Below are 142,614 nucleotides of genomic sequence, written 5' to 3'. Positions count from 1 at the left end.
GCTCCTCCCATTCCTGGCTCCTCCTTCCCTCTCAATCCTCATCTACCTCAATCCTCAGTTTGCAGCCTTCTCCTCTTCCTCCTCCTCCTCCTACTGCTCGGCCCTGTCCCTCCTGTCTCACTCACTAGCCTCCACGCACATTCCTCCCGTCTCCCAGCCTCCGGCAGTGCCATTCTGTGCACCCAGAATGCTCTTCTCACTCCCCTTTGCCAAACTCCATCCCTCCCTGCTTCCAAAAGCGTAGTCAAAACCCATCCCCTCCTGAAACCTCCCCAGAACACATCAGTCACCTCTGCTCCCTCCAACACTTCCCTATATTTCTGTAATTACGGTGTGTATATGGTAGGGCTGGGCATGTTCACTGGTATCTGTTTTGTTCTCTGCTTCTGCCACCAGGCCTTTGTCTGCTTTTCTGTCTGACTGGATGTCTGTCCTCTACTTGCCTCCAACAGGGCCATTTTAACAACTGGGCCAAGGGAGCAGCTGCCCCAGGGCTCCTGGACCTTCCCCTGAGGGTGGTCCCATCCTCTTCTCTCCTCACTACTCTCCTCTCCCCCAACCTGGACTCTTACTTGGCCCCAGGCATTCCTGAGGTAAAACAAGGCACCTGCAGTTGCCATGGGGGAGGAGGGTGAAGAGCGTGGGCTCTTGAGTAGTTTAGAGTGGGTCTCTCTGCTCTCAGCTTAACCAGACCTGTCACCTTCCTGGTGGCAGGAGCAGAACCTTCTTCCTCTGACACAGCCCAGTCCAGGACTCTGCCTCAATACCCAAAATAATAATTAATATTACGATTAGTTCTTAAATACTTCTTAGTAGTTCTTAAGCACTTGTAGATACAAGATGATAAGACTGTGAGCCCCATATGGGACATGGACTGTGTCCAATCTGGTTATCTTGTTTCTATCCTAGTGCTTGGTATAGTGCTGACACATAGTAAGCACTTACTGAATTCCATAAAAACAAAACAGAAATACCAGTTGGATCTGTCCATTTCCCTGCCCATTCCCTGTAAGACTGAGTCCAACACTGACCCCAGCAGGAGAAGAGTCTGAAGCTGGGAATGGGCAGGGGCAGGAGCCAAGTACTGGGGCTGGGTACCGCAGTTCCAGTAGGGATGGGTTGACATTAAGGATGGACTGGGAATACACAAGGTTAAATAAGGAATTGCTTTTCCCTCAACTTCATGAATGTTCTATTTCCTCTGTCTGTAATTTATCAATCAATCAATCGATCAATCAATCAATCCTATTTATTGAGGGCTTACTGTGTGCACAGCACTATACAAAGTTTTGGGAGAGTACAGTATACCAGAGTTGATAGACACATTTTCTGTCCACAAGGAGCTTACAGTCTAGAGGAGGAGAATAATTGTGGTATTTGTTAATACCACAATTATAGCCAAGCACTGTACTAAGTGCTGGGGCAGATACAAGGTGATCAAGTCCCACCTGGGGACTCAGTCTAAGTAGGAGGGAGATATTGAATTCCCATTTTGCAGATAAGGGAAACAAGGCACAGAGAAGTTAAGTGACTTGTCTGAGGTCATGCAGCACTAAGGGGCAGAGTCAGAATTAGAACCCAGGTCCTCTGACACCCAGTTCTGTGCTCTTTCCACTAATAATAACAATAATAATAATAATGGTGATGGCATTTGTTAAGCACTTACTATGTGCCAGGCACTGTACTAAGCGCTAGGGGTGGATACAAGTAAATTGAGCCCACTAGTTCACACTATTTCCCAATTTATTTCAATCTCTGCCTCCCTCTCCAAACCGTAAGCTTCTTCTGGTCAGGGATCCTGTCTACCAACTCTGTTGTATGGTACTCTCCCAAGCATTCAGTCCTGAACTCTGCACACCTTAAGTGCTCAATAAATAGCCTTGATTAATTGGTTTTGGGGTGTAACTCTGGTTTGTCTATGTGAAGCCCGCTAGGAGAGTGGTTTCCTTCTTCCCCAGCCCCACTAGGAGTTCAGTGGCTCTCAATTATGTTACTGGTGAGGGTGAGATCCAGACTGGGCCACCTTCTTGCCTGCCTCCTCCTTCCCCTCCACCCGTATGCCCAACTCAGAGGGCTCAAGGAGCACAGGGATGCCCTTCTCTTCAGTCTCTCCTTCTCCGATGCCCCCTCCTCCCCTTAGCTCCTCATCCTTTACCCCCTCCCCGCCACCGGCTGCAGCAATCCCCTGGATTCCTCCTCTCAGCTCCCCTTCAGCTGTCCAGGCCCCCCAGCCTGGAGAGGTGATTAAAACTCCACCAGTGGCCTCGAGGTCTAATAGGGATTTAACACCCGTCCCCTCCGAGACAGCTGGCACAGAGGAGCTGGCGTCAGCCCCTCCTCCAAACCTCGGGGAGCCGCCCTACATCAATGGCAATGGGGGTGAGAGTGGGGGGTCTCTTCCCCAGTCTGATCACCCGTGGGGTGGAGGGGGGACAGACCTCCCTGCCCTTCCCAGAATCCCTACTGAGGTCTAGAGGGTGCCTGAGGGGATGAGGAAAGGCCACAGGAGTCAGGCTGTTTAGCCTGGAGAAAAGAAGGCTAAGGGGTGAAGGGGGGGGGGGGAGGGTAAGGAAGAGGAGAAGGAGGGTGGGGGAGGGGGAGGGGAAGGGGATAACGGTTTCCAAAGCCTCTGACAGATTATTATGAGGACACTGTCCAGAGAGGAAATGGGTTTAAATAGCAGCAGGAGAGAACTGGGGAAGGAATAAGGAAGAACTTCCTGTTTGCCAGGGGAATTAAACATGAGGGGCGGAGGTGGGGAAGTGAGGGCAGGCAACTGAGGATGGGGGTGGTTCGCAGAGGTTTAAAAACAAGACTAGAGACTCCTCTGCCCAGTGTGGGTTAAGCAGTCACATGCTTGGAGGCAGGGGTTTGGACCGGAGAGCTTTTTGTTACCCCTTCCAGGGCTGGGAGTCTGGGGAAGAGCCTTCCTCTTTCCCCTGAGGGGCCTGAGCAATGACTTTGGAAGGAGATTGAGGAGGCCGGCAGGGACCGGGAAGAGAGAACTCTTGTCTCATCAAGAAGCTACCCCCAAAGCGCCCCTATTCCCACAGTCCTCCTGTCTCCACCCCTCTAGACTGTCAGCTCGTGGTGGGCAGGGATTATCACTCTGTTGTTGCATTTTCCCAAGCGCTCAGTGCTCTTCACCCAGTAAACGCTTAATAAATACGATTGAATGAATGGAGAGCTCTCTTTTGGGACACCCCCATCCCTTTGCCGTGAGGGGAACTGTCCCCTCCCGTCTCTTTGGGGTCGACTAAGCAGGGGCCAACTGAGCTTTTCCTGTTTATTTCGTTGTCAAGTCGAGGGGCAGGGTTAAAGCAGGGGCGCCCCCTGCTGATTGCCTTTGGAAACACAACAGCAGCAAGGATGGGCCGGGGGCTCCTGCCCCCTCTTTCCCCCGGCCCCCTCAGTCCCTAGCCCCTCGCCTCCCTGTTTATTCTACTTGCTTTTCAGCTGTGGCAGCAGAGACACTGTAAGAAATATCTGGCAGGTGGAGAATATGCTACAACAGAAGCTGACTGGGCCTGCAGCGTGGCTTACTGGATAAAGCAAGGGCCTGCGAACCAGAAGGACTGGGTTCTAATCCCGACTCTGTCAAATGTGTCTGCTGTGTGACCTTGGACAAATCATTTGTATATATTATGTACTACACTATTTATTTGGTAATGAGGTGTGCATCCCCTTGATTCTATTTATCGTGTTAATGTTGTCTTGTTTTTGTTTTGTTCTGTTTTACTCTGCTGTCTGTCTCCCCTGATTAGACTGTGAGCCCGTTATTGGGCAGGGATTGTCTCTATCTGTTGCCGAATTGTACATTTCAAGTGCTTATTACAGTGCTCTGCACACAGTAAGCACACAATAAATACTACAGAATGAACAAATCTTTGGAGTAGAGAAAGCCCCAGAATCCTAGAAATTGCAGGTGACCCTTCCTCTCTCCTTCCATTACCTTCAAGAAAAAGGGCTCTCTCAAGGCTGAACTCTCTTCTAGGGAAGAGAGAGACAGAGACAGCAGAGAGAAAGAGAGATGCCAGAGCGAGAAGCTCCAGGGAGAGAGGGGAGAGTGCTGGACTGGCAAATTTATCATCCAAGCCGTGAGTGCCTCTCCCTTCCATTCTGCCTAACGGCGCTGGGCAGACTGCAGATTTTCAAGCTTTCTGCAGTGTTGGAAAAGGAAATAACCTAACAGATTGCAATTAAGGGGAGGAGGGGGAAGAAAAAAACCCACCCCTAAACTGCAGCTTGACTGAGTGCTAAACTGTGTTTTAGCAGAGGGCCAATCAAAAGCCTCTGACACAAGCCTGATTCCACTTAAAAAACTTAATTGCAATTACTTGGTTGGTGGAGCAGCGAGGCAGCTCAGTGGGTGAGACTGCTGGGACCAATTTGAAACCAGCCCTGACGCTTGTTACAGAGCAGCATTCTGGGTGGGGAGCAGCGGTGTCCTGGGGAGAGCAGGGGCGGGGTGGCTGGCCCAACCCATAAATCTCCTCCCGAGAAGTTCCTGCCTTTGGTGGTGGGGGGGTTGTGATCAGAGGAGAAGTCATAAAGTGCTCAGGAGGCCTGCTTTTCTCCTCCCCACTACTGGCCCCTTCATGTCCTTTAGGAGTACTGGAGCAGCTTTGGGACAATGTGTTGGCGTTCCACTGTACCAGACACAGGTACCAGGTCACTTGGAGCCAGGCCATAAATTGGCCAGCATCCTGCTGTAAATTGCAACAGGTGAGCAGAAAGGGTGGGGGACTGGGGGGAAATGATCTATAACACTGTGACAAGCCCCACAACCCCTCGGGTGTCTGTTTGTCAGAGACGTGTTTTTGCATCCACTCTATTAATTAAAAGAGATGGGAAAGAATTTGCTCACGTTGCGAGAATATTGAGAAGATGGTGAGGAGGAGGAGATGCAGGAGTGAAATGGAAGCTGAGCTGTGGGATGGAGCCCGGAGAGCAGGTTGGATTGGGTGGGGTGGGATGGGGGCGGTCAAGGGAACCTGTGGTGGCAGAGTCAGACGAATGGCACCTAATCTCAATCCTGCTGAAGGAACAGGAATGTACCATCTTGGGGACAATCTCCCTGGGTTCCCTTTTGGGACAGGAGTGAAGCCGTTGAGTTTGATTCAGTGTGGCCTAATGGATAGAGCACGGACCTAGGAGTCAGGAGACCTGGGTTCTAATCCTGACTCCATCACTTGTCTGCTTTGGTATCTTGGGCAAGTCACTTCACTTCTCTGGGCCTCAGGTACTTCATTTGTAAAATGGAGGTGAAAACTGTGAGGCCTATGTAGGACCTGGTTATCTTATATCTATCCCAGTGCTCAGTATAGTGCTTGGCAAATATAGCACTGTTATTATTCTAGAATGCTGTGGGTGGTTTCAGGGAACTGCGCAGGGTATTGGGATGGGTAAGAGTGTAGCAGGAGTCGAGGCAGTAGATAAGCAGCCTTTTGACCCGTGGTTCTCAGATCAAAGAAGGTACGTTCTTAAGGCATCAGGTGAATTAGTGAAATTCTGCAGTGAGAAAAGAAAATCCAAAGGATTTTTCACTCCCTAGCACTTCCAAAAGAGGCCCTATTGAGAGGTAAGAGGAGTTAGAAGACAAATTCAACAAAGTGTGTTTAATACCCACCTAATATTGGATTCCAGCCCCCAGGAAAGCAAAATCTTCCACATACACGACTGGGGATGGTGCTGACAAAATGGCTCTTAAAGTGGTGCTTGAGAAATGGCACAGCTTTTCACCCACTAAGGGCTTCATCAATGCAATTACTACTACTGCTATTACAAGGGCTGGTGCAGTGGCCCAGCACGGAGCTGAATGTTTTAGGTTTGTTCCCCCACCTCCTCTCTCTGGACTTTGGCAAGTCCCTGACCCCCTTAATTCTCCCTGGAGGAGAAGGGAGAATACATTCAGCCAAATGGTTGAGAATTCCAGAACCCCCTTTGGACTGGAAAGGGCTTTGAACTCCTTGGGTGCAAAAGAGCTCAGAAGCCCATGCTCTTATAACTTCAATCCACAACCTCAGAACTCCTTCCAAGTGTCACAAGAGAATAAATTCCAAACCATCCTATTTCTATCAAATTTTATTTGGGTTTTTTTTTTGACCAACATCTAAATTATACATTGAGTTTTCCATACAACCAAACACCATGTAACCCCTTTGATTACCATTTTCAAAAGGGACTGTAAAAAAAAAAAAGACTCTTGAAACTGCACGGCACGGAACAGCTGAACATAAAGAGAAATAAAACATTGATCACTGAGAAAGAAGAGCAAAAAACAAACTAAAATCCAACTTGTATAGAGCTGAGTAAAGTGAAAGGGAAAAATGACATTTATGGTGAGTAGTCCCCAGTCTCAGAACTTTATCTCAGAATGAAGTGATAAGAGGCTTTTAGAATATCAGACCAATGAGGGAAAGGAACTCTTAACAAAAATAGCCTGCCACTTTTAGATGAGAGGGTAATAAATAAATTCATAAAAAGTCAGGGAGAGACCTCACCTGAAGGAGGGAGTGGGCAGTGAAGCAGGGTCTCCCAGCAGTTGCCCCAAGCCACTGGGTTTCCCAAACCCTGGCATCATATTTCTAACCGTTGTAATCATTGACTTTCTGCTGTGCTTGTACATGTTTCCAAGCTCTTCCCACATCAATGACATCCTTGTTTCCATAGCAACCAATGTATTTCAAAGGGGAAAGGGTGCCCAGGACTCGAGGAAATGAGCCAAAAGTAACTGCCTGATGGAGAGAGGAGAGAAAGAGAGGGAGAGGAAAGGGCTGTAAAGTTTTCAACATTGCTGGTCTGAGAACTTTGACACAATGTATTCAATCCAGACCAGTGGCCATTAAAGCTTTATGGCACCCACACTGGAGCTTAGCACACTCCCTCATTCAAATTCATCCATATTCTCTCTCTCCCTCTCCTTCCATAAACAGACTCAATTGTTCCCTGTTTGCAGAACCTACTGTAGGAGGGGGGGTCTTCATCAAAGTCTGGCCACCCAGGGGTTGGGGGGGTGGTGGTGTGTGTGTGTGGAATGCTGGATCTCTCTTCTCTTCCCAAATCCCCACCTGTAACTTGGTGTCAACCACCCTCCACCCCTCAGCCTTCCAAAAGCTATTTCATTTCTCCAAATTGGGGTTTGGGGGAAGGACTTGAAAAACCAAACGTTCTACAGAGTTCCCCCAAAGCATTCATCTTTTAATGAGTCTAGAAAAGAAGATGAAAGCTTGTGACTCTAAACAATTATGATGTATTTTTAGTTCAAAAGCAAAACCAAGCATTTCTGCTAAAGTTATCAAAGAGGGAAGAGTGGAATTCAGACCTCATGCTAAAAGTAGCACAGAGCTACTTAAGGTTAATGGAAGGCTATTCTTCTGTAAATTACCACCGTAGGATGGTGGTAAAAGTATGAAAAATTTTTAGAAACTGTGCACTTTCATTGCAGTCAGTCACATACTGCAAAGTTATAATCACAAACCCTGAAAACTGAGCTTAAGCCATTTGAACAGTACACAGTAGTTTTGCGATATCTGATTTGTAGCTGTTTACAGCACTAGACGGGGAAGCCCATGGATAATCAGGTCGAGCTTTTGGAAGATGGAGGCGGCAATACAGTTCTCCCCTTGAGGAGACCAGTGCCTAGTGGCCCGCTGAAAGGATTCAGAGGGAGCCAGATCAACTAGGGCATCTGGAGAACCACTTGCTTAGGGAATTTTAAAAATTAACTTTCTGTTTGCTTTCATGTCCTCACACGTTTGTCCAGAGTTCCAATCTGGGTGTTCCAATTTGGGTTCCGGCTGAGATCCCACCTTGCAGCAGGCCCCCTAAGTGTCCCATCGGCTGAGACCCAAACCCGCAAAGCGGTGGATCGAGGGGCAGAGTCCGGGGGGCCAGCACAAAGGGCACCACGGACCGCCCTCTGGGGGCCTCGGCCCAGCTCAAGCACCACTCCTCTGGCGTGAGGAGAGGCTGGTTCCAAGTCCCATTGAAATTCCTGCCTGCCCACTCAGCCTTAGAAAGTACAGAGGGAGGGAGGGAGGGAGGGAGGGAGAGGTGGGGGGAGGGAGAGAGAGAGACTCTGTGTGTGTGTGTGTTTTGGGGGGACAGTGGGGAGGTCATTGTGCCCAGGGCAAGCATTGCCAACTCTTTCTCTGGGAACCACTTCATCCTCTAGGTCTGGTCACCAGTGCTGTTTGAAGTGTCCTGCTCTCCCATCCGAGGTTGGGTTTTTGTGTTGTTTTATTTTCCCGGGAGGGGAAAACAATTTTTGTTTAATCCACTCTGAGCTCTGGAGTGCTTTCCTCACCCCTCCCCCACACTCACAATCTCCACCGCCACACACCGCGACAGGCTCCCGGGGGCTCGTTTTCAGTCCAGGGAGGAGATTTTTGCTTCCATGGTTCTGACCACCCGGCCATGAAGCAAACCAGGGCCCTCCTTGACTGCGAGACTCTGACACCATCATCCCGCTTCACCAACTTCCTGTTCCATTAAAATCGATCTCCTCTAAAAATAGATTCCCCCTGGCTTTTCTGGGTGAAGAGGATTTAGGCAGCAAAGCTGCGTTTAGTTTTAAAATCTGATACCCAGCACCTAATTGTGATCACTTACACACGGAATTCTGACTGTTCGATATGATTATCTTGATTCTACCCCAGCGCTCTGTCTAGTGCTTGGCACACAGTAAGCGCTCAACAAACACCACCGTTATTATCTGAGCTCGGTAGGTCGGTGGACGGACGGAGGGTGAAGCCAGCTAATCTCCATGTCAACTGTGGGGTTGCTCCAGTGAACTGGAGCAGCTCTGTTGACACTAGTCTACAGCCACTATTTGAGGGCGTTTTGGGGAGTTTTTAATTTTTCTGGAATTAAACCTCCCACCTTTGCCTACATTCCAAATGTCATTAGAGACTAAGTCCTAAGGGACGTGCTTCTCTCCCGCGGCCGGAGGGGGGTGGGAGTTCGGTTGTTGCAGTGACTTGTTTTCAATAAAGGATTTTTTTTCCATGCCCATAGGGGAAGGATTACATGAACATTCTCCTACCTGCATGACAAGATGGTTTAATCATCTTCTACTTTCCCCTCCACCCCATCCCGAATAGGTGCATAGTGGAAACCAGCTTGTTTGTAGATGGGAAATCTCCCTGATCAGTCCCACTTTCCAAACCATAAGGGGAATGCACAGTACAAGTCATTGAATAAATGAACTCAACATGAGCTTTTTTTTTTAAAGCCCACTGGATTTGTCTAAACTATATTGCAATCTCGTGCTCATTTAAAAGATCTCATTTTCTAATCATGTGCTTTGAGACATTTAATACTATTTCAATTATGCAGAGGAAATAATGTAATTCCTTTATTTGAAAAATGATACTGAACCTTGGCGATCAGTTAAACCTACTGTCAGAGTGGGGACTCTTTCGTTTTTTTTTTTTTTTAAAAATTGGGCCGCTCCCCCTCTTTATACAGCTGGAGCTGTTCACAGATGGAAAAACATTTGGTCAGAAAGCAGCAAATTAGTGTTTTCGGGACAGGATTCGGTTCCCGCGGCTCCTGCATCTCCATTCGTCTGGGTTTTATTTCTTCTTTGCACTGACGTTTTTGCAGACCCAGTTCATGCCGTCCTTTAAGGGAAACATGCACAGAGAAAGGTGACGAGTTAGTTGGGAGAAGCGGAGCGGAATTTCCAAACGCCGCGCTGGCAAGACATTTGTGTCGGGGCTGGCCTCGGTGAGCCACCGGCCTCCTGGAGCCCCATTGCCCCAGGGGGACCCTTGGCGTGAGTTTGGGGTTGGCATCATCTAGGACTCCCTGGACCCCACAAAAGCTGGGATCTCAATCCCCCTTGGGAAGAGGGAGTTAGCGGCAAAAGACGGTGACCTCTTCTGGCCAAGTCAGGAGTGGCACAGAGGAGAGCAGAAGGAAAACAGAGGCGGCTCCAGTTTGGCCAGAAAGGGTGGCCACAGCGACAAGCCTCTTAAAAATAAGTAGATGCCTGCCCTACTGAATGCGCGCTGGACAGACCTGTAATCATTTTGGTCGCGTCTATCCCCTCTGCCCCACTCAGGGCTGACCCTGGCTGTGACACTCGCCTGAAGAAGTCAAGTGCCCCACGGCCCACCCCGGTTGCTTACCAGGGTTAAATTAAATGTCTTGGGGGGAGAAAACAAAGCCACCAGAGCATGTGTTACCGACACACGTTGCGGCAGCGTGTGTTCATTTCTCTCCATGCTGCAGCACTACTTGGATTAAAAGAAACAGGCGAGCTGCGTGTATGGAGAAGCGCTACCAGGCAGGCCAACTGTGGAGGAAGGTTCGCTTAAAGGTACGGCAACCTTGAAGGTGTCCTTTTCAGGAACACTGCATAGCAACACCTAGCTAGAAATCGTGTTATGCCTAAAGCAAAGTAGTAATGTGATTCAGCACCAGAAGTCTTCCCGATTCAAGGGAGTCTGCCACAGACGACCCCTTTCTCCCTCAAGCCTCCAGATCCTTGTGAAGTACCCCTCCAGGGGCAAGAGAGTGAGAAGGAAAAAAAAAACGCACCCCCCCCCCCCAAACTATTCCTGCAACAAATGCATCTGCCCCGTGGCACGTACCCTCGGGAACCTTACCCATGCTGGCACCCACCACCCTGGCACCCATGACGCTCAGAGTCCTGCATTCATTTTCCATGTGGGCTTATTTGCTGAACCGGAACAGCTGAGACAGCTTAAAGTAATAAATATCAGCTGACACCTTTTACCATTCAGAACCCTAATCCCATAAACAATACATGGCTCCGATGAAACAAATCAGACCCAAACCTGAATTTACCGTGATTAAAACTAGGACCACTGCCCTTAGAGAATTTGGGGAGGGGAAGCAAATAATGCGAGGGCCGAGCAGGCCCCTCTAATAAAGGAGAGTTTACGATGGATTTGTGTGGCTCGGAGTACAACCTGAGAGCTGGGGGAAAAGGAATGACAGAGCACAAGATGCCAGGAGAGGTGAAGTCTAAATGGCTTTCAAATATACAACTGGGTCAGCTAACTTACTCTGAATGGCTGAAAGCGGGTTTTAAAACCGTTTCGTGGAAAGGATTAATTTGAAAAGAATCGGGTTTATTTTTAGTATCTAATTGGTTTCCAGTGGAAAAATGATCACCTGCTGGGAAGAGAAAAAAAATGAAATTTTACAAATCAGTAAGTGATGAATAGGATAATCTTATCATTGACTACGAAGAAGAAGAAGTCAGCACTTACATAGCACTTTTTGTCTTCAAAGAGCTGCACAAACATTAACAAAGGTGTGTGTTTCAGAATATTCTGATCTCTATGACCTGCAATATTCGATCCAGATGTCTCTGTGGCGATGGGGAGGGCCCGGTTCCTATGCCACAGGAACCCAATACTGCTTTTTAGTTAGGTAGATGGGTTATCGTGGAGGGGGAAGGGAGCAGGGTGAGGCTGGTTTCTGATTCTTAGAGTTGCTGTAAGCAGAAGTTAAAACTGATAGAAGGGATGAGGTCTATCCAGCCAACCCCGTTCCCAAAGAGGAGGGTGCTCAGCTATGGTTTAGGTTGTGGGGGTCGTGAGCGGAAGGGCGAAGAGGCTGAGTTTATCACTGGCTGTCGAGGGCTGAAGGTAGCATTGTCGCTTTGCAACCTTGTACGACTGGGCAAGGAATATTGGAACCAAAGTACTCCACGCCATAGTTGTAAGTTCCCCTGACCCTTGTTCCCTGGGATGTCCAGCTAGGGGGACAAAGCCAGTGCTTAAACATGTCTGCTTCTTCTGTTGTACTGTACTTTTCCAAGTGCTTAATACAGTGCTCTGCAGTAGTAAGTGCTCAATAAATAACACTGATCGATTGATAACGTTTTAGGATGAAATATATAGTTCATATATATATTATCATCCAACTTCACTACTGCATTTACCTCCTTGCTGACCTTCCAGTCTCCTCTCTCTACCTTAATTTCACTCTGCTGCCTGGATTGTTTTTTTTAAAAAAGGTCAATTCACATCTTCACTCCTCAAAAACCTCCAGAGGTTGCCCATCCACCTCTGCATCAAACAGAAACCCCTTTCCATTGACTTTAAAGCACTCAATCAGTTGGTCTTCCAACACCAACATACTCACTGTACCTTTATCTCGTCTATCTTGCCGCTGACCCCTTTCCCATATCCTTGCTCTGGTCTGGAACTCCCTCCCCCTTCACATACAACGGAACGACTCTCCTCACCTTCAAAGGTTTATTAAAATCACATCTCCTCCAAGAGGCCTTCCCTTTCTAAGTAAACCCTCTTTCTCCTACTCCCTCTCTCTTCTGCATTGCTTATGCCCTTGAATCTGTATCCTTTATGGACAGGATTTTCATGGCAACCTCAGCAATTATGTACATAGCCATAATTTATTTTAATGTCTGTCTCTCCCTTTTAGACTGTAAGCTCCTCATGGGCAGGGCACATGTCTCCCAACTCTGTTGTATTGTATTCTTCCAAGTGTTTAGTACAGTACTCGGCACACTGTAAGTGCTCAATAAATACCACTCTCAGCCTTGCTCATCCAAGTGTCTGACCAGTCCTGAGAGCTTTCCAAGAGGGCTGAAATGCCCCCAAAAGGGGTCTTCTGGGCCTGTTAGATTTTTTTTTTTAATGGCATTCGTTAACTGCTTACTATGTGCCAGGCACTGAACTAAGCATAGGGAGAGGGAGAAGTTTGGACAGCCCAACGCATGGGTTTTAATCCCCATTTTACAGATGAGGTGACTGAGGCACAGAGGAGTTAAATGACTTGCCCAAGGTCATGGAGCAGACACATGGCGGGACAGGGAGTAGAATTCAGGTCCTCTGACTCCCAGGTCTGCGCTCTTTCCACTTGGCCACGCTGCTACTCATTGTTCTTTGAGGCCAGATGCTCTCCTCCCAAAAGGCCTGCCCCTAACTCCTCCAACACTCAGTTTCTAAAAGTATACCATCCGAACAACCCATATACTGACCTTCTAGGAGCTATTTATAGAAACTCGTGTCCTCAGATTTCATCTCCTCTCCCCCAGATAAATTTTTTTTTAAATGGTATTTCTTAAGAGCTTAATATGAACCTGGCAGTGCACTACGCACCAAGGTAGATACAAGCCAATTGGGTTGGACACAGTCCCCTCTCATATGAGGCTCACAGTTTTAATCCCCATTTTACAGATGAGGTAACTGAGGCCCAGAGAAGTTAAGTGACTTGTCCAAGGACACACAGCAGACAAATGGCAGGGCCTGGATTAGAACCCAGGTTCTTCTGACTCCCAGACCTGTGTTCTATCCAATAGGCCATGCTGTTTCTCGTCCTTGTCACTCTCTTCCTCCGTCTACCCCAGCCTTCCCACTTTCCAGCACTGGACTGGGGAGGGAAAAGAGTTGGAAACAGTGTCAAATCAATTCTCCACAACAGGTGCAAAGTGAGTGACACACCTCTGGAGGAGAAGGTGGGGCAGGAGATCAATGGATCACTTTACCTGACCACAAACCTCAGAAGTTCTCTAGAACCTGCCAGCACTAAAGAGGGAGATGCAGGCCCACCAGAATCAAAGCTGGGAACATGTCTTATACATCCATATGCTTCCCAAGTGTCCGACACACTATCCTGCATTTATTGAGAAGGGATATGGTTTACCACAAAGAGCTAGGGCCTGCAGATCAGAAGACCTGGCTTCCACTCCCAGATCCACCACTTGTCTGCTTGGCACTTAACTTCTCTGTGCCTCAGTTCCCTCACCTGTAAAATAGGGGATTAAGACTGTAAGCCCTATCTTGTATCTACTCCACTGCTTAGTACAGTGCCTGACACATAGTAAGTGCTTAATGAATGCCATACAAAAAAGTAGATGCTCAATACATAACATTTCTAAAACTATTGCAGTCAATTTGGCTAATTGTTTCAGCACACTGTTCTCAATTAGAACATGGTTAAAAAGACCCTGGGCAGGCTTTGCTGTAACACTTTATGAGCTCTGCTTTTAGTTATGGACTACAGTAGAATGACAGTTTGGGTGCAGAGCAGTAATCTATCCATTAATCAATCTTTTTTTTTTTAATGGCATTTGCTAAGCACTTACTTTGTACCAGGCACTGTTCCTAAATGCAGAGGTAGATACAAGATAATCTGGTTGGACAGTCCCTGCTCGAGATGGGGCTCACAGTTTTAATCCCTATTTTACAAATGAGGTAACTGAGGCACAGAGAAGTTAAGTGACTTGCCCAAGGTCATGCAGCAGACAGTGGCAGAGCTTGGATTAGAACTTAGGTCCTTCCAACTCCCAGGCCTGTGCTTTAACCACTAAGCCATGAGACTTCTCTCCATCAATCATTGGTGTTCATTGTGGGCAGGAAATGTGTCTACCAACTTGATTACACTATACTCTTTCAAGTGTTTAGTACAGTGCTCTGAACACAGTAAGTAGTTAAGATGACTGATTGGTTGATTGAAGACTGTGTGCAGGATATTTGATTAAATGTTTGGGAGAGTACAATATAACAGAGTTCCCTGCCCACCATCTATGCCATTCCTATCTTCTTTGTTTACTACTCATCGGGTTCCCAGGCCTTTCTGCTACTTAACTTGTCTTCATTGTAGAATCCCATTTACCTTACACTAACCAAGAAAAGAGTCAAGTAAGCAATGTGCATGAATGTAGTGGAAATTTTCCTGCTTCTAAAATTCTTAGTGGAACTTCTGAATTAACTTCATGGTTGCATTCAATTTTCCAGATGTTACTTAAGTAAAAATAAAACAGCAAAAAACAAATGACAAAGGCAGGATGTGGCCATTTACCTGAAGTGACGCCCAGTTTGAGAGCTCCCTGTCTCCAACTTGGAGGCCCTCTCTCACTGAAATGGCCTGGTGCATTTATTCAGTGCTTAGTTTTGTTCTCAATTTTTCAAACATTTCATCCATTTTATTCAAATTTTCCTTCAAAACTAGGGTGCTGGTGTAGGGTTGATTTTACTGGATTAAAAAAAAAAAGTCCTTCTAAAGACAGCGCCCAAATCCTAAGAAAACAGTCACACAGCTTTGGTCTTCAGCAAATTTGAGAGCTCAAAGGGAGAATTTTATTGCGTTAGAAACACCTGAAAAAGAGGGATTTGTGCTAGAAACTGTATTTCAACCATACTATATCATTTACTACTGCAAAGGTGGTAATAAAAATAACCTGCAGAGACACTGACCTGTGCTGGAGAGGTCAAAGAGAAATCCTACCCCACGCTTTGAGTTTAATACAATTCTTCCGCTAAGACAGGAGTCTGTAAATGCAAGCAGTGGAGATTCTAATGCCATTAATGGATAAATGCACTGTCCTGCTGTCTGCCCAAAATGGCAGAATATGTATTTTGTTGGGACTGGTTTTGAAAGCCAGGTCATTTACGCGTGGGCACAGACAACTCCTCGCCTATAGGAATAAGGTCTCCCTAGTGGGATGTTTATGGAGCTATCCGAGTCAGGACACTTCTGGAGAGTTTAATTCTCCGTGAGCCCAGAGCTCCTGTTATTCTGAGGGTGTGTAAGGTGAGCCTGTGGGCCTGTGTGGGAGTGATGATGACAGTCCCCTCCTGTCTCTTCCTTTGTTCTCCATTTGAATCTGTTTCCTGCTCTGCAAATGGAGAACCGCTGCTGAAGTGGCGGTAACCTGTGCTGCGGCTCACTCTCTCCCAGTGCACACTGGCAGAATGCTTGTTTGTGTGTGCGCAAGAAACAGTGGCTACAGCAGGCACACTTGCAGCGTGGGCTCCGGTCCCACGCTGGGCATAACTCTGAGCAATGAAAGTCGCCCTCAGGGGCCTGCTCTAAGTAGGGACATACTCTTTCCATGTTTTGCATGTGCATATGGAGGGAGAAGGGGGAAAGGCCACAGCCTAACACATTTTTCCTCTTCTAACTGAAGTTCTGGTGGAAATTTCCACCCAACTTAAAAAGGGCTTTGTACCCCTGATCAGAGCGGGGAGGTCTGGTCCAAGACTACATTTCTGATAAACAGAAAACTACTACAGCTGTATGTGGGGAGACTAATCTCATATAATGAACTTTCTTCTTTAGAAAAAAGCAGCAAAGAACAATAAACAACAAAATCAAATCCCTAATCTTAAAGCTACCTTACAGACTGCTGTTGCCTTTGTTTTTAGGACCAGTAGCCATTCATGGCAGATTAATAAGTAAGAAAAGTGCATTTTCTTTATTTTTGCTCTCTGCATACTAAGGTGGAGGTTGTTTGGGGGGCGGGGGGGGAGTGGCGGTAGTCAGTTGGTTAAAAAAGCACGCAACACAAAATTGTTGGCTGGTTCTTTCCTGCCAGGTTGACTTTAAATTAAACCCCAGATAACACACCCCAGTACCCAGATTACTCTTTAACAACCAAGGGCCCCTGTGGTAACCCCATTAAGAAAGTCCCCTAAAAACAAACTGGATCACGGTTAAGATCTGTATCACCGTAAAAATAATAAGTAAAGGAATCCAAGATGGATGAATTCTAAAATAGGAAAGTCGAGTGTGAGGTGGGGGTGGGGCAATTTCTATATGAGGACTGGCTGAAAAGATCACTCTTCTTTCAACTGGGACAACAGAGGCCAAAAATGGACGTGATTTAAGTTTATTAAAACTATGAAGGGTGTGGACAGGGTGAACGTGGAATTGTTCACTAAATTCCACAACATCGGGGCTAGGGGTCACTCTTTGAAGCTCGAGGGTGGTAGGTTCAAAACAAAAGAAAAAAACTTTTTCACACAATGGGTGGTAAGCATAAGGAATGTGTTACCACAGTAAATTGTGCAGGCAGAAAATATCAATTTGTTCAACGGGAGTTTGGATAAATTCACAGACAGGAGGTCCATAACAGTCCTCGAGACTGTAAACTCGCTATGGGCAGGGAACGTGTCTATCAACTCCGTTATACCATACGTTCCCTAGTGTTTTAGTACAGCGCTTTACACACAGTAAGCGCTCAATAAATACAGCTGAGGGATTGTTAGTGGTTGTGGTATGGCTAATGGTATTCGCTGAACGCTTACTGAGTGTAACTCTCTGTACTAAAAGCATGGGGGACGCAATACCCGCACAGTTCCCATCCCCTGCCCGTAAGGAGCTCACGCTCTTCACGCAATAGTAGACAGTAATATCCTTAAGCATGAGGAGGAATGTCAAAGAGACCAACTGCCACATTGTTCCTTCAAACATTCTTTGGTGCCACTGTTTGGCAGAACAACCCCATATCGCCTATGTATAGGTATGTAATTAATCCGTAATTCATTTATTCATTCATATTAATCTCTGTGTCCCCCTCTGGACTGCTAGCTCATTGTGGGCAGGGAATGTGTCTGTTTATTGTTACATTGTATTCTCCCAATTACTTAGTATAGTGCTCTGCACATGATAAGCACTCAGTAAATATGATTGAATGAACGAATGAACAACAAACTGGACGGACCCTTAATCTGAATGTTGGTCCCGGAGAACTGACCAAAAGTGACTATGTCACTGAACTTTGGAACCAAACTGTCCAGGGAGCCTTAGATGGCTAGGGGTTGGGCTTGAGGTCTTTGGTCAGAACTGGAAATTCACCCAGGGTCTGTTCTTGAGGAACCTATGTCTGGCTCAAAGCCAGGTCATTTTCTTTATTTTTCAGGCATCCCAACAAAGCACACTTTAAACAGAAGAAAAAAAAAGGTTTTCGTCAAAAATCATGGTTTGGGGAAGGTCCCAGTCATCTCTGGTTCGGCCTAGAGGGCAGAAGGAAACATACATTATAGTATCCCTCCCCAGTCCCCCATACCCACTTTCCAAAATGCAGAGCCTTCAATTTTGGTTTCTCTTCTCTTAACCACCTGCTTGACATAACTGGGTCTCTCTGAGTCTTGCCTGGGTCTACAAGAACCTCAGTATGAGCTGGTTTTTCAGTATTGTTATTCTCTTTCTGAGTCTTGTAACCATCTATTCTATCCCTCCCTTTAAAAACTCTTCTAAATATCATTATGTTTCCCTTCTCAGCTACCATCAATCAGGCTAAACCAGACTTGATTAGAACTCACTTGGGGTCCTCCACACAATTGCATCACCCAGAGAAGATGCCATGGGACAATATTCTTTCTTCTCCCCCTACGAGTTACAAACATTGAGTTTACAGCATCAGGAAAATGAGTCTCAAGGAATATCGAATCGGAATTTTAACATGGAAAAAAAAATCCACCACAACCAATGAAATGCGACACACCCAAATCGTGTCATACCACTTGGGCCCAATAAGGTAAAAAACTCACAATTTGAGATGTACATACCTGCTCCCCTAACCCTCCTACTCAAATGTCCCCATAATTTTTCAAGATAAGACAGGTCTTTCTGAAACACATTATGACCAAAAACACCAGGGATGTAATTAGAGAACCATTTTCTTCAAACAACTTAAACTGTAACAGATAGCTATTCAGGGTCACTGATTTTCTTGCCCTTCTCCACTCCCCTTCAGAGCCCCTAGATTTGTGGCTTGTGATATTGCCTGACCCAGTTATTTTCTGTTCTTCTTGTTTGCTCATTTTATTGCACTCTCAGTAATATTAGCCTAAGCTTTAAAGAATAAGTAGGTGAACTTCTAAATTTTCTGAGTCTTTACTGCCCAGTTTCCATGTCTGAAAGAGAATCCAAACCTCTACATATTTCTCACTAAGCTTTACAGACAGGTTTCTGGGAAAGTCTTTTGCTTCTAAGAGTAATGTCCAAAGCAAGACACAGCCACCCCGCTGGGTTTCTTCCCCAACTCCCAGTCCTCCCCAAGTCCAGACAGACCCAGAGAGCGCAAGTCATTGCCCTGACTTCTAGTTCCGGGGATGGCCGGTCCTTTGGCGATGATCTTTCAAGAACCACAGTAAGCATGAGAGAGATAAGCTACCTAAGGAAGGCAAAGGGAGGCACAGTGAGGCTCGGATGGTGTTTTGACTAAAAGGGAAAATGCAAAGCTGGCCTAGTGGGCCCGAGGCTTGCATCTGGGCCGTTACCTGATGGAGGAGGTCGTGGGTGACCCAGTCACCCCCAATGAATGTGCTTTTCATGGAAGAGAGTCTGTGACCTTTCTCCGATCCCAAAAGGTTAACATTAAAGGACAGTAAGACAGCGGATTCCCTTCTTAATTAACATTTTTATTAAATAACCCATTTCAAATAATGGTTAAATTCTCTAAATTTATATCATTCTATTAACCATAATCTAATCTCATTAACCTTGAAATCCCAGTCTTAACTACCCAATTCTATACACCATGGTACTATCTACTAAACTAATTAAGTGACCTTCAAACTACTTCTCCTCCATATAAAGTCATTATTTTTCTTGCTCATAGTTCTTTCTTGGGTCTCTCATGTTATCTTTCCCCCGTGAACTCTGTTCTTGAAAGCGCCTCTTCCGGAAAGGCCTCTCTTATCAAAACTGTACCGTTTTCTGGCATATTCTTCACTCGGTGCTTCATTTAAAATAGTTCATACTTCCCCTCTGCTTGCATGCTTACTCCCTCTACTTTGTCCTAAATATCTTCTGCATCTTGGCTTCAAAGGTCACCTCTCATCTCTCTGAGATGGTTTCAAAGCTACGAGCAGAGATCAAGCTGCACAACTCCCCACCCCCCCGACAATAATGGGGGGGAGTGCGATGAAGTCCCCCCAGGCTGCTCTGAAGCTGTGCCCTTCAGATTTAATGCCACTCCTCAAAGTGCTTATTCTAGAAACCTCTCCCCCTCCTTTCCCAGGTCCCTACGGCAGGCTTAAGGAACAAGAGCTTCACTGTTCACCGCTGTTTGGCTTTTTTTCTTTTCTTCCGATACTCTGGCCAAATGAAAAAGGATTACAGATCTGTCATTTCCCATTTGCTTAATTTAGGAATGATCACCCAAAAGATATTTCTTTTCCTGGAAAAAAAAATAGTGCAGAGATACTGCATTGGTATTTTGGGTTATCTGGAGAGGTTCGGGGGGGGGGACGACTCCTTTTTCCCCAAGACAAGAAGATGATTTGATCTTTTCTCTGGGTCTTTGGCCACATGAATATAGCATCCATGAGGCACACCAGGAGCTGAGATGATTTGCCTTTCCAACTAGTTACGACCATAGGTAGCGAGCGGAACTAGAGTACCCCACTCCAATTCTCCCTCTGTGTCCCTACGGTTGCTAGGCTAGGTCAGAGCAGATTCTGAAAAAGATTCATTAAAACTGAGGTTGAGGGCTCTTTCTAGCATGCTTTGAAGCTTTAAAAATTCCAGTTCTAGAAAGAGCATTAATGGGAGTGGCCTGGGGCTGGCTCATCATCTCTAGAGGACCTGGGTTCGAATCCCAGCTCCGCCGCTTGTCAGCTGTGTGACTGTGGGCATGTCACTTCACTTCTCTGTGCCTCAGTTACCTCATCTGAAAAATGGGGATGAAGACTGTGAGCCTCACGTGGGAAACCTGATTTCCCTGTATCTCCCCGAGCGCTTAGAACAGTGCTTTGCACATAGTAAGCACTTAACAAATACCATTAGAGAAGCAACGTGGCTCAGTGGAAAGTGGGAGTCAGAGGTCATGGGTTCGAATCCAGGCTCTGGCCACTTGTCAGCTGTGTGACTTTGGGCAAGTCACTTAACTTCTCGGTGCCTCAGTTACCTCATCTGTAAAATGGGGATTAAGACTGTGAGCCCCACGTGGGACAACCTGATTCCCCTGATTCTACCCCAGCGCTTAGAACAGTGCTCGGCACATAGTAAGCGCTTAACAAATACCAACATTATTATTATTATTATTACTTGTCAGCTGTGTGACTGTGGGCAAGTCACAACTTCTCTGTGCCTCAGTTACCTCATCTGTAAAATGGGGATTAAGACTGTGAGCCTCACGTGGGACAACCTGATTACCCTGTAATTCTACCCCAGCGCTTAGAACAGTGCTCGGCACATAGTAAGCACTTAACAAATACCAACATTATTCTCTGTGCCTCAGTCACCTCATCTGTAAAATGGGGATTCAGACTGTGAGCCATATGTGGGACATGGACTGTGACCAACCCAATTAGCTTGTATCTACACCAGCTCTTAGTACAGTGCTTGGCACATAGTGCTTAACAAATGCCATTAAAAAAAAAAGCACAGGCCTAGGAGTCAGAGGACCTGGGTTCAAATTCTTGCTCAGCCCCTTGCTTGCTTGTTGACCTTGGGCAAGTCACTTAGCTTTTCTGTGCCTCAGTTTCCTCATCTGAAAAATGGGGATTCAAATCTTGTTCTCCCTCCAATATAGGCTTCGAGCTCCATCTCCAACCTGATTAACTTGTATCTACCCCAGTGCTTAGAACACGGAGTAAGTGTTTAACAAATACCATAATAACACTTTTTACTACTTGAATATTTGTGCTAATTTCCCTCCCTTCTGGCATTAGGCTGTAGTACTTCTTGCATAAAGCCTGGTTCATTTTTTTTCTTTATAACTCCCAGAGCACATAATTCAAGGCTCTGCCTTTAGGAAATGCTTGACACAGCCCTTTCACTGACTACCATCTACTTCAGGAGCGGAATACTTTTCTTAATGGTATCTGTTAAGCACCTACTATGTGCCAAGCACTGTTCTAAGCACTGGAGTATATACAAGGTAATCAGGTTGGATGCAGTCCTGACCCACATGGGGCTCACAGTCTTAATCCCCATTTTACAGAGCAAAGAGAAGTGAAGAGACCTTTCCCAAGGTCACAGAGCAGACAAGTGGTGGAGCCGGGATTACAGCCCAGGTCCTTCTGACTCCGAGGCCCAGGCTCTAACCACTAGGACCGCTGCTGCCCATGGGATAGTGGTAAACCTAGAGAACCACAGTGTTTAGTTTTAATTGTTTAGTTGATTACCGGGCTAATTCCAAGCTAATTTGGATTTTGCCTTCATGTATTCAGATAGAAACCCATAAGCAGATTTTATTAAGGACACTGCCTGGGTCTCGAAGAGCAAAAAAGACAGGCAGCAAACCGTAAGGAAAAATAGAGACAATTCTAGGAAATTATTTGCTTGCGATAAAAACTGTCGGGCAGTCTGAAGATAGATAGGGGACAGATGCCTTGGGAGAGAGGAAAGAAGGCCATATAAAAAGGAAATGGAAAGAGGCTGCAGAACACTCATCGGGATTCAAATCTGAGTCCTTCACTTCCAAAGAGCCAAGTTCAGAGAAAGGCGAATAGGGTTGCATCTTTGGAGCCAAGCACCATATGGCAATCAAGAGAGATGGCATCATTTCTTTCAGTGCTGTTAAATTTCGCACAATATTCTACTCAAATGCCCTCAGTGTACACTGTGACACTAACACATCTCTGTTAGGCAAACCAAATGTTTAAAGGGGCACTCGGGATGAGGAAGTATAAGGCTGCTTTGGGGAGCGTGCGGGATATGTGAACCTGTTCGCCACTCTTTAAGGAGGCTATAGCTCTTGAGAGTCTGGTTTACAGCAGTTTTCTTTCCCAAATTAATAGATGATGAGAGACAGAACTTACAATTCCTCGGTACCCAGCGGGGGCCCTTCTGTTAGAAGAGCACCCCCGCTGGGAAACCAGACTGAGGTAGCAGGAAGCAGACACCAACCCTGAGGGCAGGGGAGGTAACCAACACACCCACAAAAAAACCCAAAAAAAACCTGGCTGGACTGCTAGTGTGTTCGAGTTTCAATGGCTCTCTTAGTGCCTTTTCCAAGAGGCCCAGAGATCCATAATAGGGTCAGAAACTCCCCACCCACCCCCAAGGCAACACCCCTGCTGTTACTTGGACAAATACATGCTTACTGATATGACCCTTTCCCAATGACCAGATGACAACTAATGCCCATTGATTTCGGTTTTCAAGGTGGAAGAGGGAAAAAATCCAGTTTTGTAAATGATGCTTTACACATGAGAATGGATTCTTTGACAGTTCAGGGGCCCCAATTTCAACATTCTTCCCGTCAGGCCCACAGAAACCAGTGAGGCGGAAATCCTCTCTTGGGCTTTGTTTTGCCAACCCGACAGCACTTCCCCCATCCTCTCACCTGCACCCCCTCTCCTGTGAGGGCCGAGCAAGACTGGATCTGCCAGACTCGGTCGCGGATTGTGTGCAGGTTAAGTCCTTCGGCAATCTCGGAGGCTGGGGCAGCCGTGAGCAAATCCTGTTTATTAGCAAAGATGAGCACTGGAACGCTGCTTAGTTTTTCTTCATCCAGTAATTCGGCTAGCTCCTGTATCATTTTGGAAAGGGGGGAAGAAACAAAAAAACCCAACAACCCAATGTTATACCATCTGCTCGTTGACCTTGCCTCTACTTTGAAAAATATTTAGGGCAAATGCTGAATGTGAATCTTCCAAGTGAAGCTTAGATCAGATTACCAGACAGTCAAGCTTTACCAGATATCTTTGCCCGCAGTTCATATAAATGCCGTTTCAACAACATTTTATGGGGGCATTCCAAACTTCGAAATTAGCAAAGAAGCAGCGTGTCCTACTGGAAAGAACACAGGCCTAGGAGTCGGGACCTGGACTCTAATCCCATCTCAGCCACTCGTTTGCTGTGTGATCTTTGGCAAGTCACTTCACTTCTCTGTGCCTCAGTTTCCTTATGTGTAAAATAGGGATTCAATACCTGTTCTTCCTTCTACTTGGACTGTTCCCCAATCAATCAATTGTATTTACTAAGTGCTTACTATGTGCAGAGCACTGTACTATGAACTTGGGAGAGGATAATACAATAGAGTTGGCAGACCTGTTCCCTGACCCCAGCAGGCTTAGAGTCTAGAGGGGAGATGGGGACAGTTCCATGGGGGACAAGGACTGTGTCCCACCTGAATAACTTGGATCTACCCCAGCAGTTAGAACAGTGCTTGACATACTAAGCGCTTAAGAAATACCATAATTATTATCATTAGCAAATGTTTAGAGTTTAGAGGCAAGGATTCTTTTCTTAATTTCTATCCTCTTTGCTCAGTGGTATTTACTGAGCACTTACTATCTACAGAGAGCACTGTACTAAGTGATTGGGAAAATACAATAGTATAGAGTTGGTAGACAAGATCCTTGTCTTGGATCAAGGAGCTTACAGCCCAAAACATATGGACAGTTCCAATGGTCCTAAATAGAATTTTTCAGGGTGCCCTTTGGCCTACCGTTCTCACATTCATCACTAAACCTCAGGAACATGCTGTAAGTGAAGTTTTGAGGCAGTGTGTGACTCTCAACTGCTATTAAGCAATCTTGTTATGATAATAATAATAATAATGAAATTTGTTAAGCACTTACTATGTGCCAGGCACTGTATTAAGTGCTGGGGTGGATACAAGCAAATTGGGTTGGACACAGTCCCTGTTCCACGTGGGGCTCACAGTCGCAATCTCCATTTTACAGATGAGGTCACTAAGGCACAGAGAAGTGAAGTGACTTGCCCAGGGTCACACAGCAGGCAAGTGGCAGAACAAGAATTACAACCCATGACCTCAGTGAAAGCACTGTTGGGCCTGAGTATTTTTGCCACTCTTGCTCAGCTTCAGCAGTGCATCCCTATTGCTATTTTGAGCCTTGGACTGTTCAGGTGGACAGCAGTATACTCCACATTAGGCTGGACAGCTTCTTGCTACTCCTCTCTTCTGGACCTCTCACTACCTGCATCTCCTGAATCCTGAGCTTCACACTGAACTGTCCAACTGGAGGTAGTGAGTGGGAGGGAGGGCAAACCCTATTCATGCCTCAAGTTTGTGCCTCATTTCTGTTGCGGTTCTTTGGGTGCTGAATTGTGTTTCAGAAATATAAAAGTTCTGCAAAGACAGGCTCTTCTAACTTGAGGCGGGAACTATCTGAAACTGATGAGCCTGCACAGGAAGAGATGTTTGCTTGGTCAGTTTTTTTTTCCAATGTACTAAATCTAATCTGCCCACCAGGATTTAAACAGATGTCTATTATGTCTTTTTGGAGTCAGCACAAACTTGGACGGCCCCAATGTGAGTTTAGAGTAGCTGTGGCCTAGAAGCCCCGGATTCGAAGGACTTCTATATACAAGTTAAGTGAAGCCGGCATGTGTAGGTAGTCCAGAAAGCCTGGTACGAAAGTACGAAAGTGAAGCTAATGTGTTTTCAAATAAGGAGATCTGAATGTCTGCCCTGCTGGATTCCCGGAGCTCTCAGGGGCATCATGGAGGTTTAAGTATTTTTATCCTAACCTGGGCTGTAAGCTCGTCCTCTTAGGCTGTAAGGTCATTGGTGACAGGGAACATTTCTACCAACTCTGTTATATTATACTCTCCCAAGCGCTCAGCACGGTGCTTGGCACACAGTACTTGCTCAATAAATACCACTGGCTGACTGGGCTACTCACCAGTTGCCTCAGCCTACCCAGGGAAGACCCTGCTCTTAGGTAGAGGGAGTTGTTCTGATTGGGGGTGAGGTTTATCTACACCAAGTCGACGGTGGGTTTCGAGCACTTTTCGAGCCATTTTGCACAATCCATTTCTTTGTTCTATATACAACACAGGAGTAGAGGATATGCATGCCCTCAGAGAGAAACTGGATGGCTCAGGAGAGCAGTGTCAAAACCACGCCCCTGGTTTCCAGGCTCAAGTTAACTGTGACCCAGGCCCTTCAGTATGCCAGTTTGATGGACTGTACCGGAGAGGACTCAATCCAGGGCCTACGGAGATAGTAAGAGCAATCCACGTCCCCAAAACCCACTCCAAAAAAGACCTTGGGAAGGCCCAGTGAAAAGAGCAAGTATTTGGGAGCTAGAAGTTCTGGGTTGTAATCCTAACTCTGTCAAATGCTTGCTGTGTAACCCAGGGCAAGTCACTTCACATGTCTGTCCTTCAGTTTCCTCAACTGTAAAATGGGGATTTAATACCTGTTCTCCCTCCTACTTAGACTGTGAGCCGGATGTAGGACAGAGACAGTCCAACCTGATTCACTTGTATCTACCCCAGTACTTAGAACAGTGTTTGAAAAATTCAGTAAATGCTTAACAAATATAATAATGATAACAATAAGGATAATAATAAAAGGCTGTGAGACTTTTCCTGACCTCTCACATGGGGGGGGGGTTGCATCCACTGACTCAAGGAACAAGAAAATGGTGCCTTTTCACATCCTTCTCACCCACCCTTCTCTGAAGCTGAAACCAGCAGCCTATCTGAGTACCTTTGATGCGGAGCCTATGTTTGGAATTGAACCTAGGCTCGAGGTGTGCTTCCTTTCTTGGCTTGGGAACAAGAGCACCTTTTATTTGGGCTCCACATTTCTTGAAACCCCTTTAAACTTTTTAGATTTAACCCTCGGGACAGTTAAGTCAATATTTGAAAGATGTAAATAGAATTCCTCAGTAAAGAGTTCCTCTGGGTTGGCTTTTGGCAGGCCTGAAAAAAAACCTGAAGAGGTTTTAACCTTCAGTGTTAAGTCCCATTTGCTCGTGTCTTATCCGTTTAATTTGATTATGCCTTTTTTGTTTAAAGGACTCGGTCTACTAATTTTCTTTTTTAGACAAATGGTACTTTTGCCTGGTTGCCAGAAGGACCGTCTTGTTTGAACTGCAAAGGTTAAACAAAAAAATAACTCCCTAACTCTCAAACATTTACATGGCAGATTAATGGCCACTCAGTTATTTGGAAAATATTTAGACAGAGAAATTATTTACCTGGCCCGTCTCTTCAAATCTTTTTCTGTCTGCGCTGTCGATAACGTATATCTACAAAGGAAGCAGGGAAGGGTTTATTAGTAGGTAGAGAAAAATATCGGGCTGCTTATAGAAATTGATCCAAGCTCAGTAGAGTACCCAGATGCCTACCTCACGGCATTCACCCGTGTGGGCAGGCTCCATCTCATTAAGAGAAACAGAAGAAAGGAGGTGATATTTAGAAAATACCTCCTCGTCGACAGAAGCCATTGTGAAAGCAGGCAATCCTAAAGGCATCATTCTGAGTCATTCAAAAACAAATGACCAGATCAGAAGAGTGCTCTGCACACAGTAAGCGCCCAATAAATACCATTGATTGATTGACTGATTGAAGAGGCACTGTATAGGCAATGTCTTTTACCGACTGCAGAGGATGAGGAGAATGAGAGAGTAGGCATCTTCCATCTCTAATTTCTGAGGGTCAGAAGCTACTCCTGCCTCAGGGCACCAGGAAAGGATGGGAAAGACTTGGATGCTAGAAAAAAACAGACTTGGGGATTCAGTACCAATCCCTAGGCCCAAATTTCTTTTAAAGAATTAAAAATTGTAATTAAAACAATGGAATAATGAGAAATCTCATTAAGAAAGTGCATCCTCAATGAGAAGCAATATCAAAACTATCACTTTCAAACATGCTAAATTACACGAACGGGTACACAGTCAGCACTGTGCGTAGGCAATCTTGCATGCACGTCAAATTCTCTGCGCTTCATGCCAAAACCAGACTCCCTCCTGAAACAAAACCAATTAAAATTCTTCTGCTTAATGCACTGTCATCTAGTCACCAACAGACAAATACCAGAAACCAAGTTCAGCCTGAACCATTACATAAATAATACATGCTCTCAAGAGTACCCTACACCTCTAACTTCCTTTTTGAGGGGAGGAATGAGAAGAGGGGGAGGAGGAATAATTATCTTTGACTCTGAGTTTTTATGGCCTGGTTATTATTATTACTCACCATAGTTTGCTCATTGCCAACAATATGCAAGGTGCTCTGCAGAACATGGAATTAGATTTACTCTCTCTGCCTGTTGGGATTCCCAATTTAAAATCGACAGACAAGACATAAATATATCGTTGTTCTTTGTGTTCAGAGATGATGCCACCGATGGGGAAATTTGCCTATGGGTGAAAGTGTGGCTGAAAAGATGGATGTGCACGGATGGTTCTGGCAACACCAGGTTCACACAAAGAGTGTTCCTTTTTATGCTGAACATGATGGCTGTTTTCAGTGCCTGGCCCTAGTCTCATTTTTGGTTCTTAATCTCAAAATCTTCTTTAGCTTTTAGCTTGAAAAGAACTCCCCACACCCCTTCCAGTTGTACTACAATACTACAGTTGCTTTCCTGAAGAACTTCCTTTTATGGGAAAAAAAATGTCAAGAAACCATCGATTCAGTGGGAATTAATGGGTTAGAGAGTTCATGGTGGAAAGATATCACTGTGGCCTCATGGAAAGAGCACTGGCTTAGGAATCAGAGGACCTGGGTTCTAATTCCAGCTTCATCATTTGCCTCCTGTGTGACCTTGGACAGGTCACTTAACTTCTCTGTGCCTCAGTTTCCTATCTGTAAAATGGGTATTCAATAACTGTCCTCCCAATCCCTTAAACTGAGCCCCATGAGGGACAGGAACTGCATCCCACCTGAATATCTTGTCTCTACCCCAGTGCTTAGTACATTGCTTAGAATACAGTAAGTGCTTAAAGGATACCACAATTTTTATTGTTATTGTTACCACCATTATCTGACATTGTTTGATATATATTCCTATATTACTGCTGCGTATGTGTTTTTTTTAAGAGCATTCAGTAAGAGTTGATTTACTGCATTAAATACAGCGGCCCATAGTTGCAAAGACACAAGGCAACACAAACTATGGTGCAGTCCTCTAACGCTGGGTCATTACAGTAAGACTAGGCAAGGAATGGTAAACTACAGCTAGTTCAGTTTCACAAGGCAGAGGAAAAAGCCAGGAAAACTAGCAGAGGGTCACTGTGACGCCATGGGCAGACACAACCGTTTCCTTCAGGGCTGAATCTCTGTTCAGAACTCATGTTCTAGTCATTCAATCGATGGAATTTGAGTGCTTACAGTGTGCAGAGCACTGTATTAGGTGCGTGGGAGAGTCCCCCTCATGTGGTAGGACATATCTTCCACAATTCCATTCAAATCGCACAGTGAAAGTGCCCCACAGAAGAACTGACTATACTCTTTTCTTTACTCTATGAAAGGAGAGGAAATCCACTGGGAACAAGGGTCAGTTTGGTAGAAAACGTACTTTATTGCTGAATTGGCTCCAATAATATCTGAGGTTTAAAGAGGACTATCCCATACAGACTTCACACAACAAATATGGATAGAAGTGGAAGAGGAAGTTGGGAGCTTGTTCTTAATATATAAGACCGCATGGAAGGGTGCATGGATGAGTGGGAGACCAAAGGGAGTAGTAAGAAAGGAGGTTTTACTGTACTGAATAGAGAATATGAGGATACTGCAGAAAAAAGATTTGAAGGAAGAGATTTATAGACTTAATGGAGGTCTCAAAGGCAAGGACGAGTTCCAATTTGATCTGGAAGTGATGCAGAGCTGGAGAAATGACAATGAGTGGGGTGACTAGGTCAGCTCAGGGAAGGCTCTCTGTCACAGCAGAGCAGCTGCACCAGAACTCCTAGCTTTTAGGGGGCTCACGTCAAGGTCTAGAGCACCCTCATTAGTACCCTGAAATTCACAAATGCCCAGGTCGCTTCCAAATCTACATGGAAATGAGACTTCCTTGTGTAAGCTTGGAGCGCACGATTTAGTTTGAGCCTGACCAGAGAGTCACAGCTGGGGCTTTGAGTCAAAGCCCAGAGCAAACTGTTCAGTCCACACTTACTGCATTCTGAACTGACCGGAGAGTAGGGAGTAGAGAAATGGACACGTTGTGAGTAGAAAGTGCCAATTTTGAGAGAGAGCTGTTTCCTTATTTGATATTTTTATGGTACACACTCTTCATTATGGCAATTGTGTTTTCAAAATAATTGTTTTCTCTTAAACTACACACATCTGGTTTTCATAGTCTTTGGCTTAGCACACAAATACCTTGCAGTGAAGAATTAGGAAATTACTGTACAATAATTCCAAGGGGAAAACCTATAAAACGGGTGCTACATTTAAACCAAAAAATGGGTCAAGCGAGTAAACCACTCTCTAGTAATCCCACAATTTTTTTTCACCTAAAGCTTTGCCTTTTTTTCCCCTGGAAGAATTCAATCTTTTTATCCTCATTTTTAATAACAGTGTGGCTTAGTTGAAAGAGCACGGGTCTGGGAGTCAGAGGACATGGGTTCTAATCCCGGTTCTGCCACTTGTCTGCTGTGTGACCTTGGGCAAGTCACTTCGCATCTCTAGGCCTCAGGTTCTCTCAAAATGGGGATTCCATACCTGTTCTCCTTTCTATTTAAGAGTGTGAGCCCTGTGTGGGACCTGATTATCTTGTCTCTACCCCAATGCCTATTGTGGTGCTTGACACATAGTAAGCACTTAACGAATATCACTATTATTATTCTGATGTTTCTCTTTTCCCTTACCATAGCCTCCTACCATTTGCAGAAAAGTGGTAGCCTTTTGACGGTTTCTTATTTTCTACTGTCAGCCACCACATTTACGGGAATTAAAGTCCCTCTCTCTTCAGCGACACTGCACATAAAAGGGAACAGTTCTTGATGCAAGCCTGTATCTGTTGGACCTAAAGGAATGAGTGTTTTTTTAAATGGCATTTGTCAAGTGCTTACTATGTATCGAGCATTCTTCTAAGCACTGGGGTAGACACAAGTTTATCAGGTTGGACACAATCCCTCTCCCACATGGGGCTCATAGTCTAAGAGGGAGGGAAGAGGATTGAATTCCCTTTTTAGAGTTGAGGCAACTGAGACATAGAGAAGTTAACTGACTTGCCCAAAGTCACATAACAAGCAATTGTCAGAACCGGGATCAGAACCCAGGTTCTCTGACTCTCAGGCCCGTGTTCCTTCCACAAGGCCACGCTACAAGTTGAGTGTCTGTCAACTCTTCCACCTTATGGAACAACACAAACCGAGTTACCTACTAAATCTATCAACTTTAAACTTTCAGACTACGGCACAGCTCTGCCACTTAGAAATTTTCCTGAGGCATAGCCTTGATCTGTCTGCTGGGTCATCGTTTCCACTCTTATTTGTGAGAGAAAAGGAGAATGGAAAAAATATTTCCTGGTGTGATATAGTCCATAAAAGTACAGATGCTTTTTGATCATCCTGGGGGTTGTTTATCCAATTTGTGGATTATCCAGGCTCTTTACTTTTTCTCTTTTCCAACCTGCTGTCTTTTGCCATTTTGCTACTCATTAGCACCTCCACCAGAAGGCGAGGTGAAGGAAGATGGAAGTATTAGCTTCAATGAGGCCTCTGGGTTATTAACAATGGATTTTATTTACTCGTGCTCCCCCTGCCCCCCATTAATACAAAAAGCTGGAACTGATTGTAAGAGAGATATCATAGTGAAGGCCACTACCTGGCTTCAAGAGTTTTAAAACACATCTGACCTTAGTGCTCAGTAAATACCACTGAATGCCATGAATTTAGTTATTTCTACCACCCTCCTACAGCTACCAGTCACTGCTAAAAAAAAAACAAACTGCCCTCCCAGTCGCAACTACATCATCATCATTATTATATATTATAATACAACAATAACAACAGTGATAGTTATCATCTTTAATGATGGTATTTATTAAGTGCTTACTATGTGCAAGCACTGTGTTAAAGGTTGGGGTTTGTCACCTTCCTACTCTAACTCCCTTCTCTTACCCTGACTCAACCTCCATTCTGTCTATCCCCCTCCCGTCCTCAGTTACCTGCTTCTATTTCACTGCTCAACTCTCCTGACCTCAGCCTTCACCCCAACTCAGCCCTTCATCAATATGGACAACATACTATACCTAATCCTCTTCCAGCTACGTTCCACCTCAAACCTTATGCACTCCAACCTGCCATTATCTGACTATAACTTTCTGACCCGCCACCTCATTCATAATCCCACTCCGATGAATTCGATCCTCTCCCTCTACCATGATTTATAAACCCTGGATTCGCTCCACTCCCCCAACACTATCACACTCCCCCTGGACTCCCTGACAGCCCTCTCATTCCTTGATGTGAGAGACCACCCCCCCAACTCTGCTTTCTGTACTAAGTGATTCTGTTGTCCCCCTGCCCCTTCTCTTCCCTGCTCTCGCACCATCAAGTCCCAGGTTTGGATTGCTCCCACAGTCTGCTTCCTCTGCTCCTCTACTTGTACAGGTGAATGCTGCTGGTGGAAATCCAGGCACCAGGCCAACTTCTGTCATTTTCAAATTCACTGCCTGTTGTAATTTATCTTTTTCTCCTGTTCAAAAACTCTTTTCCCTCAGCTCTCTCTCCCTTACTTATCTCCTCACTTTTTTCCCACTCCAATCAGCTCCTCGAATACTGCTCCTCGCTTCTTTCCTAAAATACAGTCCTGAATTCCCCCCTGCCTCCAGAACATCTCCATTTGGCTTTAAGTAAAATTCAACATATGTACAACTGAACTTCTCATCTTCCCTCCTAAACCCACTCCTAACTTTCCTACCTCTAGGGATAACAATTCCACCCTCCCTATGCCAGAAGCCTAAAATCTTGAGGTTGTCCTTGGCTTTCTGCACGCAGTCAATCTACTGCTAAATCCTGCTAGATCTTGTTATATACAACATTTCCTGAATCCTCTCCTTTCTCTCCACCTGTCAGGTACCACGCTGGTCATAATGGGTCTGCTGTAGCCGCTTCTCCCCTCTCCATTCTATACTAACCACTGCTGCATGGATCATCTTCCTGAAGGGTCAGTGTGCACCTATCTCTCCTCTCCTCAAAGCCCCCAGAGTCTTCTCATTTCCCTCCGAATTGAGCAAAACTCCTCCCAACTGCCTTTGGGGCTCTCTGCCAACTCTCTCCATCTTACATATTGACTCTTTTTACTCACTCCTCCCCAGCAAGCTAAGCTAACATTCTAACTGTACTTCGATCTCAACTCTCCCACTTTCCTCCCCATGCTCATAATAATTAATAATAATATTTATGGTATTTGTTATGTGCTTACTATGGGACGAGCACTGTTCTAAGCACTGGAAGAGATAGAAGATAATCAGGTTGGATCCGGTCCCTGTTCCACATGGGGCTCACAGTCTTAATCCTCATTTTATAGATAAGATGACTGAGGCAGAGAGAAGTTAAATAACTTGCCCAAGGTCACACAGCAGACAAATGCTTTCTTGGCCTGGAGATCCTCCTCTACACCCTCCCCTGCAACCAAAAAAAAATCTACCAGATCACAGCTCTCCCCATTTTTAGAGTTCTCTTAAAATGCTGCCTCTTTCAGACTACAAATCACAACACCCTATCTGTGTTACTTCAACAGTTACCCCTAGCACCTATAAATTATGAATTTATATGTTTATTTTCATTTGGACTTTCATTTACTCAATTTCTTATTCTGCTATGTCATTCTGATATATTGAACTTACTGTTGTAACCTCCTGCACACTCTTTTTTTCATTTTTTGGTATTTGTTAAGTGCTTACTATGTGCCAGGCTCTGTACAAAATGCTGAGGTAGATACAGACTATCAGGTTGGACACAGTCGATGTCCCATATGGTGTTCACAGGAGTAACCCTCAATTTTACAGTTGAAGGAACTAAAGCAGAGAAAAGTTAAATCACCTGAAAATAACTTTTGTCAGTCGTTCTCCCCTTTTAGATTATCAGCCTCTCGAGAGCAAGGAAGGTGTGTCTGTTTCTGCTGTACTCTCACACCACTTAGTACATTGCTTTGTAGCTGGTCAGGTGCTTAACTAATTCCAGCGATTAACTGGTGATTACCACAGTTAAACACTATTTTATCCTCATGTATTCAAACTACTATTTGTTATAATAATAATGATGGCATTTGTTGAGTGCTTACTATGTGCAAAGCACTGTTTAAGCACTGGGGGGGGAGATACAAGGTGATCAGGTTGTCCCACATGGGGCTCACAGTCTTAGTCCCCATTTTACAGATGTGGTAACTGAGGCACAGAGAAGTTAAGTGACTTGCCCAAAGTCACACAGCTGACAAGGGGCGGAGCCAGGATTAGAACCCATGACCTCTGACTCCCAAGCCCGTGCTCTCTCCACTGAGCCACGCTTCTTCTCTAGCCACGCTGCTTCTAGTCTATTTGTATCGACCCCAGCACTTAGTACAGTGCCTAGCACATAGTAAGCACTTAAGTGCCACAATTATTATTAATAACAATAAATAATTTTCCTACCCATCTCCCCGACTAGATGGTATATCCCAATTGGGGAAGCTCCATGCTTTCTCCCAAGGGCTTAGTACAGTGCTTTGCACATGGTAAGTGCTTAATAAATACTACTAATGATGCCTCTGATAAATAATACTAAAAAGATTAAAATCAGTAGAACTTCTTGATAGGACAGACAATGGGAAACATAGTTTAACTGTGGAGGGACACTTGGAAAAATACATTTTTCTACTAGTTCTGAATCCCAGCTCTGCCACTTGTCAGCTGTGTGACTGTGGGCAAGTCACTTAACTTCTCTGTGCCTCAGTTACCTCATCTGTAAAATGGGGATTAAGACTGTGAGCCTCACGTGGGACAAACCTGATTACCCTGTATCTACCCCAGCACTTAGAACAGTGCTCTGCTCATAGTAAGCGCTTAACAAATACCAACATTATCATTATTATTATTATTATTATTAGACCGTGACCACATCTCCTACCAGCCAGAAGAACGAGCGAAAGTACCCCTGCTCTTTCCTCCTTAAACTCATGTAAGTTTCATTTTTTAATTCTCCCTCCAAAGTTAGGAGATAATGAAGGATGAAACTGTTTCGTCATGCCCAAATGCAAACAGCTTGCTTCAAAGATTTCCAGCGTCAGACCGACATAATCTGGTCTCCGGCTTAACAGGACTTTTCCAACTTTACAATTGAAGATTTCACATGCAAAATCCAGTTCCAAACTGCTGCAATAACCTTGGCGTGGTAGTGCTATGTGGTCACAAAGCTTGTAATCTAACCCTGGGGACTCAATGGCTCCCCACCCAGTGCCTCCTCTCAACAGGGATGGGAATAAGAAAAGATTCGAGTGCCCATCCAAGATTTAGTCTCGCATTCTATGCCTCGTGCGTCTGTATGGAGGCTCCTCTAGTGGCATTGTGCTAAACTGATTGTTGTCTGAATGTGGGTTGTTTCTCTTACACATAGCCGAAACAACTTGCCTATGACCCAACTTTCCATTTCACAACCTAGAAGATAGATTCGCTAATTTCAACAACTCTGAACTGAGGACCCTTTCCAGGCTCCCTTGAAGGATTTCCTTTTGAGCCTTACCCTGGCTTCCTGGCAGGTATCAGCAATCAAAGACCATAGGCCTTTACGTGCTGCCATCACTGGGCCTTACATAAGCTGGCAACTTGGAGGTGAAAGTCTCATTTCCCTAGGACACTCGCCTTAACTCATCTCTCTCCACTTATGATCAATGAAACGACAGAATATACCCTGGCCAGCCTATTTTGGGTCCAAAATTAATCATTTTAGTTTACGGTTTATATTACCATTTAATCATAACTAATAAAACAGTAACCTTGTGTGTAAAATGAGGTCATCCCCTCCTCTCGGGCCCTGAATGGTTGAGGCCTGAAGGACAAGAATTAAGGAGAAGAAGGCTATGTTTTCTTTTTCCTTTCTTTTTTCCATCTCCTAACTTCTTTTTTCTTGTTCTCCTTTCCCACTCGAACCACAGATTTGGTACAGTGGCAGGACAGGAATTCCCCACCCCTCCAGTAGAAATAAAAGGGGCACCTGGTGTTTTACGCTTCCTTATTTTAATTCATTAATTTTTACTTTGTCTAAGGCTGCATACGCATACCAGTAAATGGGCTGTTCTGCTTTAAAAAAAATTGGTATTTGTTAAGTGCTTACTATGTGCCAGGCACTCTACTAAGTGCTGGTGATACAAGTTAATTAGGTTGGACATAGTCCATGTCCCATGTGGGGTTCACAGTCTTAATCTCCAATTTACAGATGAGGGAACTGAGGCACAGAGAAGTTACGTAACTTGCCCAAGATCACAGAGCAGTCAAATGGTGGAGCCAGGATCAGAACCCAGGTCCTCTGACTCCCAGGCCCAAGCTCTTTCCACTAGGCTATACTGCTCTTTGTGGGCAGGGATTGCGTCTACCAACTCTATTTGTACTTTCGCAAACATGGAGTACAGTGCTCTGTACAGAATGAGTGCTCAGTAAGTACCACTGACTGATTGATTCCAACCATCAGAGAGTAAGCTTCTGCAGATCTACGTAGAGTGGGGAGGTGAGAGGAGAAGAGAAGAATGTCTTCCCTTTTACACTGTGATCCCCATTCATTCATTCATATTTATTGAGCGCTTACTGTGTGCAAAGCACTATACTAAGCACTTGGGAGAGTACAATATAACAATAAACAGACACAAAGACACATAAGCAGATTAGAACAGTGCTCTGCACATAGTAAGCGCTTAACAAATACCAACATTATTATTATTATAGATGCATGTGGTATAGGGACCGTGTCTGACCTGATGATCTTGTATCTATCCCAGCGCTTAGAGTAGTGCTTGACTCATGGTAAGAGCTGTTAAGAATTATCCTCACCCAGAGCCTAGGGTTATTGCCGAGCAACACAATCCTGGCTGCACGAACCCTGTTACGAACGTCAGTCATGGGTGCACCCCCGGTAGCTCTACCAGGAATGAAGTGGGCTGCGCTCTCCTCATAACACAGGGGTAGCCGAGCCTTGGGAGCCAAAGAGCCGCAGACCAAACACATGCTGTGGCTGAGACCTGCATATCAAAAACAAATTCCTTTCCCCAGAATACCGGCTTGTCGTTCCGGGCGGGGAGGTGAGGAGGAGTGTGGAGTGGCAGTGGGCCAAGAGATAGCCAGTTAGGGGCCAGGGAGCGGGGCTGGGAGCCCCAGTTCTCCCTCCTTGGCCCAGGCCCGAAGAGGCTGCAGTGGTACACTGAAAACTGCCATGGCGGCAAAATAATCAGTAATAAAGTATACGTGCATAAGGCGGACGGGAAGCGAAGAAGGATGAAGAAGGACCGAATGTACTATGGTTTGTGAGGCGCAGTCTGGCCAGCTGCGACAACACTGCCACTTGGCCTCAAAGAAACATGCGAGAGGTGTGTTGTGGAGGGCTAGGCCAGACGCCAACACTCAACAGGAAGCTTCGGGAAGGGAGTGGGAGGGAACATGTTCTTCCGGCTGGACTTCCGGAGGGGCTGTTGTGCACGCTGGAGCAGCAAGAGGAGAATTCGTCTCACTAGCTCTCATCCTTGTGACGTGGGCATGCTGTTGCCTTTCTACAGGTGTAGACAGAGAAGCGCTGGATTTGCTCCCGTTGACTTGAACAGGAGCACATGATTTAGTTTCAGAGCTGGGGTTGTCGACTTGCCATTTCGTTGTTGGAATCACCGGAGCGTGCTTAAAAATATTACTATTTTGTCAAGGTGGACATGGGCACAACAGTCACAGAGTAACGAGCAAAACAGCCTCTAGAAGTTATGCCGGATCTGCGGTTCACTGCCAGCCACGCTAATAAGTTCACGATGATTAATGTTCTAGCAGTAGAATTCCTGACAACAAGAACATTAGAGCACTAATGTCCCTAACACACAGCAGGGAAGACTGGGAATTAGTGCAGGAGTAGGCGCTACTTACGAGCACATCCGTATTTTCAAAATAATTCCTCCAGTATGGCCTGATCTTCCTCTGTCCACCAATGTCCCAAACATTTAATTTAAAACCTTGAGACTGTACACTTTTGATGTTAAAACCCTGCAACAGAAAGAAGGCAAAAATCAGCTAGTTGAATTCCACCGGGGGGGGTCAGATATCTGACAGGGTCATATGTCGCAGTCAAAATCTCTCTCAATTCAGTGGTGCACAGCAAGATCAAACTATGGTACGATTGAGAATAATCAGCTCTGGAAGTAAGGGGGAAGAGCTGATTAACTCTGTCCAACCTGATTAACTGGTATCCACCTCAGGGGTTAGAATTGTGTCTGACACACAGTAAGCACCTAACAAGGACCGTATATATATATTTTTAAAAATGTGGACCAAGAAGCCGCACTCAGGAGAGTGGAACCACCGCACCTGAGGAGCCTGAGTAGGTAGGCAGTGACGTCTTCAGAGTTGGCTTGGGGCAAGCAGAAAGGAGACTCCTCACAGATGGTGGGGAAGAGGCCCTTTGGTTTAGAGCTCATTCGTTTAATGCTCCATTTCCATGAAACCACTAAGAGGAGGGTCCCTGTATGGTTGGGTTAACTGGTGATGATGATGGTGGTGGTGGTGGTATGTGTTAGGCACTTACTATGCATCAAGCACTGTTCTAAGCACTGGGATAGATACAAGCTAATCAGGTTGAACAAGTCCATGTCCCATGTGAGGCTCATAGCATTAATCCCCACTTCATAGATGAGGGAATTGAGGCACAGAGAAGTTAAATGACTTGCCCAAGGTCACACAGCGACACGGGGCCGAGCCCCAGGATGAGAACCTTTTGTCTTTCTGACTCCCAGGCCCATGCTCTATCCACTGGGCCTCACTGCTCCCCCATGCTTCTTGGTGGGGAAGCAAAACCATTTCTCAGCATCAGAGACTCTTGGGATCATTGGTCTGATCCATTATGGCATTTTTTTATGCTTCACCTCCACAGTTTCTATCCTTGAATGAAAAACACCAAAGAATATAAAGGAAAATGGTTTCAGTATACCGCTGAAGGGGTCAGGAAAAGGCATAGGTATTTATATGCAGAGAAGCAAAGAGCTGTTTAATTTTCATTCCCAAACCAAAATAGTTGCAAAATGTATTTTTTGGCAACTCTACGCTCACATTATGGTGCTATTTCCAAACACTGTTACTGCCTCCCTAGCAAAACGTGAAACTATATCTGTAAATTTAACTATGCAACATGTGAATGTTAAGGTGTAGCATTTGAATCTTGTCTAGTTCTCTCAGCATTTTAGTTCACATTTTTGTGGGGATCTGGTAATAACTTTGAATGCTACAGAGCGATTGCCCTGTCTTCCCTAATGTAGCCCTTGACACATTAATGTATGTTTTCAACACTTCCAGGCTAGACTAGTGTAATTTCCTTTTCCTTGAGCTATACATGAAACTTGTTCAGAAGCAGCAAAATCGCTTGTTTGGTAGCAGGTCAATGACTCTGAGAAAGGGGTGAATCAAAGTCTTACTGTTGATATGGAAAATGCCAAGTAATCTACGACAGTATCTTCTATCCAGGAATATCCTAGTGGGGTCTCCTAACAGAGGTGACATCCTATCTATGCCCCTAAGGCAAATTCTATAGTGTTTTCTTTCCTAGATATTATGTTAGCTTTAGATAACTTGGATTTCTTTCATGCAAAAAGATTACTAAAGCCTTCTGTGTTCCTCTAAGTGTCGTATCCATTCATTATTATATACACTGGCTCTCTCCCTTTACCAACTCTAGAGTTTCTACTGATGGAAGATGGAGGTGAGACATTAGGGTCTGTCTCTCAAAAGCAAAATGGGTTGAAAAGACAGACTTAAGACTATTTGCACCAATCTCCTCTAGACTGTAAGACTTATGGGCAGGGAATGTCTCCCAACTCTATTGTACTGTACTCTCCTAAGCGCAGAATTCACTATATATCATTGACTGAGTGATTGATTTCCTTTCTATTCTAGTGCTACCACCAGGCCAGTATCCCTGTTTGGTTATTCTTGGCCCAGGATTAAGGTATGGAGCCAAACCATCTTGGCATGCAGGACTTCTTCTGAAAGAGGGTGGAATCTCAACTGAAAGGAGAGGGATGTGAGGAAATCTCTCGGCTTTCTTTGTCTTGCCTTTCAATTAATCAGTGGTATTTATTAAGCACTTGTGTGCAGAGCACTATACTGTGTCTGTTATATTGTACTTTCCCAAGCGCCTAGTACAGTGCTATGCACACAGTAAGTGCTCAGTATATACCACTGATTGACTGAGCGCTAGGGAGAGTTGGCAGACATGTTGCCTGCCTATAAGGAGCTTACAATCTAGAGGGTGAGTCAGACATTGATAAAAAAAAATTTGGATATGTACGAGTGCTGTGGGGTTGAGGGTGGGTGAGGAGTGCTAAAAGAATACAGATCCATGTGCATAGGTGACACAAAAGGAAGGGGGGGATAGGGGAAAAGAGGGCTTAATCAGAGATGGCCTCTTGGAAGAGATGTGATTTTAATAAGGCTTTGAAGGCAGGGCAAGATGTGGTCAGTCATATATGAAAGAGGGGGAGTTCCGGGTCAGAAGGAGGACATGGTCGAGACATGGCCGGTGAGATCACTCACCTCGAGGTACAGTGAATAATTTCTAGCTTCAGTTGTTAGATTTCAATTCTCCTTTCCTTGTAGCCTGTCAACTCTGGGAGTATATGGTTTTGGATTAAGATATTATTTTTACCTGATCTTTAAAATGATTCTTTCTGATTGCAATGAGCTCATAAATGCACTGGCCCAGAGGGTGAAAGGCAATTTCCTCCCCCCGCCTTTGTTGGGCAAAATGAGACCCCCCAAAAAATCCTTGGGCATTCTGTCATGGGAAAGGATTTACCTGCGTGGGTGTGATGTGGCTGATGTCTTCGGATGCCAGCTGTTTCAGGAGTGTAGTCTTGCCAGCATTATCTAGCCCCAGGAGAAGAATCCTCACCTCCTGGTCTGGTGCACTCTTCAGTTTGCGTAGAATAGAGAGTAAGCCCTTGGGGAAGCAGAAACAAAGGGTCGGGGGAGGGTGGGTTACTTTTTACTTTGACTCCAAAGGAAGCAAGGGAGATAAGAGTGGAAACTCCTCCTCAGTGACCACTGTATTCCACCTTCAAGTTTAGTTCCAATAGATGCTTTCTTAATAATCCTACCATTTATTCCTAGGTCATTTACCCCTCAGTCTAAGCGAAGCCTGGAGCATTCTGCAATCTCTTTGGAAAGTCAGTTGTTGGCCCAAGGCACAGGCTTACCTTCAGAAATCCCTGACAGACTCAAATGCTAGTGTCTCCAAGATAGGGCAGGTTTATCAATTCTAGTTCTAGCTCTCAGTCGGCCCTCATCTTCAACTTGCTTTATCAACTTTGCCTTTAATTGGTTTTTTCCAGTTCAGAGTGCTTTCCCATTTTATCCCTATTTGATAGATCAATATTACAGAACTACCCCAGTTTTTCAGGTGAGAAAATTAGCGGAGAGAGGTTAGGGGATTGACAGAGTCACATGGGAGGCAAGCTTCACTGTCAAGAGTTGATTCTTTCTCTACTACTTTATCATATGGACCACTTGCTTTGAATAAATCCTTTCTTCCTTCTTTTCAGTTTACTAAAAAATCCCCACAATTAGTTTGAGACTCTAAAAGCATTCAGAAGGCTTAAAATCCTTGCGAGCTTATTCCCTCTGTTACAGGCAATTCTGTTAGAAGATGAGGGGACAATATCAAATGGTTAAGTTTGAAGTGCACAATGTATTAACAGAGGCCACAAGCATAGCCCAAACCAATTTGGCCAGGGAGATCAGGGACCTTCAGTTTTGAAAATAAATAACTAAAAAAGCATTTTAACAATAATAATTGTGATATTTGTAAGTGCTTACTATGTGCCAGGCACTGTTCTAAGCGCTGGGGTGGATTCAAGCAAATCAGGTTGGATACAGTCCCTGCTCTTGTGGGGCTCACAATCTCAATCCTCATTTTACAGATGAGAAAATTGAGGCCCAGAAAAGTGAAGTGGCTAGCCCCAAATCACACAGCAGATAAGTGATGGAGCCGAGACTAGAACCCATGTCCTTCTGACTCCCAGATCTGTGCTCTAACCACCACCCCATGCTGCTTTTGGACACTAGTGAGTAGTAAGCCTCATCATGATATACTGTACTCTCCCAAGCACTTTGTACAACGCTCCGCACACAGTAAGTGCTCAATAAATATGATTAATTGATTCCCGTCATGATCCCCTTTCTGCCACAGAACACTTTTGCTCATCAAGTTAAAAACTGGCTCTGCCATTCACCTCATTCACCTGCATTAGGATCACTGAACGCTAATCATAGCAGGCCTCAGTTTCCCCATCTGTAAAACGGGGACAATAATTTACAACTTGAAATGTAAAGAGCACCTTTCATGGTGTTAAAAGTGCTTTACAAGCACCATTATTTATTAGTAATTGCTATATTAACTTTTTCACTATCTCTGGGATAGAAAGGTAGCTAGCCATCTACAACTCCAGGAAACAGAATATTAGATAGTCGCAAAAGTATTATTAGTATTACCGAAGAACATTTTAAAACACTTTCTAACAGAATGCTATTCCACACAGAATTATTACTTAGCATAAAAAAGGGGTACCCGATGTACCCTAAAGGGTATGGGTTCAAAACAAAAGAAAAAAACCTTTCTCACAGAGTGCCAAGTAATCACATGAAACTCCTTACTACTGGAAGTTGTAACAGACAGAAGATCGATAGGTACAAGGAAGACCTAGATAAATTCCTGGGCGAGACGTCCATAATGGGTTATTAGAGGGACAAGTTAGGGATTTTACACGGTGAATCTATAACAGTGAAGAAGGATGTTAAGAAAAGTAAGCACCTTACTATTCCTCCAAACATCTTAGGTACCATTTTCAGAGAGAGAATACTGGAGTGGATGGACCACCATCTGATCCAGTATGGCACTGATTATGTTCTTATGTAACCAGCTGGATATTTTTAATCTAATCTGGTCCTGAGTAATCGGACAATATACATTCTTAAAAATATATTCACGAGAAGTCTCCCTGTCTCCCAATTACATTAGCTTCACTACAATCACCCCCATTTATAATATACCTTTTTAGAACACTCAAAATATTGTGCTCCCCAGAGGCCTAGTATTATAGATAGGCTTAGAAGAAGGAAAACACATTATACTAATCATCCTGACTAAGCTTCTGATAACATGTGAAAGGGTCTAAATCTAAAAGCAACTGGAACTTATGATACTCTACATTACAGTCTTTCACACAAAGGATAAAAGGTATTTCCCAAAAAAATGACAGAAGTATGAAACCAAAGTTAACAAAAACTTTACCCGTAGAACTATTATCTGAAGTTTCACTCCATCATAAGGGCAGTGCTGTTTAAAAGAGATCTAGATTTAAGCATTTCGATCAATCGTATTCACTGACTGTTGGGTCCAGAGCACAATAGAATTAATAAACATGATCCCTGCCCTCAAGGAACTTAATGCAGTCTGGCGGCTGGAGGGGGGCGGAGGGAGAGAAAGAGAGACTACAGTATATCACTGATAGGAGTAAGTAACAGATGAGACATAAATTCCACAGGGGTTGAGAGTACTTACGTGACAAGGCATTAAAAGTTGGGTGTTATGAAGTGGGGAAATTACAAATTACTTGGGGAAGGCCTCCTGGAGGAGATGTGATTTCAGAGGGGCTTCGAAGAAGGTGAGAGCTGTGGTCTGTTTGTCCAGGAGTTGCAGGCAGGGGAGAGGGCTTGAGCAAGAGGTCAGCAACAGGAAAGAAGACAGGTACAGTGAGGCCCTAAAGCCAACCATCAGAAGTTGCTGTTCATTGTGGAGAACAATGAGCTACCGCTGGAGATTTTTGAAGAGGGGGAAGACATGTGCAAACTGACATGTCCTACTATTTCTAGATTTTAGAAAAATGATCCTGGCAGCAGAATGAGATACGAATTGAAGGAGGGAAGATTCTGGAGGCAAGATTCAGGAAGGAGGCTGAATCTCAGAAAGACCTGGGCCACGTGGTGACCACTGGGATGGAGAGGATGGGATGGATCCTGGAAATGCTGTGGAAGAAGAACAGATAGAATTTGGTGACAGACTGAATTTGGGGACTGAAAGATAGGGATAATGCCGAAAGTATGGGCTTGAGAGATGGGGAGAAAGATGGTATTGCCTACTGAGTTGAGAAAGTTGGGTGGAAGAGAGGAATTACGAAGGAAGATGAGAAGTGCAATTTTGAGGCCCTGGCAGGACATGCGTATACAGCTGTCCTGAAGACAGGAGGAAATGCAAAACTTCAGAGAAGACAGATAGTGAGGTAGATTGGGGAATTCTCCACTTAGAGGTGGAGGTTGAAGCTGTAAAAGCAGATGAGCTTCCTGAGGGAGAAAGTGTAAATTGAGAAGAAAAGGAACTTGGAACAGAGCCTTGAGGGACACCCAGTTAGAGGAATGGGAAACAGAGTAAGAGCTGGTGAAAGAGGCTAGAAGGATCAACCAGGGAGGTAAGAGAACTAGGAGAGAACTGTATCTGAAAATCAAAGTTATACAAGTTTTCAGGAGGAGGGAGGGGTCCACAGTGTCAAAGGCAGGCTAGCCTTAGAGGAGAATTGGGTTGGAGAAAAGGATTTGGCAAGAAGGAGGACGTTGGTGACCCTGGTGAGAGCAGTCTCAATGGAGTCAAGGGGGAGGAAACTGGATTGAAGAAATGAGTTGGAGGAGAAGAAGCAGAGTTAACGTGTTCTTGAAGAGTTTGGATCGGAAGGAGAGGAGGGGGATGAGGTAATGGTTGGATGATGCAATGGGATCCTGAGAAGGTTTTTTGTAGGGGTAGGGGAGTAACAGCATGGCTAAGTGGAAAGAGCCCAGGCTTGGGAGTCAGAGGTCATGGGTTCTAATCCCGCCTCTGCCACTTGTCTGCTCTGTGACCTTGGGCAAGTCACTTAACTTCTCTGTGCCTCAGTTCCCTCATCTGTAAAATGGGGACTAAGTCTGTGAGCCCCACATGGAACAACCTGATTACCTTGTATCTACCCCAATGCTTAGAACAGTGCTTGGCACATAGTAAGTGCTTAACAAATACCATCATTATTATGAGGGTTTTTGAAGGCGGGGGTAAGGAACAAGCATAACCTATTCAATTCAATTAAGTGGGAAGAGCTCAGGCCTGAGATTCAGAGAACCTAGGTTCGCATGCTGGCTCTATCATTTGTCTGCTGTGTGACCTTGACAAGTCATTTCACTTCTCTGCACCTCAATTACTTCATCTCTAAAATGGGGATTAAGACTGAGCCTCATGTAGGATGTAGACTGTGCCCAAACTCATTATACTGTATCTACCCCAGTGCTTCATACAGTGCCTGGCACATAAAAAGTGCTTAACAAATACCATTAAAAAAATAAAATATTAAGTGGTTGAAGATGATGGTCAGGGGGTGAAGAAGAATGGGCCCAAGAGTTTTTAGATGGTGAGAAGGGATGGGGTCAGAGCAGCAGATAGAGAGGGTAGGTTTTGAAAGTAGGTGGGAAATCTCTTGAGGTACTTGAATGGATTGAAAGAGTGGATGGGGTGGTGGGAAGGAGCTGGGGTTGTGAGGGAGAGATCTGGAGAAGCTCAGATGCGATGGCTTTGATTTTACTAACAAAATAACTGGCTAGATGAAGAAGAGCGAGATAAGGGGCAGGTGGAGACCCTGGGAGTTTTAGGAATGACTTGATCATCTGGGGTAGTTGCAGGGTCCAAGATGTTTGGATGCCAATGAGGGAGAAGTAACGTTGGAAAAAGATTGGGCAGAGTCTGAGCAATTAAAGAGGAATTTGAAGAACCTAAACAGCCTGATGACCAAATTTCTGCCGCAGTGCTTTGCAGGTATGAAAGAAATGTACTGGTGGTGGGGATTCAGGATTGGGGGTCGTCGGCAGACTGGGCGGGTGGTGGTTGGGGGAGGGTGGTAACTGAGAGAAACAAAGAGGAAAGAGAGTCAAATCCAGTGGAAAGAGTAAAGTTGAGGGCATGAATTTGTGCATCAAGGGATGGGAGACTGAGTAGGGAACCTAAATGAGTATGCTGGCCTGGGATAAGTCAGGGGAGCCTAGAAATCAGAAGTCTCAGGAGGTGGAGAAGAGAACAGTTAAAGCATTTTATAGACTCTTTTATGATCTGTAATGATTGATCTGGGAAAAAGTAAAATTCCATTAATCTTGAACAGAGATGAGAAGAGCACCTCAGGAAGAAACAAATATAATTTCTCAGCTCTAACTACTCAAACTGATAGTTAAAAATGATTAGAAAGCAACGCTTCCACATAGCTACTCAGTAATTTCCCTCACTAGAAAATAATAATGCAATATGGTGCTTCATTTTAAAGGAAAATGAAACAAGAATCAGAATATTTCAGCCATTATTTTCTCACTTCAAGATGATGAATGGTAATTTAATCATTGCCTACAGAGAAAAATGCCCACCCAACGTAACATCACATCAACCCTGGGGATGTAGCCCCCTACCAGGTATGGGAGATCAGTGCTGGGTAGATCATAGGATTATCAGAGGAAGATAATAGGGGAGAGGATATTTATAGATAGAAAAGTATTCGGCCAGAAAGGTGCAAAGTAAGCTGATTTAAAATGTGGGAGAGAAACAAAACAAGTTCACCTCTATCGATCAATGGTATTCACTGAGCGCTTACTGTGTTCGGAGCACTCTACTAAGCACATGCATGTCTGCATGCAAAAAGGCACACTCCACAGGTTTAATTAATAGGTAATTTGAGCTGAACCATGATAGAAATTATGGTTTACACAGCAGTAATAAAAATGCTATTCTTTCAAATTCACCTTGAAGTGCTCATAATGTAACATATCATAAATTATTATATCACCTGGGAAATGCTTTTGTTTTTTTAAAAGGACATTTCCAGTATCCGGCCTTAATATTTTACAAATATAGATGAGAACAGTATTACATAGCAGACTACACAAAAGTAACTTTTAATTGCTTACTGTATGTCATCGCCATATGGTGCATGAATCATTTATTATGCCCAGACTGTTGGCCAGATTAAATCTGATTTACACACACACAAAAAAAGACATGAATTTTCTATAGGGAAGCCATAGAATGATGTGATAGCCTGGAGTGCTTTGGCCAAATTAAGGTATTTGGGGTTCAAAATCTGCCGCAAACCTCAACTAATGGTTTAGGTACAGTGCACTGACCTAAAATGGGCCATGAAACTAGGTCATTCTAGACACAGAGGAACACACAAAATTGTAAGGGTCAGCGGCATCTGCATTAACATGCTGAGGATCCCCACTGTCTACTGGACGTATGGAGCTCTTCCTACCTTCCATGAATGGAATCACATCTCCAACGATACAGTGTGACCCAGTAGAAATGCCCTAATCTGACGAATCTCTGGGAGCTGTGCTGTACAGAGTGTCACATTCACGGTTTTCGGCACGTTGACTGACCACTTCTATTTAAGCTCAGTGACTACAGACACGAAGGATACCTCTGTTCCTTTCTACAGTGAGCTTCTCGAGAAATTAGCCCACCTGTACTCGGTCCATAAAGTCTATGTTTCTGATCAAGAAAGGCTATACATTGCTTGGATGTAACATCATAAAAAATTTCAACACTGTCAGCGTGACATAACAACGCTATTGATTTTTTTCTACAAAAACCCATTTTAAAAATAACATTTCTTTACTTTGAAGCATGACTTAAGGATTGCAGGTTTGCTGGGCTTTTGATTCCAGCTCAAAGGATTTCTAGTATGTGTTGTCACACAATTTGGACATATTTGTATAGTGAAATTGCATTTGTTGATGTAAGAATAAGAGCATGGCAATGACCTCTGTAACTGTTCTATTAGAAAAGACTATTCATTTGGTAAAATTATGGGGACAGGTCAAACTAAGCTGCAGCCAGAAATAGGGTTTTCTCACTCACCTCAGATGAAGTAAGCTCAGAAAACACCATGAATAAATTAAAAGACTGAGCATTTCTTTGTAACTGGATAGTTAGTTGCAAGAACTCTGAAAATACTCATGGGAAAAAGGGATGTGCCACACTTACTCGAAACCCTGCTTCTAACTGTGCCAATACTCTAGGAGAGGACAAAAGTTAGGTTTCTAAAACAGCATACTGTTCATAATGAATTGTGCAAATTCAATCAGGCTATACACTTTGGAAGAAGAGTCCATCTTGGCACCTTGAAAGAAAACTACCTGGTTATATGAAAACTAATTACCTTTTTTAAAAAAAATTTCAAATAATAACAAAAAATTAAAAAGTCATCCAGTCCACTTAATTGCCCCAACCGAAAGAGCTGATAAAGCTAGTACAGATGTTATATATTATCTGGGAAACATGGAACATCAGAAATAGCTTTCTCAGTTATTTTGTTTGCCCTATTCTAATAGTTTTTGGCAAAAATAAATACATTTGTATCCATTATGTTCAAAAAAGTCCTCTCCCTTGAATGGTTGGCTCATGTAAAAAATGGCTGATAAAAAATCAACTGTGAGGTGAATAAATGCAGGCAGTACTTTGATGAGTTTATAAAATCTAACTGTCAGTTTTAGATACAAATATTTGTGTTTCTATATTCAGTAACCTGACCATTTAAAATCAACTGAAATGTATTTCCACTAGTTCCCCCCCTGGAAGATCTTAATAGAGAAAAACAAGTAGATATTTTTATTTATTAATATCTATCCTTTTTAATTATCCAAATGGGAATGTTGGGAGGATAAAATGAGATTGACAGAAAGGCACTTCTGAAAAATGGAGGTACCAAACAAAGTGGCTTTAAGATTTTAAAAGTATTAGAAGGGAAAACATTCTTTCATCAGCCTATGTTATAGGTTTAATATAACTACTCAGAGAAGCTGCTGCCCTTCTTTGCAGATGGATAATTGACCTTATAAAGATGTTTTCTCAGGAACCCACCTAAATCTTACCCATGTCATCTTGACCTTCTCTCCAAATGGGCTGTTCATAAATCAACATACCAAATTATCACCCATCATAAATCAGTGGTAGTCTTGGGCTACCAAAAAAACTACTTTTATCAATATTTGTTTATGGGAAACTAGAGGCATCACTACTGCTTTGCATAACTGTGGGAAATTCTCTTCACCTCAATTTCCTTACCCATACAAAGTGGCCTGAAGGAATGGAGAACATTGGGTTTCACTGGGAAGGCTGAATTTGGCAGTCCCATTATGGATCATTAGATAATACCTGTGGTATCTGTTAAGCACTATATGCCAACCAGTGTGTGCCAAGTGGCTCTGCCACTGGGAAAAGTCTGAAAACTCTGGGAAAAGTCATTTTACTTCTCTGCACCTGAGGACCCTCATCTGTAAAATGGGGATTCAGACTGTGAGCCTCATAGGGGACAGGGACTGTGTCCAACCTGCTTAGGTCTATCTACCCTAGCACTTAGTACTGTTCCTGGCACCCAGTACGTGCTTAGCAGATACCATTAAAAAATAAAAGATATAAAATAAAAGTAAAATAAAAGTAAAAAGCACAGTACCAAGCACTGCGATAGATACCAGGATATTTGTCATACCCAGTCCCTGTCCCACATTTGGCAGATGAAGATGATTACGATATTTGTTAAATGCTTACTATGCGCCAGGCACTGTATTAGGTGCTGGGGTGGATACAAACAAATCATGCTGGACACAGTCCCTGTCCCACAGGAAACTGAGGCACAGAAGTAAAGTGACTTGGCCAAGATCATGTGGCAGGCAAGCAGCAGAACTGGGATCAGAACCCATGTTGACGGAGGGGAATCTAAAAAAGACACGCACATATTACAGATCCAGCTGAGGCTCTCAGATCTGTAAGGTGACAAGCAGTGAGATTCCAGTTAGTGTGCCCGTGCCTAGAACTGCACGGGCCTGGGAGTCAGAGGTCATGGATTCTAATTCCAGCTCTGCCACATGCCTCCTGTGTGACCTTAGGCAAGTCACTTCACTTCTCTGTGCCTCGGTTACCTCATCTTTCATTCATTCATTCAATAGTATTTATTGAGCGCTTACTATGTGCAGAGCACTGTACTAAGCGCTTGGAATGAACAAGTCATCTGTAAACTGGGGATCAAGACTGTGCGCCCCATGAGGGACACGGGCTGTGTCCAACCTGGTTACCCTGTACCCACCCCAGCGCTTATAACAGTGATTGGCACATAGTAAGCGCTTAATAAATACCATCATTATTATTATTATTTTAATAAGGCCAGTAGCCAAGGAGGCCCAACTTGCAGCCAGCAGCAGTGTGGCTAAGTGGCAAGGGCTTGGGAGTCAGAGGATGCGGGTTCAAATCCCTGCTCTGCCACTTGCCTGCTGTGTGACCTTGGGCAAGCCACTTGGCTTCTCTGTGCCTTGGTTACCTCATCTTTAAAATGGGGATTAAGACCGTGAGCCCCGCCTGGAACAACCTGATGACCTGGTATCTCCCCCCCCCCGCCCCGCGCTTAGAACAGCGCTTGGCACATAGTAAGCGCTTAACAAACCACCACCCGGATGATTTCTCTCTAAGTGGAGCTTCTTTGTGCGGTGGGATTTCTTTTACGCGCTCCCAACGGGCTGTCCCTAGTGGAGATGACAACAACAAGCGACGATCGCTCCCTGTAGTAACAATCATCACGATGGTATTCGTCCAGCCCTTACTACGTGCCAAGCACTGTTCTAAGCGCTGATGGAGGCCCTCCCAGGGGTTGCAATCCTCTCCAAACTCCGTATCGATGTCTGTCTCCTCCCCTCCAGACTGTGAGCTCGTCGAGGGCGGGGGGGGTCTCTCCCTGTTGCCGAACTGTACTTTCCAAGGGCTCAGGAGAGGAAGCGCTCAGTAAATACCGAGGGACTGCCTGAGCGACTGGAACTGGGCAGCGATGGGCCTTCATCCCACACTCCCGGCCTTCATTTCCCGTTTGATCCTGGGAGCCTCCCCCTCCACCCTTTTCCCTACTTAATCCCCATTTTGTTCAGTCCTAATAAAGGAGGAGGTTTGCATCCCGAGGATGAGGGAGGGCCGGGCTGCTTTCCCTCGCTGCACACGCTTGGGGATCGTGCAGCACAAGGGGACACGGTCAGTCCTGGGGGGATGGGAGGGCATCTCCCTTCTCCTTCCTCCTCCTCCTGTCCTCCCTCCCCGGGGCCCAAACCCTGCGGGGTCTGGCGATGGAGAAGACGGGGCCCCGACCTCGGCACTCACCATCCTCCCGCCGACTCCCTCCTCCTCCTCCTCCTCCTCCTCCTCCCGCTGCCTCCCCGTTACCAGGGGCAACTGCGAAGGCGCCGCCCGCCTCCGACGTCGCCCCCTCCCCGCGCGCGACGCACGGCGAAAGGGGCGTGGCTTCAGTCCCTCCCCCGAACCGCGCAGGCGCGACCCATCGTCTTGGGGAACCGGGGCCCGGTCCGCGCAAGCGCATTGAGGCGGGGGGGGGGGGGCAGGAGCGATCCACGTGGCCGGAATGGGGAGGTCGTCCCGGATTGGTCGGTTGGAAAAAGAGGCGGGATCGGGAGGGGGGAGGAGGGGGGTCTCGTGCGCTTGGCCGGGGCCGGGGCGAGGTTGCAACGGCTGCTGCATCTTCTCTTTGCAGGTAGGGCTCCAAGGGGACTAGGAAAAGGGAGAGGTTGGAGGAGGCTTGACCCTCTCAAGCGTTCAGTACAGTGCTCCGCACCTGGTAAGCGTCCAATAAGTGCCACTGAAGGAATGCTTGCTCTCTGGCCCGGTCCCATTATTCGGTAGTATTTATTGAGCCCTTACTACTAATAATAATGTTGGTATTTGTTAAACCCCGGTCCCATTAGTAGTCTTTATTGAGCGCTTACTACTAATAATAATGTTGGCATTTGTTAAGCGCTTCCTAGGTGCAGAGCGCTGTTCTAAGCGCTGGGGGAGATACAGGGTCATCAGGTTGTGCCCCGTGAGGTTCACAGTCTTCATCCCCATTTTACAGATGAGGTAACTGAGGCCCAGAGAAGTGAAGTGACTTGCCCACCGTCCCACGGCGGACAAGTGGCAGAGCCGGGATTCGAACCCGTGACCTCTGACACCCAAGCCGGGCCTCTTTTCACCGAGCCACGCTGCTTCTCTACTAGGTGCAGAGCACTGGATTAAGCGCTTGGAATGGACAGTTCGGCAACAGAGAGAGACGATCCTTGCCCAGTGATGGGTTCACAGTCTAATCGGGGGAGACAGATGGACAAAAACAAGACAATATGATCACGATAAATAGAATCAAGGGGATGGACACCTCATTAACAAAATAGGGTCATAAAAATATATCCAAATGAGCACAGTGCTGAGGGGAAGGGACAGGGGGAGGAGTAGAGGGAAAGGGGGCTTAGGTCAGAGGAGGTGAAGGGGGGACAGAAAGGGAGCAGAGGGAAAAGGGGAAGCTCAGTCTGGGAAGGCCTCTTGGAGGAGGTGAGCTCTTTGTAGCCTCTAACCAACAACAAGGAGCGGCTGACAGCTGTTACTATTATTGGGACAACATGGCCCCGGTTGGCACTGGGATTTACTGATTCCTCTTCTCTTCCCTTCCTCTTTTTCCTTGCTTTTTCCCCATTCTTGCTACCCTACCACTCTTATGGTATTAGCCTGAGTGCCGAATGAGGCACTCAGTACGCCCCGAGGGTGATTGTAAAGGGCCTGGGAAGGTGGGGCAAGTGTGGGCCTAGACCTCAAAACATGGAGGTGGGGTTGATGGGCTACAGAGAGGCAACGTAGCTCAGTGGAAAGAGCCCGGGCTTGGGAGTCAGTGGTCATGGGTTCGAATCCCGGCTCTGCCACTTGTCAACCGTGTGACTGTGGGCAACTCACTTCCCTGTGCCTCAGTTCCCTCCTCTGTAAAATGGGTATGAAGACTGTGAGCCTCACGTGGGACAACCTGATGACCCTTTATCTCCCCCAGCGCTTAGAACAGTGCTCTGCACGTAGGAAGCGCTTAACAAATACCAACATTATTATTATTACTTCTGGGCAAACTGAGGGTTCTGGGAGGGAGAGGTGTCTGAGGGAAATAAAGACCTTGAGTGGTTTCCTCTCCCTCCTCCATCTCAGTGGGAACATGAGCAGCAGGTTATGTGGGGGATCCAAAGCATGGCAGGAGAAAGGTTGGTGTGAGACTAGTGTAACACTACGTTTTGAGACTGCGATAGAGCCGATGGGGTTTGGCCTGTAAGGATGGAGTTGGAGAGTGGCTCTTTGGAAAACATTTTCTTGCAGACTTATAGGGATAAGCTAATCATCCTCTTGGCCATGTTCCCCTATTTACGTGCCTTGTGGCCATCAGCAAGACTCCCTGGTTGCGCACATTCCCAGGCTTCCTGCTGTCAGAGGTTAGTTGAGCTGTTTTTCCTATTCAGTGGATGGAGATGGACTTTGACTGAGGGTTAAGTCCCTAATGAAAAGCCCCCCTGCTTCCTCTCCTGGCTGGGCGCCCAGCCATGCAACAGTTTCTCCTGTCTGCTAATTCAGCTCCTGCCCCACATGGCAAAAGAATTCCCATGGCCTAGGGTCCTGTGTGTTCCTCTACCCTTGCTCTGCCTACATGTGCCCATGCTTGGACTTGTTGAAATAATAATAATCATGAATTCCATATCTTCAAGCAGCTCCAAACATGTCATGGGCAGCCTTGTAGCTGCTCAACATGCGTCCTGACAAGGCAGATGTGGAGAGATGTGAGAGGCCAGGAGTCATCTAGCTTGGTTTAGGGAGCAGTTAGAGGACTAGAGACCCCACTTGAGTCTTAATCATAATTACTGCTTGCATTCTCATATTGAGGCATTGATTGTTTTTTAAAAACTATCACTGTAATGATGTACTAAGGTGGCTTCAACTTCATAAAAAAGGATCTGGGAAGGTGAAGCAAGATTGTATCTCTTAGCTCTCTCTCCTTCCTGCCCCTGGCCCTCTGTATGTATTTTGAAAGCCTCCACACCCAGACTTTGCCCTTCTCCTGTCTCCCTGGCTCTTTCCTACTGAGTGCCTAACTCATAGTGATTGTCACCCGTACAGCCACCAGTCCCTTGGCAAAGGACTTGGGCTGGAGAGTCTCTGTTTGTTATTCATTTAGCAATAGCATCCTAGAGTGCTATACATGGGCCCTGCTGGAGAGGAGGCAAGAAGTCATAGAGCAACTCTTGTTCCAAAGGGGAAGTGTTTTTAAGGAAGTTGATCGTTAAGTCACTTTTGGTTTGAGGGGTACCTGCTCCCCAAAACAGAACTGGGTTGAGCATCTTTCCCCTCCCCCGTGATTTGATTGAGAGATGCAGTTTCTAGGCCAGAGGAGAAGGGTCCTGACCCACCTCGGTCAACTCCAGGGTTTTTTTTATGGCATTTAAGTGCTTATTATGTGCCAGGGACCGTACTGAGCCGTAGGGGAGATGATATAAAGCTAATCCTGTCGGGCACAGTCCCTGTCCCACATGGAGCTCGCAGCCTTAATCCCCATTTTACTCATGAGGTAACTGAGGCAAAGAGAAGTTAAGTGACTTTCCTAAGGTTACACAGCAAGTTGTAGAGAAGGCTAAAACTGGAGGTCCTGGATTTGCTTTTGGGGGCTCAGTTCTTTCTGGTTACATTTTCATCCCTCTCAGTTTTTGGTTTCCTTTAGGACTCACATCACTCACTCCTTCCCTGTCACCTGAGCCCAGCCAGGGGCTCCTTCCTGGGACCAGGGTGGGCATGGGCCAGAGGAGAAGGCCCTAGGTACCTTGGTGGTTAACCTCCTTAGTTTCTGGAGCTTCCAGCACACTCACGAATTGGGTTTAGTACAAGAATGGGTCAGACAGGGTGGAAGGTGTTGATCGCTTGGTTCAGAGGAAGAGAGAGGGGTTAGGGTACACAGCTTTCTTTTGTTAACCATCTACAGCTGGTGAGGGTCCTGGTCGGGGCCCTGGGCTGCTTGGTGTTGGGGTTTGATTTGAAATCGAACCCTAAATATTGCAAACATTGGGCTCTGAAAGTGGGAGAGGGGCTAGGGGGTCTTTCCCTGGAACTTGGGCAACTTGGGCCCTTTGTGTTGACTAAAGGAGTGTCGTTCCTGGGGACCGCCGACTCTGGAAACCATTCCAAAGTTCAGCTGCTGGGTTTGCCAAATGGGGTGCACTCAAAAATCTGACTTGAGTCTGAGTTTTCTGAAACATAGATCCTTAAATGTTCTTGCTGGTGCCAGATGACTAAGGAAGTACCAAAGAAGTAGAAACTAGGCCTGAGGCTTTGTTGTCCAAGGTCATGGGCTTCATTCAGAGGGGAGGGAACCCGAGCCCTTTACCTCTGATTGTTTGCTTACTGACATCCAAGAAAGGGGCTCTGGGTCTCTGGCCAGCACCTGCCTTCCAGTGACCTTTGCATGTTGGGAAGGGTCACTGGCTTCTAGTTATTAGCCAAGGGATCAAGGGCTCAGTGTTTCTGATTCCACCTTTACTCCCTTTGCTGGGATCGGATACAAGAAGGGAGAGTTGGGAAGTAGTTCTCCTATGCTGGAGGAGTTTTGCGCTCTCTTGGCACCAGCCCCAGATAAGTGGTGGTCTCAGGGAAGGGGGTGAAGAAGAACAGAAGGCCTTAGTAACAGGAAGAAACTAGAGGATTAAACTCCCCCATTTGTGGTAGGCATGTTAATCCAGTGAAAAGAGTGGAAGTCAGGAGTAGTCCTGGTTCTTTTAGTCAATCAGTGCTATTTATTGAGTGCTTACTGGGTGCAGAGCACTGTACTAAGCGCTTGGGAGAAAATGAAATACCAACAGCGTTGGTAGACACATTTCCCTCCCACAACAAATTTATAGTTCAGTTTAAAGGTTTTACAGTACATTGTAGTCTAGTCTAAAGTCCAGGGTCACCTACTGGGTGTCTGTGGACAAGTTATTCATCCTCCCTGAGTTTCCTCGTGTGTAAAATGGGGCTAATAATACCGGTCCTCCCCTGCCTTGCCAGAAAGTGTGGACAAATGAAAGACTTGATGGAAGGGAGCTTTGGGAAATTAAAATGGTTAAAATGAGGCACTGTGGAGAATTTTAAGGGAGAATTTAAGACAGATCTCTGCCACTGCCACTTCAGCACTTCCGCAACATCTAACTACTTAAGGACTACAGGGGTTTTTGAGTTAGGTGCTATCTACTTTTATACCCTATTTGTTTACTCAGAGCTGTAATTTATTTTAGTGCCTGTCTCCTCTGCTCTGTTCTAGTCTCAGGTAGGGCAAGGATCCAGGCATCTGATTCAGATGTATTTTCCCCAAAGCTCATCACAGTTGTTCTCCACCTTATCTGCTCTAGGTGCCTTGTTCTAGCCTCTCCCACCAAGCCCTCCCACCTCATTTCTGATAGACCACAGGTCTTCCCCTCTTTAAAGCCCTTCAGGGATCACGTCTCCTTCAGGAGGCCTTCCCCATTCATCTCTCATCTCCCTTCACTTTATAATCTCCAATTGCCACTTCAGCCCTTCTGCTCCTCCTAAGCGTTTAAATTTCCACAATCTCCTTAGCACTTAGGTATACTCTCACATTCTTCCTCAGTATAATTTGAAGCAGAAAGACTGCTCTGCACACAGATTCTATTGATTGTCTTTATTATTATCACTACTACTAATAATAACGGTAATTTTTAAGCACTTATTATACACTCTGTAACTGGCTAAATCAGAGTCCCCTTCCCTCTGAGAGAGGAAGACCAGCTATTTAATCCCCAATTTACAGATGAGGAAAATAAGGCACAGGGAAGTTAAGTGACTTGCCTAAAGCCACAGCAGGTATGTGGTGGAGTTGGGATTAGAATTTAGGTCCCCTGACTCCCAGACCCTTACTCACCCCCCAGGCCACGTTGCTTCTCATTTTACATATGTAGATGTATGTGTTTATATATACACACATATGTATATGTTTAGAGAAGCAGCATGGCTTAGTGGGTAGAGCACGGACCTGGGAGCCAGAAGGTCATGGGTTCTAATTCCGACTCTGCCACTTATCTACTGGGTGATCTTGGGCAAGTCACTTCTCTGTGCCTCAGTTACCTCATCTGTGTAATGGGGATTGAGATTGTGAGCCCCAGATGGGACAGGGACTGTGTCCATTTCAGTTTCCTCGTATTCACTCCAGTGCTTAGTACAGTGCCTGGGACTTAGTAAGCGCTTAACAAATACTTTTATTATTATTATTATTGTTTTATATCTTGTATATGTATGTGTACTATGTAATTGTTTACCTGAGTGATAGGCAAGCAGTAGTTGAGGTGTGCCAAGGGGTTAAATAGTTTGGACTTCCTGTTGGAACCTGCCCCTGTTCACACTAAGTCACTAATGGAGGAGTAGTTTCCCAAGTTTAAAAGTAAAGAGTGAAGGCCCCAAGGTGTTCTGGCTGACTGGCCTTGTCTGATCTAGAGGGGCTTGGAGGAGTGGCTATTGTCCTCAGCATCTACTGTGTGCCCAGAGCACTGTATTAGGGAAGAGCCTTTAAATGGATTCCTGCCTCCAGGTGCTTTCAATTTAATGGGGGAAGACTGTAGACATAAATTTAACCAGTATGCTTAAGAGTGAGAGGCCAGTTTAGACAAGTGAATATGTAAGCCAATAACAGGATAAATAAGTACTTCTGAAGCCAGTGGGAAGGCATGACTGGGGAGGTGGGAGAAGTATTCTAATTATTATTATTGTCATTAAAATAAAAGTAATTTATGGAAGTCAAGCATAGAGTTGACTAGAGGGGCATATGGGTTTCAGGGTACACCCCCTTTCAGGGCATCCCCCACCTCTTCACAAACAGACCTGCCAGGGTTGCTTTGTTGGCAGGCAGAAGGAGGAGCTGTGGTCCAGGAACAGTGCCAGGGAGCTGATACAGCTTTTTGCTTAGAGTCCCCTGTCCCTCCCCACCCCTACCCCCCCAGCTTCTGCCTGCTAAGACTGCCCGCCTCGCAGGGCAGAACCTGCATTTCGGCCACCTTTTCCCCTTCGGGTAGGAGCGGGGCCCTGTGCTGAGGATAATTGCAATATTTATTGAGCTCTTAATATGTGCCAAGCACTCGACTAAGCACTGGAATAGATACAAGATAATCAGGACCCAAATGGGGCTCATAGTCTACCGTAGGAGGGAGAAAAGGTGCTGAATCCCCATTTTGCCGATGAGGGAACTGAAACACAGAGAAGTTAAGTGACTTGCCCAAGATCACATGGCAGATGTGTGTTGGGCCCGGGATTAGAATCCAGGTCTTCTGATTTACAGGCCCACGATCTTTCCACTAAGTCTCAGCCCGAATCTGATGATCATGGTGGGTGGGTAGGTGGGCTGGCCTGGGCTAGTAGGCATTGGCAAGTGTTGGCCGCTCAGTCATATCAGCCATGGCGTTCCATCAGCCAACATGTAGCACTTGTGAACTTTTTTATCCCCTCCTCAACACTCATACAGACACTTGCTCAGATATTTATTTTGACCACTCTAGTTGTAAGTACTCAGCTCAACATTTCTCCAACTTGTCTTGTAAATATTTTTATGCTTGTCTTCCCTGGCGAGAAGGTAAGCCTCCTTGTGGTCAGGGACATGGCACTTCTTTATTCTGGACTTCTTAAGCATCTAGTACAGTGCACTGCACCACATGGGTGCCTAGGAAATGCTGCAGCTGCTGCCGCTGCAAAACTGCGAGCCCATCATTGGGCAGGGATTGTCTCCATCTGTTGCCGAAATGTACATTCCAAGCGCTTAGTACAGTGCTCTGCACATAGTAAGCACTCAATAAATATTATTGAATGAATACTACTACTCAGGCCTCCACAGGGCTTAACCCTGTGGTGCCTGTCTCCCCCTCCCTCTAGTCTTTTGTCCTCCGCGGAGATGAAGCCAGCCTCCTCCGAGTTCAACATTGACGCCCCTCTCTGGGACCAGAGGACCTTTTTAGGGCGGGTGAAGCACTTCTTCAACATCACCGACCCCAGGACGGCCCTGGTGTCGGAGCAGGAACTAGACCAGGCCAAAGTGCTGGTGGAGAGCAGCCGGTGAGTAGCAGTATGGAGGGCCTGCAGCAGAACTGAAGCAGCGGTGGGCTTTCTAGCAATGGACTGGGGGATCCACAGGTCCCATGTAAGGATCTTTGGCGCGGTCCTGCCCTGTCAGAGGGGTGGGGTGGGGGTGGCACTCAAGGAAGGGTGGTCAATTCTCCTGGGAGGCTAACTCTGTTTTCCCGGCACGGGGGAGGCAGACTGGGCAGAGTGCCCCCAGGCACCAACCAGGATCAGCTGCTCTATGCCAAGAAGCTTTATGACTCGGCCTTCCATCCAGACACCGGTGACAAGATGAATGTGATTGGGCGCATGTCATTCCAGGTCCCTGGGGGAATGGCCATCACCGGCTGCATGCTCCAGTTTTATAGGTGAGAAGGGGCAGGGCTGAGGGAGCCCCACTTTTCCCCCCAGAGAAGGTGGCAAGTTGGGGGGGTGTGGTCAGAGACAGTTTCCGGGGTGTCCATACCCTCGGATTCCTAGCATGGTTCGTTAAAGTTTGGAAGAGTCTGACTAAAATGATGAAGACTTTAAACTGTAAGCTCGTTGTGGGCAGGGAGTATGTCTGTTGGTATTTTGTTAAGCGCTTACTATGTGCAGAGCACTGTTCTAAGCGCTGGGGTAGGCACAGGGGAATCAGGTTGTCTCACATGGGGCTCACAGTCTTAATCCCCATTTTACAGATGAGGGAACTGAGACCCAGAGAAGTTAAGTGACTTGCCCACAGTCACACAGCTGACAAGTCGCAGAGCTGGGATTCGAACTCATGAGCCCTGACTCCAAAGCCCGTGCTCTTTCCACTCAGCCACTTTGTTCTTATACTGACTCTCCCAAGCGCTCAATATAGTGCTCTGCACATAGTAAGAGCTCATTAAATAAGATTGACTGACTTGGGGGGCCCAGCGTGACCCATAGTCTCTGGAGTAGGGTCATGTATTGAATTTTTTTCACCAACCTCTTCCTTGTCTCCCTGACAGGACGGTGCCCGCGGTAGTGTTCTGGCAGTGGGTGAATCAGTCGTTCAATGCCCTAGTCAACTATACCAACCGGAACGCGGCCTCCCCGATCTCCGTCACGTATGTGACCCTTTCCAGGCTTTCCTCTCTCCTCCTCCCATCCTGTTGGCCTCTCACAGTCCAGGCCCTGTTGCTTTTTCCTTAGGGGCTACGTCTTGTCAGGGAGGACAAGGGAGGGATGTGAAAGGATATTTTCTCCCCAGTGCTGTGGAGCATGTTGTTTCTGGAATCCTAACCAAGCTGGAGGCAGGTAAGGGGGCCGCTCTCCCGGGAGTGGGGATGCAGAACCTCCCCACCCTGGCTCTGGCACTGCCAGTATCATTGCCCAACTGAGCAGCCACCAGTGGGACGGGGAGAGGGGTAAAGGCAGGGACAGCCTTTCAAGTAGATGTTATGATGATTGTGACCTCCAGGGCAGGTGAGGATAAAATCTGGACGATGTCATTATGCTTAGGCAATCTTACCCTCTGGACACCTGCTTCCTAGTTCTTACATGTTGTCCCAGGCCTGTCTCTCAGGGCTTAGAGATTCAGGCAAAGGAAGCCCACATGGCCCCCTGGTCTTCCAGCCAGGGTTCTCACCTGAAAGGTGGCAGAGGAATAGAGGATTTGGCCAGAGAAACTGACAGAGGCCGGCAGGGTTCCTCCCGGCCAGATTAGGGTTACCAGATGCGGCCTCCAGTTTTTTGGGAAACGAAAGCAACTTCGGAAAGGGGTCCCTCCCTTCTTCTCCCAAGTCACTTATTCATCCACCCACCCCCTGAGTGCTTTCTCTGGCCCAGGAACTGGTGGCGTTTGTGGCCTTGAAGGGCTCAGGGCTATGAAAGACAGGATGGCCTTCCTTTGCTCTGCAGATCCTTTTTTCTTGCTTTTTTTAAATGGCATCTATTAAGTGCTCACTATGCACTAGGCATTACACTAAACAATGGGGTAGAAACGAGATAGTCAGATCGGACACAGTCCGCGTCCCCTGCGGGGCTCTCGGTCTTAATCTCCATTTGACAGATCAGGTAACTGAGGCACAGAGAAGGGAAGTGACTCACCCAACGTTACAAGTGGCAGATCTGGAATTAGAACCCAGGTCTAATTCATCCACTAGGCCTCGCTGCTTCTCAGACTTATTCGCAGCCCTGTGTTCTTTGACGTAGCTGGGCTCACACTTTGACCTGTTGCTATCGTCTCCATTCCAGCGCCTAGTACACTACTTGGGACAGAGGAAACGCCTAACGAATATCGCAACTGTTATAATTATTGTCCCCCCGACCCCCCGCCACCGACTCCTCCGCCGTCTCTGTGCGGTGGCAGCTGGGGAGATCCCTTTGCCCGTGGGATGGCGTTGGAACCGGGGTTCCAGCCAGGTCTTCCTGAGGGGGTGTCTCTCTTTCTTCCCCCTTTAGGCAGATGGCAGTGGCCTATTTTACTGCGACGAGTACTGCGCTGGTTACGGCAGTGGGATTGAATCTGTACACCAAGGTATGGTCGGGGACGGGCCGGCGCTAGGGGGCAGCAGAGGCTGGGGGAAAGGCCCCGGTGGATTTGGAGCATTCCCAGGATTGCTTTGGGAACCCCGGGTGGGGTTGGAGGGGGAATCTTAGCTCCTTCGGGATCAAGGCCGGGGGTTCAGGGACACCCGGGGCATTTTGGGAAGCAGAGCCAGGGGCAGGGCTGCGGAAGCCTCCTATCCCTGGCTCCTCCGGCCGCTAGCCAGGGAGGGGCAGGAACCGTTGCCGGAGCCGGGGGACTTGATCCGGCTTCTCTTGGAGCGTTTTACGTGGCTTTGGGGGTGAGGAGGGGGCTGGGGAGAAGCTTGGCTTCTAAGGCGGGATTGGGCTCCTCTTGGCCCCGAGCTATAGGTTAGTGATGCAGGGTGCCCGCCTGCTTCGCTCCTGTCCACCTTCTGCCTCCGCCTAATACCGATGATGGTCTTTGTTAACACTTACTAAGCACCAGGCGCCATACCAGAGGGCCTTCCCCAGACCTGGGATGGAGAGTTTTGAGCCCCGGTGCCTCTGTTCCTATGCCTCCAAGGGTTCGACTGTGCCCCAGTATCCCTACCTTCCTACCCTGACTTCCCCCCCACGAGCTGCTGCCGGAGCTGGGTAATAAGGAGAGGAAGCTGTAGGTGTTCTAGTCCCCTGGCTCACTGCCCCACTGACTGGTCTTGTTACCCACTGTCCCCTTGCAGAGAGCCCCGCCCCTGGTGGCCCGCTGGGTGCCCTTTGCAGCTGTGGCTGCCGCCAACTGTGTGAACATTCCCATGATGAGGCAGCAGTGAGTATGGGGGAAGGTGGGAGGGCCGCCAGGGACCCCCGAGGCCTCGAGTCGGTCACCCTTGTGTCTTGGCTGGTTTTAGTGCCTCAGCGAGGCCCGGGGTCAGGGGTTGGCAGGAAGCCGGGGGAGTTGCATAAATGGCTGGGGGGCACCCCAGAAGTCACAGGCAGGGCCGGGCCTGGGGCGTCCTGAGTCCTTGGCTCACAACTGCAACTTCACCTGAGTAGCAACACTGACTGGGGAGTGAAAGATGAATCACTCAATCACTCACTGGTAATTTACTAAGTACTTACTATGTGCAGAGCATTGTCCTAAGCGCTTGGGAGAGCACAATACAACAGAATTAGTGGGCAGGTTCCCTGCGGTGTGCTTACAGTCTGGAGTGAAGAGTGGTACCGTTGTGGCTTCTTACATCTCTCTTTTTCCAACCCATGACCACCCCCTTCCACCTGCCCTCCTCACTCTTCTCAACCCTATCTCTTAGCTGAGGAGCAGTTGGGCACATCCCACTCCCTGCAGCCCCGTTGGAACCACCCCTCATGTCAAGGAAGGGAAGATGGTGCCCAGGCCACATCTTTCTTGTGTCATCCCGTCAACTCCTCATGGACACCGACAAGTGTTCTCTCCTCCCCAGGCAGTCCTCTAGTAAAGTAGAATCGAGAGGAGCCCAGCCACGTCTGGGGGAATCTTGGGATGGTGTTGGCATCCGTAGGGCTTGGAAGGGCAGAAGGAGTAAGTGGGAGTCACTCTAGGGGATTGTGCCTAGAGAAAGTTGTTGGCCCCTTTCCCTGGGCATTGAGCTGCGTGCCCTGGGTGATTTGGCCATCTAGTATGGAAGCCGAGCAGGTCATCGGTGATGTCTGGTGAGGGTGGAGAAGGAGCGAGATATAGGGACAGGAAGCTCTGAACCATAAGATCAAAGTGTGGCTGCTGATTGTCTCTGCAGTCTCTCTGACCCGATTTGTGGAAAGTAACTAAGCTGGATGTGTTCCTTGGATTAGAGCTTCCCTTGCCTTGAAAAGCCCTTGCTTCCCCAGGGCCCACAGTTCTCTGACGATCTCCTTCCTCCCTCTCTGAGTCTAGGGAGATCATCCGAGGAATTGCCGTCACAGACAAGAACAACAATGAGCTCGGTTTCTCCAGGGTAAGCTGGAAGCTGCTTTCTGGATGAGATCGGAGAAGGGGAGAGGGAGATTCCTTGTGATGTTGCAGTAGGAAAACCCTTCCTCCAGGGCCTGCAAGCAGCCAGGCCGGAGCTGGGGTTTAAACGGGGAAGTGTATCACAATATCGATCAATCAGTTGTATTTATTGAGTCCTTATTATGTGCAGAGCACTGTGCTAGATGCTTGGGAGAGTACAGTACCACAGAATTAGCAGACAAATTCCCCGCGCATAATGAGCTTAGTCTCGAGGGGGAGATATGAATAAATAAATAATTTATAATATACTTTATATACACATATGTATATGTGCACATATATAGTACATTATAAATTATATGTTTTATATATGTGTGTGTGTGTATATATATATATGTATATATACACATGTATATATATGTACAGTCATCTTCCCTCTCTTCCTCTACTCCTCTTCTCCCTCCCCCTTAAGCTGTGAGCCCCATGTGGAACAGGGACTGTGTCTGACCTGCATAACTTGTATCTCCCCTAGTGCTTGCATGTAGTAAATGCTTATCAAATACTATTATTCTTCTTACTATCATCATTATTCATTGCTTCATTGTCCCTTTGCCCTGGGTGTGGCATTTCCAGTTCTCTGATATCTGAGGATGTCGGGGGTTAAGCTAGAGAGACGTGTGGGTTAGAGGACCCCGTCTCCCCTCTCTCTTTCAGAGTCTTTCTAATGGGATCAAACTGGAGAGTGAGGGCTGTCGGAGAAATGATCTGGGAGGAGGCCAGTGCTGGGCTGGGCAGCCTCCTTCACCCACCACCTGCTAGCTGGGTGCCAGAGTCCCTGCCTCGGGTACTGACACATCTCTGTTTTGCCCTCAGAGAGCTGCAGCCATAGGCATCTCCCAAGTGGTCATTTCCCGCATCACCATGGCAGCTCCTGGCATGAGTAAGGCATGGTAGGGGTGTATGTGGCGGGGGTGGTTCAGTTTCTCTTGTGGGAATCCTGCCTCCTCCCCCACAGGTGGAACAGGTGGAAGTTGTGCAGTCAGTGGAAATTCTGGTTGTTTCTTTGGTACAGGGGAATGCTTTCTTGGGGAAGGTTGAGAGAGTTTCCCCCAGGGCAGGGCAGTCAATCTTTGCCAAATTATCTGCGTTGGAAGGGCCATCTTGTTCAGGCTGGTTTTGAAGGGAGATGTAGGCCCGGGGTCAGGGCTGAGTCTTGTTTTGAGCCAAGAACCCTAGTTGAAAAAATATTCTGTCACCCTCCCCGCCCAGAGAACACCCATGGAACCCAGGTGGAAAGAGCCCCCTGGGTTCCTGAGTACCCTTGTATCTTCTCTCCCCAACAGGCCCAGAACAGTAAGGAGGAGTGACCATTACATTTGTAGTGTTTGGGAGGAAAATCTGGGGAGAAGGAGAGGTCATTTTCACTAACTCTGTTCCTCTCTCTTGATTTAGTTGTGTTACCAATCATAATGGAAAGACTGGAGAAGTTTTCCTTCATAAAGGTGAGTGATTTTCTTCCTCTCCTTAACATCTGCAAGCATTCCTCCTTCTGTCTCATTCTTTCCCTGCTACACTAAGCAACCCTCTGGGCCTCTCCATACCCAGTGGCAAGTTGCCTTTGGGAAACAAAGTAACAAGCCAACCTAAACCATATTCTGTTAACTTTTAAGACACACAAGGTCTGGGTTTCTGGGGGGCAGAACAGTCACCGGCATGAGTCAGTTCTTGGCCAAACCCACTCCCTCCCCAGAAGCCTCAGTTGCCCCGTCTGTAATATTGTGGTATTTGTTAAGCACTTACTATGTGCCAGGCACTCTGCTAAGCCCTGGAGTAGATTCAAGCAAATCGGGTTGGACACAGTCCCTGTCCCACATGGGGCTCACAGTCTTAATCTCCATTTTACAGATGAGGTAACTGAGGCACTGAGAAATTAAATGACTTGTCGAGGGTCATGCAGTAGACAAGGGACGGATCCGGGATTAGAACCCAGGTCCTTCTGACTCCCAGGTCCATCCTCTATCCCCTAGGCCACGCTGCTTCTCTCAGAATGTAAATAGACAGGGCAAACAAGTGGCCTGTTCTGTTTCTGTTTTTGGAGACTGAAAATAGGGAGATCTTCCTGTGGGAGTTCCAGAAAGCTCCCCGGCAGATACCTGGGGGGAGGCTAACAGGTATAGCCTGGGTGGTTTGGGGAGGGGAGTGGAGAAGGGGGGATGGGAAACTAAAAGGAGAGACTGATGGCAGTTGATTAAAGTGAACAGGAGGGGCCTTAACCCTTTTCCTGCCAAGGGGGTGGGTCAGTGGGAAGAGGTGAATCATTGGAAGAGGTGTGAATCCTTTTGTGTGTTTCCTCACAGAGAATCCAGTTCTTGCATGCCCCGCTGCAGGTGATGCTGGTCGGAGGCTTGTAAGTAGTTTATTTCTCTCGCTGGGGTGTCTCGCCTGTGGAAACGGGATGAACCTGGTAGGGGCATGAGAAGCTACATACCTGGGTGCTCCTCGTCACCCATGTCCTCTTTATAAGTACTACCCCGCCTCGGCTGCTTTACAAACAGTGTGAAGACTTGTCACTCCTGCCCCTCCCCCGCCCTGGGAGCTGATGCCAGGATTGTCAATCGCTGGTCCAGGGAGGAGAGCTGCTGCGTACCTTGCGAGCTTTCAGTCTGTCAAAGTTCCCCTACATCCTGTCTTTGGGGGGTTGGGGTGGAGAGAAGCTCTTGGCCTTCCACCCAGAGAGGCCTGGAGGGCAGTGTCCCAGACGAGTTTCTGTTAAGCGACCACAGCCTCACAGGTGAGGATGTGAGCATCTGAGCCCAGGATCCCCGACCTGAACTGCCCAGAGGAAAACACCATGAACAAGATGAGCATTCTTTGCCACTCATTCCCCAGAAGGAACTAGACCACCCGGGCCCATAGCCCTTTACAAGGTTAGGCCGTGGTTTGCCAAGTGATAGGAACACAATCTCTGGAACATTTTCCCTGCACTTGGTGCACGCCGTTTTCCCCCTTAGCTCCAATTTCCCTAGTTGCCCCGAACGTGGAAATTTCAACTTCTTAGTAGTCCACTATTCCCCTGCAGCGATTCCAGTTTCTCCAGGGGCCCAGGATGAACGGGGTGAGTGTGGAACAGAGCCATGAGAGCACACCTGTGCTCGGGTACCCCCGCTGCCCCTCGGGGCCAGAAATGCCGGGTGGCCGTGGAATGCTGGGCTCCCCAGTGACTCTCGACTTTATTCATCTTCACAGCCTGATCTTCATGGTGCCTGTTGCCTGTGCGCTCTTCCCGCAGAGATGGTAGGGCTTTTTTGTCATTTTCCTTTATACCCCCTGACCAAATGGTAGGCCGATGCCTGCGGCCATATGAAGCTCCGGAGGGCAAGGCGCAGATGGCGCTTTAGGGGCTGTAGGCAAATATGTACCTAAGTGACTTGGGTTGGAGTTTGACTGACTGGTGGACGGTGTGGATTCTGGATGGAGTGAAGAGGAGGGGTTGGTCCCAGCAGATTCTCTTTAGGCAATGTGTCGAGTGATCAGGGTTAGCTCTAAAGAATCGACAAGAGGCTCTCTTTTAGATTTGTCCAGTCCACTGACCATCTTTAACTGTTCACACATAGTTGACGAGTGGTCTTATGCCCGTGCCCCATCCCCCCAGAGGCAAGCTGGCCCTGGACAAGTTGGTTTGCATCTGGTAGCCACAAGTCCCTAGGTGGCAGAAGGGCTACAGTCTCCAAGGGAGCATCTAATAAAAAGAAGCATCTGGCAGTGGGTGGAGGAGGAACAGAACCATCAATTCTCCAACCCTTCCCAGGCAAACTCATCATCAGCTTATTAATGAGCACAAAGTTTTCCATTTGCTCCACGCTTCAACGAGCAAACTATCCAGAGCCTACATTAATTGCTTGTCTTGGGCAACTGGCAGCTGGCAAGGATGACTTGGCAAGGATGAAAAGCAACAGGACCTTGTGGAAGGAACGTGGGCTGGGAGTCAGAGGATCTGGGTTCTAATTTGGATCAACCACTTGTCTGCTGTGTGACCTTGGGCAAGCTACTTAATAATAATAATAATGTTGGTATTTGTGAAGCGCTTACTATGTGCAGAGCACTGTTCTAAGCGCTGGGGTAGACACAGGGGAATCAGGTTGTCCCACATGGGGCTCACAGTCTTAATCCCCATTTTGCAGATGAGGTAACTGAGGCACAGAGAAGTTAAGTGACTTGCCCACAGTCACACAGCTGACAAGTGGCAGAGCTGGGATTTGAACTCACGATCTCTGACTCCAAAGCCCGTGCTCTTTCCACTGAGCCACACTGCTTCTCTAACACTTTACTTCCCTCTGCCTCAATTCCCTCATCTGCATAATGGGGTTTCAGCACCTTCTTATATTGTTAAATTGTACTCTCTAATGTGCTCAGAACAGCGCTCTGCATACAGTAAGCTCTCCATAACTGGGATTGACTGACTGCTTAGACTGTGAGCCCCACATGGGACCTAATTAGCTTGTGTCTACTCCCGGTTAGTATAGCGCTTGGCACTTATAATTGTGATGTTAAGCACTTACTATTATGACTTTTTTAATCCAATAGGCAGGAGAGGCCTCCCTCAGTAGTAGCAGTAAATAGTATTTATTAGGTGCTTACTGTAGGCAGAGCACTGTATTAAGCACTGGGAGAGAGAATGCACAGGGGTTTCTTAACCCCATAAGTAGAAGCCCTAATGGCCCCCCTCTCTGTTTCTCTGTCCTCAGCGAGATGGCCGTTTCCTACCTGGAGCCAGCGCTCCGGGAATCCATCGCGGCCAAGTACGGAGACAAAGTGCCCCACGTCTATTTCAACAAAGGACTGTGAAGCAGCCAGCCCCGCCCCGGGAAGCTGCCCATCTCCTCACCACTCAGGCTGCCCCTCCCGGGTATTCTGCCTCTCTGCTCCTGCTCTGGCCAGCTTCACCGTGGGCAGAATTTTAGATTCAGGCTGGAAGCTAGCAAGTGCGAAGAGAGGCAGAGGAATCTGACCACCTGCTGGGTGACATCCCCTTGCCCCCATCCTCCTCCCTGACTGCCAGGCGACCCCCATGTGCCTTTGACCTTCCGGCACCCACCTGGCCTAGCTGGGAGACCATGGCCATGGCACCCAAAAGAGAAGGTTGTTGGCTTATGAATTGGCTTGTTGCATGGGAAAGGGGGGAGCTTCCTTTGGAGTCCAACTAGAGTCATCAGGGGCAACTCGGGTGAGCCCTGTTGGCCTCCGAGTTAGGTTTTCCCAGCAGCCCATGAAGTGACACCTCAAGCCCTGGAATGTGATTATTTTGTCTAAGCCCAGCTACATCAGTGCTGTCCCAGTGCGGACCTGCCAACAACTCAGGCCTGAGCACACAGAGAAGCGTATGTCTCTAGTCCTTGGGTGGGTGGTGTTTTTTTTTCTTTGAAAATTTCCTTTAAAAAAAAAAATCTCAACACAATATCTTAACTTGTGGGGTTTCATCCTCACTCTGGGGGACCAAGTGCTAAATCTCAGTCTGAGCCATGGTCACATGATCAGGCCTCTGGCCTCTCTAGTTCCATGATTGTGCCAAAGAGCTACACTTGGGCATTGGCTATGCTTCACGTGCCTTGTTCGTTACATGTCTACATTCAGGTTAATAATGGAGTTTCCTGTTTTGGAGGTGTCTCTGCAGTCTGTACTTGCTGTTATAGTGTTACAGAGGTGCTGGGGGGATGATCCCCTTCGCCTGATAGGTCAATTTATCATCTCAGAGAAGTCATAGTTGATGGACTTTTGAAGCAGGAGTTGAGTAGAATGGGAGGGTAATGCTTATTTCTGCCCCTGTCTCCCCCTCCCCTGCTCTCTAGCTTCATCATATGTGAAACCGAGGGAGGAGGCTGGGGAAGGGAAGGCTTATCTTGAAGGCAGAAAGTTGACAAGGAGCTTTTTAGAAAAATAAAGAGCAAAATGTGGATCTTTCAAACAGTCTATGTGACCGGGGTCCTTTTTGGCTTTGCTCAAACTCACTTTAGCCTGGGAAGAGCTGGAGGTTTGGCTCTCGGACGCAGGGTTGGAATGAACATGAGTCATGCTCCGGGAGCGATTTGCTGACGCTGCTTTAAGGATATAAATGTGATTTGAGTGAATTCTGTAGAAGGATGGATGAGAGGGGTGAGGGGACCTTCTTTGGGAACTTCCGCCTGCTTTGTCCTGGAAGTCAGGAATAAGGTTTGTTTCAGAGCCGTGTCTCTGGCCCATTGGGGTGTGTCTCGGAGGAGTCAGAGGAATGGTGTCCTTTAGTTACTCTTTCCAGTTAGGTCCCGGAGCTCAGAGGTCCTAGATGTGGTGCAATAACAGTGAGGAAAAAAACCCAAAACCAAGCAACTTTCAAAACTTTCCACTTCTCCTACTAGGCATTTTGGGCTAGGAGGCCCCCCTTCCTTTATAATAGTCTTGTTTTTAACCTCTGGAACTAATCTCAGATCCACCACTTGACTGCTGTTTGACCTTGGCCAAGTCAACTGCTCTGTGCCTCAGTTTCCTCAAACTGTAAAATGGGGATTCAGTACCTGTTCTCCCTCCCCCTTAGATGGTAAGTCCCGTGTGTGGCGGAGATCTGATTATCTTGTATTTACCCCAGCATTGAGCTCATAGTAAGTGATGAACCGATACATATTCATATTAGTTAATTATTATTATGTCTTTTTTTGTTTATGGACTGGCCCTGGGCCAAGGACTAAGAAGCAACCCTTACCAAGCTGTTGAAAGTGTGTTCCAAAGCCAACTGATTCTTCTGGAGTGAAAGTGTGTGGAACTGGGTATGGAGAGAGGAGCAGCCTCTCATCCCGAGTGTAAAAGCTGCTGAATATGTCAGCTCCATGCTGCCCTCGGGAGAGAAGCGCTCTGACTGCTGCAGTTGAGAAAGGTGGTCTCTGCCCTGTCCACGTTTTTTTTTTTATGGTATTTAAGTGCTTCTGTACTCGCATAAGCACTGGGATAGATACAAGTTAATCAGGTTGGACACAGTCCCTGTCCCATATGAGGATCACTGTCTTAATCCCCCTTTTACAGATGAGGTAACTGAGGCACAGAGAAATCAAGGCACTTGTCCAAGGTCACACAGCAGAGCCGGGATTAGAACCCAGGTGCTGACACCCAGGCAATGCTGCTTCTCACATTGATATGAAAGCCACAATTCTACTACAACAAACAGCTAATGGGAGTATTTGAGGAGCCTAGGTGAAAAGACCTTAAAATCTGTGCGGGAAGGGGTGAGGGGCGAGGTGGAGAGGTTGATGCAGCAGTGGAGAACAAAACCCACTGCCCAGTCCCAGGGAGATTTAGCCAAGGGCAGCCTTCTCCCCCTCTCTCCCTCCCCTTCCTCAATACACCATCTAAATTTGGATTCTTACATTTATCTGCCAGCAGTTAAGTGGAGCGACTCCTTGCTTTTTCCTTGGCTTGAGCCCTTTGCTGAGGGTTTGTGGAATTGGGGAAGGGGATGAAGGTAACTCCAAGTCTCTCAAATCACCTTTCAGTGGCTTTGCTGACCCCTATAGTGAACTGACACTGTGGGACTGACCGGCCCTGACAAAGTACCTTCTGTTAAATGAGTGTACCTGGTGAGGGGTCTCCCATTGTGAAATGGTATTGGTTCAGGGTTTACTCTGTGCCAAGCACTGACCAAGCACTGGGGTAATTAGAAGAGAATCGGATTGGACACTGTCCCTGTCCCAAATGGGGCTCGAAGTCTTTGAGTGTGGTTGGGGAAATGAAGGGCTTCAGTGTCGGGGAGGGGGAGAGAGAAGAGTTTGTGCAAACAATCGATGGTATTTACTGAGCGCTTACTATGTGCTGAGCCTCCTGCCTCCATAGTCCTTGAGCATTTCCCTAGTTTTTCCTGGCCCCCATGTCCCTAACTAACCCATCATTTTCCCCACCTATGTACCTTCAGAACTTTGATACTCTCCCTGCCTCACCCCCCCAGCCCCATCCCACTTATGAACATATCCTTATGCTCTGCCACTTTCCCTGTCTCTAATTTAACACCTCTCTCTCCCACTTGATTGTCTGCTCCTTGTGGGCCGGGAATCTTATCCAGCAACTCTGTGTGGTCAAACAGTGGTACTTATTGAGTACTTACTGTGTACAGAGCACTATACAAACCACTTAACTGTGTGCAGAGCACTGTATGAAGCACTGGGGAAAGTACATTTCAGCAGTTATTGGTTGTGATCACTGCCCACAAAGGAGCTATTGTATTGTACCTTCCCAATAAGTTCCCAGCAAGTGCTCATGAACATGCCTGAGCAATTATTGACTTGATGTGGAGAAAGCCCTCCTACCTCAAACAAGATTAAATGTGTGATATCGGGGACCACACATCTGCTAGGAGGGTCCCAGGTGAGGTGGGAGGGTGTGACAGCCCTGTGTGGGACTGGGACTGTGCCCCACCTAATTATCATGTATCTACCCCAGTGCTTAGTACAGGGCTCTGCACAGAGCAAGAATTTAACAGTAAGTGCTTGAGAAGCTACAGTATGGCTTAGAGGATAAAGCCCGGGCCTGGGAGTCGGAAGGATTTGCATTCTAATCCCAGCTCTGCCACCTGTATGCTGTATGACCTTGGGCAAGTCACTTCACGTCCTCTGTGCCTCGGTTACCTGATCTGTAAAATGGGGATTAAGACTGTGAGCCCCATGTGGGGACATGTCTAGACTGTGAGCCCCTTGTTGGGCAGGGATTGTCGCTATCTTGCTGAATTGTACATTCCAAGCGTTTAGTACAGTGCTCTGCACACAGTAAGTGCTCAATAAATACAGCTGAATGAATGAATGGACTGTGTGACCAACCCGATTAACTTGTATCTACTTCCAGCGCTTTTAGTTCAGTGCCAGGCATAAAGTAAGCATTTAATAAATACCATTAAAGAAGCAAAACAAAACAAATACCACAATTAATTAATCGCCAGGCTGCTCGTGGGGATTAAAAGACTCACGTTATAAGATAAAAGTCCCGGTTTAATCTTCCAGGGTTTTGATTTAGAAATCCCCCAGACACGAGGCCATCCTATCAACCTGTCCCATCTGCTTTTGGGATTTGTCCAAGCAGGATTCGAGCAGCCCATTTTACCTGATAGCTTTTGATTCAGCTGACCTGGTGTCACCAGCGAACCCCAGGTAAAAGCTGAGTCTTGAACCGGTTACCACTAAAGGCTTTCAGAAACCGTTCAGGCACCGGGGGCTTGGGGCCAACTGCTGGCTTCTCAGGGTATTCCACCGAACAACCCCACTGGAGGTCTGATGGCGGTTTCCTGTCCTGTTCTGTAATGAGCGGTCTAGACCCTGCTTTATTAGGGTAATAGTAATAATAATTGTGGTTTTTAAGTGTTTCCTATATGCTGAACGCTGAACTAAGCACGGGGGTAGAGACCAGATAACCAGGTTGGACACAATCTACATCCGCCCTGGGGCTCACAGTAGAAGGAGGAGGCAGAACAGTTACAGAAGTTGCGTGGCCTAGTGGAAAGAGTACAGGATGGGAGTTGGAGGACCTGAGTTCTAATTCTGGCTCTTCCATTTGCCTGCTGTTTGACCTTGAGCAAGTCACTTCACTTCTCTGTGCCTCAGTTTCCTCAACCGTAAAAGGGGGATTCAATCCATAGTCTCCGTCCTATTTAAACTGTGAGCCCCTTGTGGGATGGGGACTGTCCCCGATCTGATTAACTTGCATCTATCCCAGTCCTTAGAACAGTGATGGACAGACACATAGTAACACCATAAAGCTTTTGCAGTTGAGGAAACTGAGCTTCAAAGAAGGTAAGTGATTTGCCCAAGGTCACCAACAGGCAAATGGTGGAGCTGGGATTAATGTAAATGTGGAGAAGGCCCAGGCCTCACCTCTCGTGTCTTTGGACGTCTGGTTTCTGTGATGTTTTGGACCCTTGGTTAACTCAACAGATGCCCTAGATGACTGTGATGCCAGTTGGCATTTTTATGGCTACTTTGAAGTAATTGGTCGTGGCTTGCTGTCTGTCTTTGGGAACCACTGAGAGTAGCCAGGTGAAATTACATCCTCTTGTTCTGGCAGAGTTCCCAGTCCTCCATCCTGTAAAAACAGAGACCATTCTGCTCTGCCCTCAAGGAGACTTGGGATGATTTTTATCCAGGTTACTTGGTCTAAGAGAAGGATTACCTTGCCCCCTCCCGACACCCCTTCCAGAAGAACTCTGGTCCAGTGCAGTGGGGGAGGAGGATGGTATGGGATGGATACTAGATGTGCCCAGCACAGAGTAAGTCCTCAGGAAATACCACTGCTAGATCTCTGCTCGCTGCACTGCCTCTATCCCGGGACTTGGTGGGGGTTGGGGGCTGGGGGATGGTAAGGGGCTTGTCTGAGAATAAATGAGTTCTCTTCACTGAGAGAGTCTCTTAAGGCCTAGAGGGGCATCTGCTTTATCTGGAGGAGTAGCCCCACCTGTGCTGTGATGTGCGTGGCTCAGTGGAAAGAGCACGGGCTTTGGAGTCAGAGGTCATGGGTTCGAATCCCAGCTCGGCCACTTGTCAGCTGTGTGACTTTGGGCAAGTCACTTAACTTCTCGGTGCCTCAGTTCCCTCATCTGTAAAATGGGGATTAAGACTGTGAGCCCCACGTGGGACAACCTGATTCCCTTGTGTCTACCCCAGCACTTAGAACAGTGCTCGGCACATAGTAAGCGCTTAACAAATACCAACATTATTATTATTATGTGGCCTTATGGCTTAGTTGGCTTCCCAGTTGAAGGTCTGCGCAGGTCTGGGCCTGACCCAACCTGGGCTGGGTTAATAAGCAGGTGACCCAGGTTCGGGTCCTGACAAGATCATTGACGTCACCAGTGTTTTGAGTCGGGGTGGCAGAAGGGCAGGAGAATGGGGCGGACATCGGGGCTCCAGATGGGAAGTGGAGCAGTGAGCAGCAAGCCAGCACAGGAGAAGGGCTGCAGACAAGGCTATGCGCGGGACGTGGCAGAAGGGGGTGTGGAGGAAACCACTGGGCAGGGAGACTCAGCCAGCCAGTCTGCCCAGTTGCCTGGAGTGGGAAACTCCGGTGGCTTGGGATGCTATTGCAGTGTCCCCACCCAGCTCTGGTAAAAAAAAAAAAAAGGCTGAGGTCCACTAGGGTCCTGAGGCCATCAGCAGTCAGTCAATCGTATTGAGCACTTACTGTGTGCGGAGTACCATACTAAGTACTTGGGAGAGTACCACATAGCAAACAGCACATTCCCTGTAATTTACTGAATGCAGAGCACTATACTAAACACTTAGGAGAGCACAGAGCTAGTAGACATGATCCCTGACCTCAAGGAGTTTACAATCTTGCCAAGGAGGCAGATGCTAAAATAAATTGCAGGTAGGAGGGACTAATAAAACATAAAGAGTACATAAGAGTTGAGAAGGGGTGGTGGATCTGGTCACTTGTCACCTCTAAAGCCAGTGTGACTTGAGAAGTTGAGTGAGTTGTTGAGAGGAAAGTCTTTGCATGAATAATACTTGTCTCCTTATTTAAAGAAGGTCCCGGGAAAATGAAATCCCAGCCAAATTGGATTTGTTCCCATCCTAATGATACATTAGTAACCACCTTGAAGAGAAATTATGGATTATCAACTATGGGTGTCCTTTCCAATTATAGTTCATGGTGCAGTGATTCAAACTGTTACTAGAGGGAAAAGTTAAAGATGTAGGAAGCATCAAGAAGTGTTTTGATAGGTATGTTGAAAGGTCCATAAGAACTACTGGTGGAAAAATTAGGGATGTTAATAGATTAGCGTTTCCCAACTCTGTAGTATTGTAATAATAATGATGGTATTTATGTCCTTACTATGTGCCAAGCACTGTTCTAAGTGCTGCACTGAGCTCTCCCAAGCGTTAGGTAAATGACTGAATGAATATCGTTGATGATGATGGTATGATCCCAACCATGAAGCTAGATGTCAAAGAGGGCAAGCATTATGCTGTTTCTCCAACTGTTTATGCCACCGTTGGAAGCAGAATAATGTGCTAGATGGATCAATAAGCTGATGCCTATATTTTTATGGGAATCAGTTGTACGGTACCAGTTTTGAAGGCAGTTGGGCATGGGCCGTGAATTTGATAGATGGTTATTGTGGGGGGTGCGATGGACAGACAAGCAGGCCTTGGTGGGAACAGCAGGGGCTTGGGAGTCAGAGGACATGGGTTCTAATCCTAACTCCCCCACTTGTCTGCAGTGTGACCTTGGGCAAGTCTCTTAACTTCTCTCAGCGTGGCTCAGTGAAAAGAGCCCGGGCTTGGGAGTCAGAGGTCATGGGTTCGAATCCCAGCTCTGCCATTTGTCAGCTGTGTGACTGTGGGCAAGTCACTTCACTTTTCTGGGCCTCAGTTCCCTCATCTGTAAAATGGGGATTAACTGTGAGCCTCACGTGGGACAACCTGATGACCCTGTATCTCCCCCAGCGCTTAGAACAGTGCTCTGCACATAATTTAATGTTGGTATTTGTTAAGCGCTTACTATGTGCAGAGCACTGTTCTAAGTGCTGGGGTAAACACAGGGGAATCAGGTTGTCCCACGTGGGGCTCACAGTCTTAATCCCCATTTTACAGATGAGGGAACTGAGGCACAGAGAAGTTAAGTGACTTGCCCGCAGTCACACAGCTGACAAGTGGCAGAGCTGGGATTCGAAGCCCGTGCTCTTTCCACTGCGCCACGCTGCTTCTCTAGTAAGTGCTTAACAAATACCAACATTATTAACAAATACCAACATTATTATTCTCTGTGCCTGTTACCTCATCTCCAAAATGGGGATGAAGACTGTGAACCCCATGTGCGACAACCCGATTACCATGTATCCACCCCAGCGCTTAGAACAGTGCTAGGCACATAGTAAGCGCTTAATAAAAATCATCATTATTAGTTATTATTCTTAAGAATAATTCCAACAGCAACGATCTGGCGAAGGTTTGAATCCATTCCGCTTCGAAAGCAACTTTATTTTCCCCTCCCCTCGTTTGAGGAAGGCCCCATTGTGCACAGTCTCCATCTCTTTCCCCACTCGCTTTTTTCACGGCGTCTCGATTTGGGACAAAAGGAGCCTCTTGGGCCACTCTCAAGATGGCCGCCCTTCGACCCCCACCCTACCGCCCGCCACTCCCAAGATGGCGGCGTCACCTTCTTCTTTCTGCCCCCCCCTTTGATGGCTTCGTCGCCGCCCTATTGGCGGAGCGGAGCCTTCGCCCCGCCCTCCCCGAGGGGGCTCCACTTCCTTCCACCGTTCATTGGCCGAGCCTCCCCGTCGGCCCGCCCTCCCGGCGGCTCCTTGATGATTGACAGGGGCGTGGGCCAATGAGAGAAGGGGCCGATGTGAGGGGCCGTTTGGCCGAGCTGTGCCCCTGAGGGACGGCGAAGGGGGGGAGGGGGGGAGCGGAGTGTGTGTGTGAGAGTGAGTGCGAGTGTGTGTGTGTGTGTGTGTGTGTGTGTGGTGGGGGGGGAGGGGGGAGAGCGGAGCCGGAAGCCGGTGGGGGAGAGCGAAACAGGAAGAGGAGAAGGAAAGAGGGAAGAAGAGGAGCAGGAGGAGGAGGGGGATGGAGAGGAGAAGGCTCCTAGGCAGCATGGCGCTCCTGCTCCTCCAGGCGCTGCCAAGCCCCTTGTCAGCCAGGGCCGAGCCCCCTCAGGTAAGGGGCGAGCCAGGCCGGGGGGGAGGGGGCCCTCCGGGGCTGAGGGGGCGCGGGCTGGGATGGAGGCCTCTCGGGAGGCGCCGGCCAAGGGAGGGGAGCCGGGAGGGTGGTGATGGTGGCCATGGGGGGGGGGGTCCGAGAGGCCTCGGTGGGAGCCAGGTCAGAGGTCAGCGGGGCAACAGGCCCAGGTGGGGGCCGGCATCCCGAGCTGCCCGTCCTGGGGCCTCCGAGCCCCAGCCGCTGCCAGTTGCGGGCACGGCGACAGTCAGGCCGGGGAGCGGGGCGTTCAGGAAGGACCTGCCGGTCCTGGTGGTGCTCTGCACACAGCAAGCGCTCCATAAATACCATGGGATGAATGGGGAGGGGGGCTGTCCCCTCCCAGCAGAGCCGCCGGTCCCCATGGCCGCCCGGCGCGGCCTTAGGAAACCTCCGTGGGAGCAACGCTGTGGTCGCCGGCTTGGGTGGGACCTGCCCCGCACCTCTTGGCACCGGAGGGGGGGGAAAGGAAGCAGGTGCCGGGGGCTTTTCCGGGTTCTCGTCGCTCACCTTTTAGCCCTACGCGGCCCCGAGTCTCAGCCCTGATATTGTAGCTCAGGCCCATTGAGGGGGTGGCCAAGATCGAAGACCCGCTTCGGAATCCTAAGCATCCCAGCCATCTCTGTAGGGCTTCTGGGTTCTTTTGGCTCTTTTAAATGAGGTTGCTGAAGTGCTTTCGAGGTGTCAATGTTCTAAGTGCTGGGATAGATAGAAATCAGACACCTGGGAGGCGGTCCCTGTCCCACAGGGGGCTCACAGTCCAAGTAGGAGGGAGAACATATCTCGAATCCCCCATTGGCACAGAGAATGCCGATGATTCTGGTACTTTTCATTCATTCAATAGTATTTCTTGAGCGCTTACTAGGTGCAGAGCACTGGACTAAGCGCTTGGAATCTACAGTTCGGCAACAGAGACCATCCCTGCCCACTGATGGGCTTACTGTCTAATCGGGAGACAGACGGACAAAAACAAGACATCATCACGATAAATAGAACCAAGGAGATGTACTTGTTAAGCGTGAACTGGCTGCCAAGCACAGCACTAAGCGCTGGGGTTGATTCGAGTTAAGTTGGACACAGTCCCCGTCCCACATAGGACATAGGGACTCATAATCCCCATTCTACAGATGAGGTGACTGAGGTGAAGTGACTTGCCCAACGTCAGACAGCAGTAATATTTTTTATTGCCCTATTTATTTTGTTAATGAGGTGTACATCCCCTTGATTCTATCGTGATAATGTTTTCTTGTTCTTCTTTCGTTCTGTTCTACTCTGCCGTCTGTCTCCCCTGATTAGACGGTGAGCCCATCGTTGGGCAGGGATGGTCTCTATCTGTTGCCGAATTGTATATTCCAAGCACTTAGTACAGTGCTCTGCACATAGTAAGCGCTCAATAAATACTATTGAATGAATGAATGAAAGACATCTGGCGGAGCCAGGATTAGAACCCATGATCTTCTGGCTCCCTGGTCCGTGCTCTGTTCACTAAACCATGCCGCTTCTCTAGGTGAGGGGACTTGCCCAAGGTTATAAAGCAGGCAGTTGGCAGAGCTGGGTTTAGAACCTCTGATTCCCAGGACTGTCCTCTTTCCACTAGAGCACGCTGCTTCTCTGCTATGACCCCTTTCTGAAACACATTTATTAGGAACCAAACCTGGCTATCAGCTCCACCGATGTTTATTCTACCTTAAGTTAATTGAAAAACCTCAGGGAGGATTCAGATTGGGTAGTTTTTTTTCTTACTTTATTCTTTAGGGGGCTACCACAAAATTATTCAGTTTCTCTAGGGCGAAGATCTTCACGTTTTATTAAAGCTGAAGATTCATTTACAGCCAGGCTTAGTGTTGTTGCTGTAATGGATGTAATAAACTGTATTTCTAAAGAAATTCCATACTCGAGTACATTAAAAAAAATCCCACTACCTTCTTAATGCTGTTCCGCGAGTTTTTAAAGGAGTGTAACTCCTGGAGGAGAATCAAAAGAAAGGGATAGAATGACTTGCCCTGATTACATAGTGGGGAGAAAAAAATACAAAAGAATCTGTTGCATTTATTTATGGAGCTCCTTTCTCTAAGCCTAATTGTGTTTCAGAGGATATTTGTCTCATGTTACCCTGAAATACTGTTCCTTAAATAGCATTTCCTGATTTGTTGACTTTAAGTTAGATTGCATGTGGTAGCATTGTGTCCCATAGGTGTAAATGATTCTGTTCTTGGACTTGCCCTTTTGCAGTCGGTGGACCGCTGTGTGTCTAGAAACCTAAACCTAGATGTCAATGACAATGAATATATTCAGCAGAAATTTTTAAAAAATGAGATGGAATATAAAAGGGATGGCCCATGACATTCTGGGACCAGTGAGATATTGAACTCAGAGTCAGGGCTTAATTCACATAGACGCAGTTGCCTTTGCATCCTTTTGTCCTGTACATTTGGTATTTATTTGGGAAAAGGGCCACTCTCGTGCTTTAATCTATGGGAAAAGGGCCACTCTCGCGCTTTAATCCAACAGGCGATTCGGCTGACTGGGCACTCTTACCTGTTCGATAGCTACAATATATTTATCACCCAAAAGAGGTTTGTGGGGATGGGATAACTTTTTTATTTCCTACGTGCCTGTGTATCTTAGCTGACACCAGGTCTTGTGTAGCTGTGTGTTTTCTTTCGAGTTTTAACCTTTGGAATGAATAGTGCTCTATAATTATTAACTTTCACTCCACCAGAATCTAGTAGATTTGGGATATTGTGTTTTTGGATGGTTCTTATTTGCTAAAATCAGCCAGCCAACAACAACAAAAATTCCAGAAACCATTTTGGAAAAAGGAGGGCTAGTTTCAGATGCTCTCTGCATTCATGTTAAACAAGTGACTTCCAGGTAACCGGCTATATTTGGTTAAGTAGAACTCTCTGTGCTAGTTGCATCAGAGGTAAACCATGTAAGTGCTCTGTCGCATTCCTAACAAAAAAAAATTCTTGTTCGTATGCATTCAATCATATTTATTGAGCGCTTACTATGTACAGAGCACTGTACCTAGCGCTTGGAATGTACAATTCGGCAACAGATACGGTCCCTTTTCAATGACGGGCTCATGTCAGAAATATGCAGAGGATCTTTAGCCTTGTTTTCCCCAGTATCATCTCATCCCCAAACAACTATATTTTATCTGCCATCACTCCCGCATTTCTCTCCCCTTCCCTGAAAAAGAGTTTAACAATGTTGATTGTGAGTTTTAATTCTATACTAGCAGATGGCTTTGGCTGTAGCTTTGCTACATTATTTTACTGAATCTGTGGAAAGTGGGCAATTTACTCTTCAAAAAATAAAAAAGATGGGGAGTTTTCTAGGATTTGGCTATGGTGGGGATAGTTCTAATTGGTCCAGAGTGGCAGTGAAAAGCATCACCCAGGAGCCTCTTGTCCCTTCGGATTACCTGTAACTTCAGATCGTTGCAGCCCCTTTGTTACCGGTGACTACATGCAGCTCCTTCTTTCTCATTTTCTGTCATCTGTCCCACCCACTCCCACGCTTCACAACATACCCTAAGAAGAAGAATAATAATAGTGATATTTAAGTGCTTCCTAGGTGCCAGTCAAAATACTAAGGGGTTGGGTGGATACAAGCAAATTGGGTTGGACACAGTCCCTGTCCCACGTGGGGCTCTCAGTCTTAATCCCCATTTTACAGCTGAGAGAACTGAGGCAGAGAGAAGTGAAGTGACTTGCCCAAGATCACGCAGCAGACAAGTGGTGGTCCTTCTGACTCCCAGGCCCATGCTCTATCCACTAGGCCATGCTGCCTTGGATTTGTTGTTTGATTCGTGTTTCTTACATGCCCTCAGTCAGACAACTCTTAGAATGTAGTTCTATTTTATAGAATCAAACTGTCAAGCTTGAAGATTTTAGCTTCCTTAATTATCTTTGAGCTCTGTTTCATGTACTGCTAGTCATCTTCCATTACAGACAAAACAATTACCTGACATCACTTCATATTAGAAGACCCCCGAATAGCCAAAGACTTAAAAAAGACTTTTTCAGAGGTCTCATTTGTCTCCATAGCATTCCTTTGAGAAGTTGTCCCATGGCAATCTTGCCACTTACCAGGTAGGAAAAATAGAGGCTGGGAGTAGTGGAAGTGGCTTAATTCACTTTACTCTGAGCTCTGTTCCCTGAAGGTGCCCCAAAGTAGAGTCTTTGTATATGAGGCAACTTCATCAATAGGAATCCCTGGGAGTATCTCTGTTTGGAAGGCCAAGTACTTCACCAGCTTAGTTCTTTAGCATCAGTTGAGAAGCAGGGAAGCAGTGTGGGCCTAGTGGAAAGAGTATAGAACTGGGAGTCAGGAGACCTGGGTTCTCATTCCAACTTCACCAGTTGCCTGCAGTGTGAACTCAGGCAAGTCACTTAACTTCTCTAGGCTATAGTTTCCTCATCTGTAAAATGGGAATTAAATACGTGTTCTCTATTCCCCCTTTGTCTGTGAGCCCCATGTGGGCCAGGGACTGTTTGATCTGATTGTATTGTATCTACTAACTACTTGGCCTGTAATAAGCTCTTAACCAACATCATTGCTATTTATTATTATGACTGTCCCAAGAAAAAGCAAAAGGAAACCAAGTAGAAGATTTGCTTAAGTGTTAGACCTGAACATATCTGTTAACTTGACTTTATTCATCATCTTTAAGCAGACAAGATCCTGAGATCAGCAAGTTAAATAGATGGTCTTATCCTAAATCTAGATTAATGTTGAATTTGATGACATCTGTCACCAATCGGCTATCTTTTGCCATCTAACAGAGAGCATTTAAGTACTTGAACCCTGTTTTTAATCTGAAGTTTCGTAAACAGGTTACCCTCCTTTTTCTTACCTCCTCAGTGAGTTTTCTGCTTCCTCTTCTTTTGTCTGCTCCTCTGAAGTTTTATTTCAAGAAAGTCCCTTCATTTGTTTTCTTTCTCTGTGTGGCAGAAAGGAGGATTTCCTTTTTTAAAAAAAATTTTAATTTTACGTAAACCTAACTGGTCAGTGCATATATTCTGTGCATTGGATTGAGTAAATATTCTCTTCCCTCTCTCCCTTTCACCCCTCTCTTCCTGCAGAGTTCCCACTTTGATATTCTCTTTTCTCTCTGCACTCTTGAGACGAATAAAAGATGCCAAACCTTCTCAGGGAGCCAGGACAATTTAGCTGAAAATACTGAGGCTGTGGCCAGAACCGGTACAGAAGTCATCTCTGTGATCAAGCCCTGTTGTTGGTCGGGTGGATGGACCACTCCCCTGGGAACTGGGAGACCTGAGTTCTAATGCTGGTTAATCAAAAGTACTGACTGAGGTATTTGTTAAGCATTTATTGTATGCCAAACACTGTACTAATTTTGTATCAACCCCAGGGTTTAGTACACAGTAAGTGCTTAACAAATACCATAGTTATTTATCATTGTTAAGATCTGGGGTAGATACCGGTGAACAAGTCAGAAACATTCCCTGGCCCGCAGGGGCGCACAGTTTAATTTTTGTGTTGAGCACTGTACTAAATGCTTGGGAGAGTACAATAGCTAGTAGACATGGTCTCTGCCCTTCAAGGACTTAACGATCTGGCGAGGGGAGACAGACCCTATCTAAGTTACGGGTAGGTGGAAGCAACAGATTTTAAAGATATGTACCTAATCCACAAGTTCTTACCCTTTAGGATTTTATAATTTCCGGGGGCTAACAAGGGAACAGAGATTGATGAACATGCAACAGTTGAAAGAGCATGAGAAGACATAACTAGTATGCAGAAGTGGATGAATGAATGAATGGGTAACAAACCGATTATTATATGGAAGACTGAGGTAGCCGAAGGAATGGCGCTATTGGGAAACTGGGATTTAAGTTAAAGAATACCTCTTGGAGGAGATAGCCTTTTAGTCTTTGAAGAAAGGTCAGGACTTAATTCGGTGAAGCTGCTGGAATAAGGTGTTCCAGCTGGGAAGAAGGGTAGAGGAAGTGATTCATTCAATAGTATTTATTGAGTGTTTACCATGTGTGCAGAGCACTGTACTAAAGACTTGGGAGAGTATAGTGGAATACAGTGGAAGCACGCAATGGTTCTCTGATGGCGGCGACAATCGAGTCTTGGAGGAATAGACAGGTGGCTGCCCTTTTTGATAACCAGCCCGATATTTAAGCTTGTACTTTTGAACATCCATAACTTTCCCTCGTAAAAACCTCTGATAGGTCCTCTGATCCATAAATCTATCCAAATCTTTCCTGAAGCCATCAGTATTTTTCTGCCTGGACCACTTCCTGTGGCAATAAACTTCGTGCTCTGTGAAAAATATTTTTCCCTTTCTTGAAGCTCCAATCTTCAGGTTTCAGAGGCTGCTCCCAAATCCTGATGGGATGAGATTTGGTGAACAACATTTCAGTGCTTTCCCCTGCCCACTTCAGTCATAATTTTGTAAGCTTCAGTCTCAGCCTTCGTTTTCCAGACTGAAGAGGACTAATCTTTTCAGCCTATTGTCATGCAGAAGCTGTTTTAGCTCCCTGATCATCTTGTTTGTCCTCTTCCAGCTGTATTTTATCTTTCCTAAATGTAATATTCCAATGTAGGCAAGCTATAGTTTTACATAATGGATGAACTCTGCTTTTTTTTTTTTTGGCGTTTTCTGTATCCCTCTCTGCCCCGCTACCTTTCGTGTTATGGGGGGGTTTCTGCTGTACTTTGAACCAATGACTGAGGAAAGAGTTGTTGATGACTCCAAGATTTCTTTCTTGAGTCATGACGGACAATTTAGAGCCCATTATCACATAGTTGTATTTGGATGAAATATGTTATTTTTTCCCCTTGCCCATACAGCTCGCCCTCCACACTTGCACACCCCCTTAGCTTTCTGAGATCTTTCGGCACCTTAACCCCTTAGCATGGCATTTCATCACCCTGAATTGCTTAGTATCACTTTTGGGTTTGAAGACCTCATCGTACACTCTCTTTTCTGGGCCATTTGTTAAAATGTTAAATTACATTGGTCCGAGCATTAATGCCTAAGGGAATTCACCATCCCAAAAGGAAGCTGTTTATCTCTACCTTTTTAGCCAGTTTTCTGACAGATCATTTCTTCCAATTCCATTACTCTTTTTTTTTTTTTTTTAGTATCTGGACCCTCATTAAAGGACTTTTGAAAATATAAATCTGTCCTGTGGTCAGTTATCCAGTAATGCATGCTTTCACTACATGTTTTGGATAGAATGCCACTGGGGAAACAGGAAAGGTTCTTCCAATGATGTGTGTTGGTCTGAGTAGAATGTGATGCGGTATTCGAAGAAACAGTTTTGCCCACATGAGTGGCTTTGGTCAAGATGTGCATCCTATGGTATGAGTTATTCTTAAAGTGGGGTTCTTCAAGAACATAACCCTCCATCATCAGTGAACTGGCTAGACCCTGATTTCACATCTTAGCCCCATGCTTCTGGACCTCTAGCAGATAGGTAAGGCATGATGTCCCACTACAGAGCTATGCATTATACTTGCTACAGGCTGTGAGAAACACAAGGTGATGAGAAGCCACGTGGCCTAGTGGAAAGAGCACAGGCCTGGGAGTCAGAGGTCCTGGGTTCTAAAACCGGCTCTGCCACCTGCCTGCTGGTATGACTTTGGGCAAGTCACTGAACTTCTCTGGGCCTCAGTTACCTCATCTCTAAAATGGGGATTAAGACTGTGAGCTCCATCTGGGACAAGGACTAAGTCCAACCTGATTGTCTTGCATTTCCCCCAGAGCTTAGTACAGTGCCTGGCATCTAGTTAATGCCTAAATACCATAATCTTGTCTTATGCCGTCGAGTTGTCTTCGACCTGTAGCAACGCTGTGGACACATCTCTGAGTGCCCCAACTCCATCTGCCATCATTCTGGTAGAGTATCCATAAGGTTTTCTTGGTAAAAATATGGAAGTGGTTTACCGTTGCCTCCTTCTATGCAGTAAACTTGAGTCTTCGCCCTGGATTCTCTCCCGTGCCACTGTTGCCCAGCACAGGTGAGTTTTGACGTGTAGCAGCTTGCCTTCCATTCGCTAGCCACTGCCCAAGCTAGGAATGGAATAGATATGCCTCTGCCTGACTCTCCCTCCTGTAGTCGAGACTGGTAGAATACTGGGAACTCTCCAGGTGTGACCCTGAGAGGGGAAATACCATAATTCTATGTACTATATATAGTTTCTAAGTGCCTACCGATCCTCAATGTAATTTTTATCTTCTATCAATTTGCCCCATCTAGAAGAGAGAATTACCAATCTCTGCTTGCCAAGATCATTTCTGGAATCCTCTTATAGAAGATTCCCACTGTTGATCAATCAGTCCTCTGATAGAGTGGCTATTTGTAAAAAATAAATAAAACAGTCACATCTTCTTACCGGAATCTCCATAATTTTCCCTTCTAGTTCCTTTGGTTCTCATGGATGCGGTGCCAACTGGTCCTGGTGTTCTGTTTATATCTGGTTTGTCAATTTAATGTCAACATCCTGTGTCGTTACCACAATTTGTTCTAGGTCTTCTGAGTCCTCTGCTATGAAAAACAAATTTCACCCTTCTAACCTCTCCCTTCACTGCGTTTTTCCACTCTCCCTGTCTTGATCTCTAGCCTCTGCAAAGATTAGCTTTGTGGAGTTCAGTCTGTCTTTGTTCCTTTCAAGAATGGGAATTTCAGGAACCAGCTCCCTGAATTTTTGGTACTTTTAAAGATTTGCCTAAGCAGCAAGGCTAATTTGTAAAGGGGTCCCAGCCTTTTAAAGTGGTGACCCCTCTCTGTAGCTTCTTAAGGTCAGGGAACATGTCTGCCAACACTGTGTTCTCCAGAGAGTTTAGTACAGTGCTCTGCGTGCAGAAAGTGCTCAGTAAATGCCACCTTGATTGATTGGCCTCCACTCCATGGTCTGAGGGCAGCAGCAGGAGCTGTAGCGTTCAGCGGGCAAGTGAAGTCTTCTTCTGTCTAACTTTTATGCCCTGCAGGGGAAATTAAAATGAGAATATTTAAAATTGGAATTTATCCCTTTTATTCCTTCACACTGCTTAACTTGGGCTAAGGGCAGGAGAAGAGACAGACTCACCTTCTCGTCACGGTATCTGCACACTCCTGGGGTGTGCCAGGCTGCATGGCCTCTGAGAAGCCCAGCTTGGTCAGATGGAAGTGGTGATCCGGCTTGGAGGGACTGGTATATCGCTCGCTCCCTCAAGTTCCCGTTTGGGCCAGGCCTGGGCAGACCACGTCGGACCAACAGGCAAATTTTGGGCCGGGATAGCCCAAATGGGGTTCTCCTCTCACTCCCCCGGCCTAGGATGAACAGCCTCCTTTCCCTTCCTCGCAATAATCCCTGTCCCACTGCCTTGGGAATCTTGAGGTGTCCACCGTTCCCGGAATGACTTGAGATTCCCAGTGCCTGTGCCCCACAATACTTAAAGAAGCAGTGTGGCTTAGTGGAAATAGCATGGGCTTGGGAGTCAGAGGTCGTGGGTTCTAATCCTGGCTCCGCCACTTGTCTGCTGTGTGACCTGGGGCAACTCACTTCACTTCTCTGTGCCTCAGTTACCTCATCTGTAAAAATGGGGATTAAAAACGTGAGCCCCACGTGGGACAATCTGATTACCCTGTATCTACCCCAGTGCTTCGGACAGTGCTCTGCACGTAATAAGTGCTTAACAAATACCATCATTATTATATACTTCAAAATGCCGTGGGATCATTTTTCTGTTTCAGAATTGTCAGAAATTGTTCCTAAAAAATTGTTCCCATCAAAAACCTCCATTAGCTGTCCATCCAGTGCAGAAACCTCTCACCATCAGCTTGAAGACACACAATCAGCTCTCTCTCTCCTACCTGACTTCGCATCTCTCTTACTGAGTGAGCACTCTCTGGCAGTGGCATCTCCCCCTGCCTCTCTCTCCCTCCCCACACAAGCCCACCCCCGAGCTGGAGGCTTTGACCTCCCCAGTTCTCGGACAGTTTCCCTGTTGGGTCTCCTTCATAGATACCACCCTGTTTTATGCTACCTATTAGACCATCTTTCCTCAGTTCCACTAGGTGGAGCATAGGCCAACAGTAAGAATGAGCCGAAACCTGGAAGAGCAAAGCCAGAAGTTAGAGTAAACAAACCCAGGGTGTTTTGCCTTGGAGTTGGGGGTGTGGAAGGGAGAAGGGGGAACAAACCTCACAGGATTGTACTCTGATGCAATGCAAAAAAGTCCCAGCTTGTTACGTGTTATACTTCACGGCTTGGCTCACGTTCTCTTAGACGTTCAGTTATCGAGTTGGATCCGGGATTAGTTTATTACGGCTAGACTTGCGTAAGTAAACCGGATGGTCACCTAATTCAGTCCTGCTTTCCCGGGAAGGTCGTATTTGAGTGACCGGATGAAGTTAGAGTAGGGGCCAGGGCTTGTGTCCCTCAAACAGAAATCTGTCAATTCAGGGGCTTAATTTGTCCCTTTTTTAGTAGCAGGAAACTTGGTGGTGTTTTGGGTGAGGCGGGTGTTCTTGCTTCTTGGTGCTAACTTCAATCCGAAGCAAGGCATTTGTTCAAGAACTCAGGTGTTTTTAAACAACTGTTTGTCTTGGAAGTGGGTAAAAATAAATGTGAGAACATTGCAAGAATATTTGTGGTTTTGGAAGGGTGGGTGTTAGAGTGAAGAGTTATGAAAACATGTCTTTTAATCTTTAAACATAGAACAGCAGTTCTTATGTTGTAACTTGGTTTTATTACAAATTCCCTCTGATCAGAGGCATATTTTCATGCCTTTCCAAATTGGTTCTCGTCATGCAAATTATTTCCGTATTACAATTCTAAGGGTACCAAGCAATTCCACTCCAATTTCAAAAAGGTGCATTGCTCAAATCATAGGTGAAGTCTAAATATTTAATTCTTGGTGGTCTGGTTTGCCAACCTGCGAAGGAGATGTTGGGCAGATAATAGCCACTCTAGCTTTTGATTGCAGAGGTAAATGGAGGGAGAATTCCAGATTGAGCACTTGCCTCCCAGTGGTCCGATGGCTCCTTTAAGTCTGGAAACGGCCCTTCGTGCCTTGGCTTTCCAAGGTGGAGATCCTGACAGCTTCCTTTAGGATGAGGAATTCTAACTGACATCTCCCACTAGCTTGAAGTCCTCTAGACTGTAAGCTCATTGTGGCCAGGAATGTGTCTGTTACATTGTACTCTCCCAAGCACTAAGTACAGTGCTCTGCACACAGTAAGTGCTCAATAAATACAATTGACCCACTGACTTGAATCAGTACAAAGAACAACATAGCTGCCCCTTCCTTTCTCTTTCTGTAAGGCTGACCGTCACTTCTTTGTGAGAAGCAGCGTGACTTAGTGGCAAGAGCACAGGCTTGGGAGTCAGAGTTCATGGGTTCTGATCCCAGTTCCGCCACTCTTCAGTTGTGTGACTTTGGGCAAGTCACTTAACTTCCCTGGGCCTCAGTTACCTCATCTGTAAAATGGGGGTTAAGACTGTAAGCCCCACGTGGGACATTACCTTGTATCTACCCCAGCACTTAGAACAGTGCTTGGCGCATAGTAAGTGCTTAACAAAATACCATTATTATTATTCTCTGTTATGTAATAAATTGGCTAATCGGACTGTGTCCGACCTGATCAACATATATCTACCCCGGCTCTTAGAACAGTGCTTGCCACAGAGTAAGCGCTAAACAAGTACCGTGGTTATTAACCTACACCCTCATCTTGTAGCTAAAGGCAAGAGGCTCTTGGCTCCTGGTGTTCAATTTTCAGCAAACAAGAAATCTGGCTCTGCAACCTGCTTAGCCTCCAGTAACTTATGGGATAGTGACAGCCACTCACACCTTGCCTACAAGCCTGTTGTTTCTCCTGAACTAGGCAGGGTCAGATTAGGTCACTCATTCATCTGGAAAAGTTTAGGAAATGGCAAGGTGCTGAAGGAAGTGGTTCGCCATCTCCTCTAAGTTTCAGGAAAGTATTCTCGAGTTGCTGGTGAATCACAAAATCAAGTCCAGGGAATTTTCTTGAGCGATCCAGAGGTTGTATTTGTGAAGGACTTTGTGTTATGGGAAAATCTGATTATAGTAACGGTTGATTCAGTGGGACTTTGTGGATTGACGGGGTTAAATGGTTCAAAAGTACCCACGTATTTCAGTCTGGCGGCTTTCACTCCAAATTGTACTCACAGAATGCTTTTCACCGTTACCACTCATGGTTATTTTACTCTGTTAGATGCTTCGAAGTTGTAAAAACACAAAGAAATATGATGTACTGTGTAGTACAGTAAGTCTGAGGCAGAGGCTAAGAAGCACCTGGTCCAGTTCCTTCCACTGGAACACACAGTGTCTTCTTATGCCCCATCTGCAGGTGCCTACTTGTAGTTTGTGTTCTACTGGAACAGACTACTGTTGTGGGAAGAACATTCCCTAAATTTTCCACCATATTATTCAAATCATATAGTGAAGCAGCTGTTCCGGCGGAACTGGGTGTACATCACACCATTCAGGCCCATCTATCATTCGTTTCATAAATGGGATATTAAACTTTTCTTTCTTCAGAGAATAGTTCCCACTTCTGCCCCCAGAAGGCTGTTGCCACAGAATCACCTCAATCTCTTTCAGGTGGTGGAAATTGGGTAGGGATGGAGGTAGTGAATGCAGAGGGAGAGGTCAGAATTTTGCAGTGTATATACTGAACAGAATATGCTAAAAGCTTTGAGATTTAAAAGTTAGTACACCTGATTTTTTTCTTTCAATTTTTATAATTGAAATATAGGTGGGCTGGGGACCTGTCTACCGATTCCGTTACATTGTACTATCCCAAGTGCTTAGTACAGTTCTGTGTCCACAGGGAGTGCCCAATAAATACAGTTGATGGATCAATATATTTCTTATAAGGCCTTTCAGTTCTCCAACTAATTTCAGGGAATGCTCTTAATTAAGAAACCTGACCTATCCATATGTGTGGATCACTGCCCTGATCACTTTTCAGTCTTATTACCTCAACAGATTTTTCTGTCGGTAGTGTTTGTCTTCCTTGCCACAGTCTCTCCCCTTAGATTTACTCCATGCCATTTTACAATCAACATGGTAAGCTTGTACTATAGGCTTTCACTGCCTGTTTTGCAAAGTAAAATATTAACTTGTCATTAACCCTTATCTTCCAACAAAGAGAGGGTATTTATTATAAATATGATTTATTTATAAAAAAAGTCTTGTCTTGGTCTTTGGGATTTCTCAAGTAGTGCAGTTTGACTTAGAAATAGTAAAAAAGCTTGTTCAGCAGATCTTCTTTATAGCCTGACATCTAGGCAATTCCAAATGTGTATTTTGGAGTACAGAGTGGGTTCCTTGCGCGATCTTCCTTACTGTTTAGATTTGCGGGCCACCCCTGCAGTCTTGAACAATTCTAAGGGCCTAAAGCAGCTTCACAGGAGGTCAAGGAATTGAGTAAAATTTAACTGGTGTTTTTCTCTGGTTTTTATTTCTGAAATACCTAGGCCAGTCATCAGTGGACTGCGTGGCTTAGTGGAAAGAGCCCAAGCTTGGGAGTCAGAGGACGTGGGTTCTAATTCTGGCTCTGCCACTTGTCTGCTGTGTGACCTTGGGCAAGCCACTTAACTTCCCTGTGCCTCAGTTACCTCATCTGTAAAATGGGGATTAAGACTGTGAGCCCCACGAGGGACAGCCCAAATACCTTGTGTCTACCCCAGAGCTTAGAACAGTGCTTGGCACATAAGTGCTTAACAAATACCATAATAATAATAATCCGGGCACCTTCAAGAGCCCCTGGAGTGGATGCCCGACACTAATATTTTTTTTTCACGCCCCTTCTGGTTTGGACTTACACTCAGGTATCCAAGAACACATGTTTCCACTACCCTTTTTGCCTACAACACATTGGCAGAATCGGGGTAAGCAGAATCGGGGTAAGCAGAATCGGGGTAAGTTCTTCCAACAGCAAGTGTCTGTCCTCTAGACTGTAAGCTCGTTGTGGGCAGAGAATGTGGCTGTTTATTGTTATATTGTACTCTCCCAAACACTTAGTACAGTGCTCTGCACACAATGCTCAATAAATACGATTGAATGAATGGATACAGGATGACATGGTGTGGAAAGAAGTGGTCCTTTGCATGTGTGTGGCGTTGGAGTGAGTATTCTAACCTGAGTTTTTTTGGTTCTAAGAGAACAGCGGGCGTCCTGGATTTTAAGGGTAGAGTTCTAGCCTAACGTGTGTGCTTTAGCAAAAATGGCCTAGAATTATTCAGCACTTCAGACAGCCCGCTGTATGTGCATACGGTCCTAGCACGATTGGATTATGGCCCATGTGCGAAGTTACAGGTGGACGAGTTGCTTATGGACTGCAAGAATGCACAAGTTCTTGCAGGAGTTCGAGGAAGCCTACACTCAATCAGTGGTATTTATTGAGCGCTTAAGCATGCAGAACATTGTGCTAAGTGTTTGAGAGCGTACATTCGAGTTAGTCGACTTGATCTCTGCTCTCAAAGAACTTTTAGTCTAGTTGGGGAGATATTATGGGGGTGGGTTCTGATCGCCTCTGGGGCCAAACGTGGCCCAAATTCTGGTTGGCAAATTACAGGAGGGACCGTGGGAAAGTGGGCAGGACCGTGCCACCCTTGAGGCGTCAGCTTTTGGCTGAGGTTTGGAAACTGTTACGCCCAGCCGACTCTTGGGTTCTCTGAGGTTGCTGCTGCTTGCACAGCTGTCCTGCTTCTTGTGCTGCTTTTCTTTTTTTCAATCACATTTGCTAATGAATCAATTGTATTTATTGAGCACTTACAGTGCTCTGCACACTGTACTGAGTGCTTGGGAGAGTACAACACGTATTATGTGTTTACTCTGTGCCAGGCACTGTACTAAGCACTGGGATAGCTACAAGCTAAACAAGTTGAACACAGTCCATATCCCACGTGGGGCTCAGCCTTAATCCCCATTTTATAGAAGAGGGAACTGAAGCACAGAGAGGTGAAGCGAGTTGCTCAAGGTCACAAAGCAGACAAGAGGCAGAGCTGGTTTAGAGCCCAGATCTTCCGACTTCCAGGCCTGTGCTCTTTCCACAGGGTCACACGGCTTCTCCAAGGACTCAGTGTCGCCGCAGCTGGGCAGAGCCGAAGAGAGCGGAGAGGGTGTTGGAGGTGTTATAGGGACTCGGAAACTGTGATAATAGAAAAACTCAGGATGTTCAGGCCAAAGTCAAGTGGCATCTCTTAGCAGCTCTGCCCATGACTGACTTGTGGCATGAATGCTGGAAGCTGTCATGATAATTAACGTAGGTTGTCCCGTGCGTCTGCTCTAGTTTGATCCCACCAAAAAAACAGTTCTGTCCCTTTCTTACTCTTCCTTAGGTAGCTTAGGACTATAGGACCCGAAACATAATATTCTAAAGGTTGGTTGCCTAGTGGAGAGAGCACGGGTCTGGGAATTAGAAGGACTTGGGTTCTAATCCCGGCCCCACCACTTGTCTGCTGTATGACCCTGGGCAAGTCACTTCTCCTCTGCATCTGTTACCTCATCTGCAAAATGGGGATCAAGACTGTGAGCCCCATGTGGGACGGGGACTGTGTCCAACCCGATTTGCTTGTATCCACCCTGGCGCTTAGTACAGTGCCTGGCACATAGTAAGTCCTTAACAAATGCCACAATTATTATTATTAGATGTCCGTGTAGCCTTTCCCAGATGGATAACGAACAGCCTCTGACTGCAAAGTGAGAAAAATTTTAGCCCGTTGTTGTCCTTGAATGTGAAGAGGGCAGGGCTGTTGTTCACCAGTCTCCAGAATGTGGTTGATGAGGAAGTGCATCTGCGAGATGCCATCTGCCGTGCGCAAGACCTTCACTGTAACATCACCACCCGTGTCGAGTGGGTAGGGTAGAACGTCATCAAAAAATAGCTCTGTCCATCCCTTGTCATAACTCCTTCTTTTTGCCCATCATTCTAGCACTTGCTCAGTGAACCTTTCAGGTTATTCTCCTCCCTTCAAACATGGCCCCAGTCCCCTTATTCTGAAAAAAAAAATCCCGATTCCACAATCTGTCCTATGACTATCATTCCATCTCCCGTTTGTCTTCAGTTTACACATTCCTTGAAGTGGCCACATGCCCATCACCCCAAATCCTTAGGTCCCTGCAATTTGGACTTTTCCCTTTTCATACCACCGAGACCACTTTTCCCAAGCTGTAACCTTCCTCGTTAATATTTCACAGATCTTCCTTTTCCTTTTCCACTCTTTCACTCTTCCCCGGGAGGGCACTCACCACCTCTCTGGGTGACCGCAGCAGTGTCCCTTTTGGTCTCCCAGCCTCTGGTCTCTCTCCTCTCCATCTGTCAGCTGCATGAATCATCTTTTTAAAATGCCCATTGGCACACATGACGCCTTGCCTCAGAACTCTCTGTGGTTTCTCATATAAAAACCCGAAGCCCCTGATTTTTGGTTCAGGACTGTCCGCTTGCTGACTCCCTCAAACCTCTCTGTCTTCTCCTTTTTGCTATATTTTAGATTGTCCTCTTTGCTCCTTTTAAGACAATCTCTTAAGCATCTTTCTCCAGTCCCTAACTGGTTGCGCATACCACCACCTCACCTGCCCCCCTCTCTCAAATATCCTCTCCCTCCTTTAGCTTTGCCAGGCTTAGTTCCCTCTCCTTCTTCAAAGCCACTTACTCTGAGAGAATTTCAAGATAATCCCACGTCATACTTCTGGGCAGTCTTATATGTAGGAAGTAGCGTGTCCTAGTGGAAAAAGTACAGGCCAGGGAGTCAGAGGTCTTGGGTTCTAATCCTGGCTCTGCCACTTGCCCCCGGGTCACCTTGGGCAAATCACTTCTCTGTGTCTGTTTCCTCATCTGTAAAATGGAGATTCAGTGCCTGGTGTCTTCCTATGTAGGCTGTGAGTCCCATGTGGAACCGGGACTGGGTTAGACCATCAGTCGTATTTATTGAGTGATTACTGTGTGCAGAGCACTGTACTAAGTGCTTGGAAGAGTATAACAATAAACAGACACATTTCCTACCCACAGTGAATTTACAGTTGTGGTTATCTTGTATCTACCCCAGCGCTTTAGTACAGTACTTGGCAAATAATATATAGTAAGTTTTTATAGTAAGCGCTTAACAAATACCACATTATTGTTGTTATTATGTGTCACATTTGTAGTCAATGTATAATAATGATCTACTTGTGCCCTCTTTTCATCCATGCTTAAATACTCAATTACTGTACATTCTTCATTTTCTCTCCATTAGATTGTCAAATCTTTGAGGGCAGGGACAGCGTTTTATACACTGCATTTTCATAAGTTTCTAGGTAGGACTCCTCATATAACTAGAGAACTTAAATAACATTGGTGATGACGAGTGAGTGATGACTTACCTGTGACGTTCACCCAGTTCACCCCTTTGTGACCCAATGGCCCTTGTAGAGGAAGTAGGCATCAAGCTATTGTCTAGCCCAAAGGTTGGAAATTAAACATTGATTGATTTGAAATTGCACTCTTTATAGTTGGAGGATGCCAGGGACAGTACAGCAGCAGCATCAATGGAATTTATTGGGTGCCTACTTCGTGCAGAGCACTGTAATAAGCACTTGGGAGAGTAGGCAGTAGCTGGTAGACATTCCCTGCCCACAACGAGCTTACATCCACTTGGTATGTCAAACTGAACAGTTATCTTTGTGTGGCCAAGAGCTAGGACACAGTTTGGTCTCTTTGTTGGAACCTACATCATAACCAAGTCACTGGAGGGCTGATAATGGACTTACTGGTTTTTGGAAGGGGCGGGTGTTTCGGAGCATGAAAGCTCCTCATTAGATTTGGAATAAATTTAGTTACCTGACTGACTGAAGATGATCATTTTACATAATCCTGAAAAAGTGGGGGAAGGTGCAGTGGGTTTATAAATGACTGACATTAGTAAAACCAAAAATCCAGAAGAAAACTTTTTTAAAATTCTAGATTATTGAAACTGAGCCTTTTGGTATATTGTGCATATATTTTACTGTGGTATTTTCACACAGATTAGAGACAAAACTAGTGTGGCTGTTTTTTACCAACTATACTACTGTTTCACTTCCTGTTTTTTCTGTACTGTTTTTTGCAGTGTTTTTTTATTTTTCAAATGATGATCCCATGACCAAATAACCATAGGCTCCCTATCTCCTCCCTTTCACAACTTAATAGAAATGACAGAGCTGCCGTCCCATAGCTTACATTTTTTCCTTAGTCCTTATCTAGCACTGACTCGTCTCCAGTGATTGCAGTTAAGTTTGTAGCAACAGTGTATATTGAACTACTATGTGCAGAGCACTCTACTAGGCACTTAGGAAGCGTATGGAAGAAGCCAGACACAATCCTGCCCAGAAGTAATTCACTCGAGTCAATGCCACTCTTTGATACTAGATGAATTTATTTAAACTAAGCCGTCTTTAGGGTAAGGAAAATAAATCTAATTTATGTTTGGCGAAACCAAACAAAGCCGCTATTGTTCTTGCCCACGTTACAATTGCCGATACAGTGGAAACTCCATTAACTTAGCCTGTGGGAGCCAAAATTGGCATTTAGTTTTTTGGCCTCCCCTCTTCTGCTCTTTTCCCCCCTTCACCACCGCCGTCCAGACCCATTCGGAAGCGCTGCTCCGTTAATTTCAGCCCCCACGGCCCCGATCATGCATCTTCCCTCCCACTCCCCCACGCTATTTCTGGCGTCCTGCTACCCGCCTGGGTGGTAACATGCTCAGCATTGGGGCATAGAGAGGCATGTTTTGCTGGCACAAAGCGAATCTTGCGCCCCCCCCATCCTCACCATGCCTGGGCCCCACCTACTTTGGGGCCGTTTTTCACGCTGCTGTCCAGCTGGATGTGGAGTGAGCCGAATTTTTCCCCTCCCCTCTAAAATATGCTTTCCTAGTCCTTGCCTAGTGAACCTCCCTGTGAATCAAAATGAGCAATCCCTGGTGGCAGCTAACGAACTCTCCTTTGGCCCTTTCAAAAGACTTGGGGAGTCATCTCTAGTGACCTGCTACAAAAGTGGTACGAAAGAGTAGCTGTAAATATTGAAGAATTGATTTTTTGCCTCGTGGCCACCCGGCAACGGCTGAGGGGAAGGGAAAGTCAGAAAAGAAGCATTAGAAGCTCTTGCTCCCCAAGCCTCTCCTCCTTAAAAAGTAATTTAATGTCCTTTCCTATTTCAGCTCAGGGATCGGGGATGGGGAGGTTAGGCTGGGATTGGCCTACACGCATCCCTTTGGGGCCCCTAGCAACAACCACTTCAGCCCCTGCACCATTTTGCGTAGAAGTACACGAGAGTGCCGGCAGCCACCGGAGAGGACTCCTCACGTGAGCCACCTGGTCGATCTCCTCTCCCCTCGTCCCCCTCAAGCAGGAAGTGAGGCAGCACTCCCTTGGGCCTAGCTAGGAGCTCTCGACACGTCCTGCTGGAATCAGAGTGGGCCTGGACCCCAGCCCTCCTGAGCTGGACTTGGGATTTCACCAGTAGAGCTTCAGTCAATCAATCAATGATATTTATTGAGCACTTTCTAAGTACAATGCAACAGAATTAGCGGGTACATCTTCTGCCCTTAGCGAGCTTACAGCCTAGAGTGGGAGACAGACAAGATGAATGAGTAATTTATAATATATAATTTAAAGATATGTGCAGAAAGGCTGTGGGGTTGGGGCCAATATCAAGTGCCTAGAAGTCACAGATCCAAGTGCAGAGATGATACAGAAGGGAGAGCGAGCCAATTAAGCCGGGGAAAAACAGGGGCTTAATTGGCCTCTTGACTTCCTTTATTCCTCTCCCTTTTTACAGGGTATTGGGCCTAAACCGAGAACAGGGAACCAGTTTCTTTTAGCTCAATCATGGTACAACAGAGGTGGTAGACACGTCTCCTGCCCCCAAGGAACTTATATTCTGAGCCCCTGTGAAAACCAGGAAACACGTTAAACTGATAATGAATTGCAGGAAAATGTGCAAACTGAGGAAGATTCAGCAATGCTCACACGATTCTGTTCCCAAAATGACAACAAAATGCTCCTTGACATCTGTCTTTACATTTGGATATTCTCAGTCCATCAGTGGTATTTATTAAGCGCTTACTTTGTGCAGAGGACTGTACTACATGCTTGAGAGAAGACAGTAGAGCAGAGCTGGTAGACATGTTCCCTGCCTGCAAAGAACTTTGTCTTGAAAGGGGGAAACAGACATTAATATAAATAATGTATAATATGTAATTTAGAGATATGTACATAAGTGCTATGGGGCCTAAAGTTCCCAGAGCCAAGAGCATAGATGGCATAGAAGGGAACAGGAGCCGGGGAAAAGAGGACTTAATCAGGGAAGACCTTTGTACCAGCTCACGTCCCTGAATTTTTCCCTTTTTCATCATTGTCTGTGGACTTGTTGCCTTATCTTCTTGAACCCTACACCCAGTTCCCCTATAATATAAGGGTTGCATTATCCCTCAATAATAATAATAATAATAATGTTGGTATTTAAATGCTTACTATGTGCAGAGCACTGTTCTTAGTGCTGGGGTAGATACAGGGTCATCAGGTTGTCCCACGTGAGGCTCACAGTTAATCCCCATTTTACAGATGAGGTCACTGAGGCACAGAGAAGTGAAGTGACTTGCCCACTGTCACATAGCTGACAAGTGGCAGAGCCATGACCTCTGACCCCCAAGCCCATGCTCTTTCCATTTAGCCACACTGCTTCTCTAAGGAAAGTGGGTGCTGTAATACCCATTCCGATGTCACGCACCAATAATTTTTTCTGAAACTATGGGATGCTATATCCTAATGGGCTCATGTTGTTGAACAAATGTTCCCTAATTCCCTAACAGCATTCTAACCAAAATGGGTAATCAAAGCACAGGCTACAGCCGAACTGAGTGTACTTATATTTTTCCACCTGCATAACTTCCTGTGATAACATGTTCACTAAGCTTTGCATTTAGATGAAGTCTTTTGGTTGTTTGGAAATGACCATTTTAAAGCCCTCCCTCCCTCACCCTATCACTGTAGACTTTGGTGAACAATAATTTTGCACCCACCCTGTCCATACTTTTCATGACTTTTGCCGACTTCAACCATGATCCTTCTCAGCCTGCTTCTTTCTAGCCGGAAGAGTACAAACATTTTTCAGCTCATCATAATACGGAAGCTTGACTATCCCCAGGCCATTTTGATTGCCCTGCTAAGTTCTATCCTACCTAAGATGTGGGGACTAGAACTGCTTGCAATGTTCAGGTGGTTTGGTTTATTAAGGCTTTATATCCAGGCAGAATCAATCGTATTTATTGAGCGCTTACTGTGTGCAGAGCACTATACTAAGCACTTGGGAGAATACAACCCAAAATAAGACACATTCCCTGTCCACAGCAAGCTTACAGTTTGTTTTTTATCCCCTTCCTGCGGTTGCTCAGCATTTTATTGGCCATTTTAGCTGCTGCTGCACGGAATAAACCAATGATTAGGAAAACCAGTCAACAATGACTCCTCTTGCTTGAGTCATAACTGATAGCTCATAGCTTATCATGTAGTTGTCCATTCTGAAATGTTCAGGCTCACACATACTCGCACACACATACATACCCTATAGTCACTCTTCATTTTTGAAGATCATCCATCCACATCCTATCCATGCGTATGCGTGCAGTGTGACTGAAAAGCTTTAAAGGTGACCAACCATTTCACATTTTTTTCTGTATTTGTTAAGCCCTTACTCTATGCCACACATTATACAAAGCACTTGAAAGACTGTCTTGGAAAGTAATACACATCAATCTTTAGTTTGTCCTTTAGGGTTTTTACAGGCTCAGTGAAAGGTAAGAGAGGGTCATTCAGTTTTAACATGATAATGAGAGGTCGGATGAATAGTTAGGCTGAGCTGAGACCACCTCCTTCACTCCCTCTCCAACATTGCGCCTTTCACCTGGGTAAAGCGCAGAGTTGTCTTGAGGATTTTTGTGCTTGAAGAAAGGCGTGTTAACCAAATAGGAAAAGCTCTTCCTCTTTCTGTTGTAAAGCACCATCAAAGACTTAGAACCCAATTTATCTCCAATTCGTCGTGAGCTGTGATGGAGCCGGTGTAGTGAAAATCGGTGTACATGAATCAAATGTCGAACCTGGGATGGGAAATTTTGTGGTTTCCACCTCTCCTGTTTTCTCTGGTGGATCAATAGCAAGAAACCAAACAAGCAGAGGCTCTTTAGAGTTCCTTTTGGAAGGAGAATGCTTGTCTGCTTGTCACCTTCCTGGTGCCAGTCCGAAAATTGGAGGGTTTTATTTTATTCTTGCATCAACAGCGCTGGCATCCATCCCCAATGGTACCAGCCCAGGATCTTGACCTCACCAGATTTGGTAGTTTCTTTCAGCCAGGGGATCCCATCTTCCAAAGTTGGGAACGGTTCTTTATCGGCATTTCCACCGAATGATTCCTAAAGCATTTTTTATGTTTTTTTTTTTTAACAAAACAAAGAACAAATTTTGCTTTTATTGGTTGCCCGCAGGTGAGATTGGGTTTTACATTAAAATAATTTTTGAATGGCTCATGGATGCTGTAGTTTTACCCATTTTTTGTGCATTTTTTCCATCAAACTGGTATTTAACAGTTTTAATCACGATATCTCTAGTTACAGCCAATAGGAATGGTCCCCAAGTGACTCAATTAATAGTATTTATCGGGCACTTACTCTCTGCAGAGCACTCTTTACAAAGCATTTGGGAGAATCCAAGTAGAGGTCATAGATGCTATCCCCACCTTCAGGGAGTTTACAGTCCAGCGGGAGAGTTAAACCCCAAAATAAATTTGAGGTAGCTAGAAGTAGTAATAATCATGGCATTTGTTAAGCACTTACTCTGTGCAAAGCACTCTTCTAAGCGCTGGTATAAAGATCTGAATATATTTAGTAGAGGCCTCCTGCCTTAATGGAAGAACATTAAAGAGCTAATTGTTAATCCACTGGACTTTCTGAGTTTATCTCTTTCCCATGCAGTACTCAACTGAAGGTTCTCTCCCAGTCACTCTCCCACCTTCCTTGACCTCTAAATAAGCCTTCCTAGTCTCTAAGAACTTCTTCGTCTCCTCCAACAGCCTTCTGCCATCTCTACCCTAAACCCCAGAGACTCCTAAATTTGTACTGCCCAGGCTGGCATGTCAGTGACGGGGAAGAAGGGGATTGGGAGAAGGGAGCTGTTGTGTAACCAACGAGGCAAACATTCCCGCTCTCCTCGCCAACAAACTCTGTGGATTTCAGAAAGCAAGGAGAGCGGAGGAAGCGTTTTAAGAAAAAGGGAAAGTAAAATCTCAGATGATGCTGCAACCCAGCTGAAAACTGGGAATCAGTTGATGAGGCTAGACCAGCCTGGTGATACACTGCCATCAATTAGGAGTAGCTTTTTTTGAGCAAAAGCTCCATATGGAAAGGGAAACAAGGAGGCAGAGGCAGTTCGACAACGGGCTGTGTGTCCAATGCGGCCGGGACTGTAGACCCCACGGTGGCCTTTTCAGTCAGTGGTGTCATCTTTGAATGTGAAAGACAACTATATATACCCGAAAAGATAATTTGGGCTTTGTTGTAATGAGTCAAGGGGCCTTCCCTGCCATCTGGATGACGAAGGTGATGGGACCAGAGAGGAGGGAAGGAGAAGCGGGGAGATGAGTCTTTAAGAAGAGTCAGCAGGATTTTAATTTTTTTTAACCATTGTGTCCAGAAGGTCTTTATGCCTATTATGCGATTGAGTGCCTGGGCCTGTCAGTGTGGCTTGTCAACACTGGACTGATTATTAAATGGTTACTCACGTGGGTTCTTGGGGTAGCTGTTTGGAATTTTCCTCCTTGTGGAAAACACAAAATGACCCACATAAATCGTTATCATCTGGGCTTTGCTCTAGTGGGGATTTCGAAATTTTAGGTTGGTATGCTATGGCTTCTGCCTTTGAGTTTTCTTCCCACGTGGTTGTAAGCATGATAGCCAGCATAGGCATAAAGAAGCACAACATAATTAAAGAAATACGGTAGGAACTTTTCTTGGGGTTGTGTTAAATAGGCTGATTCTTCAAACTGCTCTACAGTACTAATCCCCATAAAAGACAGTTGTTTAAATTGAACACTCCCCACCTATTTCTCTCACCTAGAGAAATGATTTCAATGAAACCCCCTTATCTGGATTTCTCTCTCATGACTTTTCCGTTGTCTTGTTCAGCACTTTAGATCATAATAATAATTGTGGTTTTTCGTAAGCGTTCACTTTGTGCAAAGCACTGTACTGAGCGCTGGGGTAGAATCAAGATAGTCAGGTCCCGAAAGGGGGTCACAGTCTAAGTAGGAGGGAGAACAGGTATTGAATCCTCACTGTGCTAATGAGAGGACTGAGGCACAGAGAAGTGAAGTGGCTTGCCGTAGGTCACGCGGGAGGTACGTGGTGGAGCCGGCATTAGAACCCAGGTACCTAGATGCCTAGACTCTTCCCACTGGGCCACACTGCTTCTCAAAGTACATGAGGCCAGAGAAATATATTATTTCTCATCTGTTTTGTTGGGCAGGGTCAAACTGAACAGATCACTTATACAGATCAACAGAGTATGCAGTGATAGAGGATCTTTCCTTTCAGCTCTGTTCCAACCTTTACTCCTGTTATTTACCAGGGATATCCCAGGAAATAAAAGGAAGGACTTTAGATGGGCTTGAAAATGTGTCTTCATTCAACTTGGGTGTTCTGTACATTTGTAATCATACCCATGTAATGAGTATGATGAGTATGATGGCTATGAGAGTGTTGAAAGTTCTGCTTATGTCTCCCCTATCCTTAAAAAAAATCTTCCTTTGACCCCACATCTCCCTTTGGCTATCACCCCATCTCCTTCCTACCAAACCCTCTCCAAACCCTTGAGCAAATTTCCTACACCCACAACCTCCACTTCCTCTCTTCCAGTTCTCTCCTTGACCCCCTCCAATCTGACTTCTGCCCCCTTCGTTCCGTGGACACTGCCCTCTCTAAAAAGAAGATCACCTTCTTGTCAAATCCAGTGGCCTCTACTCCACCCTAATCCTCCTCGACCTTTCAACTGCCTTTGACACTGTGGACCTCTTCCGCCCCACCCCTTCTCTTGGAAATAGTATGTAACCTTGGCTTCATTGACACAGTCCTCTCCTGGTTCTCCTATCTCTCGTTTGCTCCTGTTGAATCCTATTGATGATTTCTCCTCAGCTATGATTTCTACTCAGGTGATTCCCAAATCTATCTTTCCAGCCCTGCCCTGCAGTCTCACATTTCCTCCTGCCTCCAGGACATCTCTAATCGGATGTCTTGCCAGCGCCTCAAACTTTAAGTATTCAAAACTGAACTCCTCATCTTCCAACCCAAACCTTGACCTCCCCCTGCCTTTCCCATCACTGTAGACAACATTACATCTACGTAGATATCTAGCCGCTTTCAGCCTGGCTCTCCTCTCATCACGAGGCTAAGTTGCCTGAGCCCGCTCTTTTCCCACTGGTAGCTTCTTTGTGCTTAGCTTTCTTCATGAACCCGAATAAATAGCCTTCTGTGCTCTAAGTCTTAGTTTCCTCCTTAGGAAAAAGTAGGTTGCCCTGACCAGTTTAACATGGGTATATGTGTGCCTGGATAGCCTAACAGTCATAAGGCCTTTTGGCAATGTAATGTGCTAAAAATATGTTTTGCCATCAGCAGCACGTAGGATTTTGTATATGAATTTGTGGGGGCTGGGTTTATTTTAATGGTGTCTTGTCTTTATGTTCTTTTAATGCTGTTTTGACCTTATGTATCTATGCCAGACCCCTCTCTCCCCATTTTATTTTTGGATTGTGAGACCCCCTGAGGGACAGTGCCTGTTTCTAATTTCCACCTGGGTATTCTTTCCCAACGCTTCTTTCAGTGTTCCGCACCCATTAATCACTTAATAAATAATTCCTACTACTGCTGCAGTGAAGCGATACAGAGCCATGCACATGGGAATGCTTAAATGATACTCCTCGGTTATAAAGATTGTTCATTTGTGATAAAAGAAGATGAGAGAACTAGAAAAGTAACATGGCCATTTAGATTCCGTTCCATTGGCCTTTTGAACGGGAACTGTTAGAGAAGCAGCCTGGCCTAATGAATAGAGCAGGGGTCTGGGAGTCAGAAGGACCTGGGTTCTAATCCCAGCTCTCCCACATGTCTGTTGTGCGAGTTTGGACAAGTCACTTAATTTAGAGGTCTCAGTTACCTCATCGGTAAAATGGGGATTGAGACTGTAAACCCCCTGTGGGACATGGACTGTGTCCAACTGGATTATCTTGTGTTTACCCCGGCTCATACAACAGTGCATGGAACATAGGAAGTGCTTAACAAATACCATGAAAAAAACAAAGAAAGAAGAAAGTGCTTTCTGTCTCTACCATTAGTCCATTTACTATGGTCAGGTGGATTGATCACAACTTTCAAACTCTTTGAATGGATTTGAACTGGATATACCATGCGATGGAGAGGCAGTTTTCCAAAGTTTTCGAGGACCTCAGAGTGCACTGTATATGACCGCCACTGATTCACAGAGTCCCAAAATACTAGAGCTTGCAAGTAATAGTGTTGGCTCCATGATAGGTAGTGTGCAAAAATCACCTTGGGTTTAATAACATTCCTCTGAAGGCTTGCGGAAAGCCTGTTGTTTAGATCCAGGACCCATCCAAATCAAAGCACAGCCAATGCCCAATTATCAGATCTAATGATCTAATTATCTAATGGAGAGCATTGGCGTGAATAAGGTAAGATGGGAGTGGCGGTGAGGGAAGGCAGTTTGAGAGTCACCTGGTGGACAGTGGGCGATAGTTTCAAATCAGTGGAACCTGGAGACAGGTGTTGTGGATGCTATGATATAGGAGAGAGTTAGAGGGAAGGATCTGCCTTGGATTATTCACTAAATGACAGAAGCATTGCGGCTTAGTGGATAGAGCACGGAGCTGGGACTCAAAAGGATCTGTGTTCTAATTTTGGCTCCTCCACTTGTCTGCTATGTGGCCTTGGGCAAATCACTTCTCTGTGTCTCAGTTACCTCCTCTGTAAAATGGGGATTAAGATTGTGAGCTGCCTGTGGGACGTGAACTGTGTCCAACTCGATTAGCTTGCAGGGGTAGCCCTGCGCTTCACTACAGTCCCTGGCATATAGTAAGCCCTTAGCAAATACCATTCTTTAAAAAAGAACACAAAAAAATTTAAACAAGTATATTCCATATGTAGATAATGGGGAGTTGACAACGCATGCCTACATCTTATTAGGCTTGGAGCTCATGATCTATATAGAGGCGCCTTGAGTGTTGGGGGTTACTAAGAAGAAGAGAGGGAAATTCGGTTGCCAACCAATGAAGTTTCATAAATAGGAGAAGTTAAAATGGAATGTTGTGTTCTCCTTTCACGCACACTGTGTAAAACCATTTTCTCAAAGGTTGAGAACCATTGAAAAGGAGCCCAAAACACCCCAGGTGCTGAGCTCCTCTAAGCAGAGGTTCAGAAGCGAGAGGTAGTTTTAAATATAGATCTACTTTTTTGGCAACATTGCACCTCAGTAGGACTCACTGTACCTTGGGTGAGTGGAGTGAGGAAAGATATTGGCACCTTGTGCCTGATAGGCTTGTTTATGAAATATAAACTCTCTGTGAAAGGGGAGGGCAGGGTCCGGACGAAGCTCAGCTTTGGTGTTTGGGAGAAAAATACCCATTCTTCCTCCCCCAGTCCCACTGCTTTAATTCTCCCGTGAGGCATCAAGGCATATTGTACTTTCAGGGTTCTGGGTTCACCCCTGTCTCAGCCTCTCCATTACTTTTGTACAGATCCATCATTTATTTATTTATTTATTTATTTATATTAATGTCTGTCTCCCCCTCTAGACTTTAAGCTCATAGTAGGCAGGGAAAGAGCACCTGTTCCTTTTCAGCCCCCTCAGTGAGAACCTACCAGTCTTTTGATCTGTTTATCTAAGCAGCTCCCAAGCAGTGAAATTTTTGTCCGGAGTTTTGGTAGTGATGTGTTGGCCCCTGTGCAGCTTCAAAAACTTTTAGTTCAAGAAGTGCAGATCTGCCTTGGGCTACTTAAAACGAGCAGCACAGTTTCTCCGCTCTTTCACTAATGGCCCATCTGAGAGATCTGTTGAATTAGGTTACAGAATTACAAAATGACCATGCCACTTAAATGTACAGAACATCCTCTTTTATTATTCATCAGCAGCTATTTCTCCCTCCCCACTCCCCCTTCCCCAGTGCCCGAACTGATGTCATTTCCCACTTGGCAACGGCTCAGGTTTTGCTGTGTCTGAGATATGTCACGGGGAAGGGGGAAGGACCAGAGCGAGGAAAGCAGGAGGGAGTGTGTTGCGTCCCAGGACCCTGTTTACTTAGTATTCTTTGCCAAGGAAGCCTGGTTCAGATAGAATCGCAAGCCCAGCCTGTGCGCATCAGATGGGGAAATGGTTGTTTCAGGACTTTAAAAAACCTTCGTTCCCAACATTAAAGTGGACGATGCACTTGCAGAATGCCTTTCCTTTTGGGTCTTAGACAGGTAATTAGCTTGCTTGTGTGTGGAATGTTTTTGACTTGGGAAAGGGAGGGAGGGGGCAGGAGCAAAGTGTTTGGGGTGGAAAAAGGATTTAGAAAACGTCTCATCGTTGGCAGCGGGATGTCTACAGAAAATAAGCTCCCTGGTTTCCTTCCCTCCTTCTCTTATTACTCACTCTTCCATCCACATCAATCAATCAATCGTATTTATTGAGCGCTTACTTTACGCACACTACTGTACTAAATGCTTGGGAGGGTACAGTATAACAGAGTTGGTAGACACATTCCCTGCCCACAGAGAGCTCAGAGTGTAGAGGGGGAGACAGACATTAATATAAATAAATTATGGATCTGTTCATAAATGCTGGAGGGTGGGGAGGGGCTGTTGAGCAGTGACTGCAGTGTTTCTTCAGACACCATAGAACTATATACTTCACAGAAAGGCAATTTGGGGGTAGGCACAGTTCACCAAGAAGGCTTCTCCTTTAACCTCCCTTTTTTAACTGGGGATTTAACAATGCTATTTATTCTCAGAGATCTTTAGTTCCTATTGAGTAACCAGTTTATTCCTCGGGGCAGTGGCTTTAAAACTCTACCACTGGCTACGTTCCTGAATACCTTAGAGGGGACATAAAAGCAGGGATAGGAAGGGCCAGAAAGTGGACTCGGAATGCTTCCAATTCCAAGTTTAAAAACCAAACTGACCCCGGGTGCGGAGAGGAAGATTTAATTGCTCGGTGAGCCACTGTGTGAACAAGGAGCACTAAATTATAACTGGTAACCTTGGAATGAGAAACAGTAGCAACTGACCAACCGCCGTCTGACTGAGATCACAGCTGCTGCCAACTGTGTGTCCCAGGGAGTTAGAAAGCTTTCTCTCTCCCCCCTACCCCTTTTAGTCTGGAAAGCATGTCCATTATAGGAATCTGCGATTATAAACAGCACTCAGAGTTATGGAGTTCTGTGGGGAACAGCACACACCCAGACAAAGCTGCCTGCTTTTCCCAGTTCTCTGATAAAGGGGTTGGGGGGGACGCTATGAGACAGCCCTTGCCACCAAGCTAAATGGGTTTTTAAGTTCTGTGAACCCCTGAAGATTGTCAGTTAAATTTCACTTGAAGAAGATGGCTGAATGGGGTAGCCTTGGTTGGGTTTTCTTTAATGATTTTAGGGTTTTCTTTGGAAAGAAAACCCGCTTCTCCAAAGTGCTCAAATCTCTTTTTTAGAGATTCACTAGTCTTCTGATTTTTCTCAGGGTCATTGGCCTTTCCACTCTGAGTTTGAAAAAAAGGCATTCCCTAAAAAGACAAGATGGTGTTTTCCTCTTGAGGAAACTGAGGTACAGCCTGCAGGATGTATTTTACTTAAGAGCAAAATGACTCAGTTGCATGTTGGGATTAGAATCTATGTGTCTCAGTTCCAATCCAGAATTGAGACTGTGGCATTTTATGCAATAAATACGATGGAATGAATAATTCCAAATCAGTTCTGTGCAAGAGACTCTCTCTGGTGTGGTGAAAATTTACAGAGGAGCAAGGAGGCTAGAGTGGTGGATCGTATACAATGAAGTGGCAGTCAGGTCATCCAAAACCATGGGAACTTCTGTCCTTCCTCTTTCTGTCTGTCCTTTGAAAGGCAGTTCTGCCTCCACTATTTGGGATAGAGGCCTCATGTGAGACGGAAGAGATCCATTTTTTTCCAGTCAGTTACTATATTCAGTACTAGCTTGCTGAGGTGTGATCATGGATTTTATGGGAATTGATATAACGCTATAGGATGGATGTTATTTAAATGCAGTTTATCAGTATTTTAGGTACTGTAACTCCTGAGAACCTGCTCTATATGCTGTCAAATAGTATCTAGGTAATGTTCAGTAATTTATTAATATAATTTATTAAATGGAAGAATGGATTTTTTCACTTCTTCCTTTCCTTATTCCCCACCAAGAATTTTTACCACTTTGCCAGATTTGAAAATTTATCAGTATGGTGTAGTGGATAGAGCACATGGGCCTGGAAGTCAGAAGGTCATGAGTTCTAATCCTGGCTCCACTACTTGTCTGCTATGTGACCTTGGCAAGTCACTTAACTTCTCTGTGCCTCAGTTACCTCATCTGTAAAATGGGGATCAAGACTGTGAGTCCCATTTGGGACAGGGAGTGTTCAACCCAATTTGCTTGTACCCACCTTAGTGTTTAGTATGGTGCCTGGCACATAGTAAGCATTTAAAAAATGCCATTGTTATTATTATTCATAAGAAGAAGCATAAATGATGCTCCGTTACATTTTAGGTCGGGTGTCTGTACTCTGTGTAGTGTAGGCATATGGTTATGGACAGAATATTACCATGCCATCTCAAGACCATCTTTTTGGATTGGAAAACAGTTGGGGTTTTAAAATCCAGGGTAATGGAAGTTTCTGTCTTCAGTTACATGTTTAAAACTTTGGTTTCTAAATATCACGGAACCGAGAGGGAGAAAGGGTGAATGGAGTAAAGCCCAGATACATCATCTCAGATATAAATGAGGTGTGTCTTTTCAGAAAGCCCATTCAACCTGCACATCCGATCAAGAAAATGTTGCCCTTCCTCCAGGGAAACACCCAGCAAATACTGATTGATCGAGTCCCAACTGTTAAACTATTCAGCAGTGTGGGCCGGGCCAATTCTTCAGGAGGAAAATGAAGAGGCAACGTTGAATTGAAACAGCAGGTAGAATAATAATTGTGATATTTGTTAAGTGTTTACTGGGTGCCAGCACTATACTAATCGCTGGGGTGGATACAAGCAAATCGGGTTGGACACAGTCCCTATCTCTCGTGGGGCTCACAGTCTCAATCCCCATTTTACAGATGAGGTAACTGAGGCACAGAGAAGTGAAGTGACTTACCCGAAGTCACACAGTAGACAAGAGGTGGTGCCAGCATTAGAACCCAGAGCCTAACCTGTATCTAACGAGCTCGTTCCTGGGGGGAGAGGAGGCCAGAGATGGGAAAACTTATACAGGGAAACACCTCCTTTACTGGTAAGTAGTTCTGCCCCTCCGTCCTCCCGCCTCAGACCGTACCTGGAAACAGTCTTGCACCAGCTGATTTGCTCCAAGCCATTCACATCAGATGGTGAGCCATGATAGTATTAGCCACCCTCAAACTAGAAGTAGTCAGTAAACATCCTTTAGACTCTAAGTTCATTGTGGGCAGGGATTGTATCTGTTATATTGTAATATTGTACTCTCCCAAGTGCTTAATGCAGTGTTGTGCACCCAGTAAGCACTCAGTAAATATGATTGACTAGTCTGGATTTCACTTCTGGGCAGCATCATGATACATGACAGTTGTCCTCTAGACTGGTGAGGTCCATGGGTAGGTCCCCTGCCCCCTCCCCAAAGCCACGAGGCCATTTTGGGTTTGGCCAACTCATCTCCAATTTAGCGCCCCACTGCTGCACCACAGCCGGATTTGTGGGCAGAAGCTGGAGCCAGGCCTGGGCCTGAATTTTGGGCCCAGATAAACCCCTACCGTGTAAAGCTCTAATGAACAGGCCAAGAAAATGGTGCCGTATGATGCAAATGAATAGGAAATCGGAGACTTGCTGTTTATACTCCAGGGCTGAAACCTTGACTCTTTCTTCCCAGATGGATTGAATTGATTTTAGAAGCCCTGTAACCAGCTTTAGGAAATATACTGTCTTGCCTTTTATCAAGATGAGCGAGGCAGAAAGGGAGACCCACTAACCCTCGTGAATCCTAGAACAATGTGGTCTAAGAAGCTGCTATTTCAGGGGCAGAAGGCTTGTTTTCATCACATTTCCTAGTTCAAAGAAAAGAGAAGCCAGTTGCCTGGAGAGAAACTCAGAGGAAAGGAGGAATGTAACTGCTTTAGTGATGTTAAACCAGGATGGATCCTAAAAAAACATCTTTCTCTAGGGACAGGCTGTGTGGTTAATAATGCATGTCGTCCCCTTTGGGGCCAAGAAAATGGAATAATTTACTACCTTTTTTTATAAACCAGGAAACAAAAACAACTGTTCCCTTTCCCTCCCTCATTCTTTAGTGCTCAGATAACAGCTATCCTAAGTCTTGCCCAACACATTTCCAGCACTTCTTGGCTTGTTTGGGTTGACTTGACAGTCAAAGTCAGTTGAAATGGGTCCTAAAGGTAGGTCTGCTGCGGTCGGTTTGAAACGTACGGTTGCTACTGTCGTGTTCATTGCTGTGCTCTCTTAACTAAGAGACCTAAACTCCACAGGAAACTTCTGCTTCTTTCCACTTGACCCCAGAGCTTAGTGTTTCTTGGCTTATAGTCACCTTTCTTTTCTCCAAAGGGGCAGAGTTGAGGCACATCAAAGGGAGTTCTCTGCCCCGAGGCAAAAAGGGCATTGAAAGCGGGTCGTAGTTCACCACCTACAAATCAACCAGATTTGCTTGAGCTATATTTGGCAAGCACTGGTCTGCTCAACCGTAGCAGCAGAAGTATTATTTATTGGGTGTAATGCACTGTACTTAGCTCTTGGGAAGTACAAAAGAGAAGTGACCCATCTCTGCCCTCATGAAGCTTACACTCTAATAGGGGAGGCAGATGAGGTGAGTTGGGTGAGAGCGAAGCTCCCGTAAATGCCACCAATTGATTCAAGTTGATCTTTGCAGCAGCATACAGTATAGATTGAAGGTTGGGGGTGAGGCTAGAGGCAGGGAAGCCAGCAAGGTGGCTGATGCAATAAATAGTCCAGCCATGATATGGCTAGACCTTGAGTTGGCGGGGTCGGGGGGAGCAGTTTGAGTGGATCTGGGAGATGTTGGGGCGGAAGAACCACTGGATTTGGCAGTAGATTTTGAGAATGGAAAGACAGAGGATCCAGGATAACACCAAGATTGCAGACCTGATTGGATTTCAGTCGTATTTATTGAGTGCTTACAGCACGCAGAGTATTGTACTACGTGCTTGGAAGACTGCAAAATACCAATATAACAGAGTTGGTAGACACATTCCATGCACTCAAAGAGCTTACAATCCACAGGGGGAGACAGACATTTAATAAAAAATAAATGAATCAGTCACTTGTATTTATTGAGCACTTACTGTGTACAGAGCACTGTATTAATCGCTTGGGAGAGTACAATATAATAAAATAGCAGACACATTCCCTGCCCATAATGAGCTTACAGACTAGAGTCTAGAACTTACAGTCTTGTATGGAGGTAAGTGCTGTGAGGTAGGGTAGGGGGTGAATAAAGGGAGCAAATCAGGATGATGCAGAAGAGTGGGAGAAGAGGAAAAGAGGGCTTAGAGAAGGCCTCTTGGGGGAGATGTGCCTTCAGTTAGGCTCTGAAGATGGGAAGACCAGTTGTCAGCTATGAAGAGGGAGGGTGTTCCAGTCCAGAGGCAGGTCTGAGAGAGTTGAAATCAAGGTACAGTGAGTAGGTTGGCAGGAGAAGAGCAAAATGGGTGGGCTGGGTTGTAGTAGGAGAGCAGTGAGGTGAGGTAGAAGGGGGGCAAGGTGATTGAATGCTTTAAAGTGAATTGTAAAAGTGACGCAAAGGTAGCTAGGCAACCACAGGAGGTTCTCGAGGAGTGGGGAAACGCGGCCTGAATGTTTTTGAAGAAAAATGATCCAGGCAGCAGAGTGAAATATGGACTGGAGTGGGGAGAGACAGGAGGCTGGGAGGTCAGCAAGGAGGTGGATACGGTAACCAAGGTGGGACAGGATAAGTCCTTGGATCGATGTGGTAGCAGTGTGGAGAGAGAGGAAAGGGAGGATTTTGGCGATGTCATGAAAGTTGTACCAAAGGGAGGATTTTGGCAATGTCATTAAAGTTGAACCAACGGATTTAGTGGTAAATTGATTATGTGGATTGAGTGAGTGAGAGGAGTCAAGGATAACGCCAGAGTTAGGGGCTTGTGAGACAGGAAGGATGATGGTGCCATCTGCAGTGATGAGAAAAATAGGGAGGGCAAAATTTGGCTGGAAAGATTGGGAGTTCTGTTTTGGACATATTTAGTTTGAGGTGTCAGGACATCCTAACGGAGATGTCTTGAAGGCAGGAAGAAATGTGACTCTGCAGAGAGGGAGAGAGATAAGAGCTGGAGATGTAGATTTGGGAATTATCCACCTAGAGGTGGTAGTTGAAGCCATGGGAGTGAATAGATGGGGACCCAGAATTGAACCTTGAGAGACTCCCACAGTCTGGTGGGGGGAGGCAGAGGAGAAGCCCACAAAAGAGACTGAGGATAAGTCTCTCAGACTTATGTCTGAGACTGAGATAAGAGGAGAACCAGGAAAGGACAGTGTCAGTGAAGCCAAGGTTGGATAAAGTTTCCAGGAGAAGGGGATGGTAGACAGTGCTATTACGGGTTGCTGTTGTGTTCCCTTTGCCTTTGCCTTGGTTAGGTTAACACACCAGCCAAACAGGCATACACATCAGAACATGACTCTTTGCTTAGCTACTGTATCTTGTTTTCAGGCACCACACAGTTTAGCATGTGGTTTTCATTTGGCGTTTAGCAGATGCAAGCCACCCCACTGTGCCGTGCTCCGACTGCTTCGTTCCTAGCTGTCCGGCACATCTGTTCTGGACGTTGACCATGAGGGAATCTTGCAGAGCTGGTGGGGCAGGAATGCTGTACAGGCAGACAGGCTCCTGGATCCCTTCTTCTCGCAGTTTCTTGTTTCTGTGCCGTGCTCAGGTCTTCGCTTGCTCCTTGTAAGCTTGCCATGGAATGCTTCGGTGGTCAGATGTTAAGGTTAGACAGCCCAGGAGGAGACTTTGTCCTAAGCAAATGAAGATTTCTTAGCTGGAGCTCCCAATTGGATCGGCTTGTGCTTCACTGGGAAGTCGAGAGGCATGTGCAGTTTGGAGGGGGGTTCGAACAAGTTTAATCCTTCCCGGTCAGTTTGTCAACAGCAACACCTTTGCGTACTCATTCTGAAGCCACACTTTTCATTTATCTCTTGTGAAGTGCACCTGAAAGCTGGGTGTGTGTGCTCAAAAATCATGAAGTCAGAATACTGACAAGAAGCAAGTTTGAGACTGAGCTGGATTCTTGTTGCCAAAGCTTGCACTATGGGTAACTGACTTTAGGTAAAATGGTACAAATCCCCACCCTGAGGTTACCTGTTGTTGGGGTTTTAAGGAGAGCTTTTCAATTAGGGAAATTCCTGCTTTCCTTAATGTTGTTGCTGAGGGATGGAGAAATCTATTTCTTAGACTCAATCAGATGGCAGGGAAGCCATTTTTGATATAACTCCCTCTCTGAAGCAGAAATAAACAGCTTTCAGGAACTGTGCTGAAACTTCTGTCAACACTAAATCTGGGGCTGTTTTTCAGACAGACAAGTAAATAGAGGGGAGCCTCATTGGCTCTGCCATCTATAACAGTGAACTGGAAACAATGGCGATTATATAGTTCAGGAACTTATTTTTACTTAGATTAAATAGCACCCTGATAGAAATGGCAGTTGATAAATCCTTTTAAAAATACATCTGGGAATAAACAGCCTAGAGAAGCAACATTGTGTAGTGGATAGAGCTTGGGCCTGGGAGTCAGAAGGTCATGGGTTCTAATCCCAGCTTCGCCATTTGTCTGCTGTGTGGCCTTGGGCAAGTCACTTTACTTCTCTGGGTCTCAGTTACCTCATCTGTAAAATGGGGATTGAGACTGTGAGCCCCTCATGGGGCAGGGGCTGTGTCCAACCTGATTTGCTTGTATCCACCCCAGTGCTTAGAACAGTGTCAGCACATAGTAAGTGCTTAACAAATACCATTATTATTATTAATAAACATTTAACTTCAGTATTTCAGATCTACTGAGACTTTTTCATTTTCTTTTGTATTTCAAGGTGGACATCTTTGCCCAAGTGATCTTGATTTTTGAAATTAAAACTTCCTGTTTAGTTAACAGCAAGTTGTCTGGCATCCCCAATCCAAACTCCCCACTTTTTTCCTGTTTCACTTGTTGTCAGTAGCTTGTTGCTTGGTTTTTCCCAGGGGCCTCCTGGCAGGAAAAGTGCAGTTCAGGATCTAATCCCTTCTGAATATCACTAACTGAATATGACGAAGAGCTCTGCCTTGACTTATGTTAGGAATGTTGGGCTGGTAAAAATTTTAAAAGCGAAACAATCCTACCTAGCTGGAGACGGGGGGAAGGAGGAGAGGGCTGAGTGGGAAATGAATGTGTGCAATAGAGGATTCTTTTTTTTTTCCTTAAATATAAGCGCTTACTATGTGCCAGACACTCTACTAAGTGCTGGGGTAGATACAAGGTAGATTGGACACAGTCCATGTCCCACATGGGGCTCACAGCTTTTATTCCCATTTTACAGATGAGGTAGCTGAGGCACAGATTTGTGAAGCAACTTGTCCAAGGTTACACAGCAGACAAGTGGTGGAGCTGGGATTAGAACTCAGGACTTTTTTACGCATAGGTCCAGGTTCTACCCACTAGTCACGCTGCTTCCCGTGTTTGGTAAATCACCCTCTCCGTAAGTTTGGGTTGAGTGGAGGGCTGACCCTCAGCAGAGCTACCTGTAGAAGCAGTTTGTCCTCATCTTTTATTCATTCATTCATTCAATCGTATTTATTGAGCACCTACTGTGTGCAGAGCACTATACTAAGCACTTGGAATATACAATTCGGCATCAGATAGAGACATTCCCTGCCCAACAACGGGCTCACAGTCTCACATTTTAAGCAGATGCTGTCTAATATGCCAAATTAAATGATGGCTGTGCTAGTTATACAACTCCTTGAGGACTTGTGAGACTTGTTAAGCCCTTACTATGTGCCAATCAATTGTATTTATTGAGTGCTTACTGTGTGCAGAGCACTCTCCTAAGATCTTGGGAGAGTGCAGTATAACAGAGTTGGTAGACTTGTTCCCTGCCCATAACTGTTCTGTTCTCAGTTATCAACTATTCTCAGTGCTGGGGGAGATACAAATCAGTCTAGCATTTTTTTTTAAATGGTATTTGTTAAGCACTTACTATGTGCCAGGCACGGTACTAAGGGCTGGGGTAGATACAAGCTAATTAGGTTGGATCCAGTCCATATCCCACAGGGGCTCACAGTCTTAATCCCTATTTTTCAGATGTGGGAACTGTGCCCAAGGTCACACAGCAGACAAGTGGCAGAGCTGGATTAGAACCCAAGTCCTTCTGACTCCCAGGCCCCTGCTCTACCACTAGATCACACTACTTCTTGATATGGTACCTGTCCCACATGGGACTCAAAGTCTAAAACCCTCTTGTGCTCTTAGATCTGAGCGAAAGCCCCAAGTAGGAGATTAAGACCCAGCACAGCTACCTTGCGACAGATTTGAGGTGAATAGATTGATGTTCCAGTTCAGGCAGGTTTGATTCCAACATTTGTCCTCTTCCAGCTAAAAGTTCTTCTAGACCTAACTGCCCCAGAAAATCTAAAGGAATGGTTGTCTGAGATGGGGGTACATCTGAGGGAGATCAAGACCATTTCAACATTCTTTTCTGTGTTCCTCCTCTGCCCCTTTCTCCATTTTCCCCTTTGATTCTGTCCCTTTTCGTGCTCCACTGCCCTCCCCCCCCCCCAACACACACACTTGACCTGAGGTGACTAGGTTTTTGATCACCTGGACTTTCCAAAAGCAAGGTCTAAGGCTCTTTCTAGGTTAAACTTCGTCAAATGACCGAATTCATTCTCCTTTACAGTTTTTCCCAGACTTTTTTCCCCATGATCTATAGAAGTTGTCTCTCTATTCATATTTGCCTCCTCCATTGACTTGTAAACATTATACGTTTAGCTTTTAATCTTATGATAGTTGTAAGCTAATTAAAAATACTTTTTCTGCCCCTTTTTTGGGCTTTAAACATGGTGGCGATTGTGGCCCATGAAATGTATTTAAAAGGTGTTTTTCTCAGCTATCTTCTGGGCTGCTGGGTCACACATACTTCATCATAACTGATATTCATTGTCCTGGTGGTACTGTAGTCAAACCAAATTCCAGACACCTTGATTCAGAATGGAATCACCCAGAGGAGGCCAAACTTGCATTCTGTGAGAGAATGTACAGAAGGGGAGTTAAACGAATCCATCTCCTTTGAGTAGAATGGACGTGACTAGGAGCAAGGGCTCCTATTTTGTCGAGGGCATTCTCGGTCAAAATCCTTGTCTGAAGGAAACAAATCCAGCTTCTTCCCGGGGATATCAGCGTGCTGTGATGCCTCAGCAGCAGAGGCGATTGAAGCCCCTGGCGATGTTTCTGAAGGGGTCCTTGACCTCATCTAAAATTGCTATCATCAATCAGGTTTTCCAGGATGATTAGACTTTTGCTATTTCCAGTTTACCAGAGAGACCGTGTGCGATACAGTTTGCCATGCATCATGAATAGGAAGTCTTATAATGGAGAAATGCAGGAAAATGGACTCCTTTCAAGTGTTGTGAAAATTGAAACCATATACATAACCTTGTCACCAATCTTGCCCATTAGAAAGTTGTTGTTTTTTAAATGGGGATTACTGTTTGAATAGTTTGCAAATTCCATGGCAGGGTCAACGTGGAAATGAACTGGGTTGATCTTCTACCACTCCCGTCTGTGTCGCCCTGACTTGCTCCCTCCATTCTTCCCCCTGCCCAGCCCCACAGCACTCATGTACATATCTGTAATTTTTTTTTATATTAATGTCTGCTTCCCCGCCCCCCACTGAAGTTCATTGTGTGCAGGGACTGTTTCTGTTTATCGTTGTATTGCACTTTCTCAAGCGCTTAGTATAGTGCTCTGTACGCAGTAAGCACGCAATAAATTTGAATGTATGAATGAATAGAATGAATGAAGGTGCTACATAGGGCTTTTGGGGCCGACCCAAGTTGGAGGTCAACAAGCCAGGACCCCTATTTAAAAAGGAAGCCTTCTCTTCCCTTCTTCCCCCTGATTTCCAAGAGGCTCTTGAGCAGCACCTCACTGGGGGGCGGGGGGGGGGCTTGCCATGTGCCGTATTTCCCAGGAGGAGCAGGTTCTTGGGGAAGGAACGTGGGGCTGGAACTCAGGAGACTTGGGCTCTAGGCTCAGTTTGGTCACTGACCTGCTGGCTGAATCTGGACAAGTCTCTTAACTTCTCTCTACCTTGGTTTCCTCATCTTTTGAATGAAGATACTACCCCCCATTCCCTCCTGCAACAGTGCTGTTGGGAGGAAAAAAATAATGTAACGAATGTGAAAGCACTTTGGAAAAATAAAACCCCAAACCCATTCAAGGGTGGTGGTGGTATTCTTGGAGAAAATATTAGTATTATTATTAGTATTATTACCATTCCCTCCCCTTTACTCAGAACAACCCAATACCCCGGATAACGTTGGAGAAGTGGCACCCCCACTTAAGAAACTGCCTATTTTTCTGTCCCCCTAAAGTTATCACATTCACTCCACACATTGTGTAGCTGAACAGCAGTTTCCCTAGGAAGGAGAATGGCTCATCTGAAGAAAGCATCTCCAGAATTGGAGTGTTAAATGATTCAGGTGGCAGCCCATCTATCCTTCTACCTATCCAGGGTATTATTTGGGACACCCTCCTGCCCCATGGCTCTTGTTCTAGATGCCTATTAAGAAACCGTAGGAGAGAACCGTAATTTACCTGACTTGGAAGTGCTATATTTTCAAAATTCTTGAAGGCTTTCTCAGTGCTAGAACCAGACTAACAAGCATCTTTTTAAGTCTAGGACATATTTTAATAGTAATGGTAGAGGAGCTACTTTGTTGTCAGTGATCCGTGAAGTAATTATGATCCTTTGGATACAGTTAAGATTAATTGGAGGTATTATCAAGTAGTTTTGTGTCATAATTGACCCCCTCCTCTATAATTGCTGTTATCCAAGTGCGCTTTTGACATGACTTTCAAAAACACTGGGGCAGGAAAGAAAGTTACTACTGATATAAAAGAACTAAACAGAAGCCAGTTTTACCATTTCCTCTGTAGTAGGAGCAGCTTACAAATCTTAAAATGGAGCTAATTGGCTGAGAAAACATTGATAAGTGCCATCCTTAAGAAAAAAAGTCCAGTGCTACAGAAGTATTCAGAAGACTACTGTTTTCATTTGAAAAGCACTCAGTGGAACTCGTTTTTATTTTTTATTTAAAGATTGTTGGAGAAATTAGAGCATTTAAACTTGGGCATTTGCTGTTTTTGCCTCTAGCCAACCTAAGAAGCAAAGAGGCCCCGCTCTCAACTCTATTTGTATTCATCTGCCAAACCACTCACAATTTTATATTGGGCATGGAAGCGGTCCTAATTTTTTTCCCCAGTAATATGATGTTTGTTTTAAAAGTACAGGTGGCTAGCTTCCCAGGGGCAGTTGCCTTTGAGCTGAATTTCGAGAAAAATTTTACAAGTAGAGAGTGAGGGAATTAAAGCCATAAAGCAAGAACATATTTCCCTCAGTTTTTATGTTGGTGCTAAGAAAGTTCTCGCACTGATTAAATTGACCTTTACGACTGCTAAGCTAAGAATAGCAACCATAGGACCTGGATACTGCTGAGGAAAATTTTTTAATCCTTCGGGTTTTGCTCCCATCAAAGAGAATGAGGTAACTTTTTGTGCATGTGTTCATATATCAACATTGCTCATAACTTTTAAATTATGGAAATTATTCTTTCCAGCTCTGTGCACGTCTTGTTCACACATGTTTCTTTTCCCTTCGTGCCAGTCCTCGGTTTTCAGCAACAACAGGGTTGTGGAATGTTTGTCTAGCAAGTGATGGACCGGGGCATTGGCATGCGTTCTTAGCAACTAAAATCCTTCAGTCATTATTGATATGAAAAGCTTTGGAGTGTATGCTGCGACTATTACTAGTATTAATATTATTATTGGATTATTATTATTATTATGGTATTTATTAAGCTCTCGTTCTGTGTCAAGCACTGTTCTAAGCTCAGGGATAGATGCAAATTAATCAGATCGAACACATATTTTAAAAGCCTATAGTATAGGTCACCCTTGGCTGAATGTCTGACAGACAGCCTTCTGAAGAAGCCATTGACTATCCTATAAAGAATAACCTGCAAGGCAAGACCAAGCTTGGGAGTGAAGTGTTTCAACTTTTATTAAAGCTTTCTTCTTCTCAAGTATCTTTCAGCAGTTGCTAATGGTGATTTTGTGAGCAATGCGTTGGGGTTGGTTTGGTTATTCAGATGGTATGTGTTCCTTCAGGCAGATAACCATAGAGGCCCTTTAATTAAAGAAAATGGAACGGCAAGTAAACAAAACCGTTTTCCTGAGACAGAAGCACTCCTGAATTTGGGGAGGAATTTGGAGCCGGAGTCTTGGCTTCTGACCTGACTCTACCTCTCCCGACCAGCTTCTCTCATTCCACTGTTTGCCCCCCTTTACCTGGAACAACCTCACGGATACCGAAGGTACGAAAAAGTTCATTCTAGACCCAGGGGAATTGGCCGAGTGGCCCGCCAAACAGACTTCCTCCGTCAGAGTCGGGCAGGGGCCGCGACTCCTGCGATTCTGCTGTGCCCAGGAAGGTGGAGGCATAGCAGAAGAATGAGTCAGGCCCTATTTAGTACCAGGCCTTCTGTCTCCGGGGAATGGAGTGTTGAGAGAAAAGTAGACACCGGCAGTCGTGAGGATACTGCTTGTTTAGATTGAAAACACTTTCAATAGCATCCGGGTGCACTTAGAAGCAGTCGGCCACACCCCCCTTTAGAGTCCGTGCCTCTTCTGGGGAGATACGTGGGAAAGAAACCGAGCCAGAGTCCTCCTTTGCGTCAGGGGATCTGGAGCACTCGTCCTCTTGAAGAGCTTGAAGGCAAGCAGTTCGATCTGTGCACTGTGAAGTTGGGTCAAAAAATCCTGCTTTTGTCGAGAGGCTAAATTTGAGGGGCAGGGAGGAATACCAATACTAGTGCTGCTATAAAATCTGGCTAAATTGAAAATAGAGTGCCTGCCCTGGGAAAAATAGCAAGTGAGAGCGAGGGTCAGTTCATCCTAATTATAACAGGCGAATGACTCAGGCCAATTGGAAGTGTCGGATGCGGGGACTTCAGTTACTAACTACCGACGTGCAGGTTCAGTTTGCCTTTTTTATTATTATTATCACTATCATCATCACCATTATATTTAAGTGCTTACTCTGTGTCAAGCACTGTTCTAAGTGCTAAGGTAGCTATAAGTTAATCAGGTTGCACACAGCCTTGTCGCACTTGGGTTTCACAGTCCAAGTAGGAGGGAGAACAGGTAACTAACTGAATCTCAGTTTTACAGATGAAGATCCCGAAGCACTGAGAAGTTAAATGACTTGTCTAAGGTCGCACAGCAGGCAAGTGGCAGAGCTGGGATCAGAACCTGGGTCCTCTGACTCTCAGGCCTGTGCTCTTTCTACTAGACCATGATGCTTCTCTATGATACTCGCTAAAAATGTAGCTTGGGTAAGGGTCACTCCCAACTTGCTTTAAAGGTTTTTTGTTTTTAAATGGTATTTAAGTGCTTACTACCTGGCAGGCACTGTACTAAGTGTTGGGGTAGATTCAAGCTAATCAAGTTGGACACAGTCCATGTCCCACACAGGACTTTCAGTCTTAATCCCTATTTTACAGACGAGGTAACTGAGGCACAGAGAAGTGAAATGACTTGTCCATGGTCACACAGCAGACATGTGGCAGAGCTGGGAATAGAACCCATGCCCTCCGACCCCCAGGCCCATGCTCTCCACTAGATCCCATTACTTCTTGCAGTTTGAAACCTCTGCCTCTTAGTTTGGGTTTTTAACAGTGTTTATTAGAATTCCACAGTTCTGTCAGTACAATCTATCCCAAGTGTTATTTTTGCTTACTTATCCTAAATGGAAATCTTCCAAAAGGAAAAGTTCCTTTAGCATCACTTGTGCATTTCCTGATTTTTCCTGCTCTGTTGGATTTGGTTTTGTAACTGTCAAGGCAGTGCAGTGGCTCAGTTTCCAGGGATTGGCAGAGTAACCTGACACTTGGGTAGTTTTCATGGTTTAGAAATGTCCTCTCATCTTTCTCTTCTCATACACTCACATTCTGTACTCAAAGGCAGTTTTTAAGGTGTGGCAGAATATCATAGGGGAAGAATTTGAGGAACCATTCTTAGGTCAGCCAAGGGCAGTACACAGTCCAGTTAAACAGAGAACTGTAGTAGGAAACGAAAATCAATTCTACCTCAAATCCTCCAGACGTTAGTTCCAATCAAATGGGGTTGCTCAGTGACTCACTGTCACACATCGTAGCCCTGTTCACAGTAACTGGAATAATTTGCTTATTCTCCCTCTCAGCAAGAGGAGCAAGATGTAGTACAGGGCAAAATTTAGGGGCTGGCATGCCTGGTTTGAGAGCTGCATGATGTATATCTTCTGGATCCACTTGGCTTGTTGAGATGTTACAAATACTGACGGTTTCTTTTCTCCATTTAGGAGGGTGGTTTTCTTGCGAATGGAGAAAAACTTAGCAACACAAAAATGACTTACATCAAAAGGTATTAGATAGTTGGCAGTTCCTTGCTCTCCAAAGATGATTTTGGCATCACAGTTAACATTAGGATATGGTGTGGCTCTCACATCCTATATATGGGTGTGTTTTTTTTATTTTTTTTTTTTGCTTTCTGTTTCTCTCCACCCACCACTGCAGTGAAGCTGTTTCTGAAATGGAATATGGCAGCTGTTTGATAGCTCCAAAGCCACCCTCCACAACTGTCCCAGCCAAGGGAGTGACGTAGACTCGTGTATCCGGTTGAACTTTTTTAAAGGGACTCGCAATAGGAAAAATGCAGTGAAGCAAACTGGAATTTGCCCAGCATAGTGGGGCTGAAGTTTCCATAGTCTTAGATAATCGAGAACTATAAGAGCAGCAGATTTTTGGGCCTCTCTGTGCGATGGGAGTTTACATTATCATCCCTATGGCGCCCTCACAACCACATTCTGCACAGTGAGTTTTGTTGGGTGGAAAAAATATAGTTCATATGACAGTTAATCCTGGAAAACTGATGAAAGTATTTCAGGAAGAAATTTCCCCAGGAAGCCGATTTAATAAAAAAAAAAATCAATCCTAAAACCTGCTGCTAATTAGAAGGGCTGGATTTTAGAGGAAGGCACAGTAATTGCCACTTGGCTATAAATAAAGGGAAGCAGCCTTCCACCTTTTGAACGTAACACTCATGTTTTAGAATCTGAATTTTCTTCAACTTGGAGGTAGTGGCCCGTTCTCCATAATGAGTAAACCAGCTGAATTAGAGATTTGTGGTGCTGCATGAAGGCTGGGGATGAGAGGATGGCTAGGGAGACAGAGCAGAGGTGTTTAAGGTTGTAATGTAACGTTAAAATTCTTTTTGATTTTAGGATAAGGAAACCTGTGTGGGCATCAACAATCAGAGTTACATATGTGACACGGGACACTGCTGTGGACAGTCGCAGTGCTGCAACTACTACTATGAACTCTGGTGTAAGTGCTTGTCTTTGTGGTGTTTAGCCTTTTGCAATCTGCCTAAAATTTGCCTCTCTTGTTCGAGAAATGGTCGGGTCTTCCCCGACGGCGGGCAAGCGATTCAGCAGCCAGACCCTTCTAGAATCGGAGGAAGGAGAATTTTATTCATCTGCCCCCGCCTGTCTTGGCAACAGCTAGGGCAACGATTTTGTGAAGCTGTAATAAGGGGACGGGCCTTTCTCGGATAGTAGGGCTTCAAAATCACTATTGTGATGGTGCTCAGAAAAGCAGGCAGAGAAGAAGCCTCTCCAGATCCTTAGGCAGTAGCTAGGCTAGAACTGGAGTCACATGTGAGGTTGTCTCAGTCGTGGACTGGTTGCACGCTACAGTTAGTGGTCCGTTCTGGTTGCCCCTCACCTTGGGGTGTGCTTAGGCCAGTAGTTGAACGCCCCGGAGGGAGACTTTGGGTGAGGCCTCCACAGTTGCAGTTTTTCCTAAGGAGAACTGCTGACTACTGGATGAGTGATGGTGGAGGGACAGAGGAGTCTCCCATTGGGGACACGATGGAGGAGCCTCAGGAGGCTACGGGGGGGCCAAAGGTGGGGGCCTTTTTCGGGGGCGGCTCCCTCTCTTCACTCTCCATTTGTCAGAATTCAAGTCCCTCTGCTTTCTGGGTGGGACAGGGAGATGATTTTTCCTTCCACATCCATAGACCTGAAGTAAATGGGGATTCTAATTCCAGTGGTTCTCTGCATTCCTCCAAGTCGCTACATGGCTCATTTTTATTGTAATCAGCCCGATTTCTTGGGTCTTAGAATGCTTTGGGGGGCACAGAGAGCAAACTACACTGTTCCAGCTGAGACCAATTCCCCTCCTTCCTCCCCCTCACAAGGAAACAAACTCAGCTCACTTGAAGCCCGATCCTGTATTGATAGATGCCCCCTCACTTGATGACTTCCCCAGCTGATGACTTTTCTCCTGAAAGCTCTGTAGCTTAATGGAGAGAGCACGGGATAGGGAGTTAAGAGATTTGGGTTTGAAATCTGGGTTCTAGACTGCCACTGTCTCTGCTGGATGAGCTTAGGCAAGTCACTCAGCTTCTCTGATCACTCAGCTTCTAAAATGTAAAATGGGTATAAAGTGCTTGCTCTCCCTCTGTCTTAGATTGGGGGACAGGAATAGAGTCTGATCAGATTCTCTTGGATGTATTCCAGGGCTTAGCCTATTTATTGGCACATAGTAAATACTTAATAAATACCATCTTTAGCCTTATTATTCCCGGTGCTCTTTTTTTTGTAATATAGCTTTAATTTGACCAAGTTAATATTTAAGATGAATGGTCTCCTTTCCTAGCCTTCAGATGTGGGGTTCCTTTTAAATATGGACATATTTACAGGTAAAATATCATCACCTCTATCTGACCAGTGAAAATCTTGACAATGTTACTGAACTGTTTACCCCACTGGAAAAAATCAACCCAAGGGGATGGAATCAGTGGATTGGTGCCAGTGTAGTGTTTAACTTGAGGTCCTTTGCTTCTGATTTAAACACATGTTCACCTAAGGGACCTCACTCAGGTTATGATGGGTGGTGGGGATGTAGAGAAAGAAAGGGAGTTTGCGCAGCTGGTGAATTAGGTTGCAAAGGTACTTTATTTACCTCTTACCCCGTATTGGAGGGGCATCTACCAAGGACGACCAGCCTAAAACTTAACTGTCCCCTGTTAGCTGTTCTTTGCAGACCGTCTCTCCAGTTGTTTCCCTACCCCTTCTCGTGGAATAGGCACTTCCAGAATCTTGGCTGAAATTTATTTTTAGTGGAATCCCCTCTAGACTGTAAGCTCGTAGTGGGCAGGGAAGGTGTCTGTTATATTGTATTCTCCCCAGCGCCTAGTATAGTGCTCGGCACACAGTAAGCGCTGAATAAATACGATTGACCGACTGACTGAATCCCTGGCTTTCACCCAGGCCCCTGACTGACTGTTCTCAGCAGTCTTGAGACAGCTGCAGATGTCATTCCTTTCATCCTTTTTCTTGCTGTTTTGTGTTTATCCTGCTGGCATTGTCACGCTCCAAATGTTTCCCCCTCCAAGTTCACCTGGAAGCAGTATAATATAATGGAAAGAGCATGGTGCCGGGATTTCTGGAGGCCTGGGGGTTCTTTCTTCCACCACTGCTGCCCACAAGTCACTTCACTTCTCTGTGCCTTGGTTTCCTCATCTGCAAAATTAGGCCTGTATGCACCTCTTCCTCTTTCTCTCACTGGGAAATTAAGAACACAATTAGATCATTGATGTGACAAAAGAAAAGTGCTATATGAATTTTGTAAAACTTGGTTGGAGTTATTATTACTCTTAGGATGCTCGTGTGTGTGATTTTTTTTTCCCCTCTTTCCTAAGTTGTACCAATAGGAGCCCCTCTGCCCCCCCACCCCGCAACTCCTCTGCATTATCAGCAAACCCCAGAGCTGTTGCTAGGAAATGGAAAGGTGCTGAATCAGCAGATAAGTTGGAATCCGAGTCATGCAAGCACCCAGTACCATTTCAGCCACTGGGTCGGGAACTGAAGTCTAGCATATATAACAGGTAGGGATAATAGATACCAACCTCCTTTGGGACCTAGATGGCATTGCCGGGCACCCTGTATGAGTACCCAGTACCGGAGGCTGGACCTTTCCGACTCACCTGTCATGCTTGACCGGATATGGATCTGGGAACAGTGGTTATGTTGCCCTAGTGGCTGACACGAAACTTTTAAACCCTTGCTAAAACTTCACATGTTCCAGATAGCTCAAAGCCACCAGACTTGTGTGTTTCCAGACAGATTTTGGAGCTTCTTTAATGAGGAATGCTTGTCAAACCAGGTTCCTTATCGCTGTTTTTTGTGGCTTTTTCCCCCCCTTCTCTTTCTCTTTTGAACGACAGCACTTAGGCGAGGGGGTGACTGGAAGGGATATTGTTTGGAATGGAAAGAAAATTAGAACCTTGGCCGAGACATGCCTCTCTCTGAAACTCAATCGCACCTCGTGGCCAATGGGAGTGGTTCTTGTAAACAGGATCTTGCTTGCTCCCCTGTTGGATTGGTGGGTGGCGGAGTCTGAAATTTCCAGAAGAAACTTATGACCGTGGACGAGGTCCGTCCTAATTATAAACAGACTTAATGGGGTGGGGAATGAGACTGGGGGGAAGGGACAGAACACCTCAAGGCATGGCAAACTAATCCTGTCAATACGAAGCAGTAAAGTGGTGGGCAAAATCATTGTCGGGTTTTTTGTTTTGTTTTGTTTTTACAGTGATGAGACAGGGCCTGGAAAACTGATATTCCAAGCAGGTGGATAGACTGTTTAAAATGTAGAGAATCACTGAGTTCAAATGATCCCTCTGAGCGCCATGTCAAAACAAAAGTCTGGAACGTTTTTGCCAAAAAGCCAGAGTATCAGACGAAAACTGCACAGATCCTGAAAGGAGAAAATGAAGTCGGGGTGCAGTTCCCAGTTGACAAAACTTTTGGGGACATTGGCAGAGGATCGCCACTAGCCTCTTGCCCCTAAAATATGGAAGACAGTGCCTGATGGTCCAGAATTTAAAGGCAGCTTGGGATCCAGCCAATCTGCTTAGTTTTCACCACAGTTTGGAGCGGGAGCAAGCGGAAAAAGAAAGCGTCAATTGCTAGTCATTTTTCCCTACTAGTTACCAAAAAACAGTGGAATAAACAAATTACTCAGATTAGATGGCATCCGTCCAAGAGTCCTGAAGTTTCAGAATTCCTGGCAAGAATGTGTAACCTATCTTTACCAGTGACCATAGCACTGATGGATCGGCAGATCGTCACTCTCATTCCCCTTTAGACAAAGGGTTGCAGAAGCCATCCTGAGCAGTAAACATAACTGCTATAGTTGGAGAATTGGTTGAAGCCCAAATTAAGTGTGGGATCAGTGAGCACTTAGAAAAACAGAACCTGTTGAGAGAAGGATAGCATGGTTGTGAAAAGGGGAAAAGTAATATCTCACTAATCCGGAACTTTTTGAAAGGGCTGGTAAAAATGTGGATAGGTAGGAACGAGTTAGACACATATTTACATTTTCTAAAGGCCTTTGACGTGGTTCCGTTCCAAAGATTAAAAGCAGAGTAATCAGAGGATTGGAGCAAGTATTCTCTCTTGTATAGAAAACTGGTGAAAAAGATAGGACGGAAAGGGAAGGGATAAAATGGCCACTTTTCAGGATAGGGCATGTAAATAGAGGGGAGCCCTGGGGCTCACAGTGCTAGAGCCAGTTTTAATGTCTCCATAAATGATCTGGAAGAAGAAATGTGCAGTGAAATCTCTGAATTCTTGAAATCTCTGAATTCTTCTGGGAGGTGAAATGCCCATGCAGGTTGGGATAAAGGTCACAAAGACCTCATTAAAACTGAGTGCGTGGACTGAAAAATGACAGGTGAGTTTCCTTGTGAGTGAGCGCTAGCCCTATACTCCAAGGAAGCAGCGTGTCTTAGGGGGAAGAGCACAGGCCTGGGAGCCAGAGGGCCTGGGTTCTAATTCTGTCTCTGCTGCTTACCTGCAGTGTGACTTTGGGCAAGTCACTTCTCTGTGCCTCAAGTATCTCATTTGTAATAGGGGGATTGCGACTGTGAGCCCCTTGTGGGTTAGGGACTGAGTCCAACCAGATTGACTTGTATCCACCCCAGTGCTTAGTACAGTGCCTGGCACATAGTAAACGCTTAAGTACCATAATTAGTAGTAGTAGTAGTAGTCACAGATCAAGGATCTTTGTCCGAACTGAATATCTTGTATCGACTCCAGCACTAGTACAGTACTATGTGCTTGAATATCACTAATAATAATAAGTATCTAGTCACGAAGGCAGTGGCCAAGGAGGACGTGTAACTCTTGCTCACTGAATCCCACATCCACTTGAGCTTGAAGAAGTAAGCGCAGACCTGGGCCCCCTATGGGGAAGACTGGATCTGATGATCTTGTATCTGCCCCAGCGCTAAACATAGCTTTTGGCACTTAGTGTTCAATAAATCCTGAGAAGCAGCATGGCCTAGTGAACAGAGTACGGGCCTGGGAACCAGAAAGACTTGGGTTCTAATCCTGACCTTTTCACTTGTCTGCGGTGTGACCTTGGGTAAGTCACTCAACTTCTCTGTGCCTCAGTTCCTTCATCTGTCCCATCTGATTATTTTGGGTCTACCCTAGCTTTTAGTACAGTGTCCGGCACTTAGGTGCCTGACAAATACTATTTATAAAAAAAATTACAAGTATTATTATTAAACAGAATAATAATCTTCACACGGTGGATGGTAAGGAAATAGTATTCTTTAGAAAGAAAGTTGTGCAGGGTGAAAAAATCATTAGGTCCAAGTGAGGTTGGGATATATTTATGGAGAAGTGGTCCGTAATGGGTTCCAAGTTACAAATTATTCATTCATTCATTCAATAGTATTTATTGAGCGCTTACTATGTGCAGAGCACTGTACTAAGCGCTTGGGATGAACAAGTCGGCAACAGATAGAGACAGTCCCTGCCGTTTGACGGGCTTACAGTCTAATCGGGGGAGACGGACAGACAAGAACAAGGGCACTAAACAGCGTCAAGGGGAAGAACATCTCGTAAAAACAATGGCAACTAAATAGAATCAAGGCGATGTACAATTCATTAACAAAATAAATAGGGTAACGAAAATATATATAGTTGAGCGGACGGGTACAGTGCTGTGGGGATGGGAAGGGAGAGGTGGAGGAGCAGAGGGAAAAGGGGAAAATGAGGCTTTAGCTGCGGAGAGGTAAAGGGGGGATGGCAGAGGGAGTAGAGGGGGAATTAGGGATCTGAAGGGGGAAAATCAGTGCATCCCCGAGGTGAGGATTGATTGTGGTCCGGGAGTCTCTTGCCACTTTTGGAGACCAAATTGTGGGCTGGACAGGCCATGGTTCTGACCCATTTGTGTCATTGCTAGTGAACCTAAGGATTCTTATGAGTGAAGCGAGGGGACCATGGTCAGAAATGGTGACCTTCCCACCCACATCCCCCTTTGGTACTGAGAGCAGTCACCCTGGGACAGCTGGCGACGGGGGTCTGGGCCGGGGAGTGGGGAGACTTATGGAAAGGGAGATGCTTGTTCTGGTCCAGTTTGGTTCCTACCCGGATCCTCTCTGATCATCCTTGGGCAGCACCAATCCAGTTGTCAGTGACGCTCGCGGGGAAGGGTGTGGGAGGAAAAAAAGAACCCTTTCGTTGTAGCGGTGGGGAAACGATGTAACTCTTTTGAAAGCTTCAATAAGTTAGAGCTACAAAGAACCCAAAGTAAAGCTTTCCATCAAACAGAATCTGTTTTTCCCACAGCCCCTACAGGGTCTGGAATTTGGGTCTGTCTGAATTGTGAAACTGCTCCCCGCTTCCTGGTCATCAGACAACTCGGTAATTTCTTTTGTCCCTGCGCTGTAAAAGTAGATTTTCTCAGTGTTTTAAGTTACTCCTTATTAGGGATGTTGTTCTTTTCCACCATCAGGAAGGAAAAAACTGAAATCCTTTTGCCTGAGTGGGAGGAAAATTGAGCGTTGGAAACGAGCCTCCGGTGCTGACATCAAGGGTTTATGCTCTCTGTTGTTTTGAACCCGGTTCCCACTAATCCCCTCTTGACTTTGACTGGAATTGAGACAGCTGTGAGGTTTTTTTCGCCTCCCCCTTCTTAAAAAAAAAAAAAAAACCTTAGCCAGGAACTCCTTGGCAGAGATTATAAGAAAGTGCATTGCTGACCCTTTGCAACGCCTATTAGATTCAGTATCACATTTCAGGAGGCCATTCAGATTGACTCGAAACGGTCGGCTCAGAGCTCCCCTCGTTTCCCACCTGTCTACCGTCTCCTGATCTCTTTGACCTAGAATTCCCTCTTCCTTCCCTTCACCTCATCCCTTTCTCCAGCTCTTTAGCTCACTCTGGCAAACTCTTTACTCTTCACTTCAAACTCAGCTCAAAGTAAGAGGGAATTGTTGTTTTAATACACGTTTTGCTGTCAAGCCCTTCAGAAAGAAGTGGGCAAAGCATCTGCCGGGAGTGCAGTTTGGATAAAACGGGGCTGGTCATGGGAGGGCGGATACGGGCTTTGGCAGGACATGTCTGTTCTGCTCTCTTATCTGTCAGGGTATCTTCCTGAGACGTTCTCTCGGGTTTGAGCCATGCAGGGGCACAGATCAGCGCGCAGGTCCTGCAGGATCTAAATCTGCAGGTTGGGTCAGGTTGGCACTAATTCAGCCACAGTAGGATTGGTCTTGGCAGTCCCTTCTCCTCCAACCCTTCCCATTAATCGTTCAGATTTTGCCCAGCCTGAATTTCAGACAGTGGCACCCAGGTCAGCCGGGGGACTGCACCAATCAATAGGAAGGATTTTGCCCTTATGGCAGTCAGGTGGAATGTGCAGTGCGTTCTGGGGCGTGAGAACCAACTGGCCCCTGAGGCAGACCCCCCAGCAGCATTTAAAAGGAGCCGCAGTCCATGTCAGAAGTCAACTGTTCTCTGCTCCTCGTTCCTTTTAGAGATTGAATACGGCAGGCTGAGTTCCCCATTTTAGTGACTGGGCTAAGGCCACGGTGGGGTCAGAACTAGATCCGCCCCCTCCAAATGCAGCTTCAGCAAGCTCTCCTTGAGCTGCTTAGAAATCGATCAGCAGACCACTTACTCTAGGAAGCAGTAGCCGCACCAGATGGGCAATTTTCCATCTACATTTGCTCTTCTGGTGAGTTCCAGCTTAAATATGGAGCCGTGTGAAAGTCTCCTCTTGAATCACTTCTCTGGGCCTGCTGCAACCTACTGCTCCAGTGTCCCACATTGGGAGAGTTAGATTAGCTGTCTGTGTCTGCTAATTCTGTTGTATTGTGCTCTCCTAAGTGCTTAGTAAAGTGCACTGCACATAGTAAGCACTTGATAAATATGACTGATTGTCCCAAAGCCCTGCTGCTGGTCCTAATTTCTACCTCCACTTTCCCTCCATATATCTCAGTCGCTGATAAACTCAGCTCCTGGGTTTTGGAGCTTGACCTAGTAAGAATCTGGGTCCTGGGTTGGTGAGATATCACCCCCAGCCCATGGTGACCAAATGCCAAACCAGCCTGTATAGAACCCCAAGCTAAATTAGAACAGGGATCAGACTGATTTTGGAGGGGGACCTGACTACCCAATCCACCCACCCCAAGCCCCTCTGTCTGAAATGCCGTAAAAAGGGATTGAGGAGGAGAGAAGCAGTGAGGCACAGTGGCTAGAGCTTCTCAGATTCACATTTGAGAAGGACCTGGGTTCTAATACCGGCTCCACCACGCATCTGCTGTGCGACCTTGGGCAAGTCACTTAACTTCTCTGTGCTTGAATTATCTCTAAAATAGGAATTAAGACCGTGTGCCCTATGTGGGACAGCGACTATGTCCAAACTATTAACTGGTATTTACCCCAGCGCTTAGAACAGTGCCCGGCATATAGTAAGCACTTACAAATACCATTAAAAAAAAAGAGAAAGAAAGCCAAGAAATGCCTAAACTCAGTGTGACTGAAGTAGATTTGTCTTGTTGCCGGGCCATGTCTAAGCAGGGTTCTAGCTGCACGTGCTTTGCCATTGACTTGAAGCTTAGGAGATTCTTAAGAGCAATCTGTCCATCAGTGGTATTTATTGAGTGCGTACTATGTGCAGAGTATTGTACTAAGCGCTTGGGAGAGTACACTACAGCAGCGTTAAGGAGACAAGTTCCCTGTTCACAACGAGTGTATAGTCTCGAGTCTCCCACCCTCTGGACATCCCAGAGAACCCCAGTCTGCATCTGTTTCCCATGGCTTTTGGATTTGGAGGGAGGTGGGGATTGTTTGTTGGAGAGTAGAATTTCTCCGAAGTATCATGAACCGGCTTATGAGCTGATCCAGTTAATGCTGTCTGTCTTGTTTTCGAAGTGCTTATTTTTTAACCAGAAATTCTTAGCAAAGACTTCACTGTGCCTAAGAAGCTCTGAATCCTGGACGTGCACCGTTATTTACAAAAGTGAATAAATCCGTGTCCCTCTTTGAATTCTCCCATTCTTTACTAGCTCCAGCAGGAGTTCCAGTTTGCCTTCATAAATTGTCAACTTTGGTTTTCTGGTAGACATGGCTATAGGTGAAACTATCAATCGGTAGTATTTATTGAGTGCTTACTTTACATACTGAACCAGAAGCTCATCTCGGGTTCATGCTGGGCCCGTTTCTTTGTGAAGTGTGTGTGTGTCTGGGTCCTTATTCCCTGCCTGCCTGGATCAGATACCATGAACCCAAGGCCATCCCCCAGAATGCTCTGTGGATGATTGGAGAGATGCTTTGCAGTGCATTTTGGCATAACGTTTGGGAATTTCCTGCCAGAAGAACAGTGGCATTTTCCCAAGTTTATAGTGAACTCTGGGGCAAATGACTCTGTTCCTACACTGGGGCCTTTTGCAAAAAAAAAAAAACCCCAACAAAAAACCAAAAAAAACATGTTTTCCACTCTGCTGAGGGGAAGAGGAGCTCCCCGCAATGAGGTCACCACTTCCAAAGCCGTCATTGAGTGTGCTCTTTTGGGTCACCTACCCCTCGAAAAGTTTTTTGGTGTTCTTTTTATTATTTTAAAAATTTCTTCCCTTTCTTCTCTGTGAAGTTTTGTTAAACGACGAGACACTGGAGCGGTTTGCACAACTCCTCCGAGGCCAGCCAAGGCGCTGAACTTTTCTGAGCGCAGGGAGATGGTGACGCAGGGTTTTGACCTGGGCAGCTCAGTCTGTTCGGTTTTGTGTCTCCTGCCTTGCTTCCCCCGGTTATCCAGTGAGCTTACCCTTTCCATCCGGAATGTTCTTGCCCACCCACGGATGTTGGGTTTTGCATATAGACCAGCTCTGAACCTGTGGTTGACTTTAGCTAATTCTCGTGTGAAAATTTGGGGTTAGCTTAATTTGGCCTTTCGAATATATCCTTGCCTGGAAGCCTAAGACAAGCCATAATTCATCCTGGGCAAGAAGAAATGCTACTGATTTTCTTCATTTTACTACGTTTCCACTTTCTGAGGAGAGGCAGCCTTGTAGGCTAGAGACTTTTTTAAGAGGCTGAGTTAACCTGAAAGTGTGTTCCCTCTTTTGTCTTCACTTTCTTGTCTACCTAGTTTTTCTTTCTCTTCACCCTGCCTAGGGATCTGATTGTAGCGTGGATTTTTCCTCATCCCCGTTCAGATTACCCTCTCAGCTCCTCTGTGAAATCAAACAATATTTTGGTGAATAGTCTGGATTGTTTGGGGTTAGGTGATGTGTGTTTGGGGAAGGGGATGTGCAGAAAGGGTGTTTTGTTGTGGTTAAGCCTACTTTTCAAAAACACGGTCGTGGGTATTTCCCAGGAAGCACTCATCCACTGTGGAGATTGTTTCAGCTATGGTCATTCTTTAGGGTAACTGAAATTTTATGTTCGAATACCAATTTGGTTAAAAATTCCAAAGTAAAATTAGGGAGTGGGAAAGGGCAAGTTGACTTTCCCAGCTTATTCAATCTCAGAGGGAGGCCATCTGCTGACAAGTGAAATTCCTCTAACAGCCCTCCTGTCCAAATTCTGTTTACATAGAATGAGAAACTTTTGTAGAACACTGACATCTGCTGAGAGAAGTGAGGTCTTCTCTGAATTAGTTACCATAACTTAAGCTTTCCCACACACCACAGCATGAACCACGTCTGCTTTTGTGGTGTTTTTAAAATCTCTCTCATCCAGCCATTTGTAGTTTTGACAAGGGCTGTAGAACTTGAGGCAGAAAGAAGAAGATGGAGTTAATGACCCATCTCAAGCCCTGAGGAAGAATCACAATTTCATGACATCTTCAGAGAATGGCTTGGGTAGAGATAAAACAGATGAGTTTTGGGGGAAAAAGATGGTCCAATAGCCCAAGTTTTTGACGTGTTTTGAGCTGCAATGTGGATCGTCAGAATTTGCACTCTGTGGGTTGTCTATACACTTGAATCTGTGACGTTTGGACACTGGATATTCGCCCCAACCCCACAGCACGAATTTTCATAGCTTTAAATTATATATTATAAATTATTTATTCATATTAATGTCTGTCCCCCCCCTCTAGACTGTAAGCTTGTAATGGATAGGGAATGTGTCTGCTAATTCTGTTGTATTATATTCTTCCAAGTGCTTAGTACAGTGCTCTGCATGAAATAAGTGCTCAATAAATACCATTGATTGATTGGGGTGGTCTTGTTTATCATCTTTACAAGGAAGATATGGAGGGCATTACTATAGGTATCGAGAGGAGCTATCTGAGGGTTCTGAACATGAAACGTTCATCGAGACGCTAGATAAAGAGAATGTTGGTTTGATTTAAAAAAAAATAATTGTGGCATTCGTTCAGCACCTACATATACTGAGCACTGTACTAAGCACTGGGGCAGATAGAAGATAATTAGGTCCCACACAGGACTCGCAGTCTAAGTAGGAGGAAGAACAGGTATTGAAACCCCATTTTGCAGATGAGGGAACTGAAGCATAGAGAAGTTAAGTGACTTGTCCAAGGTCACACAGCAGGTATGTGGTAGAGCCAGAATTTAGAACGCGCAGCTCCTCTGACTCCCAGGCCCAAAAGCTATAAAGGTCTTTGAGTGTAATACAAAAAGGTCCTGCAGCAGCTGAATAGATAAGCTAGAAAACAGATATCTTTCAGGATCTTTTATTTTTCCTTCACCCAGAACACCTCCCTGCCCTTAACTGAGTTTTTTGATGTGAACAGGCCCTGACAGGTGCAATTTACATTTTTTTTTTTGTAATTCCTGAAATATCAAGCAGGAAGAGGAATGGCCTGGTGATTTTTGAGGATGATATAGTTGGCATACAATTAAGAAAAACTTGAGGAAAAAGCTTTCTGACAGTAATATTATGATGTAGTTTATCCAAAAGAGAGGTAAAATCAATGTATCACCAGTATACATCATCAGGAAATAGTTTCTAGGGAAGAGCTGGACTTCTAGAAATGACATTGTTTTAATTTCTTTGAGTTTTGAGTTCTTTAGAAACATTTCTGAAAGAAAAGCTAGTGATTCTTTTTGACCTTTATAAGAGTTGTTTTTTTTTTAAATTGAAGCAGTCATATATTAGTTATTGGGGAATAAGCTTCCTTTAGTGGGAGGTGGTAGTGGGGAGGAGGAAAGTTGTCAAAGTGGTGGGCAGATGCCCTGTTTTTTTGAAGAACTGTTCTAGGAGTAATGGTGAGTGTGTTCTCCAGAGCCAGTGCAAAACCCAGTACAAGATGGGCCTTCACTACCAGTGGTAGAAATAATGCTTGTGTTTGTATTAGAGGTTGGACAGCATAATAAATGGATTGCACTTTGTAGGTGAATCTGCTACTTCGTATTTCCTCAAAAGAAATAGAAATCAGATGGCCTAGTGGATAGAGCCCAGGCCCGGGAGTCAGAAGGACCTGGGTTCTAATTCCAGCTCCATCATTTGTCTGCTGCCTGAACTTGGGCAAGTCACTTAACTTCTCTGTGCCTCAGTTACCTCATCTGTAAAATGGGGATTAAATCTACGAATCCCACGTGGGACAGGGACTGTGTCCAACCTGATTAGCTTTCATCTATCTCGATGCTTAATGTAGTGCCTGGCACATAGTACGCGATTAACAAATATTCATTAATTCATTCGCATTTATTGAACACTTACTTTGTGCAGAGCACTGTACTAAACACTTGGGAGAGTGCCTTACAACAATAAGTTATTGGTGGAGATGATCTGCCTTGCCTTGAATTTGGAATGAGTGACCACTTCCTGCCCTGAAGTCAATAGCTCTCCCAGCACACCTGCCCCGCCCAAAGGGACGCATTTTCCCTCCTGCTGCTCCTTTCAGTTCTGCATAGATGTGGGCAGTAGTAAGATGAGGTGGTTTGCTCCACTGGTTCTGAGTGAGTTGTTTCCACTACTTGAAATGACTCCTAGCCACTGAGATGCACCTTGTTTTGAAAGCGGCTGACATGGATCTCTCTCTCTCTCTCTCTCTCTCTCTCTCTCCCTTCCCCTCTCCCCCACCCCTCTGTCTATCTCTCCCATCCATGTTCCCAGGGTTCTGGCTGGTGTGGACTATTATAATAATACTGAGTTGCTGCTGCGTTTGCCATCACCGACGTGCCAAGCATCGCCTGCAGGCCCAGCAGCGGCAACATGAGATTAACTTGATTGCCTACCGGGAAGCCCACAACTACTCAACGCTGCCATTTTATTTCAGTACGTACTTGGAGAGGCTCTCTCTTACCGTCACCCTGGGCAAGACTATCCGTCCCATTCTCCAAGAGCCATGTCCTGAGGATGCAGGGCCTGGGTTTGAGAGTGGTGGGGTTCACATGGGGTCTCCAGGGCAGTGGTTGGGGGGAGGACGGGGGGGAACTAGAGAAGGTGACACTCGCTGGCAAGAGTCGTGGCCTGGTATCCAGGAGAAAATGTTTTGGCCTGTGTTCTGCGGAATCACTGGGTCACTGAACAGATTTCTGCCCCGATTCCTGACCTGAGAACTCTAGTAACATAGGGAGAGGTTGGCTAAGTGAATGAGTAGATTGGAATGGAATCCCTCCCCTCCTTGAGGTGTCAAATTAGTCTGTCTTTCACACACCATTAGTACTCACCCACTCCTCCTCCCCAGAGGCTGGTAAAGGTTCAAAGGGGTATAATAGTTCTGTGATCTCGGCCTAAGAGAGCTAAGCCCCCTGGCCCCATTCCCACCCTGCCCAAGGCCAGGCTTTCACTTAATCCTTTGGCCCAAGAAAAAGTAGTGTTCCGGCTGTTTTGACAAGATCTTGTTTTTCCCTGGCACCTTGGGGTCCCGTTATTCCCTCTCGCACTGCCAACAGTTTTGCTGCTTAGCAGGGGGCAAACAGATGCTTTATCTAGATTACAATTCTGGAACTGACTGTCCCCCAGGAAGGACCACCCCCAAGCCATCCCGGGAGGATGAAGGTGGGTCTGCCCTCTCTTTTCAAAATTGCAAGGGAAGGACCCTTGGCTCTCCACTGGTAATGGGTATATGGGTCATCAGTGGTTTTTGAGTTCACGCTTCCCCCTCCAACTCACCAGAAGGAAAATACTGTCTTGGGTTCACAATCAATCGTATTTACGGAGTGCATATGGTGTGCAGGACACTGTACTAAGCGCTTGGGAGTGTACAGCACAAGAAGATAAAAGGCACGAAAGCTGTTAGCTAATCTGTTCTCAAGAGAATAGCTGAGTAACAGGCTCCCCCTTTTATCTAGGGGGAAACAGGGACCAAAACTAGGGAAGTGACCGGCCCCCAAAGCCTAGAATGAGATAGAAATGTCAGGTTCGAGTTATCTGGCTCCCGTCCCCCCGCAGTCCGTATCCTGACTCTGCTGAACTGTCTGAGAAGATGGAGGGTACGGACTCAGCGGGAACCCCGACTCTGTTGTTGTTACGGGTCCTGGGGAATCTTCTTCTGTAAAGCCAGGACAGGCGCTGGCCAAATGAAAGGAAAAGCGGACAGTGGCCCCGGGGAATTTAAGACCCGTTGTGGGCAGGGATTGTCTCTCTATATTGCTGAATTGTATTTTCCAAGCACTTAGTGCTCCGCACACAGTAAGCATGCAATAAATAGGATTGAATGAACGAATGAATGACTGAAAGACCCGAAAAAGCCAACCTGGGTCCCGCTTGGTCTTCTCCTCTCTCAGTGGTTTGTTCCATGCCCTATCCCCCTCTACCTACCCTGCTCGGTTTCAGTCCTGAGACCGAAGGCAGCCGTTCTGGGGGGGACTCGTGTTAAAGCGCGTCTGTCGGGGTCTCTCCTGGATCAATTGCCCATGCAGTAATTTCTCCTCCCTGCTCCCTGTTTTAGGGTTTTTGCCAAACTATTTACTACCTCCTTATGAGGAAGTGGTGAATCGACCTCCAACCCCTCCCCCACCATACAGTGCCTTGCAACAGCAGCAGCAGCAGCCACAGCCGCCGCCTCAGTGTATCCCGGTGGGCGACAGCCCAACGGGCCCCGATCCCTCCAGGAATCTCCAGGCGGCCCAGAGCAGCCCCCCAGGCATGGCCGGCGGGAACGGCAGTGGAAACGGCCTCCGGCCGCCAAGCGTCGCGGCCCCCGAACCCCCCACGGCACCCGTGGACCGAGCAGCCCCCAAAGCCCCGGGTCCAGAGCCGGGCAGCTCTGCGGCCGGGCTGGGGGAGTTAGGGGATGCCGGGCCCTTCCTGGAGAAGGATTCGGAATGCAGGGAGGAACTGCTCCAAGATTACAGCTCTGAGACCCTAGACCCCAGCGGCGCCTTCCCCGACAGCAAAGACAAGACTCCCGGCAGGCACCGCCGCTTCACGGGCGACTCCGGCATCGAGGTCTGCGTCTGCAGCCGGGACCACCACGACGACCTCAAGGAGTTCGACGGCCTCATAGATGACGCCCTGGACGGTCCCCTGGACTTCTGTGACAGCTGCCACGTGCGTCCCCCCGGGGACGAGGAGGAGGGGCTGTTTCCCCCGGCCGAGGATCAGCCCCGCGAACACGGCCACCACCACTTACCCCGCCAGCCGGCGTGCATACTGTTGAACACAATCAACGAGCAGGACTCCCCCAACTCGCAGAGCAACAGCTCGCCCAGCTAGAGTAGGCTCTGGCCTGCATGGGAAAACTTAGAGAACCAAAAGGAAAAGCAAACAGAGAAAAAGGAGGCACGTTTGAAATAACTTCTCAAGAAAGTGGTGCAGTCTGTTTTCTCTCTCTCTCTCTCTCTCTCTTTCTTTCCTTTTCCCTTCCCAGATCTACTTTGGGGGGATTCCTTTTCCTTCTTCCACCAAAGCACAGTACTGTGGAGAGAGTGGATACTAATTTTATCTTTCTGTCAATCTCTCCTTTTCTCCTCTTTCTCTCTTCCCCTTTCCCCCCACTAGTCTCTCTCCTCTCCTCTTTTTTTCCCCCCTCTAAATTGTGTCCCACCTGCCAAACTGCATCGGGGGGGTTCTCAGACTCCCAGCCCTTCTCAGGATGGGACACTTTCTTCAATTGTTCCTTGGTGATGGAATTAAGTCTGTTCTTTGACTTTAGTTTTACAGAGGTCTGTGTTACTGCCTGGTCAGTAAACCTGCAGCAAGTCTCACCACTGGGCTAGTGAGGAAAGCCAGTTTGAGTCCCACCTGGCTGTCTGTGGTCCAAGTGCTGAGATCAGAATAACGCGCTTGATGGATGAGCGCTAGTCCCATGGGAGGGGACAAAAGGGTGTGGTGTTGGGGGGGGTGGTCATTTGGGTTTATGTGAGTATGGTTGGGTGTATGGGGTGGGGGGGTCTTTGGGGTTTTTTTTTGTTTTTTGACTTGTCAAAAAACCCCTGAGTGAGAGCTTGAGTTCAGCCCTGGGATGCAGAAGTGAACCTTCTGGGGCTAGGGAAGGGAGAGGGTGGCCATTTTCCAGGGGAGTTGGGTGCCCTCAGACTAATCTCTACCTGGAGGATGAGAGGATATTGATATTTTTTTTTGTTATTCATTTGTTTTGTTTTTTGTTCTCCAAACCAACCAATAACCCACCCAGTGGGCGGGCTGGGAGAGACACTTAAGTGTTTTAAATTCAGCTCTGGCCCAGGTCGTGCCTCCTTCCTTCAGCCGAGGCCTCTCCGGGGCATCAGCGGCTCAGGCGTCGGGTAGCCGGGTCACAGGCGGAGGCTTGGGCTTTGGGTGGGGTGGGTCGGCGAGGGCACACGGCGTTTTGGGTCCGGCCCTTGCTAACCCAGCGAATCTCCCTTCTCCCCCAGGAAGTATCTGGCCATTGTGCCTTCACGTTTCACTGTCCTATGACAAAAAAGGGCTCTGGCCCCTGGGAAAGAACAACCCAGCAGTGTTGTGGAAAGCCCATGTCCTGGGCATTATTTTTCCCTTTAGTCTAGAACAAGATCCAGTTTTTACTTTGACCACTTGGCTGAAACAACTTAATTGTCTATTTTCTTTTGTTCCATTTTTTTGTTGTTGTTGTTTTTTTATGGTGGCAACCGGCTACTGTAGAATGTGTGTGTCTGTGTGTTGGTGTGTATGAGTGCGTGCGTGGGTGTGTATGCACAAGTGCATGCGTGTGTGTCCTGTAGTGGTGATATGAAGCCTGCTGTAAGACTGCAAGAAGATAATTGTTACTGTAGCTTTGTTTCAAACAAACAGTAGAGCTTTGTTAGTAATAACCTGACTAGGGGAGAGAAACAAACAGCCGAGACTAACATTCCCCGGGTATCCCCGAGGGAGTGGGCAGGACCCAGTTTATATGAAGGGGTTGGCTATTTTTCCCCCCTCTTGAACCATGATCGCGGTAGATCATTAAGGTAATGGGAAGTCAAACCATGGTGGGCGAGCGGGCCCTTGCGGTTGGATTTGATGATGGATTTGATCATCAGACCCAAATCGGTTTTAAGCAAGGTGAAAACACAAAATGCCGAGACTCTTTATTTGGTGGGGGGGGGATAACCTGTGTGTCTGTCTTATTTTGTGAGCCAAGAGGATTCAAAACCCTGTGTTTCCTGTGAATCAAATTTGAAGCAGGCATTCTGTTCATGTTAAACCAAAATGTTTGGAGCTAAATGTGGATCTCAAGGTAATTTATTTTAAAAGCATTTACCTGTTTACTGAACAAATGTGTACAGTCTGACTGTGTATTTTGTATGTCCAACGGAACCTTCTTATACAGAAGTCCATTATTTTTTCCAGAGAAACTTTGCTGTAAGTAGAGGTTTTACTCTACCCATCATTGCAATTTGCACTTTGCTGCATTGAAACTGAGGTCTATGTTCTGTTCATGAATATGGAATCACGCTCTAAACATGTGTGCATGAGCATTGTTTTCCTTGCTCTCTCTGCCTCCCCTCCCACCCCCTCTCTGCGCTCTCTCTCTCTCTTTACTCCCACCCCCACCCCCCCACCACCTCACCCCGGGGTATCGCGAATAACCGCGGAGAGGTTGGCGGTCCAGTGGCTCTTCAGCCACAATCCGGGTGTTCTGCTGCTCCTCGCTCAGGGATCTGCCCCTGTCTCGGTTTCCAGAGTAATGGGCAGGTCCAGCCATGTGGTTGGATTTTTTTTGCCCCAAGTGGCTGGGGGAGAGGGGCATCTCTGGGTGCTTGGAACTGAATGGAGGAATTATTGGGAGTTTTTTTCTCTTTTCTCCTCAAACAACTCACTGAAACATCTGCCAAGAGGGCTGGTTTTACCAAGGTGAGTCCTGTTTCACCACCCCTGTTTGTTGGGGTGGATCCTGGTCTCCTTGTTTAGGTCTCCCCAGACTAGAAGGGGGAACTGCAATTTGACTGTTCAGGGCCCAGATTGGATGGTTTGTTTGGCCTGGGGACTCCAATTTGACAGGGGTAATGTTTGATGGGGATAAAAAGAAAATTCAGGTAGTGGAACCTAAATCCAGAGGTTGAATTCTGCTCCTTTTTTCCCTCGCCTACTACCCGCCCCATGCCCCAAAAGGAACCTGGTGATGGGGGTTTAGGTGGGCCGGGCCCTCTAAGCCCATGGGGACCCCCAAATCATTATCTTTGGTTTACTGGTGAATCAGGACAATGGGTGTGAATTTGGTTTGGGGTTTGGTGCTAAAGTTGGAAGATTAGCAAATGCTGACACATTCCTATGTGTCTGCATGTGTAACAAGTGTATGCAGCACATAAACATTTGTTGGTTGTTGTGAATACATGTATTTTAAGCAATAAGATGCAACTGGGAATTCAGTCCCGGGCAGTCTTAATAACACATTTCCCCGCGCTGTAGAGCACATTGAAGACGGGGTGACTGAAATCACTCAGAGAAGCCCAAATAAAACCAATGGAAAAAACCCACTCTTCCTTTCTGTTGAAGCCCTTTATAGACTTTTGTCTTCACCAGCTCTTGAACGTGGCCACTTCAAGCCGACGCGTGGCCATTTACCTCTTTCTTCACCTCATGAAGCGCCGTGCGGATAGCCACTGGCCCTTTCTAAAGTTGGCCAGATGACAACAGGCCAGTGTTGTGATCCTCCTGAACCTTCAGTCTGGAAGGGAAGTATCACTTGAGCCAGGAATGGGCTTATTCCTTATATTTTCAAATACATTGAAGCACATTAAAATGAGACAATATGGGATTTCTCTTCCCTTCTCCCTCCCCTCACCCCTGCCCATCGCCAAAAAACAACTGCCCCTGCAATGGGGAAAAAACCCCACCCTCTTCCAAACTTAACCATGGTTTTAATATAATAATAATTATGGTATTAGTTAAGTATTTACTATGTGCAGAGCACTGTTCTAAACGCTGGGGTAAATACAGGATAATCAGATTGTCCCACGTGGGGCTCACATTTTTTATTCCCCATTTTTGCAGATGAGGTAACTGAGGCCCAGAGAAGAGAAGTGACTTGCCCAAGGTCACACAGCAGAAAAGTGGCAGATCCGGGATTAGAAACCACGACCTCTGACTCCCAGGCCCATGCTATTCCCACTAAGCCACGCTGCTTCTCTTTTAAAAGAGGGACAGTTTTGCCTAGTGGATAGACCTGGGAGCCAGAAGGACCTAGGTTCTAATCCCAGTTCTTCCAGTTTCTGGGTGATCTTGGGCAAGTCAATTCACTTCTCTGTGCCACAGTTACCTCATCTGGAAAATGGGAATTAAGTTTGTGAATCACGGACTGTATCCAACCTGATTCGCTTCTATCTATATCAGTGCTTAGGACAGTGCTTGGCACCTAGAAAGTGCTTAACGAAAGCCATAACAAAACAAAGAAACAGAAACCCCCCCCCCCCAATAGATTAAGCTCCTGAATTGTTTGGTTGATGTGAAGCGGGATCCAGCTAAATCCAAACAGGGAGGTGGAGGTGGGAAGTTGGTTCTGATAGTCCCCAGCCCAAACATATTGAAAGTTAGGATAAGCGCCTGTTGGGTGGCTCCCAGAGTTTCCAGCCTTGGAGCCAAGGGGTTGCTTTCACACCCAGTTTTCTGAGTGGGGGCTCCTGCTCTCTTGCATCTCTAAGGGAAGAGAAGCAGCGTGGCACAGTGGAAAGAGCCCAGGCTTGGGAGTTGGAGGTCATGGGTTCAAATCCCTGCTCTGCCGCTTGTCAGCTGTGTGACCTTGGGCCTCACTTCTCTGGACCTCATTGCCCTCACCTGTAAAATGGGGGTGAAGAATGTGAGCCCCATGTGGGACAAGCTGATCACCTTGTATCCCTTCCAGTGCTTAGAACAGTGCTTGGCACATAGCAAGCACTTAACAAATACCAGTATTATTATTAAGGGGCTGGAAAAAACAGACCCCAAACGAGTCTTGTTGCCACCCTACTGCCTCTCCCAAATCCCATCCTACTTGCTTGGCCCCCAAGAATCCACTGCCCCTTCTCACCCCCCACCTCTAGGGCACTGTGTGTAGCTGGTACCGTTGGTACTTATTTCTGGGTTCTATTAAAATCCTAGCACGAGAGGGGCTTGAAACAAGTGCCAAGTAGGCCGGTGGAAAGACCTCTCTGGGCCCTCTAACACACTTCCCATAATGCGATCATTCTGAAAGCAGAGCGCGCAATTCGCTCTGAGAAGCCCAAATAAGACAAAAGGACGAAAGGCACTGTGTTTATATTGGTACCACTTCACCACCGCTGTCTGGGGTTAGGGATTGAACTGGGGCTCCGCTGGCATCCGGGAAGGATGGGAGGAGGGGTTCGAACTCAAAATGGCCCTACGAAACAAAAATGCCACAGATTAAGCCCCTGAATTGTTTGATGGTTGATCTGAAGCAGGATCCAGCTGAATCCAGTCAGGGAGATGGAGGTGAGGACTTGGTTCTGAAACTCCCCAGCTCAGCCATATGGTGCCATGCTGTCTGTTGCCTCCACACCATCTTATTTCTGTATAGACCTGTTACCTCATCTCTAAAATGGGGATTAAGACTGTGAGCCCCACATGGGACAGCCTGATTATCTTGCATCTACCCCAGTGCTTAGAACAGTGCTTGACACATAGAAA

The 142,614-nt window shown here is 46.1% G+C and overlaps 3 protein-coding genes and 1 non-coding gene across 12 annotated transcripts; 2 read left to right on the top strand and 2 right to left on the bottom strand.

Moving 5' to 3' along the window:
* The first annotated feature begins 4,702 nt into the window (after positions 1 to 4,702).
* SFXN2 (sideroflexin 2) lies at positions 4,703 to 68,962 on the top strand. Of its 4 annotated transcripts, none has more exons than XM_029080441.2 (13): positions 4,703 to 4,725; positions 58,389 to 58,568; positions 58,772 to 58,942; positions 59,549 to 59,647; positions 59,733 to 59,837; positions 60,984 to 61,059; positions 61,772 to 61,857; positions 62,941 to 63,001; positions 63,871 to 63,937; positions 64,450 to 64,499; positions 65,355 to 65,404; positions 66,244 to 66,291; positions 67,743 to 68,962. In XM_029080441.2, the coding sequence occupies exons 2-13, from the start codon at positions 58,408 to 58,410 to the stop codon at positions 67,840 to 67,842; spliced, it is 1,074 nt and encodes a 357-aa protein (XP_028936274.1). In that variant the 5' UTR covers positions 4,703 to 4,725; positions 58,389 to 58,407; the 3' UTR covers positions 67,843 to 68,962. The 4 variants fall into 4 exon arrangements, with proteins under 4 accessions (XP_028936274.1, XP_007665832.1, XP_007665833.1 ...); XM_007667642.3 differs by lacking the exon at positions 4,703 to 4,725 and adding an exon at positions 51,111 to 51,183; XM_029080440.2 differs by lacking the exon at positions 4,703 to 4,725 and adding an exon at positions 51,235 to 51,267.
* On the bottom strand, positions 6,069 to 50,931 carry ARL3 (ADP ribosylation factor like GTPase 3). 5 transcript variants are annotated; one of them, XR_486083.3, is made up of 8 exons: positions 50,796 to 50,931; positions 40,401 to 40,544; positions 37,484 to 37,600; positions 26,643 to 26,693; positions 23,030 to 23,215; positions 14,809 to 14,982; positions 11,040 to 11,151; positions 6,069 to 9,626 (listed from the first exon to the last, which is right to left on the bottom strand). XR_486083.3 is itself a non-coding variant. In XM_001511620.5 (6 exons), the coding sequence occupies exons 1-6, from the start codon at positions 50,796 to 50,798 to the stop codon at positions 9,579 to 9,581; spliced, it is 549 nt and encodes a 182-aa protein (XP_001511670.2). In that variant the 5' UTR covers positions 50,799 to 50,931; the 3' UTR covers positions 6,069 to 9,578. The 5 variants fall into 5 exon arrangements, 2 of the variants coding, with proteins under 2 accessions (XP_001511670.2, XP_007665831.1); XR_003765043.2 differs by having other exon boundaries at positions 11,040 to 11,148; XR_003765042.2 differs by lacking the exon at positions 14,809 to 14,982.
* Positions 68,963 to 76,513: 7,551 nt separating the features above from the next.
* WBP1L (WW domain binding protein 1 like) lies at positions 76,514 to 140,456 on the top strand. 2 transcript variants are annotated; one of them, XM_029080875.2, is made up of 4 exons: positions 76,514 to 76,661; positions 121,555 to 121,657; positions 134,719 to 134,880; positions 136,499 to 140,456. In XM_029080875.2, the coding sequence occupies exons 1-4, from the start codon at positions 76,572 to 76,574 to the stop codon at positions 137,263 to 137,265; spliced, it is 1,122 nt and encodes a 373-aa protein (XP_028936708.1). In that variant the 5' UTR covers positions 76,514 to 76,571; the 3' UTR covers positions 137,266 to 140,456. The 2 variants fall into 2 exon arrangements, with proteins under 2 accessions (XP_028936708.1, XP_028936709.1); XM_029080876.2 differs by lacking the exon at positions 76,514 to 76,661 and adding an exon at positions 105,107 to 105,242.
* Positions 84,718 to 84,855, bottom strand: LOC114817618. The gene has a single exon (XR_003765480.1). It is a non-coding gene; the product is annotated as a small nucleolar RNA SNORA7 (small nucleolar RNA).
* Positions 140,457 to 142,614: the final 2,158 nt, after the last annotated feature.

The sequence above is a fragment of the Ornithorhynchus anatinus genome, chromosome 16, assembly GCF_004115215.2.
Source record: "Ornithorhynchus anatinus isolate Pmale09 chromosome 16, mOrnAna1.pri.v4, whole genome shotgun sequence".
Taxonomy (NCBI): Eukaryota; Metazoa; Chordata; class Mammalia; order Monotremata; family Ornithorhynchidae; genus Ornithorhynchus; species Ornithorhynchus anatinus.
Note: the sequence above shows the minus strand (reverse complement) of the source record. Positions and strands in the feature narration are given on the sequence as shown.

Excerpts from the sequence above, each read along its gene's own strand:
- SFXN2 (XM_029080441.2), top strand. The coding sequence starts at position 58,408 with ATGAAGCCAGCCTCCTCCGAGTTCAACATTGACGCCCCTCTCTGGGAC. Across the intron at positions 58,943-59,548 it reads TGCATGCTCCAGTTTTATAG|GACGGTGCCCGCGGTAGTGT; the intron begins GTGAGAAGGGGC and ends TCTCCCTGACAG. Across the intron at positions 63,938-64,449 it reads CATGGCAGCTCCTGGCATGA|TTGTGTTACCAATCATAATG; the intron begins GTAAGGCATGGT and ends CTCTTGATTTAG.
- WBP1L (XM_029080875.2), top strand. The coding sequence starts at position 76,572 with ATGGAGAGGAGAAGGCTCCTAGGCAGCATGGCGCTCCTGCTCCTCCAG. Across the intron at positions 76,662-121,554 it reads CCAGGGCCGAGCCCCCTCAG|GATAAGGAAACCTGTGTGGG; the intron begins GTAAGGGGCGAG and ends TTTTGATTTTAG. Across the intron at positions 134,881-136,498 it reads AACGCTGCCATTTTATTTCA|GGTTTTTGCCAAACTATTTA; the intron begins GTACGTACTTGG and ends TCCCTGTTTTAG.
- ARL3 (XM_001511620.5), bottom strand. Across the intron at positions 37,601-40,400 it reads GCCACATCACACCCACGCAG|GGTTTTAACATCAAAAGTGT; the intron begins GTAAATCCTTTC and ends TTTCTGTTGCAG. Across the intron at positions 26,694-37,483 it reads TTGAAAATACGGATGTGCTC|ATATACGTTATCGACAGCGC; the intron begins GTAAGTAGCGCC and ends CTTCCTTTGTAG.